Below are 142,308 nucleotides of genomic sequence, written 5' to 3' on the forward strand. Positions count from 1 at the left end.
GCTCGCTGCAACTAGTGAAAGGCCGCGCGCAGTAACAAAGACCCAACGCAGCCAAAAATAATAAAATAAATAAAATTTTAAAAACCCAAAAATATATATGCACCTCTATATCACTGCAGCATTATTTACTGAAGTCAAGACATGGAAGCAACCTAAGTGCCTATCAATAGATGAATGAATAAAGAAGATGTGGTATACATATACAATGGAATATTACTTAGTCATAGAAAGGAATGAAATCTTGCCATTTGAGACAACGTGGATGGACCTAGAGCATATTAAAGTAAAATAGATAAGTCAGACAGAGAAAGACGAAAGCTGTATGATTTCACTTGTATGTGCAATCTAAAAAACAAAACAAACGAATGCACAGAACAAAACAGAAACACACTCATAGATACAGAGAACAAACTGGTGGTTGCCAGAGGGGAGAGGAGTTGGGGGGTGAGTGAAATAGGTGAGGAAGATTAAGAGGTACAAACTTCCAGTTATAAAATAACGAAGCCACAGGGATATAATGTGCAGCATATGGAGTATAGTCAATAATATTGTAATAACTTTGTATGGTAACAGATGATAACAAGACATATCATGGTGGTCATTTTGTAATGTATAAAAATATCGAATTGGCTTCCCTGGTGGCACAGTGGTTGATAGTCCGCCTGCCGATGCAGGGGATGCAGGTTCGTGCCCCGGTCCGGGAAGATCCCACATGCCGCGGAGCAGCTGGGCCCGTGAGCCATGGCCACTGAGCCTGTGCGTCCGGAGCCTGTGCTCCACAACGGGAGAGGCCACAACAGTGAGAGGCCCGTGTACCGCAAAAAAAAAAAAAAAAAATATATATATATATATATATATATATATATATCGAATCACTATGTTGTATGCCTGAAACTAATATAATATTGTAAATCAATTTTACTTAAATAAGTAATTTTTAAGTTAAAAAATAAAAACTATACAAGATGAAACACAATGAGAAAAAAGATTGAAGAAAAAAAAAGAACAGAGCATCCTTGAGTTATTGGAACAAGGTCTAATATACATGTAATAGAAGTCCCCCAAGGAGAGAAGATAGAGGGAGGACAGAAACAGTTCTGAAGTAAATAATGACCAAAAATTTTCCAAATATAACAAAGACTATTAACCTACAGATCCAAGAAGCTCAACAAAATGCAAGTACAAGAAACGTAAAGAAAACTACACCAAGGCATGTCATAATCAAACTGCTTAAAACCAGTGATAAAGAGAAAAATGTAAAAGCAGCCAGAGGAAAGTGACATTATATACAAAGGGACAAAGATAAGGATGATGGCACGTTTCTCCTTGGAAACAACACAAACTGGAAGACAGAGAGCAACATCTTTAAAGAACCGAGATAAAGGCTAGAAGCTGGGAGAGGCACTGGGAGACTGTGCCCACCACCCAGGGGCGAGAGGTGGTGGGAGCGTGAGGTCCAGAGGTGGCAGTGGGCATGGAGGAGAGGACAGAGAAGATGGTGGAGACTTGGCCACACATGAGAGGTGGGAAGGGGAGGTCTAGGGGAAGGTTCAGGTTTCTGGTTTTCATGGCTGTTGATCACCAAAATGGAAAGCAAGGAAGCGGACCACATTTAGGGGAAGACTGAGTTCCACCGTGGACCATTCACAGAGAGAGAACCCTGGAGAACTGTAGCTAGTGGGGTGCTCAGAAGGAGGTTTGGAAGCTGGAAGAGAGATAAATTTGGCATTTATTTGATGATCTATTAGGCAGGATAAGAAAAGCTATAACTTAGAAACCAATCCTGAAATCTCAGCATCCTAGCAAAAAAGAGATTTATTTCCTGGGCATACAAAGTTCATCATGGGTTGGCAGAAGCTCCCCTCCAATCCATGATTCAGGGAGCCAGGTGACCTCCATCTTATGTGCCACCATCTCAACACGTGACTTCCAAGGTTGCCAGAGCAAGAGAAGAAAAGCCTGGAGGAAGTACACCTGCGTGCTTCCAGAAGTGATGGACATTGTTGCTGCCCACAGCTCATTGGCCAGAACTGGTCACATGGCCTCAACCCAACTGCAAGGGAGGCTGGGACATGTAGGGGGAAGACATGGAATATTGGGAAAGTACTGAGGTGGAAGAAGAAAAGAGCAAATGGACACTGGCCTAGAGCCCCAGAGGGAACCCTAGCATTTGAGGAGTGGTTGGAATAAAAGAAGCCCCAAACCACAGAGGAGGGTGGGTGGGTGGGCAGCGAAGGAGAGGAGGGCACATTGTCCTGGAGGGTAAGGCAGCCAGGGCTCCAGGGTGGGCTCGTGTCCCCTCCTGACCTCCTGTGTTTTCACGATGCTTTTATAATCATCTTCAGTACATATTTATCTCCATTTCGCAGATGCAGACTAAAGTTGGGAGAGCTGAGTGAATTTGGCGCCCAAGTAACAGAGACCAAAGCCAGAGTTCTAGCCCCAGACCCGTCAGTGGCTCTGTGTCCCCTCCCCGCCTATGCACAGCCAGGACCAGGCACAACTGTCCACCTCCCCAGACAGCGTGAACAGGTGGCTCCTGCCCTCCAAGCTCGGCCCCCTGCTTTCCCAAGTACAAGCTCAGAAAGGACAGTGTTTACCAGGAAGATGGCTTGCAAGGCTCCTTGAAAAGCACTCCTCCCCTAACTTCCTAGGTTGACCAGGATGGTGGTGGGGAGGGTCATTCTGGGGTCTCTCAGATCTTGACAAACTTCTTGACTCTCTGGGCTCAATTTCCTCCTCGGCTACTGTACATGTGAGGGGGTAGAGTGCATGGTCATTGGGGTCCTGCCCAGCTTAGACATCTAGTTCTATACCTACTTCACGAGCCAGTCCATCTCCCACACTGTGGTGGAGGGCAGGGCTGGCAGGCCCACCCTAGACTGGTCCCCAGCTCCCCAACAACCCCCATCATTTTTCCATCCTCTTCCACTGCCCACAACGTTAATAAAGCCTCTTCCTCCAATCACAGACAGACCACCAGGGCTGGGGAAGCCAAACGAAGGGCCTGATTTGCAGGCCTTAGTGTGTGCACAGTTGCCGTAGCAACTGACCCCAAAAGACTCTTCTTTGCAGTTGCCTCACCTTTCTGTACCGCTGGAATACTGGCTGCTTACCCAGCCTCTGAAGGCTCAGAGCTCAATACCTCATTTAATGGATGAAGAAACTGGGGCCCAGAAAGGGAAAGCAACTTGCCCAATGGCACACATTGAGTTAGCCGCCGAGCCTTACTTAGAATCCAGGTCTCCTGATTCCAACTCCAGGCTGCCTGTCATCCTGGGGTGGGGGTGAGGGGGCAGGTGGGGGCCAGTTCCCTATCCAGTGACCAGAGTGGTACAACCATGCTCCCCTCAGGCCTCTGGGGAAGACCTTGGGAAGCTACAAGGAAGAAATGAACCATTGGACTTTGGGCAGGGACTCAGTGATAGAGCTGAGTGCTGGGGGATGGGGGTGGGGGCGGTGGAGGTGGGGATACAGCTAAATAGGTTCCTCTGGGTCTCCAGTCCCACCCCCTCCCCCCAATCCATTCATTCAACTAATATTCATTATATGCCTGCTGTGTGCCAGGGACTGTTCTAGATTCAGCTGTGATCAAATTGACATGTGTGATTTATGATCAAACTGACAAAAAATCCCTGCCCTGGTGGGGCTGACCTTCTGGTGGGAGGATGAAGATAATAAACAAACCACATGAACGTAAGATGATGTCTGGGGTGAAGTGGTCTCCAGAAAGTGGTGGACGGAATGCTTGCTACTTGAGTTAAGGTGATCTGGGAAGTTCGTTCAAAATCAAGTCTTTCAAAACTTACCTGTCATCCCCCACCACCACCACCCCATTCCACGCCTTCAGGGCAGCTGGTGTCTTGAAACCTGACGCCTATATGGTTGCGAACCATTGCCGTGTTTTAGGAGAACATGCCTCGACCCAGAAGCCTGAGGCTTTAGCGGTAGAATCTGAGGTAGCATAGATGGCAGGTGGGAAGACGTTTGGGGGCAGTGGCCTCCCTGAAATGACGTGGGCAGCTGCCCTGTTTGTTCCCAGCATGGCCTACGGGCTCCAAGAGGATCGCCCACCACCAGTCACCGGCACCAAAATAATGACTGAAATGCAGTTCCTGGTGCATAAAGAGCTCAGAGTTAGAGAGAACATCAAGTCACAAGTGCCTCTGAGAGCAGATACCAGGTGCCAGCCTTGGTTTGCAGACCCCTTCCTGGTGAAGGAATTTTATTTATTTATTAAAGAAAATTTCAAACATCTGTAGCAGGAGAGTAGTATCAAGAATTCTCAGATGGGCTTCCCTGGTGGCGCAGTGGTTGAGAGTCCGCCTGCGGATGCAGGGGACACGGGTTCGTGCCCCGGTCTGGGAAGATCCCACATGCCGCGGAGCGGCTGGGCCCGTGAGCCATGGCCGCTGAGCCTGCGCGTCCGGAGCCTGTGCCCCGCAACGGGAGAGGCCACAACAGCGAGAGGCCCGCATACCGAAAAAAAAAAAAAAAAAAGAATTCTCAGATGCCCAAGTGCAGCTCAAGAATCATCAACTCAGGGCTACTCTGGTTTCAGCTCCACACCCTTTCTGCCCACTGGAATCCTCTGGTTTTCTGGAATACTGGAATACTGGGGCTGGTTTTATAAGGAAAGAACTGGAAGAACAGGAAGCTCGTCTCCCCCAAACCTAACCTGGAAGAGGAAGACTCCAGAAGTGCAAGCAAGGGCAGCCAACAAGGGGGGAGTCTTGGGCAGGAAGTACCTGGCGAAGCCCCTGAGGTTAGGGAGGCCCCAGGGGTACATGCTCCTGGAATGGGGCTCCTGGTCCTGCCGATGGAGCAGAGGCTCCTGGCTGGAGCAGCCAAGCCCCGTTTCCTGCCCCAACTCCACCTCTCTTTGTTTTCTTTCCCTCCTCTTTTTGGCTTTTTTCCCTCTAATTATGGGCTTTATAAAAAAAAAAGGCAAATTACGGAGACATGCTTTAATTATCTGCCGAGCAATGGCGGGCTGAATTACACAGGCAGAGCCTTGGAGGTTACCTAAAAATAAAGAAAGAAGCCTCATTAGATGCTAATTGCTGCTTTTGCCAACTGAAGTGAGATTTTGGCACCGTGTACCACTTGGTGCCAGGGTGTCTGCAGGGAAGCCAAAGCCCTGGGAAGCTCAGAGTGCCAGGGCCAAGGCCTGTGGGGCAGTGGGGCAGGGCAGGGCAGGCACAGGGGTAGAGAGGGGCTCTCGTGCCAGGGAGAGCCCCTCAGTCTCCCCTCAGTGTTCAGGGGCTGGATGGAAACCCCAGGCTGGGGGGAGGGCGCAGCAACAAAAAAAGTGAGAGCATCAAAAAAAAGGGTCCATGGTCTGACCTCTGGCCGGGAAGGGGTCCCACAGCCTCCTAAAAGCTCAGCCTCCTCCTGCGGGCTCCCGAGGACCCCTCCCTGGGCCTGGAGGCTGAAGTGGTGCAGGGGACCTGGCATGGTGCTAACAGGCCACTCCCTGGCCCCCTTGCCTCTGCCTCTAGGGCCCAAGAAGACAGGGTGGGAGAAACTGACCATAGGACACTGGAACTCAGAACCAGCTCATCTGAGCTGGAAGGTATCCAAGCTTGGATACTGCTTCCGAAGCTGAGTTCCCAGGATCCTGGGAGTTCCACAGAGGTGTCCCGTGTGCCCAGCCAGCCTGGGAGCTCAGTGGGCTCCTGCTCAGGGCAGGTAGCAGCCTGGTCTTGGTTTTGAGCCTCAAAAAGCTCTTGAGTGGCATTCTTCTCTACTGGCTGCAGAAACCCCAAGTTCTGGTACCACACCTGGCGCATTCACCACCGCATACCCGGGGCCTGGCTCATAGTAGGTACTTAATATCTGTTGAATGAATAAGGAAAGGGGTCTTATCAGATTTGTCTAGATTTTTCCAGGACTCTCTTGGTTTTAGCACTGAAAGTCCTGCATCCCAGGAACTCCCCAGGCCCCAGGAACCCTAGGCCTGAACTCCACCCTCCCCCTGCCCTCCCACAAACATATTTCAATCTCACACATTGGCCTTTTAACACACAGTCTTAGGCAGTGGTTCTCAAGCTTGGTTTTGCACAGAACTGACCTGCAGGGCCTATAAAATGGACGTAAGGACCCACCCCCAGAGCTTCCAGTTCAGCCCACCTGGGGTGGGGGTGGGGAGGAAGCCCATAATTTGATTTTCTAACAAGTTCCTTAGGGATGCTGATGCTGATTTAAGGTTCTGTTGTTGGAATGTTGATTCACCTGGCCCACTGGGCTGACCCCGATCTCCTGGGGAGCTTGTAAAGCACACTTGTGCCAACCCACCCACAGGGCCTCAGATCCAGTCCTTCTGGGGAGGGCCCAGCATCTGCATAGTCTAAAAGTTCTGGTGGGGGTAAAATCTCCACTAGCCTAATCCTTTCATCCTGCCCTGAGGAGAGCAGCCATGGGGTCTGCCCGACCTCACCCCTGGGCCTCTCACTCAGAGGCTGAGGCCCCAGGGGAGGGGTAAGCGCAGAGCCTGTGGAGACCCCATCACTCCTCTTGCAGAGCAAAGGTTTCTGGGGGCCGCCAGCTTGGTCCAGGGAGCCAGGGACACTGCAAGCCCCATCTCATTGAAATAGAAAATCCTGAAGATACAAATATCTGTCCACCTTTCTTGGGTGTCCCATGAGCCTGGTGAATTAAGAATATGAGATGGAGAGCAAAGATGAGCAGCCAACTAGCCCGGGAAGGTCTTCCCCACCATGTGCATCAGGGCAGGCCTCACCTAGGCCCACCTGCGGAATCCCAGCCCTGGCCTCACGGGCCTGGATGTCTTCCGTCCCACACAGCTGCTGCAGGCCTGACTTCCACAAGTCCTGCTGGGGACTGGTCCCTCCTCTCCAGCTCTGGACCACGGAGCCTGCACACCTCTCCTCTGTACCAGACCCAGTGGCTCAGCATTCACACCCCACCCAAGCCTTCCCCACTTAACCCACTCATTCCCATAATTATGTTTCTTTGGGACCATCAGCATTTCTAGGCTGTTTGGCTCCCTGAGGGCTGTCTCCCGCATCCAACTGGTGGCCTCCTGAAGGTAGGGCCTGGATGCCTCCCCTCCCACCTGCCCCTTCTCAGAGCCCCAGGCAGCCTGGACTAGGCCAAGCCTCAGGGATGCCCGATGGGCCTAAGTCCCACCGAGAGCCCACCCTGGCCTGACCCTTGCCTCCTCCTCCCCCTAGGAGGCCTTGAAGGGAGGGGAGCAGAGGGGGCAGCACCGCCTTGGAAGGAAGGTGATTCTCCCTGGAACCTAGAAGGGGGCTCCACAGATGTGGAGGACATGGGAAAGTCCTGGGCTGAGCGTCAAACCCTCGAGTTCCAGGCCAGACCCTCAGTCTAGACTTGGGCCCCAGTACGGCGATCACTGTAGAGGGACATGGACCAGAGAGGGAACAAGGTGCCCAGGCCAGGGGTGCTATCAGAGGCCCCACTCCCCTTCTACATCCAGCTCCTCCCCACCCCACCCCCACATATACTGCCCTGGAAGCTTCTGGAGGACGCTCTTGGACTGACACCCTAGTTTTGCCTGATTACCCTGGGGCACTGGGTAGAATCTATGCCGGGTGGCAGTTTCAGGGACCATTCTTCGAAAGCAAGATGATCAGTGTGAGACCTCCTTCCCTGCCCCTTCCCTTACACACATATTTACTGAGCATACAGTAGGCGCTGCACACACACGCAGTGTGTGTCACACAGACCCTTGGGGAGAACGGACTCCCAAGTGCAGCCCGCCCCCCCAGTAGATGGGCTGACAGAGGGGCACTGACACGTGGCATGACTGAATGCCGCAGCCTCACCTCTCACACGCGCCCACACCTAGTCCCCTCCTGCCCCACCGGGTCCCTCCAAGCCCCGCCCCCGTCAGGTAGCGGAGGAGGTGGAAGGGGGTATGGGCCTGGGGGTGCGGCAGGAAGGGGCGGCACAGGCAGCCCGGGCTCTAGCTGCTGCCTGTGGTCTCATTGTGTTGCTGGCTCTATAATTTACCCCTGGCAGGGCCCAGCCCCTGAGCCGCTCATGCTCCCTAGCTCCCAATCTGCCACGGACGCCAGCTGCTGTGAACACACTCTCACACTTGCCCAGGACAGGCATCCTCACGCCATGGGTGTGATGTGGACTCACACCCACGTGCACCTAAACAGACAGACACTCCCACAAGACAAACAAGCTTGAATATGGAGGTGCAGGAGCACACACACACACAGATAAAACAGACACGCACAGGGCTGGGGGAAGTCTCACACGCACACACACACGCGCACACACACAACCTGTGCCGTGCACCTGGCCCACCTGGCCACGCACCACATACTCATCACCAAGACAGTCACACATCATCCCAGCACCTGTGACCTGAAGACAGGACAGGCAGGAGGGGAGGGCTGTGGATGCTGGGAGCCCCAGAAGGCGATTTCTCAAGAGGAGAGTTTCTTGGCTGGAAGGGGAGGAGCGGCTCAGGTTATGGGATCGGGGGGTGGGGCTCAGGCATGAGGGATGTGAGCCAGAGGAGAGGCAGGGCAGAAATGGTACCCTCCTTAGGGGCTGCAGGACAGACAGGGACGGAACATCCCCCTTACTTAGGGGAGTACCAGGGGCTGATGTCTGGAACCTCCCACAGTGTCCCGGCCCCTCCCAGCCCAAGAACTCTCCGAGACCCCACCCGATGCCAGCCCAGGGAGCAGCCTCCGCTGCCCCCAAGCCCTATGTCCCTATCAGCCATTTCCTCCTTCCCTCTAACTCCAGGCTCTCCAGCTTCAGGCTGAGCCGGGGGTCCCACCGCAGGACCCTCAGTGGATGTGGAGCCAGGGTGCAAAACCATGTGTTTACTTTTATTAGAAATGTTCTTGGTATAAAAACAATCATGCGCTACACATTGTCATCAATAACCATCACCAAACACCCAGGCACTGAACTCCGTGTCATCGGCAGGAGGGGCAAGCGGGCAGGACACATGGCAGACAGGCGGGGGTAGGCAGGCAAGCTGCGGGCCATGGGGACACACACAGAGGCCACCAGGAGGACGCAGCACTTTGCAAGACACTCGAGATTTGTTTTAGTTTTGGCTTTTTTGTGTTTTGATCTTTTTTTCTTTTTTCTCTTTTGTGACATGTAAGATTTGGTGAATTAGGAAAAGATGGCAGGGAGAGAGAGCAAAGGTTGGATGTAAATGAAGGTGAGGAGGGGGCTGAGGACAGGAAACAAAAATGCACAAGAGGAGAGACCGGGTGGAGCACAAGAGAAAAGACAAGAGAAAGCTGGAGACGGCAGAGAAAAGGCAGAGTCAGAAAGAAAGAAGATACAGAAAAAGCAGACAGACACAGAGAGAACAGGCGATACAAAGAGAGAAGAGAAAATAAAGACAGGGATGGAGACAGACTGAGAAGGTCACCAATAGGATGGAGAGAGACGAGGGAGAGAGAAAACCAGCGCCGGGGGCCTCCTGTGGTTTGGGGCTGGGAGGGGCTTTGGTCCAGGACACAGGGTCTTGGGGTGGCCTGAAGCTTCCCGGGCCCCTCATCCTCCTCCTGTCACCAGCCCGGCTTGCCCAGGCAACCCAGCAGTGACCACTGGGGGCTGTGCTATCTTCAGCACCAAGCCACGTCCGTGGGTGCCCACGGGCAGGTAGGACATCAGCTGGGCCCCCCTGCAGCGGCTGTGGGGGGGGGCCTGGCCCGATGCACCATCCACAAGGGTCTGTTCTCCTCCTCCTGTGCAGCTCCGGTGGCCTAGCTAGATTGCATGGTTGGTGTAGGCGACGTAGGTCTGTTTGGTGGCCAGCGCTGGAAGGAGAGAGACGGGGGGAGAAGGAGTCAGGGGCTGTCTTCTTCCAATGCCCCTTCCGCAGGGGTGTGGCCCTGCCCACGGCATCAAGTCCGGACCCCTGAACTGAGCATTGCCAGACCGGAGCAGGGTCCCACCCCGCCCCTCGCATCGCTTCCCCCAGACTCATCCCACCCACACCCACACCTCGGCTGCTGGCCGGGAGGGCCCTTCCCTCTTCACTTTGTCCCTCTAGGAGCACTGCCTGCCGACCCCAAACCTCTGTGAGTGTCACACCCCACACGGAGTCCCTGCCACCTCCTGACTCCACCACACTTTTAAGAGAATCGTTTTTATTTGTGATATACAGTCTTCAAGTATAATCAAGGGGGAGTTTTTCAGAAGTTCAACACACTCTGCAAGAGTACGTGTGAAGAATATCCGTAGATGGCAGCCTAGCGGAAGTGAGTGGAAAATGGGGACAGAGGAGATAAATAATGGAGCCAGAGAGGGGTCTTGCGAGGCTAGAAACTGAGGCGTATGACTGATTCGGTCCTCTCCCCATGCCCAAGGGAAACGGAAGTCCTCCAGGGCCCCTCAGGCCTTCGTGCAGCCATGTTTCCCATTTCTGGGTGTCTGACTCGCCTCAGTCTTGAGCCTCTCTTATCTGCACCCAACACCCTGGCCCCTGCTCAACCCCACTGGGACCAGGGTTGCCTCTCTGGGTGTCTCTCCTCCCCGCCACAGCCAGGTGACAACGTCAGCTCCCCTGGGCAGCACGAGTGCCCCCACCTCCACCCCGTCGGGGTTCACGCCTAACGGCAGCCTTGCAAGGAGGCCAGAGAAGCAGCACCCCCATTTGACAATTGAGGGGCTGAGGCCAGAGGGGTAAAGAGTCCAGCCAGGTCCTGGTTTTTGTCCTGTCCTGCCAGGGCTCAGGGTCTCCCTCTGTGGCCTGGGGATAGCTCAGTGAGAGTAATTGAGGCTGGTCTGCTGGTGCTGAGAGAGAAGACTAGAGGGGGGAAAGCCCTGGTGCCCTTGGCCATAAAACTGACTTGACTCCATCAGGATCCTGACAGCTCAGAAAAGAGGGTACATCTGCCAGGTGCAGCCAGGGGTGTCTGCCTGGAGAAGGTGACATGGAGGGGAGCAGTGTGGTGGGCTGCACGCTGACGACCCCCAACCCTCTTTCCCCATTTTTCACTGCCAAGTTAAGGACCGCATTTCCCAGACTCCCTTGCAGCCCCACGTGGCCCTGTGTGACTACATTCCTGCTAATGACAAGTGTCAAGGACACTTGTCAATGACAAGGCCCTGTGTGCAGCTTCCATGTCATCTGATTTAAATAGACTGTTTCCCCTGTACTTCCTCTCTTTTCCCTTCCAGGGCCAGAACAGACATTTGAGGTCAACCAGCCTCGGCCATGAGGATGAGGACAACCCTCTCGGAGCTGATGAAATGACAAAATGGAAGTAACCCGGGTCCCTGCACCTGCCCATCCCCCATGCACTATGATATCAGAAAGAAACAAACATCTGTCTGACTTGAGCCACTCTGTCCTGGGGCCTCTTTGTCACACCAGCGTAACTAGAAGCCCACTCATACAGGCAGGACTGCTGTGTCACCCTCTCAGGGGGGCCTCCCCCGAGGGTGGGAAGAAGCAAAGTTGCCGGGGTGGGGTGAGCAGAGGGGACACCATGGGACCAGTGCGGAGGCATGAGGGTCAGAGTGCAGCTCAGCTAAAGGAGGAACTCTCTCCTGGCCTGAGCTGAGAGCGGAGTGGGTTGCTTTGTGCTGTATATGAGCTGAAATGTTCCCTGTCAGCAGAAATATTCAAGCGGAAGATGAACAATCACTGGGCAGGGAAGTTTCACGTTTTAGGTGCCACCTGTACAGGTCTACTGGAAGGAAATGGTGCCCACGACACACAAGACAACATTAAGAACACAGCACAGCGCCTTACAGTTTGTGAAGAATGCCCACCTTCATTTCTAAAATGGCCCAGGTCCTTCCGGGATGCTGGAGGACCAAGAGGGGAGAAGGAGCACAGACCGGGCACCATTAAGGAAGGGCCTGGGCTGGGGGGCACCTGGGGAAGAGAGCTGAGCGACAGGAGGCTGGGACCTGGGGGTGGCAGAAGGTGCTGAAAAGGAGGCGGAAGGTGGGAGGCCAGCGCAGATCAGCCTCTGGAGACCAGGGCCTCAGCCTCCCTCTGTGACTTCAAGCAGCTCCTCCCCTGTCCTGCGAGGCTGTGGTCTCCCTGCCAGTAGCAGGAGAGGAGTAGCCCTTTGTGCCTAGACTTCTTTTCCTGTGGGGCTTTGGCCACCCCCACCTCTCCACCCCACTCTCTCCCCCACCACCAGAAAAAGAGCCGGCAGCTGGCTCTGTGAATCACGAGCCCGCAGACCAGGCTGGTGAGAATCAGTTCCCCAGGGCTCCATCACCCCTTGGTGAACTGATAATTATTGAGTTTCTAAACCTGTAAACCTGTCAGCAGCTCCTGGCTCAGAGGTGAAGGAAAACCTCAGCAGCAGCAGCAGCAGCAAAATCTCCACTGACTGCAGGGAAACGGGAGCCTGAGGGTGGCCGTAGCGGCACCGAGAGCGGTAGGGACGAGAGAAAGTGGCGGGGAGGTGAGGGACAGCTGGGCCCCTCTTCTCCCTGAAACACCAGAGCTGCCTCCTCTAGAAAACCCAATCTGTAGGTTTCAGAACCTAGAAGCACATTGGGCCCTCAGCTATGAGCTAGGAGCCCCAGAGTCCTTCAGCAGAGCCTCAGTCTGACCGTCTGGAAAATGGGAGCAATGATTCTGCCCGGGGCCCCCAGGAGCTGTGAGGCTCAAAAGGAAGAGTTCTGGCCAAGAGTCAGGACACTTGAGGTCCAGCCCTGCCCTCACTGGTGTAGGGGATCTCAGCACCTGCCACGCAGCCTTTCTAACAAACTGAACCTCTCGGAGCCTCAACTCCCTCATGTAAGATGGGGTGATCATAAATCCTTAGCTGCTCTCAGCCACGGCATGGATAGAAATACTCTCTAAACCCTGCAAAATGGTAGACGAAGGGGCAGGGCTGAATAACCATAGTGATGAGGGCAGGATGGGGACAGCGACACTCCAGGGGCAGCCTCAGCATGGGGGGAGGGGGAGGGTGTGGGCAGAGGGCCCCAACCCATCCCTCCCCGACGACAGGCCCTGGCTGCTGGCTCTCAGTCCCCACCGCCTCTGATAACAATTAGCTGGGCAGCAGCAGGCACGAGCTGTCAGCCCCCATGTGTCGGCCCCATGTTTCCTTGCCTAATCTGCCTGCAATCGCGTCCCTGAATTACTTATTCTGTTGTTTGTTTAAAGATACGTGGCCTGCCAGGGACAGAGTGAAAAATGTCCCTGCTCCACGGGAGTGACACCTCCCCGCACCTCCCGCTCACACCCCCTCCATCTGGCTGTTCCCAGAATTAATCACCCAGCTCCTGCCCAGCGCCTCCACGGCCCCTGTTGTCACCAAGCTCAGACGGTGGGGGCAAGGGGCACTGGCCTCTGGTCCTCAGTGCAGGGGGCCATGGGGAGGGGCAGCTCTCACCCTTCCCTCACAGGAAGCAGGGGCTGGGAAGGCTGGGTCTCCCCTCGCCATGCCTGCACACCCCTCCTTGTCCCCTGTCCCCAGGTGACCAGCCTGAGCAGAGGCAGAGGCAACGGTGTCAATGAGGTGACATCAGCGCTCTCTGTGACAGCCCTGTCCCTGTGGTCCCCTCTGGCCTGTCACAGCACCATGAGGGCCACCCTCTGGGGTCAGGGTGCTACCTCCTGTTAGATACCCATGGTCTCCAGAGGGCTGATGCCCCACTCAGTCTCATGAGCCCTGGAACAGAGTAGGGCCTGGAGGGATGGGACCCAGCAAGGGCGAGCCTCCGTGGGGAGGAGGAAAAATAAGTCAGGAGCTTGGGGCAGGGAGTGGCGAGGGGTCCGTGCTTAGGGGTGGCAGTGGGGGTTTCTGCACATCTGCGTGGATGAGAAAGGCCAGAGATGGGGAGGCCCACAAAGACACTGCCCCTTCCCATCGCAAGTAGAGGGCCCACCTGGCATCTGAAGGGAGCCCCAGGCTGTAGGTATAGGGAAGCTGGTGCTCTGGGAGGAAGAGCAGGACTGGAGAGAACCAGATGTCATCTGGTGGAGGGTGTGGCCAACAGAGTCATCAGGGGTGTCCATCAAAGTGGGGGGGTGCTGGGAGCCAGGTACACTGCTCAGCACAGAGAGAGAGGGAGGCCATATGAAGTCAGGGTCAAGGGAAAGACACTGGGTGGGGCCAGCCAGTCACCACCTTGCTATGTGACTTCAGGAGAGGCACTCACCCTCTCTGGGCCTCAGCTGGGGATCCAGCCCAATCCAGGCCTCACAGGACTGCTGTGAAGATCACTCACAGGGGAGAGAGCTCTGGGAAGTGAAAAATCCTGTTTGGATGTGGGAAGCTACTTTCCTCCTTTCCACGGCTGATATTCCTTCTACACGTGGGAATGATGTTGAGAATGGAAGATGCTTCACCCAGAGCCCCAGCGCAGGGAGCCTGTAAGAGGGGCTGTCCCAGTCCAAACACACCTGCGAGGGGAGGTCTCCTGTTTCTCCTGATCTCTTGGTGGGTGACAAAGGGGCTCCCCTCTGGAGCCTATGCTCACCAATGTCCCTCCTGCTGCCACCAACAACGTCCACATCTGGCCTTTCCCCCAGTACTAGAGGGAAAAAGCAGAGTGCTAACCCCAGGTGCCACCAGGATCTGAAACTCTCCTGGGGAGAGGGGCTCTTCTCCTCCTCCCCCACCAATGGAAGCCCCCCAAGACTCTCAGAGAGCGGTGGGGGGGGCAGGAGGAGCTGCCATGTTAACCATTTGGACACTTTCAGGGTGTCCAGGGAGGGAGTCAGGTGTGCAGTGGGGCAGGGTGACCATAGCAACCCCTCAACCCTGTCCACCCGGGAGCAACCAGAAGCGAGGCCCATGGAGGCCCAGCCCACAGGCCAGACGCCTCGGTCTCTGCTCAGAGGCAGCGGGGATACCACCTGCTGCTGTGTGGCCTGGGTGAGTCCCTCACCTTTCTGAGCCTCCCTTTCTGAGCCTGTAGCAGCAAATAATTAAAAATCACTGCTTTCAAGGTTGCTGTGAAAATGAAAACTGGTTCCTGGAAGGTGTGGCCCACAGTGGGGGTTCAAGAAATGGTCACCACTGTTACTGGTCCCCCAAGGCCTAACCTGCCCCTCACATGCCCTGCCCCTCTCTCCTCTCTGTCCCTTCTTGTCACACCGTGGGCGGGCTCCAGGGGGCACAGGGAGGAAGGCAAAGATGGTGGCCCTGCCCCCTCCTGCACACACCCCTCAACCACTGAGGGACCAAGTCCTGCCCAGGCTTTGGGTCTGCCCCTCAGAGGCTAAGGGTCCCACATCCTTCCCCAACCCTCTCAAAGCACAGCCCTTTACAGCTGAGGTTCCCTTGGACACCCCCCTGAGAACCACGGCTCTGCGGGCCCTCCTCCCGGCCCCAGCCCTCACTTACCCATCCCAGGGCCCGTATCCTGAGTCCCCATCTCTCAGGGCCCTGCCAGGGGGCGGCTGGGCATAGCCAAGCCGAGGGGTTTCAACTGCTCTGGCACCAGGGCCACAGCTCCCAGGTTACCAAAGGGCCCCAGAGCAGTGGCCCTCCAGACAATCCCTTCCCCAGGGAGACTGAAAGGGCACAGGCCCAGATGTGGACTCTAGGGCAGAGAAATCCCGAAGTCTCAGGTCACTCTGCCTGAACCGAGGCCCCCCCACAACATCCCCCCACCCCCACCCCACCCCCACCTCTCCCTAGGTAGGCAGGGATCCCTGGAAAGGAGAGGCTAGAGTGGAGCAGGGGGTGTGTGGAGCGGGAGGAGAGACCCCATTACCTGGACAGAGTGGGGCAGAGGGGGCTAAGCTAGAGCCTCAAGCCTCTCCTCTGGGTGAGGACGGCTCACCTGCGGCCTCAGGGCTCTCCCAGTGCCCTCATTGGACCAGACCTGGGTTGGGGCTGACCTTCTCCAGGAAGGGGGCAGGGCCTGGGCGGGCCCAGAGGGAGAGGCGAGGGGCCAGACACTCACCTGGAGCTTCCAGGTTCTCGCAGAGCTCGGACTTGGCCTCGCCATTGGGCCGGAAGCTGCCCTTCTGCGTGAACTTGTTGGACATGGTGGCGGCGGTGACGACGGCTTTGAGGCTGCGCTTGCGCTTGGGCACGTTCTGCTCCGGGTGGAAGAGGATGATGTAGACCTTGGGCATGTAGAGCATCCCCAGGGACACCGAGGCGCTCAGACTCACCGAGACCGTCAGCGTCGTCGTCTGGATGTACAGCTGAGGGCGGGCCGGGGGCGGTGTCAGGGCGGGCTCCGCCCCGGCCTCTCGTGGGGGGGCCCTGTCTGACGCCCACGCCCTAGACAGACACAGTTGGGGACAAACCCGGGGACCGCCCTGTGTCCCGCTGGCTTCGGGCAGAAGGGAGTTGTGGTATAGAGCTTGGACTTTAGACCAGAATCCCTGGATTCAGCTGGGCTCACCACTGTCACTGTGTGATCTGGGACAAGTCACATCCTTGGGCCTCAGTTTCCTCGGGTATAATATGGTCATGATAATTCTAGCCCTTTCCTCATAGGGCTGTTGTGAGTTTGAAATGACTTAATAAATGGCAAAAACATGTAAAATAATATTTGGCACATGGTCAGTGCACAGAAGTGTTCACCACTGTTATCTGCTATTTGGTAGAGGCCCCTGGGGAGGGGCCCTCAGGGGACAGCTGACCCTCCTTGGGGGCAGCGCCCCCTGCACAGGGCTGGGAGTGAGATGAACATCTGTCGGTGCCTTGTAGTAACTCCCAGTGGCCATGGCACAGCCCCTCGACCAGGCCCCCCATTCAGTGACTGCCCCCTCAGATGCCACCCTGTGCAGAGTAGGCTGCTGGCACAGGAGTCGTGGCCTGATCGTGATCCACTGATGCCAGCCCAGTCAAAGCTCATTTCACGCTCACTCACCAGCACTAACGTTGACATATGTTTAGCAAAATGAAAGTCCATTAATCTGGGTGTCGGGTAATCCATTTTTCAATAGTGGGGCCTTCCAGGCAGGGCCCGACAATTCCCACCACCCTCACCTGGGATGCCCTCCCCACCTCCTCCCTCCCTCCAGGTCCTCCAGGCCTCAGCTGCCCCTCTGGCCCCCTCAGCCAGGATGGGGCCAGGGGAAGCCCAGGCTGTGGCCCCCAGGTCTGGGTATGGGAAAGCAGGAAATGCTCTGCCCCCAGATCTGCCGTTTCTGGGCCTGGGCCCCTCCCCTGGGGCCTGGCTAATGTACCACCTCCTCCAGGAAGCTCTCCCTGACTCTCAGCTCTAGCCAATCCCCCATGATAGCCTTCACTCCTTGCACCCAGCCCAGCAGTGGGGGACCGAGGTCTGGACTTGCCTCCTGAGGTCACAGGAACCCTGAGCTCATCTGGAAGTGTCCCAAAAGGAGGGGCCAAGTCCTCCCATTCTCACATTCCTCCCCATCTCTCGCCCCTCTCATAAATACCTCATGACCTGGATCTGAAGGCCTTCATCCCAGCCACCCTTCCCCGGGTCTCCTTTGGGAGAGGGGCTGGAGAAGCTCTAGGGTCTGAGAGGAGAGAGGTGTGTGACCCTGAGGAAGTCTCATCTCCTCTCCGGCCCTCAGTTTTCTCAACAGCACAATAGGATAATAGCACCTACCTCACCCAAACCGTGAGGCTACCCAAGTGCAGACTGTGAGGTCACATGAAACTTACAGGGCACCAGAGCAGGGTCGGGGGGAAGGAGGCTGGGAGTGTAGAGAGGCTGTTTCACTTGCCACCATTCGGAAAATGTCACGGGCCTGGGGAAATGAGAGCTTGTTCCCTAGTGAGCACACACCCCTCTGTCCTCACACGCAACCCACACTCTCACCGACAGGCACAGTGCTGCCGCCCAGCATGTGGACAGGGAGAGGTCATGACAAGCCAGTAGGAGGGTGCTGGCCACCTCTCCCACCCCCTGGATGGCACTGGGGGCCAGGGCGGAAGGAGTGAAGGGAGACAGTCTCCAGAATATCATAACAGACCCTTGGAGAAGACAGTGGAAATCGGCTAAGCAAGAACAGGCTTGTTATCTGGGTCTTCACTATTGACTGGGGGTCCTGTGGGGACAAGGTGTGTCTCCCTCATTAGACTGGGGGTTTCCTGAGGGCAGGGGTGTCTCTCCTTTTGCACTGGGGGTTCTTGAGTATAAGGGTGTATTTCCAGGGCAGATATCCGTCTTAGGTCTTTTGCCCCCAACTTGTTGATGGGAAGGAGGTATGGTTGGGCTAATATAGGGATGGTGGGACAGGGGTCAAGTACCCTCTCTGGGCAGAGGGAGGCCTGCAGTGGGCACAGCCCTGTATGGGGGTCAGGGGGCTGGGTTCCAGATTCCACTCTGCCCTGACTCACTGAGGGATGCTGAGCCCCCTCCACTAATATAGGCAGAGTTCGCTCCATGGGCATGCACACTCGGTTTAACACCTTGCGGCCGCCACCTTGAATCCTGAATAATTTTTGAACAAGGGGCCTTCGTTTTCATTGTGCTCCTGTCCCTGAAAACTATGGAGCCAGCCCCGAGCATAGGCCTCGGTGTTCTGTTCTAACCTGTTTTTCAGCCTAGGAGCCTTTCTGCACACAAAATACAAGGAGGGGTGTAAAGAGATCAAACTTGGACAAAGCTGCCCCCCCCATTTGCTGGGGCCCCTCCCCGCCAGCATGGGCCCTGGGGGCTCCTCTAGCCATGCCCAGGCTGGGGGCGGCTGGCCCTGTGCACAGAAGTGGGGCTGTGCACCCCCAGCCCCTCTCCTTGCCCCAGGGTCTGGAGTTCTCACCCCACCACTGGCTCCAGCATTGTTCTGGGGCCCCCCGGGGTGAAGGTGCATGTCCTCACCAGGAGGTGGTAGTGTGTTAACCCTGTGAGAGAAGCAGCGGTCCTCTGGAACCTCTAGCCTACAGGGATGGGGCCCAGGCATGGATGCAGGTCTCAAACAGATGCAGAGTAAGAGGCGGCTTCCAGGATGTGATTTTACCTTCTCTCTTGTTCCAGGATATGATTTCACCTTCTCTCCCATCCACCCATCCTCCAGCCTGAACTGTCACCCTTCCTGCTCCCCTCTTTGACTTTGGTCAGGCCCTTGCTACACTCCGTCCTCTGCAAGGAATCCTGCCTTAGCCTCACGAGTCACTGCTCCCCAGAGTGAAGGAGGTTGTCAGAGCTGGCTTTGACGGAAGAGGACAGAGGTCACCTGGGGTGGGGCAAAAGGCAAAGAAAGGAGTTGCTGTGGAGGTGGACAATGAAGTGCCTGTTTTGTGCTCGGTCTGGTGGGGGGCACGGAGGAGTCCGCCTGCTTCGTGTTTCTGCCCAGGCTGACCCTGGTGGGTCCTGAGATCCTCAGTCTAACAAACCAGACAAATGACCTTCCCCACAACCTGGCCGGCCTCTGAGGCCACGGCCCACCCCAGCCTGGCTGAGCAGTTACCCCAACCGGTGGAGAGACGATGCCCCGGTCAGCTCAGGGTAATGGCACGCGGCTACACAGGTGAGCCCTGGAAATCCAGGCCAACATGGGAGATCCGGTCACCTGCTCACCAGGGCAACATGGACAGCTTCACTCGGCACCACCTGCAGCCTGAGGGACAGGTGGGGTTGCAAGTACGCGTGCGCACACACCAGGGCAGCATAGATGCTCACAAATCCACACTTATGTACCCATGCAACTCTGCATTCACACACACACACCTGAACTCACAGCCGCACACTCCTACCTGACTCAGATACACCTGGGCTCTCACACACACACACCCCTTCATGTACCTGGGTACACACGTGTGCGCACACACAGATGCACTCAACACACCTGCACACATACTTGAACACACACATACACCTGTGCACACACACACCTACAAACATCTGCACATACACTGCTGAGCACGCACACTTAATCTGCACTCCCAAATACACCCTAGCAGCCATGAATCGTCAGTGCACACCTGTCCATCCCCACTCAATCTGCACACACACACACACACACACACTGCCCATCCACTGCTCAATGTGCACAAAAAGGCACACACACATTCTGTACACACACACTTCTGTACCCATAACACAACTCCCCATAGTAGCCCCACTCCACTCCATCTACACACACACACACACACACACACACAAGCACTCAGGACCCGGCAGTCATTGGGGCTGTTTGTAGCTCAGACATGACACAGCACAGATAGAGCCCCAGGGTTGCCTGAGCCTCTAAGAAGCCTGGTGGTCTGAACTGCAGGGACTTCAGAGCTCCCCTCCCCACCCTTGCCTCATTCAGAAGCCCAGAGAAGGAGGGGGCGTATCCCATGTTGACGCCATCAGGGGCAGAGCTGGGTCTCAGGACCATACGCTGGTGCGGGCCAGCCTGCTTTGCGACCCTGGGCAGGTCCCTCGCCCTCTCTGGGCCTCAGAGGAGATCATCTCAGAGGCTCCTTTTCATAATCTGTATTGAGAGGAGCCTCCTAAAAAGGGAGAAATCAGAGGCAGGTGGGGTGACCTGGAGAGATGGGGGGAGGGTGCCGAGAGGGGGGCTGGGCCCCAGTGCCTGGAGGTGGGAGGGTCTGGTACCAGGATGACAGGGACCGCACTGGGAGCAGCGTGCTGGTAGGCACCCAGGGGAAGTTATGGGAAGGCAGAGCAAGGGCCTGAACCACCATGCTGTCGGCCACCTGGCTGTGTATGTTTACACCCTGAGGAGGCGAGGGAAGGGGCCTCCTGGGATTGTTGAGGGTAATGTCTCAAGCTGCCAGCTTCCTGGGGCGTGGGCGGCCTCCCCTGATGGCTCCATGGGCCCCCTGGGCGCTGCGGGGCGTGCAGGCGTCTGCCTGCACCTGCCCTCAGCGGGGAAGGCCTCTCGCTGGCCTGCTGGGGGTGGAGACCCAGCCCACCGTGCGAGCTGTTCCTCAGTGGCAGTGGCTTTGGCTCAAGTTTCAGGGTGGCCTGGAGCCAGGTCTGGTCTCAGACCTCAGGGCGCTCACCGCCAGCCTCAAGGTCTGCTTCTCAGAACCCCCAGCCTGCTGGGTCACCACTGGAAGACAGGCCACAGGCCTCTCTGCACCAGACCCAAGGGATTTGGGGTGGAGGGCGCAGCTCCTGCACTTGAGGAGCTGCTGGAGAAGGGGTGGGCACCTACCAAGGAAGGCCCAGGGGGAGTGGTGCCCCAGAGCTGCAGGGAGTGGTGTGGGCTTGGGAGGGGCTCCTGAGTTAGACAGAGTAGGTTCAAGTAGTCCAGCCATGCCTCCTACTGGCTGTGTGACCTTACACAAGTCACTTCACCTCTCTGTGCCTCCACGTCCTCATCTGTAAACAGGGATGGTGAATCTACCCTAGCCCACTGTTGGAGTGTCTGCTGACCAGCGGGTGAAGTGCCTAACACAAGACAAGCAGCCATCCGTGGTTGCTTTGACCGCCGCCTCACTGAGGCCAAGCATCCCTAGGAGCTCACACCCAGGCTCACTCTTTAAATGCTGTCCACAGGATGGCGACTCCCCCAGGTACAGATCTAACCCAGCCCTCGTCCCTGAACCCCAGACTCACATAGTCAACCGCTGACTCAACAGCTGCACTTGGACCTCTCATGGGCATCCCAAACCCAGCACCTCCAGAGGACTTCCAGATCTCCGCCCCCATAGGCTCCACTGCCATCTCTACCCCGCCCACACCCCCCACACCCCAGTGCAGACACTCCTTCCTTCCCATCGCTCACACCAACGACTGTGGAGTCATCCTGACTCCCCTCTGAGCCTCTCATCCCACATGCACTCCATTGGAAACCCAGCCAGCCCCCCACCCCGACACAGCAGGAATCCCCCGCACCTCACCACTCCTGCTGCCAGCAGCTCCTGTCGGGATCATTACAGCCACCTCCAGCAGGGCTCCACCCAGCAGCCAGAGGGATCCTTTTAAACCTATGTCCCAACGCATCCCTCCCTGCTCAGAACCCCACAGTGGCTCCCTTCTCACTCCCGGTAAAAGCCAACATCCTTCCCACAGCCTCTGGGTGTCCTACATCATCTGCTCTGTCTGCCCCTTGACCTCGTCCCCTTCACCCTCCTTCCCAGCCCCAGCCTCCTTATGGTGGGTAAACGGCTTTTACACTCCTCATGTTGTGTGATTGTTACAACACCTGTAAGGACTGCAGAGGAAGGGTCATGGCCCCAATCTATTGATGAAGAAACTGAAGCAGAGAGGCCAGCTGGCTTGCCCAGGATACCACAGTTAGACACAGAGCTGGGGTCCTCGGTCCCTCTGATTCTCCCTATCTCTGGCCTCTGACTTCAGGGACTCCCAATCCTTCAAGATAAAACCCCCCAGCACCCAGGCAGCACTGGGGCAGTGATGTGGGCAGAGTCCATGGGGCCCTTGGGGTGTATCTAGACCCTCAGGCCAGGCTGGCAGGATGGCCTGACAAAGCCAGCAAGAGGCAGCTCATCGGCAGCTCCAGCCAGTGGAGGGTGGACCCTCAGCTGACGCTGCCAGGTATCCCCACCTGGCCTTCGGGGTGGCTTGGGGCCAGGGAGAGAGGGAGCGAGTGCCCAATACATCACCCACCTCGGTGACCCATGGGGATCCTGCAAGGGCAGAGAAGAGGGTGGAGAGAGGAGGAAGAAAAGAGGAGTGGACAGAAAGGAAGATGGGCTGAGTAGGGAGAGAGGTAAGGGAGAGTATAGAAAAGAATGGGGAATTCCCTGGCGGTCCAGTGGTTAGGACTCCACGCTCTCACTGCCGAGGGCCCAGGGTTTGATCCCTGGTCAGGGAACTAAGATCCCACAAGCCACGTGGCACAGCCAAAAAAAAGAACGAAAGCAGGGGCAGCATCCCAGGCTGGCAGAGAGGAGAGAGGAAGGTGGGAAGGAGATGGGGAGGGGAAAAAGGTGGGGCGGGAGAGGCAGGGATGGAGAGATAGGGAAAGAGAGAGGAGAGGCGGAGGGTAGAGAGAGGGTGGGAAGCAGCAGGAAGGAGAGAGATGAGGCAGCGGAAGGTGGTGGGGGACGGAGAGAAACGGGAGAGGAGGCAGGAAAAGAGAAAGGGAGAGAGAAAGGAGAGAAACCCAGAACCTGGAGAGAAAACTGAGACAGAAGACAGAATGAGGCAGGAATGAAGGCGCTTCCAGAGCAAGGTGAGAGGCCAACCAGCCCCAGGAGGCTGCCCCCTGCTTACCGCCCTCACCCACCCCCAGCCCCTTCCACTCACCTTGTCAGCCGACTGCGAGGTACCAAAGAAGATGGGGATAAAGGCGAGCCAGACGATGCAGGTGGTGTACATGGTGAAGCCGATGGGCTTGGCCTCATTGAAGGTCTCAGGCACTCCGCGCGTCTTGATGGCGTACACGGTGCACGTGACCATGAGCAGCATGCTGTAGCCCAGCAGGCAGATGAGCGACAGGTCCGAGATGTCACACTTGAGCACGCCCCTGGCGAAGCGGGGGTCGAGCGTCCGCTGGTCCTGGAAGTCCACCACCGAATGGGAGGGGTCCACTACAAACCACACACAGATGCCCAGCAGCTGCAGGGAGATGAGGCTGAAGGTTATGGCCAGCTGCGAGGCAGGGCTGATGAAGCGCGGGGCGCTGACCGACCGCTTGCCCTGCTCGAAGATGCGATAGATGCGGTTGGTCTTGGTGAGGAGGGCCGCATAGCTGATGCTCATGCCGAGCCCCAGGAAGATCCGGCGTAGAGAGCAGGTACCCAGGTCGGGCTCGGCGATCATGAGGAAGGTGGTGGCATAGCACAGGAAGATGCCCGCCAGCAGCACGTAACTCAGCTCGCGGCCCGAGGCCTTGACGATGGGCGTGTCATTGTAGCGCACGAAGGTGACCACCACGAAGAGCGTGGCAGCGATGCCCACCACAGCCAGGAAGAGGGGCAGCACGGCCCAGGGTGAGTCCCACTCAAGCTTGATGATGGGGATGGGCTGGCAGCCCGTGCGGTTCTCTGTGGGTCGCATGTCGTAGGGACATGTCTTGCAGGTGTAGCGGTCCACCTGGTACTGGTACCCCGTGCAGGGCTCACAGTGCCAGCAGCAGGGCATGCCCTTCACCGACTTCTTCCGCTCACCTGGCTGACAGGGCAGGCTGCAGATGGAGCGGGGCAGCTGCTGCCCGCTCCCTGGCCAGTGCATCCGCTCTATCTGGCAACAACAGCGCAGAGGAGAAGGCCTCAGGACATGCCGCCAAGTGCCCTGGACCGCCCCACTAGTGGCACCAATTTGAATCACTTAGTTAGTGAGTTTAGTTAGATGGCTAAAATCCAGCTGCCCGGGCCCTGCCAGGATCAGCTGAATCCAACAGCTGCATTTAAATAAGCTCCCCGGGGCAGGATCCAGACCCAGCTGACCATGGGGGATCCTGCTCGAAAACAAAACTCCCAAGGGTCGTATGGAGAAACGCCCAGAGACCGGCAGTGACAACCTAGGGTCACATGGCAGAGTGGAGAGAACCCAGCAGTCCGACTCCCAGCCCCATGAGGCCTTGCTATTCAAAGTGGTCCCCAGACCGGCCACATCAGCATCACCCAGGAGCTTGTTGGAAATGGAAAATTTTGGTCCACCCCAGACCCACTGACACAGAATCTGAGTTTTAACAAGACCCCGCAGGTGACTCCTGTGCACCCTCAAGAAGAAATGTGCTATGGCTCAGCCCACTGGGCCTCCTCCAGGCGGCACAGGGACTTGGGTTCAGAAGAGAACAACGAATAAAGATTCAATCAAAGGACCACTAATGTGTGCCCACAGGTTAGCGTTTCTTTGCATCTTGCTCTAAATGAGTGCTAGTCACTGTTACATGTCTCTGAAGACACAACTGCTGCAAGCTAAGAGGCGATAGAAGCTGGCACACCCTACTGAATGTGTCACAAAGTTCTGGAAAGTAAGCCAGAGCCCCATAGAGCTCCAGGCACTGGGCAAAGGGAGCCTGACTACACTTGGGAGCCGTATTCAAAGCATCAGCTCTAAACAAGTGGCTCTTAGGAGAGTTCATGCTTAGAGAACAGCAGCCTGTGCTCTTTGCCTTAAGACGTCATCCTCCTCTGTCCAGATGCAGCCCTCCCCTTCCTCACCTCTCTCCCCACCGAACCCCCCCAAAACTTTGAGCCCCTGAACTCCAGCGTGACTTCATCTATCCAGAGTTCTTGCCCTGCGAAGGGGCAGCAGGCAAGAAGACCCCAGGCCAAGGGAAAGGGCAGGGGCAGGAAGAGCAGCAGAAGCCCAGCCACCCTGTTCTTCTGCTTCAGGGTTGGGGGGCTCAGGGCCCTCTGAGGTCTAGGGTGGGCATGGAAGGAAGCCCCAACTTGGCAGCAGCAAACTCGGGGGGGCAGGGCTAGTCGGCGGCTGCCTCCCCCTTGGCCTCCCCTCCCGGGGTTGGGGTGGCCTCTCTCCGCCGCCTAGCCCCCCGGGACCCCTCCCTGCCCTCCCGCCAGGTGCTTACTCTGAGGTGCAAGTGGTCAGTCCAGGAGCCAATGACCTTGTACTCGGCAGAGCCGTTGTGCAGCTGGTACTGGTAGATGTCATAGCGCCCAGGTGCGTCTCCATTCTCATTGAAGGTCACAGGGTTCCCCGCGATGCCTGCGGGGGCCCGTGGGGGGTCACACACTCAGCTTCTTTGCTGAGCCTTCACCCAGAGTCAGGAAGGATCGTGAGCCCAGGGCAGAGACACCTCTGTATGGAACCCCTTGGAAGCATCTGAAGAGACCCCCGTGCACTCCCACCCCATGGAGCCCCAGGACCCCCTCCCCAGGGTTGGGTGGTGCCCCCACCTGAGAAATTGACGCTGCGGATGTACTTGAGCAGCTGGGTGCCGTCCACAGGGTCCATGCGTGGGCAGAGCCCCACGCGGCCCGGACACAGGTCACGGTGCATGGCGTGCAGCGCGTGGCCCATGGCGTACACGGCGTCAATCACAAACTGCACCTTCCCCTCCTGCTCGTACGCCGAGTCCTGCCCAATGCGCTCGCGGCCTGCAACGACATATTCAGAGTGGGGGCGCCCATGAGGCCCACCATCCTCACAGGTGTATGGTGGGAACCACAGCAGCCCCCTGGGGCCCCGAGAGCCCACCTGGGCACACCTAGGTCTCCGGGCCCCTGGCCCAGTGCTCGTTCCATCACCCCAGGAGATGGTCTTGTGGAGGGCCCGGGGGATGGTCCTGAAGGTCTGCTGCTCTCACTACTGTACCGCTGGACCCTGTGCCCCGAGGCCCCAGAACAGCCAGGGCAGGCTCCCTTGTCCCCATCACCCTTGGAGGGCAGTGAGCCTGCGGGTCTCCCTGTGGCCGTGGTGCTTGCCTGCCCTCCCCCAGCCTGGCTTGGACCAAACACGGGAGCAGCTGGCCCTCACACAGGCAGGAGCTGTGACTGTCGATGAGGGCAGTGGTGCCCTACAGCAGCTCTCCCATGGGTAGCCCCAGCACAGGGTACGGGTGGGGAAACTGAGGCCCAGAGAGGGGGAGAGACGTGCCACAGGTCCCTCAAGATTCAGGACACCAGATGCCCTCAATGACTTCCAGGTGCCCCAGACACCAGAAGGCACCATCACCCCCATCCACTCCTCCCCCATGCCAGTGACACCCCGCCATTAGCCACGGTGAGTGAGCTTTGCAAAATGGGGAACCCACCTCACTCACCCACTTCTCACTGCAAACAGCAGTGGCTCCCCAGGGCACTGTGACCTCCCATCCTCACCCCCTGGGCTCTGGGCACACCCAACCCCTCTGCTCTGGGCCCTGTGCAAACTCTTTGGCTGCCTGAGGTCTCGATGTCCTTTTGGTAAAAAGATCATCATCCTGCCTCACAGAAGTGCTGTGAGGCTTAAATGAGATGAGATAACAGAAAACACGTGGCACAGAGTAGCTGACTAAGCCACATTGTTATTATATTTAAGTGGTCAGAATAGAGGGTTTCTAAGGTGGGCTACAGAGGTCCCGGGGCCAGAGCAGGCCAGGAGGGCTTTCTGGAGGAGAAGGAGCTCCTGGCCTGGGCCCTGGGTAATAATGATGATGAAGAATAAGGACTGCTAACTTCTTTTTTTTTTTTAACTTGCTCCTGTTTATTTTTTTTTATTATTTTTAATTTATTTTTGGCTGCACTGGGTCTTCGTGGCTACACATGGGCTTTCTCTAGTTGTGGCGAGCAGGGGCTACTCTTCCTGGCGGTGCACAGGCTTCTCACTGTGGTGGCTTCTCTTGCTGCAGAGCACGGGCTCTACGCACGTGGGCTTTGGTAGTTGCAGCATGTGGGCTCAGTAGTTGCAGCAGGCGGGCCCTAGAGCGCGCGGGCTTCAATAGTTGTGGTGTGTGGGCTCAGCAGTTGTGGCACGTGGGCTCTAGGGCACATGGGCTTCAGTAGTTGTGGCACGCAGTCTCAGTAGTTGTGGCTCACAGGCTTAGTAGTTGTGGCACACGGGCTTAGTTGCTCCACAGCATGTGGGATCTTCCCAGACCAGGGATCGAACACACGTCCCCTGCATTGGATTCTTTTTTTTTGCGGTACGCGGGCCTCTCACTCTTGTGGCCTCTCCCGTTGCAGAGCACAGGCTCCGGACGCGCAGGCTCAGCGGCCATGGCTCACGGGCCTAGCCGCTCTGTGGCATGTGGGATCTTCCCAGACCGGGGCACAAACCCGTGTCTCCTGCATCGGCAGGCAGACTCTCAACCACTGCGCCACCAGGGAAGCCCCAAGGCAGGTGGATTCTTAACCACTGCACCACCAGGGAAGTCCCAAGGACTGCTAACTTTTATGGAGCATCCACTCTGTGTCGGGCACTCTTCTAAGCTCTTTATGTATATTAAGTCATTGAATACTCAGAACAGTGCTATGAGGTGAGTAACTATCCCCATTATAGAGATGGAAAAACTGAGGCACAGAAAAGCTCAATGGCATTCCAGGACCACAAAGAGCTGGATTTGCCAGGTGCTCCAGTTCCAGCCTGTGCACCACACTACACCTGAGAGATTGTAAGAGCCTGACTGCAGGGGGAGGGCAGGAAAGGGTGGGGGGATGGGGCAGGGGCTCTGAGGTGAGGACACAGGGGCCGGAGGATGGGAAGGGAGAGCGCTAGGGAACCCCAGCTTCCCCTCCCACAGCCCCTGCATACAGCATGGCCTGCAGCCTCCTCCCTCAAGGCCAGGACAATGAAATTTATACACACACACACACACACACATACACACACACATACACACACACACACACCCATGCCTCCCTGCTAGAGGGCCAGTGCTGCACCTTACAGAAGTAATTCCCCAGCGGCCAGCAGGGTGAGTGGCTTCACCTGTGTCCCACCCTATGGGCCACAGGCCTGGGTCTCCCATGTCTGTCATGTGGGGGGTCAGGTTGAGGCCCCAGGGACCCACAGATCACCCCCTAGATTCCTCTATTTTTATTTATTTATTTATTTATTTATTTTTGCGGTACACGGGCCTCTCACTGTTGTGGCCTCTCCCGTTGCGGAGCACAGGCTCCGGACACTCAGGCTCAGCGGCCACGGCTCACGGGCCCAGCAGCTCCGCGGCACGTGGGATCTTCCCGGACCAGGGCACGAACCCATGTCCCCTGCATTGGCAGGTGGGCTCTCAACCACTGCACCACCAGGGAAGCCCGATTCCTCTATTTTTAGCCAATGCATGGTCACTGTGCCCTGCTGCCCCGGGCTCCCACGGAGCTGATGGCACATCTCATATACCTGTCTTGGCCACCAAGACTCTGTGACCAAGGTCAGAAACTGACTCCAGTACCCCAACCTCAGGGTCAGAGATCAGAGGTCCCCAGTACACAGACTGGACAGTTTAGGGGCAGATGCCCAGTTGGCTCTGGGGGCACTGCTGGGTCCAGAGAGAGCCCACAGCTTTTACGGCGTGGCCTTGGGGCTGGAGACAGGGTAGTCTTCAAGGGAGCTCACCTGGCTCTCCCAGGGCTCAGCTAAGCCCCTGGCTACCCACTACACTTCACTCACTCAAGACTGTCTGGGCTGAAACCCCAGCTCTACCATGTACTCTAGCTGTGACCTTGGACCTGCCACCTCATCTATCGGGCTTCAGTTTCCTCATCTGCAAAATGAGGATAATGATGGTACTTACCTCGTAGGTCGGGATAGGGTCCCTATGAGGATAAATCGGTTTATATTCACAACGGGTCATAAAGAGGGGCCTGATGCTTGCCAGGTGCTGCAGAAGTTTGTTAAACACAAGGGTACAAAGAGTTCTAAGCCCTGCCTGCCTCGGAGCTCCTGGGACAGCAGAGCTTTGCTAACAGGCAAAGCTTTCTCTAGGCCACGGCACAAACAGAAATGGATGGACAGGAGAGGCAAGTTCTCCAGCCTCAGCAGCCTGCCCTCTTTTTTTTTTTTTTTTTTTTTTGCGGTACGCGGGCCTCTCACCGCCGTGGCCTCTCCCGTTGCAGAGCACAGGCTCCGGACGTGCAGGCTCAGTGGCCATGGCTCACGGCCCCAGCCACTCCGCGGCATGTGGGATCTTCCCGGACCGGGGCATGAACCCGTGTCCCCTACATCAGCAGGCAGACTCTCAACCACTGCGCCACCAGGGAAGCCCTAGCCTGCCCTCTTGTTCAGGGCTTCTGATCACAGCTTCTGAGAGCCAGGAGAGAAGCGCAAGGGACAATCCTGTCCCCAAAGGGTGACAGAGGGGCCTGGGGCAGGGTTGCATGGAAGGCCTCAGACCCAGACCCCACCATCACCCCCAGCCCCCAGGTCTTGCCCTCTGTATCCCACTGCTCCATGCTCCCAAAGTTCCCATCATGCCCTCATTTCATATGGATGAGAGACTGAATTATTAACCAGGACGGAGGGGGAGGCTGCAGCCACTGCAGAGAAGCAGCAGCTCTATCCCAAGGCCAAGGACACACCAGGCCAAGGGACCCTGGCTGAGACGCCCTCAGCCCCCTCCTCTCCCTATCTTCCCAGGGGTCCCTCCTCAGTGGTCCAGCTGAAGCATCCATCCCTGGACCACTCAGGTCCAGGACCACGTGCTCTCACTGGGGTCACGAAGCCACCTGCACCGGCACTGGAATAGAGATGACCCCACAGGAGGTCCTCACCAGGGGAGCCCACCTCTGCCTGGGGAGGCTCCCGTGGGAAGGGCTTTGAGGTCCTGTGGGCTGTCAGTGGCCCTTGAGCACTGACCCTTTGGGATCTCCACCCCAGAGTTGTCATGGTGCCAGCCATGGACTTCTAGAGATTTCCCGACACACTTTCACGTCCTTGACTTTCGTCTCAAGTCTGCCCCCAATTACAAATGAGATAACAGGGCAGTGAGGTGCCCTGCAAAGGGCCTTAATTTGAAAGGAAGCGGCGGGCCTTGAGTGTGACCCCCTACACACACACACACACACACCCCTCACACTCCAAGGGCACTTCCCCTGAGCCCCACAGGAAGCAACAATGACAGAGCCTAAGTGTGCTCCCTTTGGGGGAGGGGGAAGGGATCACAAACACAAGTCAAACAAGGTCAAGACATGCTGTCCTGAACGTTGGAAGCTGTGCCCATAACCAGTGCAGCTCTCTGCACACCTTCGACTCTTCAGCAAATAACTCTGCAGCATGGCTGGTGCTTCCTCTTCCCCGAGCCTCTGGGACGTAGGCCAGACTGGCCCCGGTCACAGAGGAGGTAACTGAGATTTGCAGGTGGTCGAGTATGGTACCCAGAGTCTTGAGGGAATCCTGGCCCCCAGCAGGTGTTCCTACCCACCTGGGGATTGGCCTGGCTGGTGAGTGGCTGGGATTTGAACCTGGATCTCTCTGGCTCCCAAAGAATTTCCACCACCCTGAACTGTCTGCCTCCTTCTTCTCCCTCCATCCAGCCCCGACCTGCCTTCCCCCTTCTCTGGGGCTCAGGCCTTGCCCCAGTTGTCTGGCCAGGCCTAACCAGGAGCTAAGGATCCCTGTCTCCAGGGCTGGAGGAGGCAGATGGCCATGGAGGGAAGCGGGGGGTCAGAGAATCCCCTTTCATGGGTGGTTGGGACCCCCAGGCCCAGACAGGGGAACCACAGTTCTGGCAGGAAACAAGACACACATTTCCAAGAGCTCCTAGGGGAGATAAGTTCCAGACACATGGCAACAATGACAACAGCAACAGTTTGAAGATGTCCTAATTGTGTCCTGAGGCACAGTGAGCCAGAGAAGTGTTTGGCTCGGCCACAGATGACAGCCAGCCCCGGACATCCGGGAGAGGATCTTCTCCTCAAAACCCCCCCTGCAGCTGTGGTTACTACGGCGACTGCAGCCTTTGTCTGCAGGTTGTAAATTGTAATTGAAATGAGTTTTCAAGGTTGAAATAATCAGAGCTCCTCCCTGTCTCCCTGCTCACCTCTCCACAACTACTCACCCCACCCAGCAGCAATCCTCCTGAGTTCTAGGCTCATGTGTACACACACACACACTCCCTCACATAAAGGTATACAAAATCAGCCACATATACCCTCCCATATTTTCACATCTACACATATAAAGTAGCAACACACAAACCTGCATGCATTTATATACATCCCTATACACACATCTATGTTCAAACATGTAGAAACATAAGTGTCCATATAGACACGTACTCTATATATTGGGTTGACCAAAAGTTCGTTTGGGCTTTTTTTAAGATTTTTTTTTTTGATGTGGACCATTTTTAAAGTCTTTATTGAATTTGTTACAACATTGCTTCTGTTTTTATGTTTTGGTTTTTTGGCGCGAGGCAGGTGGGATCTTAGCTCCCCGACCAGGGATCGAACCTACACTCCCTGCACTGGAAGGCGAAGTCTTAACCACTGGCCCATCAGGGAAGTCCCTCGTTTGGGTTTTTGTAACATCTTACGAAAACCCAAACAAACTTTTTGGCCAACCCAATACACAGCTACACAATTAGCATGACGCTCCTACAAGCATGTGGTCATTCAGATTCACCGTCAGCTGAGAAGCCCCACAAGCAGGTGCTGACAAGGATGTGAGTGCAAGCGTTTCATCTGGGAGGTGATGGCTGGAAGCACAAATTGGGGCTGAGGAAGTGAGGCGGAGATGGGAAGGGATGGGAAGACACTAACGCCCGGTGTGAGGCTCAACCCTGTGGGGGGCTCTAGAAAACTGTGTAGCCTATGCCTCAGGGCTGTCCCATCTGAGGGGATAAATAGCCCCGCTCCCACCAGTCTCAGGCTGCAGACTGCTCCCGGGGGCATTAACTCCATTGGCAAAGCAGGGCTGGGGAGTGCCGAGGGGACCTGGGGCACCACACCCACAGGTTCAAGTCCACACGTGTAATCGGCGTAGGTGTGTGGACATACCACACACATCTACACACATATAAACTTGCACCTACATACAAATGCGCAAACATACACACCGGTTTTCATCCCTTGTGCAAACTTCCAGGGAGCAGGATAAGAGGGTCCTAAGATGCCCCCCCAAGGGAGAGCTGTCTAGTGTGTGGTTCTGCCCTGGACCAGCCATATGACCCTGGTGAAGTAAAATTTACATCCCCCAGATGTAAATCCAGGGTAATAATACTTACCTTGAGGGGCCACTGAGAGGATTCAAGGAGGCGCAGCCGTAAAACACACAGCATCATGCCTTACACATAGTGCTCTCTAAGCCTCCGTTTTCCTCTCCTCCCTAACACTTCCCGGCGGATAACTCCCCACCCCCGGAGGCCTCCACCCCAGCCCTGGGCTGCACCCCCATCCTGTCTGCAGCCCGGCACGTGCTGGGTCTTCCCAGACCCCCAAAAGATGAACGTGGGGTGCCCACCTCATGGGCAGGGGCCCAGGTCAGCTCACCCACTGACACTCAGATGGGGGAGGAAGCTGCCACCTGTGCTTCCTAGCCAGTCCCCCTCTTTCCTGACTCTGCCTGTGGTTGAGCCATTCTCCTCATCACCTCCCTGGAACACACAGGTCTTTCTGAGGGTCCCTGAGTCCTGCTCCGGAGGCCAGGCTCCAACACCCCAGCATCCCCAGAAGTCACAGAGCAGGTTCCCCATCCTTGTCTGGAGTCGCACCCTTGTTCTTCAGCCCCATTCACACCACGGTGTCTGCCAGCCCCTCCCCTTGAACTTTCAACCTCCATCAAGCCACCTGCTTTCCGGGTAGGGCACCTCTAAACAACTCAGCCAGGTCCCCCAACCCCTAAATCTGTTCCGCCAACTCCCGTCCTGGGGAACCCTGAGCCAGCCCCAGTGTCTTGGGGGGTTAGGGGTGGGGGCCCGTAATGGTCACCCCCTCAGGGGCGGGGAGGTGAAGGGTCTTGCCCAGCAGCGGGGGCAGGGGGGGTGGCTCCTGACTCTTCCAGGTGCTCTCTTTCTGGCTCTCAGTGGGGGTACAGCCCAGGGCTCCCCAAACTTGAGCCAGCCTCAGGCCCCTTTTGAAGGAAAACAATTCTGTCCCAGGATGATCCTAGGATGAATATGGCCCCAGGATGAGAATACTGACATCAGAGGCTGAAGCCCTGGCAGTGACAGCTACTTCCAACTGCAAATGATCACAGGAGCAGAGAAGTTGTCTTTGCAATCTGTAAAGACCGCTTTCGGAAGGCCGTCGAATGAAAATGCCAAGTTCAAGAATCGTCATGGAACTCCTAGGTCCCTGAGAGTCTGACCTCAAGAACGTATCCCCAGATGTCTACAGACCCTAATTCAAGAAACAGGACGTGGACGTCCGGCCAGATGGGAGCAGCTTGACACGCCACCCTCCCCCCCATTCAGCCTCTCACTGGCCTGCCAAGTTGCTTAGCATCTCTTAACCTCGATCCCCTTGTCTGTAATGAGGTCGGCTCCCGGGACCATTAGAGAAGAGTGATACCTGCAGCAGAAGCCACACTCGGCACCTGCACAGGCCAGCTCCCAGGGAAGGCCGTTCTCTACCCCTCACTGGTTCTGCCCAGCCCAGGGGCCTGGGCTTAGCTCTCCCAGACTGGGTCAGACTGGGGCCAGGGGTGAAGGGGAGGCAGCTCGCGGGGCCGAAGTCACAGCCAACCCCCCATGTGGATGCCCCTTCTCCCTCATCACCCAGCCATGCTCCTTTTCCTTCCAGGAGCATCTAGATTTTCCTCTACTGGATCTTTGCTGTCAACATAGAAATATGTTTTCATTTCTTCCATTTAAACAGAAACCCTTTCTTGACCCCACTTTTCCCCCAGCTAGCATCCCTCTCTCCCTGTTTACAACAAAACTTCTCAGAAGGGTTGTCCTTACTCACTGTCATCAGTTGCTCTCCTCCATTTTTCTCCTGACCAACCCCAGTCTGGGTTTTGCACCCACCTCTCCCAGGAATCTCCACGTGGCTAAGCCTGACCCTCCACCCCCCCCATCTCAGTGCACCACCAAGAACCTCAGAGTCATCCTTGATTTTCTGTCATCTCTCTCACCTCAAATCCTTTAGCAACCTCTGAGGCCACACTGCAAAACTGATAAAGAATCAGACTCCTTCTCACCATCTCCATGGCCACCACCTGCTCCAAGTTCCCATCACCTCCCACTTGGACTACAGCCCCGGCCCCTAACTGACCTCCAGCTCTGCCCTCACCCCCATCTCTGCTCCAGGAGGCAGGCAGAGTGAGCCCATTATAACATAAATCTGATCACGTTAACCCTTTTTCAAACCCTGCCATGGCCTTGTCTCATTTGGCATTAAAAGACTAAATCCTTACAAATTGCCGACAAGGCCCACAGACCTGTGCCACCCCGCCCCACCTCTAGGACCTCATCTCCTACCTGTTGATCTCTCTGCTCCAACCACATGGGTCTCCTCACTGCTCCCCAGACCTGCCAGGCCTGAGCCTACCTCAGGGCCTTTGCACACGCTGTGCCCTCTGCCTGGCATGCTCTTTCCCATTCACCTTCCCAGTGAGGACTTCTGACCTCCTGATTTAAAGGTGCAACATCCCTAGTCTCCCAGAACTCTCAAGTAGGCCTCCTGGATCTGTCCTCTCTGGTCTCATGATTAAGCTCTCTGGAGGCCCTCAGCTCTGACTACCGGGACCACACCATCACGTACCACCTTGTCTCCAAGGCCATATCATCTCCCACCTGCAGGGGGAGCCCCCCAGGGCAGGTCTGTCCCCTTCACAGAGCCCAGCACAGGGCTGGGGACACAGTCAGCCTCTGAGTAAACGCCAGCTGAACAAGTAAGAAACAGCACTGAGGGGAAGGGCTCAGGACCCCTGTGGCCACCAGGTGGCTGACGGCTTGGGCAAACGTGAGTTCCTCTAATGAGTGGCACAACCTGGCGCATAGTAGGTAATCCCAAATGTGGGTCTTCCTTCCTTTCCCCAGGTTCCTTTAGGAATGTGGAAGTGAAAAGAGCCACAAAGCCAGGCTGGAATAGCCAGAGGGCCCTGGGGCTGGGACATCAGCTGGCCCGAGGCAGGACATCCCTGGAGCCAGATGGCCAAAGTTCAAATCCCAGCTCTGCCATTTACTACCTGTATGACCTTGGGAAAGTCTTTAACTTCTCTGTGCCTCAGTTTTTTCATCTGTAAAATGGGTTGCTGTGAAAAGCAAATGCAAAACACTAAAACAGAGCTTGACATGTAATAAATGCTATATAAATATCAGCTGTTATTATTGTTATTGCTGTTGGCACAGGCTGGGTGATCAGCATCTCCCCACACATCCCCAGCTGCCATGCAGCCACCCTCCCTCTCAGAACTCCCATCCCCTAGGAGCAGCGGGCAGTAAATTTCTCCTATCTCCTCGTAAACCAGGGCTTCCTCCACTCAGCCATCAACTGGCTGGCAGTCCTGTCAAAAAGACGGATGCCCCATCTGCCTTGTTTACAGCTTTAATTCCCAAGCCCTGCTCTGCGGGCTCCTGGGGAGGGGGCCAGGAGAGGAGGTGGGAGGTGGGCACTGCCCTCCCGCAGGCCTTGACAGCTGCAGAGACGCCCTGCTCCGTGACCCCTATCTCGCTCAGGTGTGGAGCAGCCCGCAGGCCATCTTCTAGTGCTTCCAGCAGATCACCTCCACTCCTTCTCTGGGAAACCATGAGAGGCAGCTCTGCTAGGGACAGGGCTCTGGGAAATGGAAGTGGGTGGTATGATCCCCATTTTACAGATGAGGAAACTGAGGCCTCAAGAAGTGACCTGCCCCAGGTCGCACGGCTAGGAAGTGGCAGCACTAGGATTCACACTCAGTTCAGGGGGACTCTCACAGTTGTGTATTTGAGAAAGAATGGGTGCCCACGACCACTTGCCGCTTTGAGACACACCAGTCCAGTCTCCAACTGCCAGGGTCTGCCACTCTTCTGAGACTCTCTGGCCACAGAAGCCCTCTTTGCCAGCCATTTGGCATGTGGAGGCACTGAAGAATTAACACCCTCTGGGAACAGCCAGCAATGATTGACGGGAGTTGGTGTACACACACCCCAGCTCCCTCACACCTCCAGTGGGATAACTGCCAGGCGTGCTCCTTTCCGTCTCCAGAGCCCCCGGGGGAGTAAAGCTCCAGCTGTTCACAGTGGTAACCTGCTTGGTATCACACCCTTTATGTCTGCCTTCCCTCCCCTACCAATGTTTCCTGGGATTCTCTCCCAAAAAAACGACTGGCTCTCAATTCCTTGTCTTGAGGAGAATTCAACTTTTTTTTTCTTGGCCGCGCTGCAAGGCTTGTGGGATCCTAGCTCCCCAATCAGGGATCGAACCCCAGCTCTTGGCGGTGAAAGTGCGGAGTCCTAACCACCAGACCACCAGGGAATTCCTGAGGGGAATTCAACTTAACACAGCCTTGAAGGATGGATCGGATCTTTCCAAGTGTAAGACCCCAGCATGAGATGGTCCTTCCCACCCTCTGAGAAGGTCATCAGGCCCGTCTGTTGCCCTGGGGAGGGAAGGCATGGACTTGGCAGAGCAAAGGGCAGGGGAACACAGTAATGGCATCGCTCATGCTGAGATCCTGGGCAGGGCCTGAGGGACTGAGACAGGCAGAGGCTGGCTATTGAAACTGTTAGCACTGAGGGGACCAGAGTGGGCCCACCCATTGTGGATGGGCAGGCAGCCTGGAAGAAGTGAGCGTGAAGCTAGGCTCGGGAGACAGAGTGAGGCAGGTGGAGAATACAGGGCTAGCTGAGGGCAAGCGAGACGGTGGCTGGGGACGTGGGAGGAAAGGAAGTGGGAGAGGCAGGTGGGGCACCAGCTGGAGAGCCGGGCTGCCTGGGTATGAATCCAGCTCTGCCAATTCTCTAGCACTGCGATGTTCACCAGTCACCTCAGCGTCCTCTTCTGCAAAATGGATGCAATACTTGTGACAGCCTATACCACCCACCCTCAGGATGGTGTCCTCCCCATCAGGGATCCTACAACCGACAGAATCCTTACGGCAGACCTGAACTGTTAAATTACCCAGTTGCAGGTAAATCCCACCTCTCCCCCTCCCTCTCTATCAACAACAACCACCATTTTATCAGCGCTGATTATACACATCCTTTTTTTTTTTTTTTTTTTTTTTGGTGGTACGTGGGCCTCTCACTGCCGCGGCCTCTCCCGTCGCGGAGCACAGGCTCCGGACGCGCAGGCCCAGCGGCCATGGCTCACTGGCCTAGCTGCTCCGCGGCATGTGGGATCTTCCCGGTCCAGGGCACGAACCCATGTCCCCTGCATCCGGCAGGCGGACTCTCAACCACTGCGCCACCAGGGAAGCCCCATACACATCCTTTTTCAGCCAGCTTCTTCATACTCTTCAAACACATCACCAATCCTCCCAACAACCTATTGAGATGGGTGGTGACTTCCCTGCCTTCTCTGAGACTCAGAGAGGTTAAATAACATGTCCAAGGTCACACAGTAGGGAGGAGGCAGAGTCGGACCCAGACCCTGACACGTTGACAGGTGCCTGGTCCACAGCCCGTACTCCATGGGTGTCACCCCAGCCCTCCTGGCCTAAGGGACAAGCTCAGCTCAAACCTGGGTGGGGCCATGAGAAGCCAGAGCTGCCTCCCCCTCACCCAGGGTGGGTCTGAGGTCCCACAAACATTCCCAACAGCTCCCCCACCCCTCACCTCACCCAGAGATGGACAGGCTCACTGTGCCTGATGTGGGGCCACCCAAGGACACTTACCAGCCTCTGCTGGGGCTTCAGATGCAGCGAGAAGGATCCAGATCAGGTGGAATATGCTGTCCTTCCACCCCTCCCTGGGACACACACCCCAAGCTCATTCCAGGCTCTGATGCTTTGCTCACGCCTTCCCCATTGCCTGGGGTGCACACCGTCACCCCTTCTATCACCCACCTCTCCTTCTGAGGCAGTGGTTCCCATATTTGGCCGCACAGTAAACCACAGGGGCACCTTTTAAAAATCCTGATGCCCAGGTGGTACCCAGGGCCAATTACATCAGAATGTCTGGGGCTGGGAGCCAGGCATCGGTCGGCATTTGAAAAGATCCCCAGGTGATTCGATGCAAACAAAGCTGCTCTTGCCCGAGGTTCCCAGCCCTAAATACACATAAAATCCACTGGGAGAGCTTGAAAAACCACCCACCCCTGAGGGTCTGCTTAGTGGGTCTGGGGGTGGGGCCCTAGTAGAGCTCTAAAAGTTCTAGGTGATTCTGATGCACAGCCAGGCTTGAGCACCACCCTCTTACAGTTCACCAAGTGCCTCCAATCAGCTTTCTCACCTGCATCCCCAGACACCCTCCGGGCTGGCTCACCACCAATCTCATTTCTCAGATGAGAAAGCTAAGGTCCTGACAGGGTACAGATGGCCTCAGGTTCCCAGTGAGACTCTACACTCCCCTGAATCCTGATCAAGCCCTCCTTCCCCACCTGCTCTGACAGCCCACACACCTCCCTGAGGGCACCTAGAGAGGTGCCCGCCACGCCAGTTCACCAGCAGCTGGGGAGTCCTGATGAGGACTGGGAGTCTGCAAAGAGCTTACAGGGACTGACCAAGGCCTTCTCCCTGCCTGCCCCTCCCAGACCAAGAGGAGACTCCAGAAAGCCCCTCTCCCTTGGTGAGCCAGACACAGGGGCCAAGACGCCCCCTTATCCATGTTGCCCCCACTTTCAGTCTCACCCATCCCCATCTCCAAGCTAGGTCTCGTGACCTATAATCAGGGTGAAGATACAGTCTTCTATCCCCACTTGGGCACTTTTGAGAATAAAAGGGGATGCTCTTAATAATTATGCCAGGAAGAGAGAAGTAAACAGGATGCTCCTACCCATGAGGGCCCAGCCTCCCATGCCCAGGCATGTTTGTACTTCTTACACCTTTGTTGTGATTACTGCCTCATAAAGACCTTTGCTGTGCAGCCTTGGGCAAGTTGCTTGACCTCTCTGACCCTCCATAGCCTCCATAATATGGGGGTCATAAGAGTCCCTAGACTTGTTGTGAGGGTGAAATGAGATGATGTTGTCAAAATGTCTGGAACATAGTAAATGCATAGTAAAGAGTGGTGTTTATGGTTATTAGCTCACCCAAGAACGTCGCCCCTTCGTAAGACAGACATGCACATATATACCTTCTCTTTTAGACACTCATGTGCATACACAGTCACATACAGTCACGCAGACAAGGGTGTACACACACTGCTGCCTACACCCACAGGAGTTTGCCTCCGTCCCCAAGGGACACCCACAGTCCTAAGTAGCCACGATTGCCCTGGCCACCAGAGGTCAGCATGCTCCCCACCGGCCCACCCACCTCACCATGCTCCCTCCTCCCCTGGCCCTAGTGGACCAACCCCCCAGCCCCCAACTGCCAGTGATTCCATGCAGCATGTCCCTGCGGCTGATCCAGTGGCCCTTGCTCATCTGGCCCTCTGCCCAAGCTGCACGCATCAGCCCAGGAGACTATAAGAGGGAGTTCATCATCCTTGCATGGCCACCACTCACGGTTGAGGGGTACACAGAGCCCTCCCAATGTCCCTGACGCCAGGTCCTGCTGCAGAGCTACCCAGGCAAAGAGTGCACAAGGACCCACATCCAACTGTATCAAAGGTGAACGTGCCAAGGTGGCTACCGTAGGGGTCTGAGGGCCTAGAACTCAGACCTGGGTCCGTATCCTGCTCCACCACCTTTCATCTGCGGGAACTCAGGTCCCTTTACTTACCTTCTCTGAGCCTCTGTTTTCCAATCTATAAAATAGACCCATCGTCCCATCCTCCCATGGCTCATTCCCTGTCCTTTTCAGGACTCTGCTGAAATGTTACCTTGAAGGGAAGCCATCCTCTTTCTTATCTATTTTGTTGCTACTGCACTTTTTCCTTCTGACATAGTCTATAGTTTACTTACATATCTCGTTTATTGTCTGTCTCCCCATTAAAATAAAAATTCCAAGAGCTTTTTGGCTCTTTCATTCACTGCTATATCCATGGTGCTTAAAAAAGGGCCAGGGAGTGGGAGTCAAACTGGTGTCTGTTGAGTGACTGTGGGAACCTGGAGGGGTTAGAGATGGTTTCTGTAAAGTGCTCAGACCGGTGAGCGTTAGGATTCACAGGGCAGCTGGGGTCAGTCAGTTCTCTGGGCTTGCCATAGGGGCGTCCAGATGAAGCCCAAGGTGAGCAGCCAGACGGCACCTCTGCCCAGACCCAGGAGCCCCTTCCCCTACTCAGCAGCGTCCTACGGCTGATGGTCTGAGAGATCACCGAGGTTTCAGCTACCCTAAGCCCACCCACCGTTAAGGCCCTGGTGTCAGACCTTGAGTCAGTCCTGACCCCGCCCCTTCTGGCCCCCCCACCTTAGGGCTCCGCCCCTTCTGGCCCCCAACTCCACCCCCAGGCAGCACCGCCTGGGCCCCTGGACACTGCTACCCCTGCGGCAGTGTCCCGCAGCCACCACCCACCCAACCTGACACTCTCAGCCTTCTCCCCCATAGCCCCACCCCCTCAGGGCCCACCCTGGCCCCGCCCCACGCGCGTGCTCACTGGTGCACTTCTTGACATGGCTGCCTTTCTTGAGCGCGTGGCGGCTCAACTTGCAATGGAAGTTGTCCTCCCAGAACTCAGCAAACCAGATGTTGCGCCGGTTGTTGTCCAGCGTGCGGCTGGAGAAGTAGCGGTCGAAGCCTGACAGGGAGCCAGGATGTCAGGACCTCGCGCCTCCCTTCCCCACCCGCCCCCTCCCCTTCCCGCTTCCCGCAGCTTTCACGTGGCCCAGGCAGAGGGAGGCGGAAGGGAAGAGCACATCCTCTGATCCAGGGCCCAGCCGGAAAAAACAAAATGTGGACCATTTCATTTCCTTCACAATGAAAAGAGCTGTATTAAATTCCAGGGAGAGCCTGTGTAATCTTACAACTGCTTCCTTTATGGAAGAAGTACAGGCTGAGGGTGTTTCCGCTGCTTCTTAACCACCAAAATGGTAATATGGGGCCTCTTTGAGAAGGAGTCACCTGGGGGCCCTGAGATTAGAGCAGAGAGGCTGGTGGGGGGCAGGCACCCAATACTGGGAGCACCTGAGCATTCTAGTTCTGAAGAGGAGACCGGACCAGAGATTGTAGGGAATGACCCAGGTCACACAGATAAGATGGGGAGCTGGATCTTCCTCCTTCAAGTCCAGAACATCCCCATCACTGACAGAGGCAGCCTCCTTCTCCAAATGCTCCTAAGGGCTTACCCACTGTGCTGTAAACCTAGAAAACCCCATCCCAGGGTAGGCAGGCTGGTGAGTGAATATCCCCTTCTCTCTCCTACCAGTGCCCCCTCTATAAATATCATGATCATTCCGTGTCATGGGCACAGTTGTCTGACTGTTGGAGCTGTCAGGGAGGTGCTGGCACTGGTGGGGGACTGGCCTTAGAGCAGAGTTTCTCAACCTTGACCCATTGACACTAGGCCCGATCATTCTTTGCTGGGGTGGGGGGCTGGAGCGGCAGGGGGCTGTCCTGTACATTTCAGGATATTGAGCAACATCTCCGGCCTCTACCCACTAGATGCCAGAAGCATCATTCCCTAATCGTGACAACCGAAAATGTCTCCAAACGTTACCAAACGGCCCTTGGGGATCAAAATCACCCCCAGGTGAGAACCACTGCTCTAAAGGCTCCTCTAATGTCCCAGAGGTAAAAGGGATTTGTCTGGCAAGTCCAGGGTTCAGATCCCAGTTCTGCCACTTAATAGCAAGTATGTGTCACTTACTGCCACTACATGTCACTAAATCTCTCTGATCCTTAAATGTATTCACCCACTAAATGTGGATAAAAGTTTCTTTTGGGGTTGCAGGGAAGACTGAATGAGATGTCTGTAAGGGGCCTGGCGTTTGCGGGTACCAAGAGCCATAGTTATTGTTATTTTGTGTTTATTATGGCTTGAGGCTGAGAGGGGAGGTGTGGAAACTTCTGCGGCCTATGCTCCCTCTGCCTCAGGGTGAGTAGAGGACACGGCGGTGTGACCCACATCCCTTCCCTGCTCAGGCCTCGGTCTCTTGGAAAGTTTGGTGGAAGCAGATGTCTGCAGGCCTCTCCACCTCCATCCATGCTGGATTCTATTGACCAGAGCAAGAGCAGGGGAGAAGGCCCTGGGAGCCTGCCTCCCCCATGGGGAGGACAGTGAGGTCCCTGCCAAACTGAGCCATTAATAGGAACTTCACGCCTCACACACAGCAAGGTTCTGGCCAGAGCAATCTGTTCCTGCCCAGGGTGACTGGGTTCTGCCCCAAGAGGAAGGGATGCCAGGCAGGGCAGGCGCAACCCCTGCCCCCACACCCAGGGCCCGCCAGACCCAGGCGGGCTCTGCAGGGAGGGCCCTGCCCCCTGGCATGGCACCCTCTTCTTGTAGCTTGCTGGCAGTGCCCGGCCCCATTCTGGCAGAAGATGCACTCCAGGCGGGGCAGGGATCTCACCTCTTCTATCCCAGATGGGAGGAGGGATGAGAGGATATAGGGATGAAGGAGAGCCCTTGATAAATGAGCCTCCTCTACTTGCCACCATCTCCCACACCCACAAATATCTGAGACGGAAGGAAGAAAGGTCCTGAATCTGGATTTGAATCCTGCTGGGTTAAGTGTGGCCAGAAAGGCTTCCTATCCCAGAACCCGAGCACAAAGACGCTGTGAGCCAAGGAAGAGGAAAGACAGGATGCAGGGAGATGAGGAGCAGGAGAGGAAGGGCACGGGGCGACGCTAAGAAGGAACCATCGGGGTGACACTGACAGCGGTGGTGGATGGTGCCAAGTGAGGGCAGCGGGCGTGCCGTCCGGGCTGCCGGGCCTACCTCGCACGGACATCCTCTTGGGGAGGATAGTGACGGCACCCTCGGCCACCTCCTCCAGGTGCAGCACAGGGGCGATCTTGGAGCCCCAGCTGTCCGAGCCCATCCAGAAGAAGTGGCCGGTCTGGTTGGCCTTCCGGGCCGCCTCCAGCACACGCCTGTGGGAACACGCACCAGCCCAGCCCAACCCAGCCGTGTCTGCCCACGCGGCTGCCGCCACCCTGGCCACACCTGCCCTTGGCTGACCCCCTTCCCCGAGGCCCACACCTGTCCCCCTCCCAGCCTGTGCCTGGATCCCCCATCCTGACCCGCATGAGTCCAGGGCCCATAGCCGCCCCAGCACCCGTGTCGTACCCACAGGCCCACAGTTCCCTGCTGCCCTGGCCCACGCCTGCCCGTAGGCCCACAGCTTCCCCTCTCACCCATACGGCACCCCTAGCCCCTGTCTGTCTCCCAGACCCACTCCTGTCCCCTGGGGCTACCTCAGTCCCTGCAAAGACCACAGCTGTTTCCCTCAGTTTGGACCTGCCCCGCGTCTGACTCAGGTCCCCAGAACCACATCTGCCCAGGCTCTGTCCTCTCAGGTACATGCCGCCCTGGTCCTAAGCCCAGACCTACATCCCTTGGCCCTTTCTCACATTTATATCCACTGTCTCTCTCTCTCTCACACCCCCCCCCACTACACCCTTCCCCCTCTGCATGCCACCTCCTTCTGTGCCAAAAGTCCAGGTGCTTCAAAGAGCTGCTCCCCACACCCTCCTGGATGGATGAAAGGGTGTAGGCAGCCAGGGCCTCACCCCTCCCCAGGCCCACAGTGACAGTGGTCCTAGTCAAGTCAGGGGCCCTGGAGCCCAGCACAGGGCCCAGCCCACAGGAGGCTTTCAGCCAGTGCTTAACGGATGCTTGAACTAAGTGGCCCCTCAGAGACATCTAGGAGGAGAAAAATAGGAAGGACTGGGCAGAATTCTCCCAATGCACCTCCTTCCACGGGGAGAGACTGGAGCAAGCAACTTGCTCAAGATCACACAGCGAGAGGCCAGGATACTAGAAACTGTCCAGGCCCTTCCCATGGACAAGGCCAGGACAGACTCCGAGGCTTGGGGTGGCTGCTGCGCCTGTGCAGGAGGTGGCCAGCTGGGGCAGGACCGCCTGGGGCTGCCAGGGAGAGACATGTTTCCCAGCCCCGGGGCCCACACCTGCCCTCCTCCATCGTCTCCTGATGGACATTCCCAGACCCCCAAAGCTGCCGCAGCCCAGGCAAGGCCCAGTAATTGTAGGTGAGGCTGCCCTCAGAACCCACACCACAGCCTATTAATACCCGCCTGCATCCGGCCAGCCAGAGATGACCAGAGCTGCCAAGACTCCATCTCTGTAAAGTCACCTGGGTTTATTTTTACTTCTGTTTGCTTCTGAAACGCCTGTGGATTTCCAGAAATGCGCCCCCACTCCCTCACACCACCCCACCCCCCGCAGCTTCTCAGGGAGTCAGTCTCAGGCCCTTTCCCCTCTCTCCCAGGGGCCTCTTCTCTGGGACACGTGGCCCCTTCATCTTCCCCTCCCCCCGTGTGGGTCCATCAGAGTCACACGGGAGGCCTGGAGTGGGGTGCGTCCCAGGGCGCAGTGGGACCCAAGCAGTGCTGGGCTCTGGGGTGGGAGTGGGGGCAGGGGGGCAGCGACTGGTGACCGCAGGGAGGGAAAGAGCTCAGAAGGAGCCCCTCCTGCCCCTGTTGCCAGCGGACCTGTGGCAATAGGAATTTAGGGGACCTGAAAGCTTTGAGGGGGTCAGGAGCAGCCTCTGTTTTCAGCTTGGAGCTGCCAGATGGATCCTGAGGACTCCCACGCCCTGGTCCTTCGAGGCCTGAGAAACACCTACTAGAGCTGGTCCTTGTGGCTTTTGAGGCCTTAATGACCTTTCCGAACTCCCCCCTTCCACCCCTCCAGGGATCCGACAATGTCTCCTGGGGGGATATCTGTTTTGCTGAAACTCAGGAGTCCAGGATGGGGTCTTCACAAGTGGGAAAGAGTGCTGGAAAGAATGCGACCCAGAGAAGATGCTGGTTAGCAATGGGGAGGGGGATGCACAGGGGGCGGACCGGGCAGGCTGGGCTAGGCAGGCGGGCAGGTCGACCGGAGGGCACAGCGGGCTCTGACAGCTCAGGCCAACTATCTGAGGGAGGAGGCCTGGGGAGAACCGCATCTCCTCTTCCAGTCAGACTCTGAGCAGGGGCTGTGTCTCCCACTGAGACTAAGGAATCAAGGAGGCCGGCCCCTCTTGGCCCTAACATACAGTCTCAGAGGGGTAGTAGTGAGAGAAAAGGCAGGAAGAAGGGAAGTGGGTTAGGAGGGGTGCTCAGGGGTCATCTTTTAAGGGCACCTGCGTTTCTGACCTGCGAGTCAGGACCCAGGGGCAGATGTGCAGAGAGGTGGGGTGGTCCAGGGTTTCTGTGCTGCATGGTTCTGGCACCCGGAGTCCACCTGCCCCCAATCTACAGATGTGGAGACTGAGGACCAGGGAGGGGACAATACTGCCCACAGTGAGTGTGTGCCCAAATCAGGACTAAAACCTCAGCCCAGGCCTCCTCCCACTACTCTGAGCTCACCAAAGAAAGGAGGGAGGGGCTGAGAGGTGGCCAACCTTGCCAGCCTCTGCTCTAAGCCCCTTATGCACATTCCTGCATTCAATACTCAAGCAACATCATCAAGCAAGCATAATTAGCTTCTCTTTTTTTTTTTAAAGCAGAATAAAAGCCCTGAGAGGTTGAGAAACTTGCCTGAGGTCACACAGCTAGTAGGAAGGAGAGCAGGCGAGGAGCCTAGGTTCTCTGACCCCAAGCCCATGGCCTTAGCCCCTCTGTAAAAGTACCTGCTTACCATCCCCAATTGGTAGAATGGATGCAGGAACCAGCGAGGGGAAGGGGAGCACATTAGCAGTAGCCTGTGCCCCAGCCAGAAGGGTCTCCCCACCACCCACTCACTGGCCCACCTCATCTCTCTGGACCCCAGGGTGGGTCAGGCTTGCCTAGGAAGGTCTCCAGCAGGGATCCCCAGCTCCCAAGCCCTGCCCCAAGCCCCACCTGCCCTCACCTGATATCATCCTCATTGGCAAAGATGATGACTGCCCTGGCGTTCGAGGTCTCCAGGAGGCGCCGGATGATCTTGTCGAACTCCCCAGGCTTGGGTTCCCGTGGTATCTTGACTGACTGGGCAATGCACACACCCCCTGCAAGAACGGCACCAGTCAGCCTGGGGCAGACAGAGTCTCTCCCCCAACCCACACTCCTGGGGGCTGCTCACGGCCCTGTAGCCTGACTCTTAGCTCCCAGGTCCCCATCTCTGGGCACGGGCTGTGCAGTCAGAATAGCCACAGTGGGAATTTCGGCTCCACAACTCACAAGCTTGGTGACCTGGACATGTCACTTAGGTTCTCTGTGCCTCAGTTTTCATAAATAAAATAGGTTGTTAGCAAGAGGCAATGCAGCATTGTGCTTAAAGCTAGACTGCCTGGGTTCAAATCTCAGCTCTGCTACTTACCACTGCGTGATCTCGGGCTGGTTACTGAACCTCTCTGTGCCTCAAATACATCATCTACAAAATGATACTACCTATTTCATAGAGTTGTTATAAAGCTAAGTGTGTTCATGCATATAAATACAATAATATCTGGCACATAGTAAGTGCTCAGTAAACATTGGTTCTTTTCAATGTAACCCCCTCATAACGCTTTTTGGAGGAGTAAATCTGAGAACAAGAGCAAATTGCCCACCCTGGGCCATTAGTGCCTCTGGCACCCACATCCGCACACACCAACCAGGGCTCTTGTCCCCGGGCCCCATGCTCATCAACAGGCCCCTTGGTAAGAGCAGTGCGCACGGCTGCTGACTCGTGCCCACACATCCTGGGCAGCAATGCTGCAAACCCAGCTACAGTCCTCATCCAGGTCTTCCCAGATTCCCTTCCAGGAACCCACAGGCCACTCAGTGTTTAAGTCTCTCCAGCTCCCACCCTGGCCTGGCAGGGTGCCTTGATACTCAAGGCCCCGCCCATCTTTTTGTGATCAGATTCCCAGCAGGGAGCTCAGGAGAGCCTCCGAAGGTCATTCTAACCTGAGTGCTTTGGGTGGAGGGACTGGAAGAGCTCTGATTGGGGTCAGAAGGTCTTTAGGGGCCCTCCTGTCACTCCTTCTTCTCTGGGCCACCACCTACCTGGCTGGGTCCTGGGGGAGGGGACCCAGGGCCTACCTGCCTCTCAAGCTCATGCCTCTGCAAGAAGCCCAGCCCCCAAGTCTGCAGGAGCCAGGATGTAGTCAACACACCCCGGAATTCACAGCCAGGCCATGTGGCTTACAGAAACCCTGGGAGCACTTTCCACTTGACCCAGCCAGTCCCCAGCCTCAGACGTGTCTCTCTAGTGCTGGCGGGGGACAGGTATCATGCGTGTATTTCAATTTCCCCATATCTCCTGCTACAAAAGCACTGTGGACCACTGTTTCTATCAACTGCATTTAACAGATGAGGAAACCGAGGCTCAGAAAAGAGAAGTGGTTTACCCAAAGCCACACAATTCCCTGCCCTACTGAGGTACAGAATGGGGGGCCTCCAGGGAGTAAGACCCCCCCAGGACCCCAGGTGGCAGAGTCAGGGCTCAGCTGATGGAAAAACATGAGGGATTACTCTTGATGAAAGCAGATCCTTTATCTGAGACCAGTACCTTCCTCTGGGTCCCACTCAAGGGTCTCAGCCCAACTCCACCTCACACAGGAGCCCTTTAGGGCCCAGCCAAACTATCCACCTTGGCTGGGCACCTGGCTGTCACCCCTGGGCACCCCCGAGCCTTTGAATGGCTTCTCAGTCCAGGCCGGGGTCACCTGAGCCTTCTGCGCAGACTCCACGCACCTCTGCATGGAGGACTGGCTGCAAGGGGGTCCCAGCACAGGGAGATGTAACACACCCACCTGCCCCCCGGGGAAAGGTGCCAGCACCCAGCTCCACCCAAGAAGGGCCCTCTACTCCTGGGCGTAGGTGGCAACCAGGGAAGGCTGCCCAAGGGCGGTGACCCTGAGCTGAGTCTTAGCAGGAGGAGGCGCAAGCAGCCGGGGGGTGGGGCATTCTGGGAGAACAACGTACTCACACTAGAATGGGGGCTGCTCTGTGCCAGGCACCTGCAAGGCCTGGAGCCACACGACACAGACACATTCTCACATTGCCAGGAAAGTAGACCCCCTGGGTCTCTGCAACAGGCAAGGCAGCCACGGCCCCCTGCCCTCTGCCCTGACCAGCACCCACCTCCCTTACCTTCTGCCACTTCCGTGCTCCTCAAGACCTCCTAAGACACCCAAAGAAGCCCCAAGCACAGGAGAAAAGCAGGTCTACCAGGGGCTCATGGGGGAGGGAGAGAAGGAGAGAAGGAGGGAGGGTCTGGGGGCAGGACGGGGACCCTCTGGTCCCGGCTCACAGAGGGAGAGCCCTGGGAGCCAGTCTGCTGCCCACAGCGCTGGCTCTGCCCTAACAGCGGCCGGGCAGACACTCAGCTCCCAGGTAAACCCTCCATATGGTTCCTTTCCAGTTAGAAATTGGGCCAATTGCTACATTTCCCGCCCCCCATCTGGGGAGACAGATGGACAAAAGGAGGAGGCTGGCTGAGGGGTTAGGAAGTGCCACCTGGCTCCAGGAGGGAGGAGGGGCCAAGGGGCAGAGGGGAGGCAGGCATAGAATAGGAGTTAATTGTTCTCAAGGAGGGAGAAACTTTTAGATTAAGTCATATTTCTGGGCAATGCTCCCCTAAGAAGTTCCATAGGATGGCCCCACCTGACACGCCAGGGTATATCTTGCAGGCTTCGTTTTGCTGGTGAAAGAAGAATTAGGTGACCACAGCTCGGTCAGCTCAAATGTGAGCGAGTCACAAGGTACTCGAGATGAGAGCTGGTCTGAGCGGGATGCGATATTCTTACAACCACAAGGGTGGGGACTGGAGGGGAGTTTGGGGGTTTATGCAGAGCTCAATACCAGTGAACGTTTATAAAGTACCTAATGCCTTTGAATATTATTCTGCACATTTTGCATGGATTCACTCATCTGAGGTCAGTATCATCAGCATAGCTCCAATTTAGAGATGAGGAGGCAGAAATGCAGAGAGGTTAAGTGGCTTCCCCAAGGTCACACAGTCAGGCACAGAGTGGGGTTTGAATGCAGGCTGTCTGGCTCCCGAGACCACCCCTTCGCCCAGTCCAATGTGTCACGACTGGTCACGTGGAGTCAGGGACCACCCGGGACCCATAAATATGGTTGGGCACAGGGCTTACCCTGGGCTAAGTACCACTGGTGTCATTGGCCCCACAGTGAGAAACCAAGTGTCTCCACGGCCCTCCTGACCCCATGCCACAGCCAGAGAGGACTGGAGTGGCCCAAGAGGGACAGCATTTACTAAGCACCCACGGCATGGCTGGCACTCAGTGAATCCTCACACAACCTGGGGCAGGGGCTAATGGCCCCATCTTACAGATGTGGAAACTGAGGCTCGGAGGTGCTAAGTAGCCTGACGGAGGTCACATGGCCGGTCAGTGGGCCTGTAATCCAGGTCTGTGTCCAGAGCCTCCCTCCGGCAGAGAAAGGGAAGGCCCCAGTCGCTGGGTCTCTGTTAACCCCCATCTCCTGCAGCCCCTCCCCACCCCTGGGAAGATCCCAAGTCTCATGCCAAGCCCGCCAGCCCTCCCATGTCCAGCCCCTGCCTCTGCAGCCCCATCACTGTGGGGACCATGACTAGCACTCCCCTGGGACGCCCTCTTCAAACCTCTCCACCAGGGCGGGGGCACTTCTCTGCACCCCTCCTCCTTTACCACACGGACTCTCTCTTTGGATAAAAAAAAAAAAAATCCATGAGTCCATACTGAGAGCAAATGTAATCAAATTAAACCCAAGCAGCAAGGAACGAGCCCATGTCCTATCTCTGCACAGAAGCTGGAACACTCCACCTGTCCCAGGCTCCAGGAACAGGATTATAAGAAGGGGGGCAGGGCTTCCCTGGTGGTGCAGTGGTTGAGAGTCCGCCTGCTGATGCAGGGAACACGGGTTCGTGCCCCGGACCGGGAAGATCCCACATGCTGCGGAGCAGCTAGGCCAGTGAGCCATGGCCGCTGGGCCTGCGCGTCCGGAGCCTGTGCTCCGCAACGGGAGAGGCCACAACAGTGAGAGGCCTGCATACCGCAAAAAATAAAAAAATAAAATAAAATAAAAAAATAGAAGGGGGGCATGAAGGAGTCTGGGGTTCCCCGTGGCTCCCCTAGGCCTTCCTGGGTCACTCTTGGCAAACCCCTCACCCCACCCACAGCCCCAGCCCCCTGTCCAGCACCAGTTGCCACATGTCAGCTGCAAGCTCCACCATCCGCCCAGCCAGTGCCTCTGTGCAGGGCCAGGGGCAGGAAGCCACAAGCACTTGCCAGGAGCCTCTGAGTGCCTGGGGGCAGTAGGGACCTTGGAGAGCTCCTGGCCCAAGTGCTCTGGGAACAAGGAGACTGAGGGCAGACTGCCCCAGGGGGTCTAGAATCCTACAAGCCAGCGTGTCCCCCTCCACATCCTTCCCAGAGGAAGTCACACACGGGTGCAAGGGAACGTGCCCAAAGACGGTCACTGTGGCGCTGTTCGAAACAGCAAAAAAATGGAAACTACTTAAATATTTTACAACAGAAGAATGGTTAATCTGTGGTGTGTTTGCACAATGGAATATTATGTAGCTAAGATTCATAAAACAGCTCTCATGTATCAGCACGACAAAACCCTGAAAACATAAAGTTGGGTGATAAAGCAAAGTGCAGCACAATCTGTCCCATTAATGTAGAAATTAAAAGCCATATTAATAAGATTTATTCTATATGGACACACACATATATATGAGCAAAAGCTGCATGAAGGCAGATTTGTTCTACTGTATGCACTGCGATATCCCAGTGCCTGGCACACATTAGGTGCTCCATAAATGCTTGTTGAATGACTAAACGGGGACAAGAAGGGAACCCATCCCCTTCAGAGTCGTGGGTACCTCAAGGGAGGCAGGGATGGAACAAGACTGAGGGCTCCGTGAAAGGGCTTCCAGACAATCCCCATTTTATTTCTTGAAAAAAAAAATCAGAAGCAAATACAAGATGTAAAGATGTAAATGCTTGGTAAATGTGGACCCCAGAACCCAGGCCAGACCAAACTTTCAGACACGAGTGACAGTGAAGGCATTCAGTCCCTGTGTGCGCTGCCCTGAGCCTCTTTGTGCATCCGTGACACGGGGTCACTCGGCCACTCCCGGCCCGGTGGAATCCACAGGACACTGGAGGGGAAGCACATGGGGAGCCCACCTGGGGCTGCCCTCCTCCTACCGGCCATCTGGCTCCCGAAATCCTACCTCCCCCCGAGGACAGGCTCTTTCCTGGCCAGCCCTCCCTGGCACTGGAACCCTGCGCCTCCCCCAGGCTCCAGGCACCTGCCCTGACTTGAACGTGACATGGAGACTCCACTAGTGAAACTTGATATGGGTTTCCTCTTGCATTTTGTGGTCTCTGTGCCCTTTCCATTTGCAGTCTGGTGACCTTTCCCGGTGTTCTCTGGGTCTAGCCAAAATCTGTGTCAGTGTCTGCCTCCAGCTGCACTCCCCAAGGGCAGGGCCAGCTCTGCGTGTTTGTTTGTTCATTTGTTCATTCATTCATTCATTCATTCAAGAAGTGTCCTGCTCAGTTCCTGGCACATTTGGTCCTTAAGAAACAATAGCAAGTAGGGACTGCCCTAGTGGCACAGTGGTTAAGAATCCGCCTGCCAATGCAGGGGACACGGGTTCGAGCCCTGGTCCAGGAAGATCCCACGTGCCATGGAGCAACTAAGCCTGTGCGCCACAACTACTGGGCCTGCGCTCTAGAGCCCATGAGCCACAACTACTGAGCCTGCGTGCCACAACTACTGCAGCCTGCATGCCAGAGCTACTGAAGCCTGCGCACCTAGAGCTCGTGCTCTGCAACAAGAGAAGCCACTGCAATGAGAAGCCCGCGCACTGCAATGAAGAGGAGCCTCCGCTCACCACAACTAAAGAAAGCCTGCGTGCAGCAACAAAGACCCAACGCAGCCAAAAAAATAAATTAATTTAAAAAAAAAAAAAGAGGGCTTCCCTGGTGGCGCAGTGGTTAAGAATCTGCCTGCCAATGCAGGGGACACGGGTTCGAGCCCTGCTCTGGGAAGATCCCACATGCCACAGAGCAACTAAGCCCGTGGGCCACATCTACTGAGCCTGAGCTCTAGAGCCCGTAAGCCGCAACTACTGAGCCCGCGAGCCACAACTACTGAAGCCCACACGCCTAGAGCCCGTGCTGCGCAACAAGAGAAGCCACCGCAATGAGAAGCCCGTGCACCGCAAGGAAGAGTGGCCCCCACTCGCTGCAACTAGAGAAAGCCCACGCGCAGCAACAAAGACCCAACACAGACAAAAATAAATGAATAAATAGATAGATAAATAAAATTCAAAAGAAAAGAAAGAAACAACAGCAAGTAAAACCCCTTCCTTGGGAGCTCAGTCTAGCTGGGAAGCAAGACAGCAAGAGAGAGCGACCAGCCCCAGGAGGGGCTCAGGAGACAGCACTGCTGGCCACTGGTGGTGGGGAAGGCCCCCTGGGTGCCAGGCCCACCGCACGCTTCCCCAGACACCAGCCATCCAACAACGCACCCTGTCCTGCGTGCTACCGCTGCTTGTCCTTCACTGAGTCCACAAGCGTTTACTGAGCACCGTTTGGATGCTGGGATGCAGCCATGAGGAGGACAGAGCCCCTCCTCCCATAGAGCTCTCATCGCAGGGCAGAGGAGGAAACAAGTGGAGTGAAGTGATGGAGGGAGGCTGGGGGCTGCATCCTAGGGGGCAGGGAGGCCGGGCCACGCAGTGGCAGCAGCAGATGTGGACTCGACTCAGGAGCTGCTGCCTGTCCTGAGAGCCAGGAATCGAAGACACTTTGGACTTGTAAATTCCACCTGCAGGTGAGAGATCGCTGCTGAAATGCCCTCATTTTTCTACCCTTCGCTGCGTGGGATTGTCCACACTTGGCTCCCTCCATCAGCACAGATGACCCAGGGAGCTTATTTGAGGGCAGGGCCACGGAGACCTGCAGGCACTAAGGACTCAGCGGGGGGGCGGGGGGTTGGTCATCAGCCCAGTTTCCCGCCTGAGGTGTCTCCCTAATGTCCTGGTGGACTCGGGTTACACCAGGTAGGATCACTGCACCTGTGCTCAGCTTCCTTCTTCTCTTGGCACCTCCCTGTCCCCCACGGGACGGCTCTCTCCACTCCACCCGTCTAAATAAGTCCTCCCCACTCGCTCCAAGCAGCCCCTAGACCCCCTGCCTTCATGACACGCCAACTTGTGGGCTGAGCCTAGCCTGGTGGCCCAGAGCAGGCAAAAAGAAAAAGCCTCCTCCTGGAGCAGCCCGCTTCTGCCCAAGCTCACCCCAGGTGGGGGGCAATCGGGGACCTGGGCTCCCCTGTGCCTTCCCAGAGCCCTCAGCCACATCCTCCAGGCTTGGGAATCTTGTTCCCCCATCCTTCATTCTCTCACTCACCAAGAGACCTACCCTCGCCAGGAAGCAGCTAAGCAGCCAGCCCGCAGGCAGTGGGCAGCGAGGTGACCCAGACGGGGCTCCATGTCCACAGCTCCAAAGCCCTCTTGCTCTAACACCCAGGGCCCTGGGATCACATTCTGCAACCCAGGCTGTTCCCTCATCCCAAGCAGCAGCCCGGGCTCTGGGCTCCAGACCAGGGGTGAGAAAATCCTCCTCCAGAGCGTCGAGCAATTTCCCTGAAGACAAACAGTGCAGGAGACCAGTAAGACTGGGCTCTTCTCCTCTCTCTCTCTTTCCCTTTTCTTTTTCTTTCTTTCCTTTTTTTTTTTTGTCTTTTTAAATTTAAAAAGGGAGAAAAACAATGAAAGACAAATCCTAGGAAATTAAGTGGAAAAAATCTACATTATGGCAAAATGTGAAGGCAGCAAATTGCAACATGGAGAGAAAGTGGGGATTGTTAACAACCCAAGGGGGTCCCCCAGGCTCCACTAGGTTCCTGCCAGAGAGGGAGTTGGGGGGAAGGCAAGAAGGAGGCTGGGAGTTACCCTGGACTGTATGGCCTCTCACTCACACACACACACACACACACACACACACATGCATACACACACTCACACACAGAGGTCTTTCTCCCTGGTCTTCCCTTCTTTCTCTCCCACTCCAAAGCCAGGCCCTCTCCCCAAACCTGCTCTCAGGAAAGGGAGTTACTCAGAGGGCTCAGTGACTAACATGATGTTACTTTTGTTTTCAACCGGAAAGGAAGTCCTTGTCTAAGTAAATGGAGCCATATGGCAGATTCCAGGCAGCAGAGCTGTGGCTAAAAGGGCGTCTGAGGTCAGGAAGGCACCCAGGTCCTGAGTGAATGTCCCCTAACCTGTGGTTGTCCGGGGTGAGCAGAGCTGGGGGGCACAGAGAGGGGTGGACCCACACTCTGGCTGGCTCTGGCTCCACAGAGGGCTTGAGGGCTCTCCGGGAGGCAGCTCAAGCCTGGTTCACGGCCACCATCCCCGTCTGCTCCACTCCTGGTCCAACTCCCCACCCTCCAGTGTCCACTCCATCCTCTTTCTAAAGCACAAATCTCTCTGACACATGGCTCCCTGCCTGCAACCCTTGGTGGTTCCCCACCCGTTCGTATGTGTGTGTTTGTGCATGTGTGTGTGTGTATGTGACATTCAAGGCCACATCTCCTCCTCAGGTCTGGTCCCTACAAAAATCCACCATCTGACCACATCTGCTGCCCCAACGGGCCTTAGCAGAGGCTGTTCCCTCGGCCAGCCCTTCCCTTGCTGGGCCCCAGTTTCTCCTCGGTGTCTGTCTCTCCACCCCATCCCTCATGGGGCCCAGCACACATGCTGTGCCTGCTCGGGTCAGGCAGTGACCCACGCTTGCCAGTTGAATGAGTCACTGAGTGCCCGACTGACAGGGATGGGAGGGCTGGCGGGGCAGGAGCCGCTGGCACGGGCAGAGGGGCAGAGGGGCAGAGGCTCAGTAGGAACCTGAGGCAGCCGCCTGCTCAAACCTTCCCACTTCCTTTGGGAACCTCCCTGACCCCCAAAGCCCACGATGACCTCCCCTCTGAGCCACCACCTGGTCACACGGAGTGCCCAAATGTCTGCATGCACAGGCTCTGGGCACCCATTTTGTGCCGGGCTCTGGGCTGCAAAGGTTATCCATGCACAGCGCCTGCAGGACACATTGGTGAGCTCCAAGTACACGTGGTGCTGGGCGTCATGCACACCAGGACCTCTCTCTCAGTCCTGCCTTCTGTTGGGAATTTACTTCTCCACCTAGATGCAAATTCCCTGCTACGAGCGCTCAAGAAATGCACATGCAAAAAGAACAAGTGGAGAAGTATAAGATAGCCATGCAAACTGGCCGGGCCCCAAGGGCCCAGAGCCGAAGATAGCTGGGCCAGTAGAGAAGGGCATGAGGGCAGGGCGACTCCAGCCCTGTGGACACGGTGGGCCCACTGTGAGAGATTTGGCTGGAGCCAGGAAGACCCAGGTACCAAGGGACAATGAGGGGGAAACAGTCACTCCGGTTTCCCACCTACAGGTGTCTCCCTGATATACCCCATCAAAGGTTTGTGCAAAGCGTGGATACTGCACCTGCTCTCAGCTTTCCCCTCCCCTCCAGTCTGAGACAGAGGGGAAGATGCCTGCTCCACTGCTTCCTGGCTGTGTGACTTTGGACAAGTTACTTAGCCTCTCTGAGCATCAGGCTTCCCATCAGTAAAATGGGAAAAAAAAGCCCGGTGGGGCTGGAGTGAGGGTCAAATGCGATGGTGTTTGTGAAGGCCTGGGTTGGCCTCCTGGAGCCAAAGCCACTGGGGAGCAAGTCTTAGTGGGGGTGGGGGCTGCTGAGGCAGGGGGCAGGGACCTCATCACCCAGTTTGGGTCAGGACCCAGGGCTGGTGAGAGATGCTCTGGGGACCAGAGACACCAGCTGAAACTGAGAGCTGTCCCCAGGGACAGAGTGCTGGGCAGAACCTGGGGCCCAGGGACTATCCAAGGCAGGACACACATCCTTTCTTTCCTGAACACGCTCAGCTCATCGCCCCACCCCTGCATCACTCCCAGCCCCATCCCGCCACACACACGTGGTGACACACACCCTCACACAATCACATACCACACATCACTACAACCTCACACAATCTCACAGCCACACAGGCTCACACACTAATCACACCGCCCCACACACCTACACTCACCACGCCCAACCTCCCAAAGTCACACCCTCCACACAGCCCCACAGCCGCAGACCCAGGCACACAAGTCAGCTGTCCGCATCTCCACCAGCCAGCCCGGCCACACCTTACCTTACACATCAACACCTCACCTTTGCTACTGGTGCAGCGGAGCCTGGCTGGGGGGTGCTAACGGAGATGGGGTAGCGACTGGGTGGAGGGGTACAACTATTTACCGAGGAGCCTCAGTGCCCCCATCAGGGCAAAGTCCTCAACTTTCCTCTGAAACCAGGCTGTCCACTCACACCCACCTGCTCCCATAGAGAATCAGGCTGGACCTGCAGATACAGGGGGCACAGGCATCAGAGAGCTGGCCTGCTGTGACACAGGAGGCCAAGGCTGGGCACAGATGGGCCCCTCATCCCACCTCAATCCCTTACGTGATAAGAGCCAAGTCACCCAACCTCTCTGAACCTCCACATCTGCGCCTGTAAAATGGGAGGGCATTCTCGCCACTCCCCAGACGTGGCAGGGGTGTTGCAAGGATTAAAGGGATCACCTGTGGACAGGCCTGCCCCCTGGGGGGATATTTTGGGGAGGGGGAGGAGTCAGGCTGTGGGGGACCAGCCAGGGCAGCTGTGGGGCTCAGAGCCCCTGAGCTGAGTGCTGCTGTCCCCTCGCTGGGAGGCCGCTAAGCAGCGCAAGCTGTTCAGAGCTGCATTATTCATGGTGCTCAGCTCTGAGCAGAGGGAAATTTGCTGAGTGATCGACCTAATATCTTAACACAAACCCATTTAGGTAAAACACGTTTGAAGCGAGAAAAGCAGAAAAAAGGAGAGAGAGAGAGAGAGAGAGAAGGAAGCAAAGGTGTTTGAGGCAGGTGGTGGCAGGAGGGGACTGAGGGGGGAGGGGCCCTGAGACTGATTTCTGGCCCGCCCCCACCCCAAGGCCCCCCAGGAGACCCCTGCCCCGCAGGCCCACCTCCCCCCACTCTCAGTGGCCATACTGGGCATTCTTCAACTGAGGGAAGCCCGCCCATTCCTCAGGTTTTGTTCAGAGAGGGAAAGGAGTCTGCCCAAGGCTTATGCAGCAAGTCAGGCCAGCCAGCAGCCAGAAACGGGACTGCTGAGTGTTAGCTCAGAGTCCTTTGCTGAAAAACCCCTTTCAGAACAAGACAGCCCGCTCCAGTGACACACCTAGGGGCTGAGATCACATAGCAGCTTTTCAGCCCCTTCCTCAGCCTCACTCCACACTCTACAGCAAGACCACTTTCTCCAACGCAACTCAAATTTTCCCACCCTGGAGCTTTTGCTGGTTCCTCTGCCAGAAATACCCCTCCTGCTTCCCCACCTGCCCAACCCCACCTCGGGGCTCAGTTTCTCCACCTCCTCCCCCAGAAAACATCCCAGAGTGGGGACTCATCACTGCCCACCCCGGCTCTCACCTCACCCCTCTCCGCTGGCACCTGCCATCCTCTGCCTAGGCTGTCGGTTTGTGACTCTAGTGCTTCAGGGCATGAAGGCTGGAACCAGGTTGCCTGAGTTCAGATCCTGGCTCTGCCACTTGTTAGCTGTGTGACTCTGGACAAGTTACTCACCTCTCTGGGCCTTGTCTCCTCATAACAAAGCATGAAGAATAAGTGAGTTAAGACGTGTAACAGTGCCTGGCACATAAGTACTCAGTAAGTGTTTGCTGTTATAACACTGTTGTCCGTTTCCTCCATCAGCCCATAAGCCCCTTCAAGGGGCTTTCTTTCTTGACTGTATCTTTCTCTTTCCTAACTCCCTGGTTTCCAGCAGAGTGTCAGGCATACAGGAGGTGTTCAATCAATGTTGGCTGAACTGAGCCTAATTTCTGGCAATGTTGTCTGTCTGGCCTCTTCACCCCAGATCCCTTGGGAAGAGAAGACAGCACGGGGCTGGTGGTAGAGACCTCTGTGTGGGGTAGGGGCATGGAGAAGATGACCTCTGGCCAGCTCCAGCCCAGAACAGGAAGCGAGGCTCAGTTGGGCAGGGAGGGACCAGGGTTCAGGGTCGGCAGCCGGGCCTGCGGTTTGGCCAGAAAGGAACAGGCAGCTGCAGGCTGGGATGAAATATTTAGGAGCCCACATCCCCAGGAAGTGGAAACTGACAAGCAAAATGAAATGTTGAGATGTAATTACCCAGGTAGGCCAAGCATGTCTCCCCACCGGCGGCGGGCTCAGGCCCCCGCAACGTGCCACAAGCAGGCACTGGGTAATGAAGTCCTCCTGGACCCTCTCCCACACCAGCCGTCCTCTTCAGGCCAGGGCAGGGGGAGGAATGGTGAGGAGCCCGGCTCTGGCTCCTCCAGGCGGACTCTTTTGATGGCAGAACAACAGGAAATGCAAGGAATGGGGGGGTCTGGGCCCAGCCTTGGCTCTGGATGTACCTGGGGAGAGGCCTCCGCTTCCTCAGCCAGAAAATGGGGCTGCTGATGCCCCCGACTGGGAAGGAGGATGAGATGGTGGGCCTGAGTGTGCTCCATAAACTGGCTGTGGTGGAGGAGGGCAGTGAGGACAGCGCAGACACCAGCCCGACCCTGTGGACTGTCGGAGGCTTTCTTGAGGTGCTGGGCTGCCTGGGACTTGGGTTAGTTAAGAGTTGGTAGACAAAGGTCAGGGACAGAGGCCCAGATGTGGCCCTGAGCTGGAGAAGCACTCACCCCACCCCCCAAAACCTGCCCCAGGCTTTCCCAACACTGTTGGGGAAAAGCTTGGGGCCCCACAGCCTGGGGGTCTGCTTGGCCAGATCTGGGAGCGGAGAGACAGGGACCAGGGAGGGCTGGAAAGGGGACTCCAGGCCTGGATCCTGGGAGCAACCCTGAGTGGGCCTCAGGAGGGCATCCGGGGAGGGGAGGTGGGAGAAGGGTGCTCAGCTGACCTTGCCCTTCCTGTGGAAGGCCAGAGCTGGGGCAGGGGATGCTACCATCTGCTAGTTTCTCTCCATAGGCATTTGGGGTCAGACATTTTTCACAGTGAGAGACTGTCCCATGTTGTAATACAAGGGACGTCTGGGAATCTGGACACTAAGTATCAGGAAGGACTTGGGTCATTGTCATATTTATGTTGACATTTAAATGCTCTCCAGGCACTCCGGCCCCGGTGGGACTGCCCAGAGCTAAGAGGTCTTTTAATTAATCTAAACCAGAGCCCTGGCCTCTCTCCAGGCTGGCTCCATGCCCCGGGGGCAGGTCCAGCCTCACCTGGCAGCAGCCAGCTGACCCCTCAGGCCCGAAACCCCTGTGCCCCCCGACTCCTGTCGACATTGCCTGACCAGACCAGAGCCCCACACCTGCATGCAAACCTCAGCCTGCCCAGCCTGGCCACCCCACCTCTCCACCAAAACTGATCCCACCCCAGCCCACCCCTCCCTCCCACCTTCGCTGGCTCTCACCTCCCTCAGGGCTCAGGGCAAAATCCAAACCCCTCAGCCCAGTCCTGAGGCCCTGTGGCCTCAGCTCCCATCACTCCCCACCTCCAAGAGCACCTGCAGTTCCCAACACTAGACTGTTCCCTCTGCCTTTATGCCCAGTTCCCCTTCCCAGACTCCTTCAAGTCGGCTTCTGTCAGTTCTCGAGGATTCATCTCAGGCCCCCTCCTCCAGGAAGCCTTCGGAGTTGTCCCCAGGCTCCTTCTCCCTTGGGTGCCGGTAACAATCGCAATGTCTCAAGCACTGCACTTAGCACAGGGAAGGGAAATTACTGGACTAGATGCCTCTGAGCTCCAGGGAGATGGCCACTGCTGGGCCCACTGCCGGGCACAGAACATCCATTGATTCAGCAACAATTTAAGCTCTTTCTGGTGCCAGATGCTGCCCTCAGCACTACGGGGACAGCCACGGATAGGACAGACAAGAATCCTGCCCTCCGGGAGCTGACTTCCCTCTATGAAGTAGACTATAGATGCTGAGGAATGAATGAATGAATGAATGAACAAATGACTGAATGGACTAATTAATTAAGAGCTGGCCTATTGTCCAGAAGGCCTCTTACCCCCATCTCCAGCTCGTGTCCCTCCACCCTCGTCTTCCTGTCGCCCCCACTCGGTCCCCTGCCCCATCCTCTCCCTCTCCCCCACACACATTACTCCACGGCCCCTCACATTCAGGCAGCCCTCTTCAGTCGAATAATGTTTGCACATGTTCTCTCATTAGTTCCTCCTAATCAGCCCACGTCTTAGGTGCTACGACCATCATACAGATAAGGAAACCGAGTCCCAGAGCCTAGTCCCAGCTGCCTCCACCTTCCCTTTCTCCAGCCCATCTGCTCCCTCTCCTCTGCCTTTCTCTCTCTCTCTCCCAGCTTCTGGGGTATCTGGCACGTTTCCACCTCTCTCCGGGCCTGTTTCCCCATCTTAAAATGGGGCAGAGAGGTTCTAAGAGATGGTAAACAGAGCCCGTGCTTCCCCTCCACCACTCTGCAGCCCCTACTGTGTCCACCCCAACCCTGCTCCATTTCCTTTCCCCTTCCTCCCTCCTCTCTCCTCTTGCTTGTCACTTTGTCCCCTGCTTCCTCCCCCATCCCAAGGCCTCCCTTGGGCCCCAATACGCCTGCAAGATGGTCGTTAGTTTTTCTTCTGGCTCATTAAAAATGAGAATTTGCATAGAATATCCATATGATCATTCTGTCTACAGCAAAATGGGGCACAGATATAACCCGCCACATGAGTCAGGGAGAACAAGGAGGACGGTCACAAAGGGACCGGGAGCACCCAACCAGGAAGAGGCCAAGTGCTCACCCTTGGGGTCTGAGGCCTCAGAGGCAGCCCCTCACCCCTCCAGCCCTTTCTTAGCTTTTCTGATGGTTAATTCACCCATTTTTGTCATTCTTACAATAACCAGCACAGTAGGGACTACAGTTACCCCATTTTACAGTTGGAGAAACTGAGAGCCAAAGAACAGACACACAGCAAGTCCATGGAAGCCCTGAGGGTCAGCACGGTCTGCCATGGGCTGACCTACCCTGCTCAGTGTCAGGAATGCCGCCCCCTCCTCACTCTCAGAAGGAGGGCATCATGAATAAGCACATTCAGTCACTCAGCTCCCCTACCCAGAGCACCCTGCTGCTCCTCTGAGACAGGCCCACCGTTCTTCAAGGCTCTCTTCCTATCACCCCTCCTCAAGGAAGCTCCCCTTCCCCCAGTTCCCATCCTAGCACCCCCCTCCATACAATAATTTAGCCAGATGCAGAGATTTTTGGAGACAACTGCTTCCAAACCTCTCATCCCAGCTATATAATTGCATTCAAACCTGCCTCATCCCAAAATGGATTCGCAGCAGTGCCCAGAAATAAACATATTTGGCTAAAAGAGAAACGGATAACAAAATCGAGGGGAAGGGACCAGCACTTTACAGATGAGGCTCCGATCAGCATCCAGGGACCGGCCATTTGTTTGTTGGGGACCTGAGCCAACCAGGGCTTCCCCGGTGTCTGGTGCTGGCGCTGTCCATGGTGCTGAAGCCAGGACGCCTGGGCGATGCCCCTGCCCTCTGCCCACACGCAACCCGGGAGCAAGTCCTGTGGGCTCGAGCTTCAAAACATACCCCAGGGCTTCCCTGGTGGTGCAGTGGTTGAGAGTCCGCCTGCCGATGCAGGGGACACAGGTTCGTGCCCCGGTCTGGGAAGATCCCACATGCCGCGGAGCGGCTGGGCCCATGAGCCATGGCCGCTGAGCCTGCACGTCCGGAGCCTGTGCTCCGCAACGAGAGAGGCCACAACAGTGAGAGGCCCGCGTACCACAAAAAACAAACAAACAAACAAACAAAAAACATACCCCAGATCTGTCTCTTCTCACCACTCCCAGCCCCTTGGTCCCAGTCATCATCCCTTCTACCCTGGAGGACAGCAGTAGCCTCCTCATTGGCCTTCCTGCCTCAGGCCCACAGTCTCTCCCCCACACAGTGGCCAGAGGGATCCTAGTAAACCCAAGTCCATTCACGTCCCTCTTCTGCTCACAACGCTCCCATGGTTCCCATCTCACTAGAAGCAAAAGCCAAAGTCCTCACAGTGGCCCAGAAGGCCCCCTGTGATATGCTCCTCCCCTTCTACTTCTCTCCCCCTCATTCACTCTGCTCCTTCTTCTTGGCTATAGTCCCCAAATGCCAGGCAGGCTGCTACCTCAGGGCCTTTGCACTTGCTGATTCTCCTGCCTGAGGCACTCTTCCCACAGATCTCTGCATGGCTCACTCCCTCACTTTATTTAGGGCTCTGCCCGAATGTCACCTCTGCAGAAAAGCCTTCCTTGACCACCTGTGTTATAGTCTCCCCTACCTGCGCCTTCTGTCTACTTATGCTGCTTTGTTTTTCTTCACAGAAATGCCCATCAGTTCCTATCTGAAATTCTATTATATGGTGATGTATTTACTTGTTTACTATAAGCTGCCTCTATCTCTCTCCCCAAACATGAGCTCACAAGGTCAGGGATCTTCATCTGTTTAGTTCACTGCTGTATCCCCCATGTCCTGGTTCAACGCCTGGCACATAATAGATGCTCAGTAAATATCTATAGCGCAAATGAATTAATTACTGTATAGAAGTGAGGGGTGAAAGGGCTGAAGAAATGCCCCCCACTGCCCTCTTTACCAGCCACATCCCCCCAGAGTAGGCTCTGTGATCTGGAGGGCTGGACTCTCTCCTTCTGAGTCCCTAAAAACCCCAGGAGCACGAGGGAAGCCATCACTGAAAAGGTGACCATCAGGGGATGCATTCCTCCTGATCTCCAGGCCCCGTTACACCCACTTTTAGACAGAGCCCCTCACACGCTCATCCAAGGCCACACGTGACTTGGTGACTCCGGTCACACACACATTGTCCGTCACAGGAGCCGCTCCCCCTCCTCCTTCCCTGGCCCTGAGAGAACCTCTGGCCTCTGTGTGCGGCGGTGTGGGGGGGGAGGGGGAAGGGGGGTCCTCCGAGGTCCATCCATCTGACTGACCCACCAACGTTTCCCTGGAGAAGCCAGGTGAAAGGCATCAGACACCTCATTGAAAGGCGGGCTCCACCCACCTTCCTTCCCTCCAGCTGAGCTCCGGGAGTCACACAGACCAGAATGCAAATCCCAGCTCTGCATCCGACAAGATGTGAGGGACTGCACCAGCCCTTGGGCAGCCTGAGCCACGGTCACCTCCTCTGTAAAACAGGGACAATACTCAGTGCGGCTGTGTAGGAGCTGGGGCCAGGGTCTGGTAGCTTCAATGAGGATGGGTAATGAAATGTGCCCTAGAGATTGTATATTAAAACAAAAAGAGATCCAGGGGTCTTCACACAGACCAGGCCGGGCTGCCTGAGGAGCTGGCGCAGGAGGCAGAGCCTGGGGCTCAAAGGCTCTGGGAAGAGGGCTGGGTGGGTGACACAGGATAATAAGGCACAAATGGCTGCGGGCAACCCTCTGTGTGTCCATGACATGCATGCACCCATTGAAAAAGGCGCACAGCCCCTTCCTGATCTTACGATGAAGAACTGGAGGCTCGGGGAGGGGCAGTGACTTGCCTAAGGTCACAGAGGAGTAGGGGATGAGGCTGAAACCAGAACCCACCCAGGACACTCAGCAGCCCCATACTGGCCTGAAGTACGAGCCTCAGGGTAGGGTGGGAAGGAAGCCACAGTGCAGGGAAAGGGGAGATGGGGCTTGCTTTGGTGACACCTCCAAGAAGCTCAGATTGGGGGGCTGGGGGTGCTAGAACCCTGCCTCAGATAGGAAAACAGGCTCAAACCCAGTAGTCAGCAAACAGTTGAAGAGGGCTTCCTGGAGGTCAAGGCCCAGACTGGAGCTGGGGGTGGTGGGGGGCAGGGAAAGGTCAACGGCCTTTGCCACCTGCTCTTTAACAAAGGGGAAGAAATCGGAAGGGATCCCTAAATGTGGGAGCCTCGGAGGATAGATCCCAAGGTGCTCCAGTGCAGAGGCTCAAGGAAGGGGAGGAAAAAGAAACAAGGGCAGGAAAATGAACTTGAAGACAATGGGGTTCAGACCAGGTTTAGAGATGTGTTTGTCAAAAGGCTCAGACGTAAAAAAAAAAAAAAAAAAAAAAAACAAAGAGGCCAAAGGAGCTGAGGAAACAGATACTGTGGATGTGGCTACTCTGTGGGCTCAGGTCTGGGCTCAAGAACATAGACACAGCAGAAGCCAGAGGCCAACCCCATGGTACCCGGACCTCCATGTGGTGAGGACAGAAAAGCCAAGAGAGATGGGTGAGAGATGCAAAGACCCACATCACGGGGGACCTCAGAGGTCCCCTGACCCATCGCCTTCACATTGGTGATGAAGCTGAGGCTCAGAGAGGGAAAGTGACCAGGCCAGTGTTACCAGCCACCCAGAGACAGAGCCAGGACTAGAACTGGGTCCTGATCCCCACTTCCCACTCTGATGAATAATGATGAAAATTACACCTCCAGAAGCTTAGTGCTTAGTGCAGGGCCCAGACTGTGCTAGTTAGTGCTTTATATGTATTAACTCATTTAATGCTCATGGCAAGCTAGAAGGGAAGTGCTTTTTTTTTTTTTTTTCCTGCAGCACTGCACGGCTTGCGGGATCTTAGTTCCCTGACCAGGGATCGAACCTGGGCCGCCTGTAATGGAAGCACGGAGTCCTAACCCCTGGGCTACCAGGGAAGTCCAGGGAAGTGCTATAAATATTCCCATTTCATGAGGTGGAAACTGAGGCCCAGCGCCCCTAAGTGACTGCTCAAGATTGCACAGTTCATGGTAGCCAAGCCAGCATCTGGGCTCTTAAGCCCTCCACTCTACTGCATCATGCAGGGAGGACAGGGATTCACAAAGGGGCTGCAACCAGCAAAGGAAAACATTTTTAGACCTGGAAGAAATCTTCAAACATGTTCCACAAAGAAGCCTGGTGAAAGAAAATGTTGCTCCCTGTCCAAGAGGGAAGGGATGCAAACTCAGAGCAAAAAGGGCTCAGTGTCCATTCTGTCTCCTTCCTCCTGTCAATCCCGTCAAGCTCAGAGGCAAACAGATGGGAGCATGTCCCCATCGTGACAGGCCAGGGCGAACACATCAGAGATGAGTCAGAGAGAGAGGAAAAGTGGCCTGATGACACCCAACCCACGGGACTCACAAAATCAAGAGGTGCCAGCGCCGCACTGAAGGCCAGGAGGGCAGAGAAATTAGAGCGGACAGGCGAAGGCCCCACAGCAGGCCAGATAGCTCAGGGTTCACCTTCAAAGCGGGACAGAGACTGGCTGGGTAATCACTGAGCAGTCACACTGATGCCAGCACCTTGCCAATCTCCCAGAGCATCCCGGAGACCCAGCTGGCACGTGGTGGGCCTCACAGCTTGGCAGGGGATGCCCATACCAAGGCCACTGAATTTCCACCCACAGAGCAGTGACGGGCAGCAGACAAGGGAGAGGAAGATGCAATTTGTCTCAAGTTGGGGGCAGCCTGGTTGATAAGCTAGAATGGTGGGGACTGGCTCCGGGGTGGGGTCCACTCCCCTCCCACATTCTTGGAAAATGCATGGTCAGTGGGCAGGGCTGAGGGTCCCTGGGCTGTGAGGCCCAGAGGTCTCCCCTCAAGAAGATGCTACAAGCCACCCTGTTCTCTTATACACCAACCCAAAGCCAGTGGCAGGACGCCTCCCTGCTTCCAGCGCCCTGCCCCGTCAGCTAATCTCAACCACATTTCACCTGACTGAGGGTGAGAAGGTCGCATGCTCCAGGCTCTGTCCCCATACAGTTGGACCCACTCATCCCTGAACCAAAAGACCAAGCCTGAAGTGCCCCCATGATGAGCCTTTGCTTACGAGAAGGATGCCTGGAATCAGTGGCCTTGGGCTAGGAGGACCCAGCCTGCCAGATGTCAGAGCTGGATCCTGCAGATGAGCTGACGTGCCCACTCCTGTCACAGATGAGAGACGGAGGCCCCAGAAGGGCAATGACGTGCCCAAGGGCACAGGGCTGGTCATCTGTTCATCCTACAAACATCTATTGAGGCCCCACTGTGTGCGAGGGACGGCAAAGGACACAGAGCCAAGGGGGTCCTGCCTTCCGCGGCCTCAAGGGGCCCAGTCAAGTGGAAGAGGAAGAGGGGAAATTCAACAGGCACTGGGGCAGGTATGACTGGGGTTCCCAGGAGGCCAGCCTAGGGGAAGATCACATGCCTCCCTGGGTAAGCAAGTCTGCAGGGAGGAGGGGCCTTGGCACTGAGCCGTGATAGGCAGAGAAGACTCCCCAGGGCCCTAAGTAACTTGGACGTGGCAGGTGAACACAACAACCCCAAGTGCCAAGAAACTGTTAAATGCAGGGTTGACCTGAAAGAAACCGCTCCGCTCCATCTCACATGGGTCTCCATCCCACGGCTACTAGGACCAGGCCAGGCCCCTCACTGGGGTCCCATCTGCCTGCTCCCTCCTTCCTCCAGGCTGTGCTCACGCTGTTCCCCCACCTGGCACACCCCTTCCTTCCTCTCCACTTGTCCAAGTACCCCTCCTCCAAGCCCTGCTGGACTGCCCATCTTGATGGGCTGGGCCCCTTGCAACCCTGGAGTTTATCTCTTCACCTCAACACATGCGTCATCACATCCCTTCATTCAATTATCAAGCCAAATTCTCCTGGGCACCTCCTGCAGGAGGGCAGGGTGCCAGGTCTGGCTGGGCACTGCTCTTCCCACGCCCGCTGAGAGCTGGCAGAGCCCACTGCCTCTCTCCTCCCCTCGCGCAGGGGCTGGGTACCCAGTGGATGTGAAATAAATCCATGAAGTCCAGGACAGTGGGAGACTCAAGCGGGGTCTGGAAGGCTGAGTCTCTTCCCGTTCCTGCCCTCTGGGGCAGGCAGCACCTCAGAACAAAGCATCCCAAGGCAGGCGCTGCGGTGGAAAGGATATCTGTCCTCCATGAGTCAGGATAGGGTTGGGGGCAGCCAGGAGCTCAGAGGGGAGAGCAGGGTCCCAGGGCAGCCTGACCCCAGAAGCCCGTGCTCTGTCAGCCTCAGTCTGCGCTTCTATAGACTGGGAGAGCAACCTTTCAGGCCTAGGATGGGAAGAAGGGCTAAAGAAGTGAGTAGGTGGCTGGATTTCATGATCACCCATCCCACAAACATTTACTGAGCAACCACTGTGTGCCAGGGACTGTGCTAGAGGCTGGGGAGGTACCAGAGAACAAAACAGGCAAAAAATCTCTGCTGTCATGGACCATAAACAAATAAAAATGTACTTGTCAATTGCTATAAAGAAAAACAGAGCAGGGAGCATGGAATGGAGAATAGTGGACTGGGGACGCAGTGGTCAGAGAGGCCCCTCTGAAGAGGGGACCCCTGGGAAGGCAGCTGAGTGCACTGAGAATGCAGCCACATGGACAGCCAGGGACAGAGCTTTCTGGGCAGAGGGAGCAGCCAGTGCAAAGGCCCTGAGGTGGGCTTGTGCCTGGAGTGTTAGAGGAGCCGTGAGGAGGCTGGTGTGACTGGAGAAGAGCCTGAGAGGGGCGTGGAAGGAGACAAGGTCCGGGAGGAGAGGCAGCAGAAAGGGGAGCTTCTGGATCCCGGGGGTGCCCTGGGGCAAACCTCTCTCCTCTCTGGTCTCCCAGAAAGATGAGCAGTGCCAGCCCCTCCGGGTGGCACAGCTCTTTCCAGCTGGCCAGCTCCTCCCCCCTCCCCTTGGAGCCTCTGTTTACAGCTGGAGAAGTTGAGTCTAGAGATGTCACAGAGCCAGAGGGATGAGGTGCCCCAGCCTTGGGCCTCCAGCTGCCAGCCCTGCCACTCTGCTGCGCGGACAGGCCCATCTAAATGCAAGTCTGACACTCAGCCCTGGGAGTTGGAGCTGGAGGTCAGACCGGCAACAGCTTGACTCACCAACATCTCCGGAATACCAATGGGGGATGCGGGGACACAGCAGGGAGATGAGGCTTTAAATTTTCCACCATGCGAGGGACAGGACATCCTTCAAGGAGCAGGCCTAAGGCTCCCACATCCCTTCCCGCCACACCCAGAAAGGCCCTCCCATTCTCACCCTAGGAGTACAGGCCTAGATGTGCCCAGGGTGCTGGAATCACCAAACTCCCAAGGGGGCCCCATGGAGATGCCCCTGCCCAGAGCTGACCTGTGTGTCCTTCCTATGACGTGCACCAGAGATCAGGAGGCCATGCTGGATTCAAATCCCACTCCTGCTACTTTCCAGCTGTGTGGCCTCAGGGACTCCCCTGAGCCTCAGTATTGCCATCTGTATAATGGAGTTGTCTTGAAAGACAAATGAGTTAACATGTATGAAGCACATAAAATGGGGTCTGGTCCACAGGAGGGCTCCATAAATGTTACCTACTAATATTATCCATTGTCCTGTCACCCACACAGGAGCCCTGGGCTCTGACACTCGACACTCCCTTGTGATCTTAGAGAGGCCCCTTGACTTCCCTGAGCCTTGGTTGTCCTCATCTGAAATGGAGCACTAGTGCAAGTAAACTGAGGCTCACACAAGGCCCCACTGATACGGAAAGGCTGACCCCAACCCCCGAGAGCGCCCAGGACAGTGGTGGGAGGCACCGAGGGCGGGGCTCCATCTGTGCCACCCCCTCTAGCCTTCATCTCCCTCCAAGGGTGACTCACTCACACTATCTCTAGAGCCCAGGCAGGGCCTGCTCTACGTACCTGATCCCAGGCCTGGTTGTGCCCCTAGCCTTTCCCTTGGGCAGCCTCTGCCTGGCAGGGAGAGGGGGAGCCCTGCAGCCAGAAGGCAGCACACACACACAGATGGGGGATGCGCCCGACACCTCACAAAAGCACACACATGCCCACGACCTGCTGCAGACACCAGGGCAAGCAGGCTGGCCTGGGCTCCTGTGATTTTGTCCCTCATCCTGTCCTTGGACACTGCCTGTGGCCCCACGCAGGGCCCAGCACCACCCCCTCGGGCCTTCCATCACTCCCCGGGCCTCCCCAAGAGCGGCTGGCACCAGGGAGGGCTGGGGCCCAGGCAGCCAGACCCCTAATAATAACCCTCCAATGTGTGTTCCTGAGCGCCTACCTCCATGGGCCGGGAGCATGTTTCATTCTGATAACAACCAGTTTCGTCCCCATTTCGCAGATGAGGAAACCAAAACCGAGAGAGGCTGAGTGACTTTCCCAGAATCAAGTGGCCAGTAAGTGGCTGAGTCGGAGCCCAGGTCTGTCTATCGAGGCCTGTTCCTTAACCATGCACTGCCATCTCTGTGATATAAGCTGGGGGAGACGGATAGCGTGGGGTAAAGGGCCTAGGTCTGACAGCCTGGCTCCACGTCCTGCTCCAACACCTCAATGTGTGAGCCTGGGCCAGCCACTTCACCCTTCTGAGCCTCAGTTTCCTCATCTGTAAAAGGGGGACAAAACACTGGGCCCACAAGATTGTCATCAGGATTCATGAAAGTGCAGTGAGGCTGCCTGGCACAGTGCAGGGTTCAGTCAAGGGCCATAGGCTGGCTCAGGGCATGATCCACATGACCAAGTGGTTGGGGTGGGAGGGCACTGCTGATGGGGACTGGAAAGTGCAGCGCCAGAGCTTTCTCTAAGCCCTGGGCCAACGGCCCAATAGGGCTGGGTACTACCCAGGAGCTCCCCACCCAGAGGGTGGAGCTGGGTTCCAATCCCAGCTCCTCCATGTTCTGGCTGTGTAGCCTTGGGAAAGTGACCTACCCTCTCTGGCCTCGGTTTCCTCATCTATAAAATTTATGCTCCCTGAAGGACCCACCAGAGCCCAGCACACAGGAGGCACCCAGGACTTGCTGGCTGAGCTCTCACCAGGGCTCTGATGTACACCCTCAGCCTGGCGAGCGCACCCTCCCGTCCTCCCCGCTCCCTGGCACTCCTCTGAGCAACGCAAAGATGATTTATACTTCAGAGGACGAATCAATACGATATACAGCCAAAGACATCTTTAATCTTTCACAGGAATTAGGCAAAAGGTACAGCAGCCCCTTTCTACTGGCCACTCAATTCTGATTTCAATTTGGGCAGTTGGAGCATGGCTTTCTCTCTCCTTTTCTTTTCATTTGCCTAAAGATGGTTCTCCAAATCAAATTTCATTTAGCAGGTGGGGCGGGAAGACCTAGCTGCCCAGCCAGGGCCCCGGGGCTGCACACCCTGCCAGTGGGTCTGCGGACAAGGGAGGTCCGGCCAGGTGGGAGGCCAGACCCTCAGCAATGGGAAGGAGTGCAGGCGGCAGGGCACAGCTGTGCCCCTGTGCTGGGCCCAGGCAGAGAAGCTAGTTCTCTTATTTTTCTAGGGGTCCTTTTAAACATCTTGAGTAGACTTTCTATTTTCTAACTACTCAATGCCTGATTAGATGCTTGCAGAAAATTCAAACAGTAGCCTTAGCTTCAGCCAAAACGCAATGCCCTGACCTCACCCCAATCCCATGCCTCTCCCACGCTTAACACATCAGCATGTGTCCCTCCAAGCCAAGTGTGTGTGTGTGTGTGTGCGTGCACATGTGACTGTCATACCCCCATCCCTTGCACAGGACTGGTCCACATGGGTCTCAGTTACTGTAGTGGGAAATGGGCAGAAGACAGAGTGACAAAAATACAAAGCAGTTGGGCTTCCCTGGTGGCGCAGTGGTTGAGAGTCCGCCTGCCGATGCAGGGGACACGGGTTCGTGTCCTGGTCCAGGAGGATCCCACATGCTGCAGAGCGGCTGGGCCCGTGAGCCACGGCCTCTGAGCCTGCGCGTCCGGAGCCTGTGCTCCGCAACGGGAGAGGCCACAGCAGTGAGAGGCCCGCGTACCGCAAAAAAAAAAAAAGAAAAAAATACAAAGCAGTTAAGACCTCTAGTCCTGGAGCCAGCTAGCCTGGATTCAAGTCCCTTCTCCACCTCTAACTTGCTCTGTGGCCTGGTGCCAATTATTTGGTGTCTCTGAGCCTCAGCTTCCTTCCCTGGAAAATGGGGGTACCTGCTTCATCTGGTAGGGCAGATTACCCAGAACACCCGGTATAAACAGGGGTTCAGCATGTGCCAGAGGCATAGGGAAGGCTATGTTGAGTACAGGGGGTGGCTTCCAGGTCCCTATGGCAGGGACCAAACACAGCTGAACACTAAGATTCTGGACCTCTGTCCCTGCCCCCATCCAGCACTTTTGTCCCCAAATCCAACAGAGGTTGCACCTGAATCAGAAAGGCAGTGGGCTTGTTTGGGGAAGGACTCAAGCCATCAGGGAGGAGAGGAGCCTGCAGAGCAGGATGGGTGGAGCCAGTGCAGAGGTACCCAAGTCTGAGCAAAGAAAGAAAGGATTTGTGGGCAGTCGGGGGGCGGGGGCTGGGGTCTGACACTGCCCAGCCTGCCTGCAGGTGGGAATGGGGTCTGTCCACCCCCTGCTTCCTTACGCGGGGGCCCAGCTGCTGGAGCCGCAGCCATTAGTCAGCACTGCCCCACTTCCACCACCCCGCTGCCCTCACTGCCAGGTTACAAGCACCCGAGCTGCTTCGGCTGTACAATTAAAGGGGCTCGTCTGAGATTTATAGCAGGATTATGCCCACAGGGTGTTACCAACGCCAGCCTCTGGACACTCTGTGGTTCTTAGGAAAAGCAATTAGAGTTCCGGGGCTCTCCAGGTATAAATATAGAGACGCCATCCCCCAAGGTCGAGGGCGCCACAGTGAGCTATTTAGAGACGGGGCCTTGGGAGAGGCCAGGAGAGGAGGCACAGGGGCCCCGTCTGCGGGGAGGAGGGTCCGCCCGGAGCGGAAGGGCCTCCCTGCTCCCCTCCATGCCCCGCGCAGCACAGGAGCCGTCCCTTGGCCCCCACAGCTCTGAATCAGCTTGGCAGGGCTCACCAGCCCAGGTGGAGCCCCCAACCCAGGGGCCTGTCTGCTGCCCTGGACGCCCCCCCACACACAGTCCCACGCAGGCTGTCCTGCCTCAGTGTGACCATCGGAAAGGACCGGCCAGAGGCCCAGGTCTGGGCCTGCCATGGAGGTAACCCTTGCTTGCTTAGCCTCTCCTTGCTTGCTGATATCTAGAAGCTTTATCACTTTGAGGATGGCAACTCAGGAACACAGTGAGCTCGGCGGGGCAAGGGGGCCTGTGGTAAGTGGGGAGGATCCGAGGAGAGCAAGTCACTTTCCCACCCTTTCCCGAATCCCACCCACAGGGCACCTACTTCCCTGAGGCCGGCACAGCCCCACCGCAGCCCCTGCCCCTCACCACATGGCCCAAGTTTAAGGATTCTGAATTCCCAGTCCCTCAAACAAATTCTTGCTCCAAGAAGCTGCTAGTTGGCCTCTGGCTCCTGGGCCCCTGAGACCCCACTGAACAAGCCCACCTCCATCCCCACCTCCTTCTCCTCCTCTCTGCCTGAGAACAGGGGCTGTTCCATCAGCTCCCATGCTGGGAATATTGACAGTCCCTCCGTCTGCCCAGCCATGTCCACAAAAGTCATTCACATCCACCCTCAGCCCCCAGCAGTCACCCAGCCACCCACCCACAAGGCCACAGGCTCAGAGGAGAGACCCAGGCCCATGAGGGGGTGGCCCGGGGCAGGAGAGCCCAAGGCAGAACCCAGGGAGCGGCTCCTGAGCAGTGCTCGGCCACCACGCTGTGACATCCCCCCGTCCCCAAGCACAACCCTGAAGGCAGGCGCCGGACTCACCGTCCTCACGGGACTTCTGGATGAAGGCCTCCACGCCACTCTCACCGTAGCTGCCCTCCGAGGCTAGCGTGGACACGTAGTTCCACTTGAGGGCGCGGACGATGTCCACCATGGCCTGGGCCTGGTACGTGTCCGAGGGCACCACACGGGAGAAGAAGTCGTAGCGGCTGTTGTCACTCAGGTCGGGGGCTGTGGAGGCGTAGCTGATCTGGGGGATCTGGGGGCGAGAGGGGCCACTGATGGGGGCGGCTGGCACCTCACCCTGCCCGGCCAGCACCAGCCCCTACACCCCAACTTGCCTCCCATCCCATGGCCTTGGGACCACCACCCCCAGCCCTTCCCATGGGCACCGCCTCCTCTCGTCCTGGGGGAGACCCCTTGACATGGGCTGAATAGGTCCCAGCCTCACTTGACAGAGGAGGAAGCTGAAGCCCAGAGAGGGTGGGCAAATGGTTGGTCAGCCCCGCCCCTGGCTCTACCCAGGGTCCCAATGCCTCCTACCCCCACTCAGCTCCCCTGCTCCCGTCTCTCCCCAGGCCTCTCCGCACTCCCAGCAGGAGAAGTGAGAGGCATGTCAGCATCAAGCCCTCCTCTAGAAAGTCTCCCAGCCCACCTCACCTGGGTCTTGTGACCGGTGGTCCCTCAATAACACACACGCACACACCCCAGAGTCCTAGGGGATAACGCACATGCCTGTACACACATACACGCACGTGCTAACACACACACACACACACACACACACCACGGGATCCTCTGGGTGCCTCAATTTACATAAAGAGCTGGAACATCCCAGCTGGAGAGAATCGACAGATGGTTGGCCCAGGGATGGAGTGGGAATGGGGATGGGGTGGGGATGAGGGTGGTAAGAGGGGCCTGAGGGTTTATCTGGTCCACTCCCTGCCCCCAGGCAGCCTTTCTTGTCACCACCCAGCAGACCCCATCCCCACAGCTCCCTCTGGGCCCAGGCTCCTTCCTCCTGCCCAGCTCAGAGGGGACAGAGCCCAGGTTCCAATTCCCGCAGCCCTCGCCCCACCCCACAGATTGAATCCCAGAAGGCCAGAGAGACTGGGGCCTCCGGGAAACCCTCTCTCCGCAGCCTGGGACACAGGGCCCACCCGGTGCCACAGCCTCTCAATGGCAGACTCCGGGCCTCCTGGCCCCAGCCCGGCTCCCCCAGTCACAGGGCACCTTCCTGCCCTCACACCTCCCACCTGGCCCCCCAGGCAAAGGTGGGACACGGAGCTCTCAAGCTGCCCTTCCTCCTGTGGTTGACATCCAACATCCAGAAGGGACGTGAAAGGGGTCGTGTGGACCCTCCTGAGCCTCCCTCACCTTCCCCCCACCCACATCCCAGGTGCCCTCCTCACAGGGCTCTCGTCTGCCCCGGCTCCCCAGGACCGGCCCGTGGCCCGTGCTCTCCACCCCCTGCCTTGGTCCACACTGACATGTACCCTTCCTGTGTGCCCTTTACCCTGCTCTCAGTCGTCCACGGTGACAGGGTGAAGGGCTGGGCATACTGATCTGGGCTGATGTCAAATCGAAGATTGATTCCCCCTAAGGAATAATTAAGATTCAATCCTGGCAGAAAAAAATTAATGGCCAGAATTTTAGTCCACATGGCAACTGAGGGTGAGAAAATATTCCGGGAGCCAGAGGACTCCGGGAGCCCCCTGCACATGGGTTTGCCCACCTGGCCTCTGCCTAGGGTGTGCCTATCCCCAGGGACAGTGGGGGGGGTCCACCTTCCACTGGGGTATGTACTCAACCTGCTCTGAAACTAAACAGGGGCAAAGCTGCCTCCCGGGAGACAGCCAGGGGCTAGAGGTGGGGTTGGGCAGGATCTTCCACCTTAGACTCTCTGTATGTTTTCCACGTAGAACCACGCAAATACAGCACGTGTTTAGAAAGCAAACCTCACTGGAATGTCCCAGAGCACATGTGTCCCGCTGCCTGCCTGAGTCAGCAGTGTCTGAAAACTAGCCCAGTCCTCTCGGCCCTGGAGGGCACTTAGCATGAAAGCAGCACCCGCTACAATGCGGACTCTGGTTGGACATTTGATGATTCATTCAAAGAGTATCGTTATTTTTAAGGTCTGATGATGGTATTATAGCTGCGGTTGGCTGGCTGGTTTTTGAGTCCCTAGCTCTTAGAGTGTGGTTTCCCCACCTCAGCACTGTTAACGCTTGCGGAGGGGAGTGGGGTGTGATTCTTTGTTGGCGGGCTGTCCTGCATCTTGTAGGATGTTTAGCCGCGCCCTTGTCCCCTACCCACTAGATGCCAGTAGCACACCCCTCCCCAAGTTGTGACAACCAAAAATGTCTCTAGACATTGCCAAATGTCCCCCGGGAGACAAAACTGTCCCCAGTTGAGACCCACCATTTCAGAGATAGGTACTAAAATATTTAGGCATGAAGTGATATGATGAGGTCTGGGATTTGCTTCAAAAGAATCGCTGTGGGAACACGAAGAAGAAATAACACTGGCCAAGAGCTGACAACTGTTGACTGGTGTGGACATGAAGGTACACTGCTCTGTTTGTTGTACTTTTGTGCGTGTCTGAAATGTCTACATTTAACATTGTTGACAGTAAAACAGAACAAAATAAATGTCACCCTTGGGGTCATCCCTCTGAAGAGAAGCACCCTGAATCTGGAGCTGGCAATGGAGATGCAGGGCCACCACAGCAGGTCCCTGAGAGAAGATGGCCGTGTTTGTTTGTTTGCCAGCTCACCTCTGCCAGCCCTAATCACACACCCAGAAATCCACTCGCCTCCTGATTAGAAGCAGCTTCTCTCCTACTTCTGATGTGTTCTCCCAACACAGGGCCATAGGGCCGGAGTCAAAAGTGCCCGCTCAGAGGAGGGGCAGCAGAACGGGGCTGGTGGCAGAACGGGCCAGAGCAGCTCACACGAGGCAACTTCTCATCCCTCGGTCCTCCTTCCAAGCCACCTCCCCCCTCCCCTCTCATCCGGGCACTCGGCCTGGGCAGGGATAGCAGATGGACAGGTGGCTGTCCAGGTCCCGGGACTCAGAGCCTCCCCCAGTGAGCTCAGCCTGCGTCAGCCGGCTTCAGACCAGGCGCCGACCCTGCCCCCTGCACACCCTCATTCCCATAAAGGGTGGGAGGGGCAAGCATGGGGCTCCTGCAGGTGTGTGTGTGTGCCAGCCTGCAGGAGTGCTCAGGGCCTCTGATTTCTGAAGCCCAGTGGGGGCCCCCGCGCTGCCCCCAACCATTCCTGAGATCCTGGAACAGGGACCCTGCCCCGAGATGATGAGGGTTGCGGAGGAGTAGAACCAGCTTCCTGAACAGGGTCCAGGGAATAAGCCAGCATCCTCTTAAACATCGCCTCTGCCAGCTCCTCCTACCCCGCCCCTGCAGGCTCCCTCCTCAGCTCCAGGCCCTCCTGAGGTGCCCAAGAGGATGGCCTGAAGCAGTGATTTGGGAGTTAAACTGCTCAGGTTCAAATCCCAGGTCTGCCATGCACCGGCTGGGAAACCTGGGGCAGGTTACTTCACCTCTCTGGGCCTCAGTTTCCTCCTCTGCAAAATGGGAATAATTCCAATCCCTTTCTCATAAGGTTGTGAGGGTCATGTGTGGGAACTCACAGGAGGTGCTAGGGGCAGCGCCTGGCGGGCAGTCAGCACTCAAGGGTTAGCTCTGATATGGGTTATTATCCCTCCCCCTGCACTTCCTCCTGGCAGCTCTCTCTCTGTTTTTACCCTCTAGGACTGTCCCTGGTGCCTCCCCCTCCCACCCCCAGCTCTCTCCCTGTAGTCACAGAGTTATTGCTTAGTGGGGACACCTCCTGGGGCTGGCAGGTCCCCCCAAGCTCCCCTCCCTCCCGTCCCCACCCCAGCCTGGAGTGGAGGGGCAGAGGCAAGGACCGCCCTGGGGACCCCATGGGCAGGGGGGTTGTGAGAACCTGGCCCGAGTGGGGCTCTGGCATCTCCGCAGCTCTCACTGTCCCCGCAGCCCAGCCGAGAGGGAGGGAGGTGCTGGATTAACATTCTCCTCAGAAAACATTCCTCTCCTTCACAACAGCCATGCCCATCCTGTCCCCCGGCCAGCTCCTCCCTCTCTGCCTCCCTCTTGCTGTCACCCAACAGTTAGAGCGCCAACTGTGTGCTGGGCACTGTTCCAGGTGCTGGGGCTGCTACACCTTCCTATTGCACCCTCATGGGACAAGAGTCAGCAAGAAGTCAGACTCCAGCAGCCCTGACCAATGACGGCTGTCCTCCTCTGGGGCCATCTGTTCGCCTGTTTCTCTTTCCTCTCTACCTGCCGTCCTCTGCCCACAAAGCCCAAGACCTCATCTCCCCACATCCAAATCTTCCTGGTGCATCAAGGCCCAGCTCAAGTGCCACCTCCTCCAAGCAGCCCCCCAGGAGCCTTCATCCTCCAGAGAGCCTGCTCAGACCTCCCACAGCACCAAGTCGGGCTGCTCCAGGGGCACCGAGCACATCCTCCCCGTCCTCCCAGGCGTTAGGTATTTGGCCAACTTATCAATTCAACAAGCGCTCTGAGGCGCCCCGCGTTGTGCTGGGCAAGGCTGCTGGGGAGACACCGAGGGGAACTGGGCTCATCCCACCCCTAAACCCAACACTCACTGCATCTCGGGGACAGCCTGGGGAGGAGGCAAGTGGGATGCCCATGAGTGGCACACAGTGTGTCTGCAGCTGGCACCCAGCAGAGCCTCATGCTTACAAAAGTACGAAAGGGGTGAGTGACTGAAGGGGGAAATACATGAATAAACACTCTCTCTCCCTCCCTCTCTCTCTCTCTCTCTCTGGCTTCTGGAGTGACAAGGAGGTCCCTGCCACATGGGAAAGACAAAAGCTGCTTCCGGGCTTGAGCAACAATGAAGATGAATGTCAAGCACATGTGTGTTTGTGTGACATGAGCACGTGCGAGCACATGCTGGAGCACGTGCCCTGAGCACACGGCACACTCGTTGATTTATTCCTCTTACCAATAGTCACTGAGCGCCAACGACCTGCCAGGCACAGCTCTGAGAGCAGGGGTAGGCGGTGGACACTGCCCCGTGGGGCACCCCATGTAGACAGGGGCAGGCGATGGAAAGGCGATGCAGGGCTGCTAGATGGGGATGGGGCCCAGGAGAAAAAAGGAATCAGGGGAGTTCAGGGGACTGTTAGGGAGAAGGCGTAGGGAAGCCCCTCTGGCAGGGTGACATGTGAGTCAAGACCCCAAGGGGGTGAAGGAGGCAGCCCGTAGGTATTGGAAGGAGGGCTTTTTAGGCAGAGAGAACACGTGGATGTACATGTATGCACGTGTGCGTAAGCATGTACATGCATGTGTATCTGTGTGTTCCAACCTGAATCTGTTCTGAACCTGCTCCAGGCCTGGCCAGCAGCCCCAAACACCCCCCGGGGCACAGAGACACTGGCTGGGATGCAGGTGGTGCCCCAGGTGCCAATAGCTCAGGCTCTGGGTCACTGGCTCCCCAACCAGCAGAATCTGAGGACCCCCTGAGAGTGGCCGGTCCCCATCCCACCCCATCCAGAGAAGTGTCGGGGGATAAGCAAGCTGCCCAACATCTCAGAGTGCCCCAAGGGCCCAGTCCCCACAGCCTCTGAAGGCCAGTGCTTTGCCAAGGCCAGGGTTTTGTTCACAGCAGTCAGGGGTGAACCCCCCACCCTGACCTGTGCAAGGCCTGGGGAACCCCAAGCCAAGCAGCTGGATGTCCAGGGCCATCACCGGACACCTAGGGCCACCTGACAGGAATCCCAACCCTCTTCCTGTGAGCGTGAGTGTTTAAAAGCCCCTCCTCCTCCCTCCTCTTCCCTAACCCTTGCCTCAGCACTCTCTGGAGCCAACCTGCCCAGGGCTGTGCCACCCAGCTTTGCCATCCAGCTGTGCCACCTTAGGCAAGCAGGCAGCCTCTCTGGGCCTCAGTTTCCACCCCTATAAAGCAGTCACAGAAACAACAGAAAGGACTGCATTAGTGAGAACGCACACAGGGCTGAAAACTGTGCCCAGCACATGGGGGCCCTCAGCAAATACTAGATATTATTAGAGAGGGAGGCAAGACTGGGACTGTTGTGCCTATTTTTCAGATGAGGAAACTGAGGCTCGGACAGATGAAAGTGCCCTCTGAGTATCAGAGCCAGGAGAAATCAGAAACAAAGCACAGACCCAGCTCCCCTGCCTCCCTGTTCACCGTCCCCCACTCCTGGCCTCAGACCCTGCACACCCTCCCAGCCGACTCTGCTCTTTCTGTTCCACCCACAAGCCAGGCCGGGCAGCCACAGGTTGAGGCTGGGATCCTGAAGCCCCCTCTGGCCACCAGCCCGACCCAGGCCGGGACCCAGGCAGACCCCAGGACCCCCACCTGCCTGGCGCAGCCCCTCTCACTCGGGGAGCAGAGGACCCTGCATGGGGCAGGTGAGACCCCGGGGTGGCTGCCTGCTCCTTGCCCTTCTGATCCTGGCTGCATGAGGCCTCGACTGCCCAGCTCTCAGCATCGGCTGTTTTCTTTGCAGATAAAAGGCAGCCAGCCAGGTTTTAGGTACATGAAAGCTGCTCAGGCAGGAATGTATGGTTCAGAGAGCCGGCGAGAGGGCAGAAGGCCAGCTTCCAAAGGCCTGGGGCGCCGTCGTCTCCCACCCAACCGCTCTCACGGCCTGAGCCACGCACCCTCTGCTGCAGAGACGGTGCCCGGGAGGAGCAGAGGTGCTGCCAGCCCACCTCTCTCCCTCCCCGGGGCCTCGGGGCCAGGAGGGCATCTCACTGAGAGCCAGGCACACAGTAGGCGCCCCCCATACCCTTGTGGATCAGCGACCACCTCCTCTCAGCCAGGTGCTGAAGACACGGATTTAAATAACCCATCTTCCAGGCTTCCCTGGTGGCGCAGTGGTTAAGAATCCGCCTGCCAACACAGAGGACACAAGTTCGAGCCCTGGTCCGGGAAGATCCCACATGCTGTGGAGCAACTAAGCCCGTGCGCCACAACTACTGAAGCCTGAGTGCCTAGAGCACGTGCTCTGCAACAAGAGAAGCCATCGCAATGAGAAGCCTGTGCGCCGCAGAGAAGAGTAGCACCCCGCTCACCGTAACTAGAGAAAACCCGCGAACGAGGACCCAACACAGCCAAAAATAAGTAAGTAAATTTATTTTTAAAAAATAAATAAATAACCCACCTTCAGAGAACCAGCCTGCTGGGGGGGTGGGGGGAGGAGGTCCTCGGAGTGAAATGCCTCCAGGCTGAAGGTGCCGGGTTGGGGGCAACAGGGATTCACTGCAGGGAGAGTCAGACTGTGGGTCCTGAGGAGAGAGCAGAGGCTGGCAGGGTGGGTTGAGGGTGTAGACAGATTGAAGAGGAGAAATGGGGCGGTGCAGAGAGGGGGGTCAGGGGGAGTTCAAGGCAGCTGGGAAGGGCAATCAGGTGAAGGAATTGTGGTATGGCAGAGGGGGGTGCAGTGGGGGGACCCAGCACGCAGAGGGGCACCTGCCCTCAGTCCTCACCCAGCCCGACCCTTGAGAGGGACCCCAGGGTTCAAGAGCAGAGAAGCAGGCTTCCAAAGCCTGGAAAGTGGGGGATGCCCTGGGCAGGGGGGCTGGGCTGGCGTCTGGGTGGTCTGTGGTCAGCGTGGTCTGTGGAAGGGCTGGGATGGGCCCTAGGTGGAAGGATGGTCTGCCAGCTGCCCTGGGCCTCATCCCAGCCACATGATGGGGTCTTTCCCCTCAACAACCACCTTCCCCCCAACCCACTGGGCCATTTGGGGGCCACCGGCCACTTTCCCACAGACCCTGTGGGAATCCAGGCCAGGACGGCCCGGGGCGACTCACTTCAGGACGCCGTCATCAATCAGATCCCACTACCCTGCAGACACAGCCCAGCCGCCAGCTCCGGACCCCAAGCACCGGGTCACTGGGGGCCGGGCCATGTGCCCCGGCCTGGCCTGGGCCCGCCGACCTCTGCCCCAGCACAGTCCATCAGCCTGCCCAGCCCACCCTGGGCGCCCTGACTAGGCCTTCTGCCCCTCTTGCTGCCCAGGGCACTCGGCCTCCCCGGCTCTGACCCCTCCCCAGGCCCGGAGATGGGGTGTCCTCCTCTGCCCGAGTCACACAGGCCCCTCAGGCCAGCAGTCTTTCCCCTCCTTGACTGAGAAATGGACATCAGTCTCCAAGGCTGCAAGTGCTATCTTAAAAGACAGTGAAATCTACCCACAAGCCACGTGGTCCCTTCGCCTGGGCCACCCTGTAGCCACCAGCCTCCCCTCCCCCCACAGGCTCCCAGCCCACCCATACACCTCAGGAACTCTGTTGATTCCATCATGAATTCACTCACTCAGTGCTTCCCTGAGCACCTACTAAGCACCTTGCACAATCTTTGGCACTGGGGCAAACACACAGAGACCAATCCCCGCTTTCATGGAGCTGACATTCCAGCAGGAGAGATGACATTAAATGAGCCCGCACGTGACTAACATGGGTGCTGGTCCTTAGAGACACTTCCAGCTCCCTGACCTCCTGGCACCTGGCAAAATCCAACCACCTGCCCCTCATGCTTGGCCGGGGCCACCTGCCATGTTCTGGCCACTGAGATGGGAGCAGAAAATGCTACCATTTCGAGGCCAGAGCATCTCATTGCCATTGTGAGACCCTACAGGGTACATGTTCCCCCTGCTACCATGACCAGCAATGTTCCAGGCCAGCCTGGTCCCTGAGGAGGTGGGCAGAGTACTCAGCCAAATCATGTGGACATGTAACATAACAAGTGTTCAGTTTACGTATTTTAAGCCACAGAGATGCGGGGGCTGTTTGTTCTTGCAGCACCTCCTCCTGATGCTGACAGACACAGGGGGCGTAAGCTCTCGCTCCAGGAGAGCAAGGAATGGGTCTTATTTACCTCCACTTCAAGAGCCTGGATGTGTCTGGTTCACACCCATCACAGGCTGGCTTGGGCTGAACTGAATTCACACACACACACACACACACACACACACACACACACACACGTACAGATGTAATCATCGTCATCCTGAGAATGAGCATTTATTGAGTGCTTACTGTGTGCCAAGAACTGTGCAAAGTGGTTTTATAGGACTAACACCTTTAAACTTACAATAACTGTATATGAAGTGGGCCCGCTTATTCTCCCCATTTTCCCAAAACTTAGGTACAGAGACATTAAGTAACTTGTGCAAGGGCACACAGCTAGTGATTGAGCTATGATCTGAACCCAGAGGGATGAGCTCCAGAGCCCATTTTACTGTCAGGTAAAACTTCAGCCTCCCCACTTCACAAGTGGGCCTACACATACACGTAACGTACACACACACACAGAGAATCTGAGGGTGACGGCAGTAGCCTCCAGTGACAAGGAGGGCCGCCCACATCAACTGTGGCCGCAGCAGCCACAGAGAGCCAGCCCTACCACCCCTCTGTGCTCAGCCACCACCTCCGCTCCTGGCTATCACACTATGGGCTGAAGTGGTCCATCTGTCCCCGTCACAAAGGATTGGGCAGGGGAGGGGGCCAGGGGCCCCAGAGGGTTGTGTAAATGGCTCTGCTTTGAGCAACAGCTAATTTCTGAACATAATTATTAATTTCATGCTTATCATATGCAAACCTCGGTCTCCCAGACGAGATGCAATTGATTTAATTAGAAATTCCATCATCAAGCCTTTTGGATCCAAGCTTTTAATTAGGGTCACCAACCCCACCCATGGCTGCCAGAGAGTGGGTTCATGGCCCCTGATTCCCCCCGAGGCCCAGGCACAGCCAGCATGTGTAGGTCCCTCCACTGCCACCAGGGCCCCACCGCCCAGGTCAGGGCCCCTCACCAGGACCCTCACCTACCTCCCACCCACAGCACGGCCCCACAGTCACAAGGGGCATCTTTTTCCTGCTGGCATCGTAATGGGGAAATAGTATGGGAAGAGTTCGTATCATCTTGCAGGTGGAAGGACTGAAATCTTTAAGGTGGCAGAAGACAGGAGAGATAACAGGTCTCCCCTCCTCCTGAGAAACTCACACACCAGCCTTCTTCTGGGAGCCCCTGCTGGGTGCTAATAAAACGCCCTTTACTGCTCAGCTTAGGGCCATCTGTCAAAATGATCAACAACACTTGGCATTTTAACAAAGCACTTTCAACACATTACCTCTGACTTCATCTCCAGCTACCATCCTGGCCTTGCTCACGTGGCTCCAGCCACACTGGCCTTCTTTGCTGTTCCCTTGAACATGCCAGGCACACTCTGCCTCAGGGCCTTTGCACTGGCTGTTCCCGCTGCCTGACTGCTCTTCCCCCAGGTCTCCCCAGAGACCCATGTGGCTCGCTCTCTCACATCCTTCCCTTCAAGACTACTCAAACATCACCTTCTCAGACCACCCTATTTAATACCAATCCAGCGTCCCTCTCCTGCACCCCATCTCCACCTCCCTTGCTTTGATTCTCCCCATAATAATGATCACTTTCTAACATGCTCTAGATTTACTTGCTTATTTCATTTATTATCCGCCTCCCCCTAAAACATCAGCTCCATGAATCCAGGGGCCTTTTTTTATTCCCCACTGTGTCCTCGGATGACTGGCACAGAACTTGGCTCAATAAACGCAGGAGCCACTTCATTGCCTCCACACAGCCAGCCTGAGGACAAGCTCAGCAGGGTCCCAAGCACCTTAGACAGGCGAGGAAACCGAGGCTCAGAGCCTTGGGGCCTTGCCAAGGTGACAGAGACGACCGAGTTCTGATTCTTACATGGTCTGACACTTCACCTGGGTAAGTGGAGGGCATTGCTCTGTGGAAGGGGGCCGCTCCACAGCAGCACCCTGCTCACGGAAGATGCTCTGAGGTATCCCTCCTCCCACCCCAGGGCTCAGCTCATGCACCTCCTGGCGCCCTATCCCCCTGATTTCACAGTGATATCCTAGAAGGCACTCGTTGGGGGACCATCCCCCACCCACCTATGCCTCCCCTTCCCGGGTAGCCACCCACCCTCTTATCAGGAAAGCAAGGGGATTAATTTCCAGGCCTGCTCTGAATTATGTTTTCCAGGAGAGAACCAGACAGATGCAGGCAACACGCCTTTGAACAAATATTTCCCCAGAAAGTGCTTTATTCAGTACCTTGTCTCACCCTTTTAAACATTATATGTTTTCTTAGGAGCCCAGGAAAAAAGGGGGGGCGCCGATAAGGCACGGAGCCTGGAAAAGAATAGAGGGCGTAGAGTGGAGAGCCTCGTGGGGCTGACAAAGGAGCGGGTTCTGACGCAGGCTCGGGGGAATTACCGCAGGTAAGAGCGGGCGGGGGAGCAGGCAGCGTAAGGGCGAGAGGAAACAAGATCCTCAAATCAGCACTTGTCCTATTTCATAAGCAAAATTTAGATCAATAAATTACACTCACTTTTGCAGGTTTTACATGCTGACTCCGTAAGCTTGTCAAGAGTGACATGTGGGGGGAAGCCGAGGGATGGAGGAACCCAGAGTCTGGGGGGGAACGGTGGGGGCCAGGGGAGCCCCATGGGGCTGCAGTGCCTGCACCCCCTTCTCCTAGAAGGGCCCAAAGCCCAGGTTTCCAGAGGTGAGAAGCAGGCCACCACACCCTCTGCCCACTGCCTCGCTGCAACACTGCAGGCAAGTCACCGCCCCTGTGAGCCTCAGTCTCCGCATCTGTCCAGTGGGCACAGTGGTGAGAACCGGCCTCTGTCAACAGACATGAAAGCTTGGAAAGAGGTACAAACATCCAAGCTGCCAGGAGCCATTACTTTGTGTCTGATACATACCAGGTGCGGCAGCTACTGATACAGACTCTCCTGTTGATTCTCACCACACCCTGAGGGAGCATGAAGGTTTCCTTCGCCCTGATTGACACGAGAGGCTGCAGCTCAGAGCTGAGGCCCGTGCCTGGGGTCACCTAGCGTTGGGGCCGGGAGCCACACCCAGGCCCACCTGATGGCCAAGCTGGGCTTTCTCCATGCCATGAGGCTGCCTGTGGGCCAGGGAGCCGGGCAGCACTGGGCACCAGGCCACATCCAAGTGTCCAAGGGGCAGGGGCTCGGGACCAGCCCAGGGGGCTGCCGTACCCCAGGGCACCGAGGTGAGGGTGCGGCTGAGCAGGGACCGGGCACTCAGAACCGGCCGGGCTGGGGCTGGGCATCCTGAGAGCCGGGTGGGACAGCAGCAGGCAGGAGGCTGCGCAGGTATTAGCGGAATCCAAGCAGGCCCAGGAGCTACCGTTTCAGAAGCTCCTACACCGCGCCCAGCACTCCACAGGGATTCTCTCATTTAATCTGCACACAACAACCCCACGAAGTGAATGTTATTATTACCTTCATTTTGCAGATAAGACAACTGAGGCCCAAGAAAATATGGAAACAAAATCACACAGCAAGTGGCAAGGCAGGATTTGAACCCAGGTCTGTCTGACTCCGGCACCTGGGCATTCTCACCCCTACGCCCCGCCTGGCACATACTCCATTTACCTTGCCAGCCTCCTGCCCTGTGTCCACACCATCCCTGCCCCTGGGAAGCAGCCAGGATGGGGAGCCAAGAGTCCTTGCTCCTGGCCTTCCCTCACCACATCTCTTGCATACACACTTCCCGTGTCCAAGCCTCAGTTTCCACATCTGTTCAATGGAGGTTTAATGAGCCCTGGACTCACAAGGTAAGGACAGAGGACGGGGCCTCCACGATGTGGGGGTGACATCCGGAAGCCTCTTCCACAGAACCCGCTGAGCCCACCCCCAAGCTGCGGGCGTCGGGGGCGGGACGACCTCAGTAAACGGGGTGCCCCTGGAGCATCTGTAATGGCACTGTCCTGCCGGCCAGCGATGGGGGCATGGCCAGGCAGCGAGAGATGAACCACGGCATCTGCCCAGTGTTCTCCCAAGTCAGGTAAATATGCCGCGCTGCGTGGAATATATGGCTCTGTGTTAATATAATATGATATAATGGGATGTACAAACATTATCGAACACACAAGCCGATAAAAGTCACATCACCATTACTCCAGGTAATTTATATCGCAGCTCAGCCACAGCCAGGCTGGCAGGGAGGAGGCCCCACTGGAATGAGGGAGCCTGAGCCCTGGGCTGGACAGGGGAATGGGTAGGCCAAGTGCAGCAATTTAGCCAAGACCACAGGGCAGGCTGACAACTAGCCACCTGCAGAGCTCATCTCTCCCCTGCCCGCCCCCCTTTGACCCAGCACTGCCTCCCGGGGCCCTGGGATGGAGCCAGCTGCTGAGAACCCAGCCTGCAGGGGGCACCGCCAACCTCCAGGGGCTTCTCTGATTCCTAGCTGCGCCCACCGCTGTCCTCAGGCACTGGCAGGCCCTGGCTCTGACCTATCTCTCACCAGCACCCTCAAGAAGGGGGTCCCATGCAGGTGTACCTGGGGTGCTGTTCTAACTCAGGGTTCCCTCTTGGGGGACATTTGCTGTGGAAGCCCCATCTCCATCTGCAAAACAAGGGTTTCTGGGCCCTGGCAAGGGTGGAGGTGATATGGGCCTCCCATCCCATCATGCATTCATTTAAAATATATTTACAGGATTTCTCTGGTGGTGCAGTGGTTAAGAATCTGCTTGCCAGTGCAGAGGACATAGGTTCAATCCCTGTCTGGGAAGATCCCACATGGAGCAACTAAGCCCGTGCGCCTAGAGCCCATGCTCCTCAACAAGAGAAGCCACCGCAATGAGAAGCCCGCACACCACAACGAAGAGAAGCCCCCACTCGCCGCAACTAGAGAAAGCCCGTGCGCAGCAACGAAGACCCAGTGCAGCCAAAAATAAACAAATAAATTTATTAAACAAAAATAAAATATATTTACTGAGCACTCATTCTGTGCCCAGCGCCATGGTAGGCACCGGGGAGACGACAGTGAGCAAAAGCAGACAAACCGCTGTTCCCATGGAGCTGAGTCCTGTGGGAGAGACGGTCTCTAACCAGATACACACACCAAAACATACATAATCACAACCTCTGAGATGGGCTGGGAAGAGGTCGGGGGTGGGGGGTGCGGGGGGCACCTGTGAGAGCCTGGAATAAGGGCCTGAATCTGGTCAGGGCACCCAAGGAGGGGCAGTGAGCTGACACCTGAAGGATGGGCAGGCAATACCCAGGTAAAGAGGGAAGAACAACCCAGATGGAGGTGAGACAGGTGCAAAGGCCCTGTGGCTGGTTCAAGGAAAGGCAAAAACACAGAGAGGATGGGAGAATATAGCATGAGACATGGTTGTACTGGAAACAGATCCAGGGCAAGATGGGAACCACCAAGTGCACTGGGAAGGCTACTGCACTAGTCCAGGTAAGAGGTGAGGGTGGCCTGGCCCAGGGGCGTGTGTGGAGATAGAGAGAAGCATGACCCCCCCCCCAGATCCCTCCAGTTCCAAGTGTCTCCCTCTGTGACAAAACTCTCAGTGAGCCCTCCCCTGAACTCTGCACGCACCCAAGACCAAAAGAAGAGTCTGAAGCCAGGAGCCAGGCAAACAAGTTCTCCGGGTCAGCTGCCCGCTTCTCTTCTGGGTCAAGCCCATTCCTTCAAGATAACTGGGCTCCTGGGGATTCTCCAGCTGCCCCAGTGACATAGCAGGTTGAGGAGGGGCCAGGGACTCAGCCCAGAGCGGAGGGGAAGCTACCCCGCCTCTCACCCCCGTTGCCGGCACCTTCTGCCGCTCTGAGATCTGGCCAGGGTGGAAAGAGCCTGAATTCTAGTCTGTCACTAACTCATCGTGTGACCTCAAACTAGACCCTCTTCCATCCTGTGCCCCAGGTTTCTCATCTAATAATCATAAAATAACAATCACAGTAATAACTGACATTTACTGAATGCTCACTATGTGCCAGGCTCTGTTCTCAGCACTCATTTATTTCATCCTCACCAGACACCTGTCATCAAGGTACTAGCATTCCGCCTACTTTACAGGTGAGGAAACCGAGGCCCAGAGAAGCTGAATTACTTGCCCAAAGACATGCATCTGAACTCTCGCCGCTGGGCTCCACCTGCCATCAGCCTCTGCCACCTCCCCGTGGAAGTAAGGATTGACCTGAATCACCTCTGAGACACCCCAGCTCTGTTGTGGTGTCTCTGTGCCTCTCAGCCCAGAAATTCGGCCTCCAGCCTGGAAGGGCCCAGCTCCTCTCAAAGGATGGCAGGTATGATTTGGGGGGGGAACCTCTCCCCAGACCCTTCTGCTTCCTTCCATCTACTGCAGAAACCTGCAGATGTCTGATTCCGTTCAGCGACCACAGTCCACCTGCCCACAGTGTGCCTGGTACTGTGATGGGATGGGGACAGCACGGTCCTGCCCAGTACTGAGGACCTGCTCTATGCTGTTCCCCCAGCGGCCCAGGTGGGATGAGTCCCGGGCACCCACCAAGGTACCAGCTCATGAAGGCAGTGGCCCTGGAACTTCCCTTCTTACTTCTCCTCCATCCTGAGGGCACCACCCAGGAAAGCTGCCCGCCATGCTCATCTCAGGTCTGCTCTGGGGTCTGACCTGTGACTGGGCCTTCTAACCTCACTAATTTAATTCTGACAACACCCCTTCCAGGTGGACATTGCTCTCTGCACTTTATGGGCAAGGACCTGGAGACAGGAAAGAAGTCGTTGGCCCTCAATCCCTCAGCTACTGATGGAAACCCAGGCCCACCAATGCCAGAGCAGGAACCCTTCCATCCTGCTGCCCGGCCTCCCTCCAAGCCCACAGCGAGGGCCACCAGCACATCTGGGGCCTGTCCAGACAATGAGGGGACAGGCAGGACATGCCCAGTTTCCAGCAACTGGTGATCTGAGCTGACACTCCTCTCTGAGAGGGAAGCCCGGAGCGGATCTTGGCCCCTCCCACCTGGTCCCCCTGACTCAGGCCCCTGCCCCAGAATCTCCATAAAGCCAGAGAGTTGACAAAGGTCTGCCCATGAGCCCGGGCTTCAGCAGGTCCCACTGGGAGCAGCCGCTGGGAGCAGAGCCCGGAGAGGGGTCCCGTCTCCCGGCACAGCCAGGCCCAGCAGACAGCGGGCACCTGCAGGGACAATTCAGAAGGGCCCAAAGCCTCCCAAGCATCTCCCCAACACCTACTGCCTGGCTGACTTCAGCTCTTAACAACCCTCCCCCCACTCACTTCCCTCTTGTCACACTGGCCTCCTTAAACAGCCCCTGAGCCCCAAGCGTGGTCCAGCCTCACAGCCTTTGCACGTGCTGTGCCCTCTGCCCGGCTGGCTTTCCCCCCGCAGAGCCACAGAGCACACCCTTTCACTCATTCACATCTCTGATCAAACATAACCTTCTCAGAGAGGCTGTCACTGAACAGCTCATCTCAAGCAGCCCCACAGCCCTCCCTGTCCCCTGACCCATGGCCCTTCTCACTCGACTTGATATAACACACCTCTCCTGGAGGAAGTATCTGGAGTGAACTGTGCCTCATAGGATTGGCAGCCTCAACAGCCTGTGGGTCACAGAGGCCGAGGCGTCCCACACCCACTGCCCAGCCTCAGGAGTTAGAGGTCAAGCTGGTGCCCGCCCCCCCAGCCCAGGCTTCAGGGCCATCTATCCTGCCTGGCAGCTCTCTTTCACCCACCCCTTCCTACAGCTCAGGCCTGGAGATGAAGACAGCAAGAAGGTCCTTTAGGGCGGGCTGGGGGAGTGGAGGGTCAGGAGGCCACAGGGAACAGCCTCTCTCCAGGGGACCCCTGTGTCCCCCAGGCAACGCGGAGCCAAGCAGAGACAGGTCTCCCCATGGTCACCCTCAGGGCAGCCTGCCCAGGTGGACAGTCCAGGTAATCCAATCTCATGCTCCAGAGTATCAGCCGATGGGGGCAGGGACCAGGGAGGAGGAAACATGCACACACGGACACAGACATGGACACACCTGGCAGCCCTGCCAGGAGCCGGCAGATTCAGTCCACCAAAACCGAAGGACCCGCTCACGTGCATGTGCCGAGGGCGTCGCGCGCGCACACACACACACACAAAGTGCTCGCCCCTGCCCACTCCACATACACCCAGGTACACAGACACGAGAGCACACACTATGCACACAGAATTACATGAGTCACACACAGATACATCTAGAGACACATGGCATGCCCTGAGCCAGGCATGCACACTAGGTCTACCTGAGTGTACCTGAGACACCCACCCCCATATTCAGGAGCACAAGCTCACACAAGCACGCCCTGAGTCCCACACACACATCCTGGACACACAAGCACACATGCTGACAGTGGTTCATGGTGCTAAATATACCTGAATGTGTGTGTGTGTGCCCGTGCACACACACACACTCCTGTATAATCAGGATGGGCAGGGGCAGCATTTACTGTGCATTTTGGGGAGCACAAAAGAATGTTCATAACACCCCCTGAACTGTCACCACCCTGCCCAGCTGCCCATCAAGCAGCTGGAACTCTCAACTGCCCACAGTGAGCAGGAAAGTGCTGACCAGCCCATTACCACACGTCAAGGGGCGGTTTTTCTGCAGGGTTGATCCAACCAATAGGAGATCCAGCCTGGCAGGGGCAGAGCTCAAGGTGGGTGAGGGCTGATGAGCCTAGACAGGGTCAGCGGGGGTTGAGGAGGACCGAAGGACTGGGCACCAGGGGGAGGGGCAGCCCAGAGACTGTGAGCCCGCCTGCCATGCTCATCCGCCTGTCCCGCTCCCTGGGATCCCATGGGTTGGGGAGAGGGCTGGAGTTGGCAGGCCTGTCCCTCACTCCAGGCCCCAGCCCACCCAGGTAACTGGCACTGCTGGAGGGAGAGCGCCCTGGCTGGCCAGCACCTCCCACCGTTCCCTGGGTGCCCAGCACCTCCATGAGGCTGCAGGGACGTGAAGATCCCCAAGAAGAAATGGGGGCCTCGCCCAGAGACCCCGAGACAGGGGAGGCCTCATCCCTCACCCCAAGTCGTACCTAAATAACTGTAGTGGAAAAGAGGGGCAGGATCACTCCTGTGAACCAAGCCCCGCTCCCGCCCAGGGAGGAGAGAGCAGTGTCGGTAATTTGTTTTAATAATCCTGCTGAACTGGGAGAAAATTAACAAATGAGAAACCAGCTCGAAATTAATCAAACTTCCCTGTCCACCCCCCCCCCACCTTCCATCTCAATGAAGGTTATTTATCCAACGAGCAATAAAACACAGAATTAAATTAAACAGGCCCTTTCTTTGAGTCCTCTCCCCTAGCCCCAGGGAGGCAGTGTCTCCTGCTCACAGTTCTATAAGCAGCTCCTGGAGGGCCTCAGCAGATCCACGGCTGCCGACAGCAATCAGAGGGGTTCCCCCAGAAGGAGCCCCACGGTGAACACGCTCCCAGTCTGGGTCTCACCGCCAGCTCTCTGCCAAACATATGAGCGGCAGATAACTCAACCACCCTCCCGAGGAGGGACGGAGGGAGGTTCCTGAGGTTGGGCCTGAGCTGATTGGAGGCTGGGGAGTCCCCAGGTTCTCTGTGGGGGAGAGAAAGGCTTGGTAATGGAAGGTGGGGAGCGTGAGCAACTCCCCAGATGAGGACACTCTGGTGCCCACAGCAGGTTCCAGCTGGAAACACCCTCCTGGCCCCAACTTCTCGGTGGGAAGGGGCCAGAGGGGGCACAGGGCACAGGGGAAGCTGAAGAAGGACCTCCTGTGAGGACAGGACTCAACCCAGGGCTCAGACATCAGGGGGTCACTGCAGCACCCTCAGGGCAAGGGTGCACCCCACACCCACCACTTCCTTGTGCTGTCTGTCAGCATGTGCTTCCCTAAATATCTCTTCCCTGCAGCTTTTGAATCTATGCATATTTCAGCCAGGACCGCCACCTGGAGTCACAGTTTCCTAAATAACTACTCTCAGGCCCCCCTTCAACCAATCCCTTCTGTCTGCCCTCTAGCTTTGAAATTTGTAATAATAATGGCCTTCCCTCTACAGCTTTCACAGACATTCTCCCATTTAAACCTCACATCAACTCAGCGAGGGAGACATTTGCCACAATGCTTACCTTATGGTGCCTGAGGCCAAGAGAGGGCCCTGAACAAGGCACATCCAGCGGTGGCTGAGGGTCCCAGCCGCAGCGCGTCAGGGATTGGGGACCAGGGGCGTGGGGCAGGGGGACGGGAAGAACAGGGCTCTGCAGAATTGCCAGGCCTCCTGGAAGCCTCTTCAGGTGCTTTCTGCGGAGGAGGGCTGGGGGCTGACTGCCCCCTGGGAGGAGGGGAGAGGGAGGGAGGGTTATTACACATAAACTCCTCCATGCCTGCCTCTGACACGGCTACACCTTCAGCCCACACAGGGCAGCCAGAGGGCCTTTGACACCATAAATCTGATCCCATCACTTTCCGCTTAAAACTCTCCACAGGCCACTCATGCATCTGGAGTGAACAGCCACACTCTGTCCTGGGACCCAGAGCTCCTGCTGACCCAGCCCTGCCACCTCTTCCCCTCCTCTCTGAACAGCCTCCTTGTTCTTCAGATGCACCAAGAATGCTCCTGCTTCGGGGCCTTGGACTGGCTGTGCCCTTCACCCACAATACCATCCAGGCACCTGGTTCCCTTCCTCACTTGCCTGGGCCTATATTCAAATGCCCCTTCCCTGACCACCTGGTTTAAAAGAGCGCTTCACCTCCTCCATCACTCTCGAAACCCCTGGCCCTCTGCAATTTTCCTCCACAGCACCTGTCACCTCTTGAATTATTGCTTGTTTACTGTCTTTCTCTCCCTTTAGAAGGTCAGCTCCATGTGAGCAAGGATTGCGTGTGTTTTTGTTCCCTGCTCTATTCCTAACCTAGCCTAACATATGACTCACTAATTATTTGATTGGTGAATGAATGAATGAATGAATGACACCATGCTTAAGGCCATCATTCGGGCCACCATAACCTCCGGTCTGAACTGTTCCATCAGTCTCCTAACCATTCTCTCAGCCTCAGGCCTCGGCCTGCAACCAAACCTCCACTCCACACCCAAAGGAATATTTTAACCCCCAAATCGGACCAAGGCACCATCCTGCAGCATCAAGCCCACACTCTTGGCCTCAGCCCCTAATCCATCCCAACTCCCTCTCCACTGACCCTCTCCCATGCCAGGAGCCCTGCTGCATCCATGCCAGACATAGCTGTCCTTTCCACTGGAGCACTGTCATGGTTCCCTCTCTGCCTGCAGGACACCTCCTCCAGGCAGCCACCCCATGTATGCCCTGTCAGAACCGACCTCTCCCTACTCTGAGCCCCCACACACTCTCGCCTGTACCTCCACCACAGCCCTCCCACACCCCCAACTTGAGCTGTGACAAATCATATGCATGTCATACCTCCGCATCCAGGAAGGACCCAGATTTATTCACTGGCAATCTCTCCCATCCCCACCACCTGCTCCGGTATCTTGCACAAACTTGGAGCTCCATACGTATTTGCTGAATCCAATGGAACCAGTTCAAACACAGCCCAGGGAGAGTGTCCATTAAGAGGGGCCTTTCCTTGGGCTTCCCTGGTGGCACAGCGGTTGAGAGTCCGCCTGCCGATGCAGGGGGCACAGGTTCGTGCCCCAGTCCGGGAGGATCCCGCATGCCGCGGAGCAGCTGGGCCCGTGAGTCATGGCTGCTGAGCCTGAGCATCCGGAGCCTATGCTCCGCAACGGGAGAGGGCACAACAGTGAGAGGCCCGTGTACCACAAAAAAAAAAAAAAAAAAAAAAAAAAAGAGGGGCTTTTCCTCCAGGTTGCTGCCATTTCAGGCTGCTCTGAGGACAAATAGACCTTTAAGTGCCACTTAACTGCAGCACACAGGAGCAGCTGGCCCCGCATTCCACTCACCTCTCTTTGGGGCTTGCCTGGGAGGAAACGGATTCACGGCGGTTGAGAGGCGACCAGGGCCCTGTTAAAATGGCAACGCGCCGCCTCTGGTCCAGCCACCAGCCCATAATAGCAGCTCCTGGCCCACCCAGCAGCTTGCATGTTGAGCACACGTGTGGCCACCCCCATGGGTGAGAACAGCAGGCACAACACAGCCACCAATGAATTATTTATTCCGTACATTGTTAGCACAGCAGAGAGTAACCGTGTCTCCAGGCTTCAATTAAAATATCAAGGCGCCTGCACCGTCTGCCCGGCCACATGCCCAGCTCCCACCAAAACTGGCAGGATAGCACCTCCTGGAAAGCTATAGCGCCCCCAAAGCCAGCTCTACTGCCCCCTCCTCTGCTTCCCAACGGCCAAGTCCTGTTTCAGCACCATGGACAGTAGCCTCCAGGCTCCTCTGGGGATCTGCCCCTGAGACACCCCAGCACACCTTTCAGGGCTCTAAAAGACCATTTAGTAAATCGATGACCTGAAAGAGCTTTTCCAGCTTCCCAAAGCGGCCCTGGGACAAGCCTTGGTGGGTTCTTAGCCTAACTCCCGTTCTCCATCCACTCCCAGCACACCCCACAATCCTACAGCACATGGCTGGAAGGCAGGAGTTCAAGGCCCTCACCTCAGCTCCTGCCCAGGCTCCTTGACAACTCTAGGCAGGTCACACCACCTCCCCAGGCTCCAATTTTTTCACTGGGAAAATGCAAATGACGGTGGCCAGGCTGTGACCTCAGGGGTTGTCACAACCAATAGAAAGGGATTTTGACAAGGTAGAAATGTTGGCCATGCCAAAAGAGGGCTTTAATTTCATACGGGTGGGTTTCTTCAGCCTTCCCACCCCTATCCCAACCTGGAAAACCCTGATTCTAGGGCACAGGCTCAGGATGAAGAAAAAGCTGACAGATCCTTCAGGAGCTGGCTGGGTCACAAGCTAACTAGGTCACCCACGAGATTTAATTCAACAACCCCCGGACTAGAATATGAGGCCGAGTGAAATCAAAGTGGGCGAGCTGAAAAAGAGCAAGAAATTCCAAACACATGCCGCTGAGAACTGTGGAATGAGCAGAGACTTCAGGGATAGGCAGTGCTGCAGGCCTCCACTGCTTTCTGGACAAGCCTCAGTTTCCTCACCTGTAGAATAGGGCCAGTGTGACAGACTTCCTAGCCAGTGACTTACATTAGATAACCTATGTGAAACTCCTGACACAGGGCCAGGGACATACATTCAACTATTCATTTTATGAAGCACCTATCAGGTTCCAGGCCCTAGAGATAGAGCAGACAAGAAAAGGGACACAACCGTGCCCTGTAGAGCTGACATCCAAGTGACCAATGCTGTTATCCATCAGGATGTCAGGAGAGGTGGCATTCAAGATGCGCCTTTGAAGCACAGGTAGAATTTCCAAAGCAAAAACAAATGTGGCGGGAAGGTATAATCCCTTTAGGGAAATGTTTGGCAGTTTCTCCTAAATCTAATCATTCATGCAGCCAAAGAGCCAGCAATCATATCTACTCATATTTATATATATAATATAAATGAGCACTAATGTCCACTAAAAGACATGTATGCAAATGTTCAGAAGAGCTTTATTCCTAATAGTCAAACACTGAATTCAGCCCAGATGTCCAGCAGCAGCAGAATGGGTAAATGAATGCTGAACTACACAAACAATGACACAGTGGAATAGTGCAGAGCAATGAAAAAGAGCAAATCATCAAAATACCCAACCATGTGGGGGAATCTCACAGATAATGTGAGTGAAAGAAGCCACACACAAAAGACTGACCGTATGACTCTGGTTGTATGAAGCTCAAAACCAGACAAAACTAATCGATGGGGGCTTCCCTGGTGGCGCAGTGGTGGAGAGTCCGCCTGCCGATGCAGGGGACATGGGTTCGTGCCCCGGTCCGGGAAGATCCCACATGCCGCGGAGCAGCTGGGCCCGTGAGCCATGGCCGCTGAGCCTGCGCGTCCGGAGCCTGTACTCCGCAACGGGAGAGGCCACAACCGTGAGAGGCCCGCGTACCTCAAAAAAAAAAAAAAAAAAACTAATCTATGCTTTTAGAAATCAGGCTACTGATTAGCCTTGGGGAGGGAGGGATGCGGACTGGGAGGGGCTCAAGGGAATGTTCTAGGGAACTGAAAATGTTCTGTATCTTAATTTATAAAAGCTCATCAAGTAATGCCCCCGAAATTTGTGTACTTTACCGTGTATAAGTTATACTTCAATTATTTTTTATGTATAGAAAAGGTAGACAGAGCATTCTTCAGGGGCTGAGGGGACATCAGAAGCAGAGGTTAGCAGATTGGACATTGCAAGGGGTGTGGTCGGGAAATGACCCCGGGGAACTGGACTGGAGCTGGCAGGGGCTGGAGGGAGGGCTGGAGTTGAGGTGCACGAGATGGGTACCAAGGCAAGGCCACCCTGGGAGCCCTGGGGCTCCTGCCTCCTTCTCCCAGACCCCTCCTGCCATGCATCCCTCCTGCCTACAGCAAATGGTGTGAGTGAGGTCATCTCTCCTCCCTGCTGGACTGGCCCCCTGCCCACACCCTCCCTCAGCCACCATGCTGGATTGCAATCCTGGGGCTGAATTTCCTGGGCTTTGGGAGCTTTCCTCCTGAGGAGGAATCAAGTGAAGCCACAGTCCCCCAGCCTCAGGCCGGCAGAGTCCAGCTGGGCACCTCTCCCCACCCCTGTGCTCTATGCCCACGGCATCACGGAGGACACCTGATTCTGTCTCCTACGCTGCACCTGCCACATCCACCTTTCCACCCACCCCCAAAGGGAGCACCTGAACACCTGTCACTCCCAGGATAACCGCTCCAATTAGGTAGTGCCCTGCCACCTCCTGCTTCCCAGGACCCAGCACCCAGCACCCCAGCCTTCACTGCCACGACTCCTTGTGGAGGGAGAGCCCCCTGGACATGCACAGACACGGCCGAGGAAGCGGCTCAGAAACCTCACACCCCACCAGCCACCAGTGAGACATGACATGAGCCCACTCGCTCCTCTGGGCAGCTCCTGAGCTGAGGCCCAGGGGCCAGCTCGGCCCTACCTCCCAAGATCCACTACACGAGGCTGCACGGAGGCCAAGTCAGAATCAGCCACAGGACCTCCTCTGGAGCCACGGCCCCGGCCACGGGGCGCCACCGAGTCCAGCCGTCACCCCTTTGCTGGCAAGAGTACAAGAAATTATAAACACACTTGCCCTTTGCCCCACGCGTGTCTGTAGGAATCCACCCTACAGACACCTGCGGAGTGGCCAATCACAAAATTACCCATCATGGCTCTTTGTAAAAGCACAAGATCAGAAACTACTAAGTGTCCGTCCTGAGGAGACAGGAAGCAGGCAGTCCTGGGGGCCACACAAAGCCCTTTCGCGCCGACAGAGGCGAACCCCAAGAGCACTGGGAGCTCACCCAGCAGCGGCTGCGGATGTGTGAAAATGGAGGGGGAGAACACACGTGTGCACACACCCCCCACGTGCTGGTGAATGCTGCCTGGAGTGTGTGACACGGCAGCCACGCCCAGGCTGAGAGCTCTCTGGAAGACACGCAGGGAGCAGTGGCTGCCTCCAGGCAAGGCTGGGGCTGGGGTACGTCCTCTGGCTCCTTTGAACACCCAGGGGAAGGTCTGATGCACTCACACAATAATGCTGTCACTGAAAAGGAGGCCGTGCCTAGGGTGCTCCAGGTCCCCCAGCGGCCAGACAAAAGGCTCATTCCGGAGAGAGAAGCAACTTTAAAGGAGACCCTGTCAAGTCCCCAAACACACACACCCTCCCTCCCCCACCACCAACTGAAATGCCTGAGGGAGGGGTCAGGACTCAAGGCCGGGAGAGCCCAGCACAGGCGGTGGGGGAGCCCCAGTCTGGTGTTGGGAGGCGAGAGGAGGGGGTCCTGGTCCAGGCTGAGCGCCCAGGCCCAGGTGGGAAAGGGGGCAAGGGGAGGCAGGTGAGAGGGCTACTCTCCTCTTATTGAGTTTGTTGTACTTTTCTAATTGATTTTGTCACGGGGATACTTAGGACCATCTTAGAAACCACTTAAGCAATTTAAAATAATCAAAGTACTTAGAAGGCACTTAACGTTTCCTCACACTTCAGGCTTCCCATAAACCCCTTCCAGCTGCGACCCAAGGCCATCCTGCTGTCAAGAGCGACCCCTGTGGGGAAGGCGGCAGCCTGGTCAGGCCCAGCTCCTGCAGCCCCAGGCAGGTGAGAGAGCCAGGCCCCCACAAGCACACTAGGCCCTCTCTCTCTTCTCTTCTTTTCTCTCTCTCTCTCTCTCTCTCTCTCTCTCTCTCTCTCTCTCTCTCTCTCTCTCTCTCTCTCTCTCTCTCTCTCTCTCTCTCTCTCTCTCTCTCTCCCCCTCTCTCCCCACTCTCTCTCCCTCTCTCTCTCTCCCTCTCTCCCTCTCTCTCTCTCTCTCTCTCTCTCTTTCTCACCACCAGGCCATTGGATGCAGATCCCTCTGCCTGGAATGCCCTCCTTGCCCACCAGCACGCCCCTCGACTTAGCTAATTGTGTCCTGGCTGGTGAGCCTCAGCTAGTTGTCCTCTTACAGGAAACCTTCCCTGATACCTCCCCCCCAGGCGGGTTAGAGGTCCCCCCTCACCCACCCCCAGGGCACCTTGTCCACCCCCATTAGAGCACTCATGTCATTGTCATTGAATTACTGCCCCATTCAACTCCCAAGCTGAGGGTCCTTGGCCCAGACTCCGTGTTTCTAAAGCATGGCACAGTCTGCACAAAGCAGGGGGCCCTGATGTTTGTTAAGCAAAATAATGAATCCAAGCATGATTTCACAGATGGTGTCAAAGAGGACATCCCTCCTCTGAATGAAGCCAGAGCCCAGCCAGGCTGCGGCCACCCTGGAGACACCACAGGCTATACCCTAGGGAGTAAAGGCCAGCCCTGGCTGAGTCTTCACCATCACTGTCATCCCCATTTTATAGATCAGGGTATCCTAGCTCAGAGAGATCTAGCAACTGGTCCAAAGCCACACAGCAAGTCTGTGGCAGAGCCAGGAGGGGCACCTCCAAATGCAGGTCCAAGAAGCTCCCGGGGACTTGATGAAATAAGACTCCACACCATGACTGTCTCCTTAGCAAGGCTGGCTTAGGCTCAGACACCCCAGGAACACCTGTGTTAACAAGCCCCTGGGGATCCCAGTGGTGAGGCAGGTTTGGAAACCAGTGCCCTGACACAGAATGTGGGGAGCAACATGGCAGCCTCTGGGAGAGTTCAGGAAGTTTATTCCCCATGAGTCTGCAATTCTGCTCCTGGGTGTGACCCAGGAGAAACTCTCCAAGAGCACAAGGAGATGCTGGCAAGGATGGTTACACAGAACGATCTTCAGGGAACCTGCCTAGGTGACCACACAGAATGGACAGTAATCGCACTGGGCACTGTTGCAGTGGAGAGCTACCCAGAAAAGGAAAGGAAAAAAGAAAACCGCAGAGCAATGTGACATTGAGCACCTGCAGAACACACACAGTGTGATCCTGTGTCTATCACGCGTACAACAGGCAAAACAGAACTAAATATTATTTATGGAGAGATATATGTGTATATATATATATATATATATATATATATATATATATATATTATATATATACACATACACTTTTTTTTTTCCAAGTGCACAGGAATTAAAGGAATTAAAAACAACCCATACAGGACAGTGCTAGGGCCGTCTCTGTGGGGGTAAGAAAAGGAGTGGGATGAGGATACGCAAGCAGGGGCCTCTGATTATATTTGCAATGTTTTCTTTTTTAAAAAGAAAAGAAGTTTTGACACAATTAGAGTAAAAATATCAATATTTGACCAAGCCAGGGGGTGGTTACAAGGGCAGTTCATTATATTATTCTCTATAATTTTCCATGTGCTTGAAAGAGTGCATTATTAAAATATATGATGCCCGGTGAACGAAGGAAACCCCTTCCCGTCAGACCCACATAGGAGATGCCATTCATCTTTAGTAAAATAAAAGGCTCTTTGTGAGAGCTGGGTGCACCCCACTTCCCTGCACCCCACCTTCCGTAGGTCTCTCTGAACTGAGCTGACGTGGAAGCCACGCCCCTCACAGCCCCACCTCCCCAGGCCTAAACTTCAAATGTCTCCCACCTGGAATTCACTCCTAAGGGTTAAGCTTTGCCCTCTTCCTGCCCCTCTGGGGTGGGGGCCACATTGGATTCCCTGGCAGCTTCCAGAACCTGAGGCTGGAAGTGGGGAGGCTGCTCAGCCTGGGAGGAAGCTGCACTGAACACAGACGCCCCCTGCCGCCTGCAGCCCTGGCAGAGGTTAATGCAGCCCTGTCCTCTCCCCTAAACCACAGCCCCAGGGGGATGGAGAATGAGGTAAGAGCTGCCTCTCTTTGCTCTGCAGCCCTAAAAGGAGACATGGAGGACCATCAGGACACCTCTCCATTCTGCCCAGGGCGGGGGTGGGACCCAGGGGGCTCCCACCCTCCAGACAGTTCAGCTGTGATGAGTTTAAAATTTCCCCGGGCCCCGGGCCTGGTGGCACCCTCACTGTCCCTGCGCTGGGCCAGGGCTGAGCAGAGCACAGGCCTCCTGGTCACCCTGGGGCACCTCTCAGCAGACCCCAGGGAGAAAGGGAGGCCCGGGGAGGACCGAGGTCCAGGAATGAGGGATGAAAGGAGGGGGCGGGGAGAGCAGCGCATGAACACAGGGCGCCGCAACTACTGTCCTTGAGCACCTCTGGACATGAGGCCCTGTGCTGGCCATCTACATCGTCCCATTTAACCCTCACAACCACCCTCTCCATTTCACAGACCAGAAACTGGGCTCAGAGAGGTTACGTGACCTGCCCAAGGTCACAGAGCAGTACGTGTCAGAGCCGGGATTTTCCCTTTTTGAAGCAGGTCCACACCCCTGGCCTGGTCTCCCCACAGCCCTGGGAAGGACACAGAGCCAGCCCTTGTCACTCCATGGGCGAGCAAAGTGGAGCCCAGAGCAGCAGCAAGGTGTGCCCACTGCCAGGCCATACCTCCAAGGAAATTTCTGGAGCTCTGTGGGAGGCAACCTGAGTCAGGAGTGGGGGCCTGGGTGGGTTGGGCGCCCACTAGGAAGTGCTCAGCGCTGAGATGCCGACGACCGAAATGCAGGTGTGAGGCAGGTGGGTGTCCAGAGTGGGCACGAGGCTGGGGGGTGCCCGGCCAGGAGCAGGTGGGCTTGGCAGCCGCTTTACATCCTACCTGAACCACGGGGCCCCGGGATGAGGCTGCCCCAGGTCACCCGGGGAGAGACCCAGACAGAGCCAGAGAGAGTCCAAAAGGGACCAGGAGGAAGAGAGAGATGGGGGAGGCCATGAGAGGGAAACAGAGAAAGCTGCAGAGCGAGACAGAATGAGTCAGAGGACTGGGGACACATGTACAGAGAAAGAGGGCCTCAGACTAAGGGTGTCCCTGCTCCCCTCCCCCAACAGAGCTTCCGGCCAGGACTCTCCATGGCAGCCCCAGCCCCAGCACCAGGAGGCGAGGCCTGGGCCTGCATCTCATCACCTCGCCCCGGCCCAGGCCCCCTGAGCAGGTGGCAAGTGAAAAGGTCAATTGGAATATAAAGCAGAATTTTCCTTCTTTTCATTTCCAACATGTCTTGGTCATAAAAATGCTAGTTTAATAATTCGCGGGAAACCGAAAAGTACACAGTTCAAACCAGGCTGGGCAGGGGGAAGTAAAGTGGGCTTAGCCCTGCGGCCTGTGAGCCCCACCCATGCGGCAGGCACAGCTCCCTCGTCCAACTCTTTGTCCCAAGGATGGCAGGCTCCCCAATTTGTCTTTCTGTCTGTATCCAGGCCGGGCACCAAGAGAGGTCCAACCCAGTCCTGCCCTCAACGTGCTCGTGAACTTTGGGGAGACCCAAGAATGCCACACGAGAAACCCCATGTACCCCAGGATTTCAGACCTTGGAGGGTCAGGAAAGTCTTGGATGTTGAGTCAGGGCTTGGAGGAGGAGCCTGACGCTCCCCGTCAGGCATCAGGGAGGACATTCCAGGAGGAGGGCATGGCCCAGGCAAAGGCGGGGAGGCAGGCTTTGGAAAGCACGGCCCACGATCAAGGAAGGCTATGGGTGGTCAGCCTTAACCCTGAGGAGTAAGCTCGTCGCTCCTTCTGCAGGAAAGGCTCCAGGTAAAGGACCGGGGTCAGAGCCCACCTGATCCAACGCCCTCGGCTCATAGAGAGGGCAGCCATCCCACCCAAGGTCACACAGTGAATCAGCAGCAGAGCCAGGCCCAGAGCGCAGGTCCCTAAGCTATGGGAGACATCTGGTAAGGGGACCCTCAGCCCTCCCCAAGGGGGGAGCCGGAGATCACCCTACCATCCCCCACACCCAACTGGCAGGGTCGGCAGGACCCCAGGACCGTCACACAGGGGGACTCGGGTACACTCACCAGAGTCATTCCTCTGCCCAAAGCCAGCGACCTGCCCCTCCGCCCCACAGAGCCCCCCACCCTTCATGGCCCAGACCACACGCCTCCTCAAAGGCCCCTTGGATACTCTGTCAGCAAGAGATGAGGACAAATATTATTGACCCTACTGTGCGCCCAGCCTGCCACCCGCTCCCCGTTCTTATCATTCTGCATCCACACCCTGAAAGGTACATGTGATTCTGCCCATTTTATAGATGAGATGGTGAGGTCCAGAGAGGCCCAGTGATCTGGGGCCAGGATCTGAGTGACCTACTGTGTGGCTGCCTCCAAGGCCATTGCTCTGGGCTGCCCCCCCATGGCCAGGCACTCAGCCAATATCCAGAGTCCCATGCCAGGCACTGCCCTGAGCTCTTTCTCTGTATTCCTCATGTAATCCTCACAAGGCCCTATGAGGTGGGGGCTACAAGGGTCCCCAATTTTACAGACAAGGAAACTGAGGCACAGAGAGGGGCCTCCCAGGTAATAAATGGCAGAGCAGGGGTATGAACCAGGCCATCTGGCCCAGGGCCCATGCTTTGACCACTGAAAGCTACTGCCCCTCAGGGTCCCCGTCTGCCTCCCTCCTGTCTCCAGCTCTGTTCATCCTCAGGTCAGGGAGCAGGGAGCAGGGAAGTGAAGGGGGAGGAGTTAGAAGAAGTACAGGGGGCTTGGGAGGGGGAGGCCAGAGGCCAGCAGGGGGAGAGCCAGGAGAAAGAACTAGCCTCTCACATGGGCTCTACCCTTACGTCTCCTCCCCGTCACCTCTGTGGCTTCACAAGGACTGGTCAAGAACCACCTACATATTTTACAGGTGAGGAAACTGAAGGCCTGAGAGGCCCAGTGACTTGCCCAAGGTCACCAGAATCCTGGTAGCCTTCCTCTCCCAATACCCTTTGCAGCTAGAAGGAGCAGATGTGGGTTTTGGAGCCCCCTTGGTCCTCCTCCCCCTGGCCCCAGGGCTGTCTGGGTCCTCCCTCTTGAGCTCCTGGGTCAAGTCATCAACCAAGCACAGTCCTGCCCCAGGGCCTTTGCACTTGCTGTTCCCTCTACCTGGAAAACTCTTCCTCCAGATATTCATAGGGCGACCTCCTTCACTCGACTCAAGTTTATGCACAAATGTCCCCCTTCAAAAAGTCCACCTCCAACCATCCTGAGTTGGCACCCCCACCCCCCATGGCTTTCTAGCCACCTCCTTGCTTTGTCCTACAAGGAACTGCTCTCCTGTGACAATTATACATTTATGTGTTTTACCTGTTCACTGCCTGCCTTCCCTTCAAACATGGAAGCCCATGAGGGCCAGGCCTCCATCTGCTTTGTTGCCTGCTTTATAAAGTTGCTTAGCATGGCGGTTCTCCACCTGGGGTTGCACATGAGTATCACCTGGGGAGCCCAGGCCCCATCTCACATCAATTAAATCCAAAATCCTTGGGTGGGGCTCGGATACCCAGGAATTTTAAACTCCCCAGCCGATTCCAGTGTGTAGCCAGTTGGAGGCCACAGCTCTAGCAGAGCGAGGCCCGGAGGAGATGTTCAATACACACTTGGTGAGTGAGTGAATGAATGGATTCTTACAGATGGGCCAACCAAGGTCCAGGTGGGGGACAGCGAGCCAGAAACCAGAAGCTCAGCCCCACCTCGGCCCCTCCACAATGTCACACACCTCGCCCAGGGGCCCTGTCAGCCCTACCCAGGCTCCAGGAGCCCACCAGGCCTCCCTCCAGGGCATCTCCAGGAAGTCTACCCAGAGGCCCCCCAAAGGCCTCCACTCTCCTTTTCGTTCCCGGTAATGAGTCTGTTTGCCAGTCCAGTGATCAGAGCTGAAACCCTCTTGCTTCCACTCCCAAACTTCCCATGTCCAGAGAGGTCCTGCAACCCAAAGGTACACATCAGAGGAAGTGGGCTTGAGAGGGCTGCGGGGTGAGCGGGGGCACTCGCTGGAGAAGCCCAGATGGGACGGGAATACCGGGACACCGAGGAGGACTCAGAGCATCCATCCAGCAGCCAGCTGAGCCTCCCAGCAGGTGTGCAGATACAGACCCAGCCCCAGGGCTCCTCACCACTGGAGGCCCAGGAATCCAACGCTCCCCAGGTGACTATGATGAGCTGCCAGGCTTGAGAACCACCAGGCGATGCAACCTGTACCCCAGTGCCCCACCCACAGGGAAGCACTTGCTGGGAGCACAGAGAGAATTGGCAACTCAGTGGTCAGGGCTGTTCCCCTCCCCTCCCCTCCCTCCCCACTCTGTTTAGATGCTGGCCTGACCCTGGGTCTTGAGGCCCCCTCCCCAGACTCCCACCACAAAGGGACACCTAGGGTTTGGGGGAAAGAGAAATGCTATAAAAGCAGAGGGAGGGCTGTGTGGTCCTCACCTCAGGAGAACAGGCCCTGACAGTCACCCTCAGCAAGACCACTTCCTACACCTCCTTCGCTCCTCCCCGACCCCCTCGGCTGCCCAGCACTTCACACCTTAATGTCTATCCAACCTGTTCTCATAACACCAGCCTCCCCTAAGCACCCACTAAAGGCTTTGCATACTTTTTTTTTTTGCGGTACTTGGGCCTCTCACTGTTGTGGCCTCTCCCGTTGCGGAGCACAGGCTCCGGACGCACAGGCTCAGCGGCCATGGCTCACGGGCCCAGCCGCTCCGCGGCATGTGGGATCTTCCCAGACCGGGGCACGAACCCATGTCCCCTGCATCGGCAGGCAGACTCTCAACCACTGCGCCACCAGGGAAGCCCAAGGCTTTGGATACTTTATCACTGCTGCCAAATGAGTATCATCACACTCCTTTTTACAGATACAGAAACTGAGGCTCAGAAAGGCCACACAGTGAGTATTGGGCCAGATCTCACCCAAGACTATCTGATGACCAAGAGAAAGGAGAGCAGAGCGGTGAAAAGGGTAGATTCAGGGTCAAACAGCCTGGGTTCATATCCCAGCTCCACCACTTACTAGCTGTGTGACCTTGGGGAATTTGCTTAGCTTCTCTGAGCCTCAGTTCTCCGTCTGTAAAATGGGGACAACCACTGTACACCTACCCCTGGGGGTTGCTGTGAGGACTGGGGCAGACCCTGACACAGGATACATGCCATGTAAATTCTGTGATTATTTTACCCCAATGATCTCTTCAGGAGGGTCCCTCATTCACCCCCGAACATTTACTGAGTGAGCCTTCTTGGGACAAATCTCTAATAACAGCCAACAGTGGGACATGGGGATACCCTTTAACGGGGAACAAAGCATTAAGTGAAAAGAATTCCGTAAGTCAGCAAGGGGCTGGAGGTATTTGGGAGGAGGAAACAGGTGGCCCAGGGGTCACCAAAGTGGTGGGCACTGGTAGCCAGTGGCTGGACCCCATGGTAAAGTGAGCTTACCTACACTTATCCCCACAGCCAGGAGCTCATGCAGGCTCTGCAGACGGGGGCCACCCTGCTGTCATCGCAGAGTTTGGGGAGACATGGGGGCTGCAAATGTCTCACTCTCCACGAGTCCCTTCAGCCATGATTTCCTGAGGGCCCCCCATGGACCTGGCATCTGTTGGGGTCCTATAGGCGCAACTTAGAGGCCAGCAGGGGTCAGCTGATGGTCTCTGTCTCATCTACTTAATTCCAAGGGCATAGCTCAAGAGCAGTGCTAGACAATATGTAAATGAACAGGCATGGCTGCGCTCCCATAAAACTTTACAGACACTGAAATTTGAATTTCATATAATTTTCCTGTGTCATGACATATTGCTTTTAATTTTTTTTCAACCATTTAAAACACGGAGACCATTCTTAGCTCATGGGCCATACAAAAACAGGCAGCAGGCCAGAGGGGAAGCCAAGAGAAACAAGAAAACAAACAAAGAAATACGGACATGACTACAAACTGTGGTGAGGGTCATGAAGGGGAAGATGGGAAAATAATATAGAATAACTGGGGGATGGAGGGTGTTTCTCTGAAGAGAGTCCACTTAAACTTGAGGTTGAATGAGAAGGATGCAGCCTCAAAGAGTAGGAGGAGAACATTCCAATAGAGACGGGACAGCAGGTACAAAGGTCCTGTGGTGGGCAAACGGCACGGTGTCTTCAAGGAACATAAAGAAAACAGTAGGACTGGTATGGAGTGCACCCAGGAGAGGCAAAACCATGTGGTCAGGGCACCAGGGAGCACAGGGCCTGTCAGACTGGCAAGCATCTTGGAAGTTTGCGTTTTAATCTAAGAGCAACGCAAAGTCAAGAGCAAGTTTAAGCAGGGTGGGGAGCAGGTTGGATTTGGCTTTTAGCAAGATCGCTCTGTTAGCTGAGCAAAGGTTGGGCTGTGGAAAGGCCTGTCTGGAAGCAGGGAGAGGAGAGAGGTTTCTGCCGGATCCGGGTGAGAGCGCACAAGGTGGGGGGTGAGGAGACTCCAGCACAAGGACATGTCCTAAAGGAGAGCCTGCAGGATTTGCAGATGGTAGAAAGGCAGAGGTCAAAAATGCCACCAAGTTTCTTGGCCTGGGCGCTGCAAGGAAGGAGCTGTCTTCAAGGAAGACAGGCAGGCTGTGGGAGAGTGGGTGGACCCTCTTGAAAGCTCCTCCTGGTTGTGCAGTGAAAATACTTTCAAGACAGGCAAGCCACATCCTCAACAGAACATGGGGTATCGGCTGAGCCACAAAGGTTCCCCAGGAGCCCTGGGCCTGGCACTGAGGGGCAGACAAGCCAAGCACCTGGCAGACAGCTTTCTCTAAAAAGCACCACAAACCCTTACGGCATTCACAGACTCGCGAGGGACAAGCCTTCACAGGCCAGGCTGACGTGGCACAGAGAGCCAGTGTCGCCCACCAGTGTCCCTGGCCCAGCCTCTCCTAGGAAGCTGGGCACCTGCCCTCCACCTGCTGGCTGGCATCCCCTCTCCCACCTGCCCCTTCCTGCCCTCCCACCACTCCACCCCAGTCTTAGTGCTCAAACCCCACTGTGGTGACAGCCAGAAAATCCTCATTACCTGCAAGTTAAGTTGGCCACTCAGTCTCCACACCACAGGGAGACACCTGAGGCCCAGCAGATGGTCGGTCCTCTCCAGGATCAGCCTCAAAGGTCACCATCTGTCCCTGCCCACCCGGTCCAGCCTCTTCCACATCAACAGAGTCTCTCATGCTGACTTAAGGCCCAGCTACAAGCTGTGCAATGACATTTCCTGCAGGCTGACTGTGTGCCAGGCACCAGGCTAGGCCTTTTCTGGACATTAACCCTTAATTCCCACACCAGGCTTAGGAGACCACTATCATCCCCATTTTACAAAGGAGGAAACCGACGCACAAACAGGCTAAACGATTTGCCAAGGTGGCGAAAGCTGTCTGGCTCCAGCCTCCAGATTCTTAACCACCATGCTAGGCCATATTCCCATCTTCAAGCCTCAGTTTTTGTGGTTGTTGTTGTTTTTTTTCTCCACTGCAAAATTAATGAGGGACTCAATGCAATGATTTCTGGATCCTCCTGAGCTCTTACAGGTCAAGGATTTGAAAACTCTTTCCTTCCAGGGCACTTACTATGTTATTTTTCCCCCCAACAATAACTGCTCTCAGGAAAAGATCTTACTGGCTCGTTCATACTATGGTGTAAGTGACTGGTATGGTGAGTAGATATGGTGGATATGGTGAGGTAACTCTGGTGGCACAGCGATTCAAACCCAGATCTGACTGGCTTCAGAACCTGGGCTGTCCCCACAACATAGTATTGTAGAGGCCACATCCTCTGCGTTAGGCTCCCCTCTGAAAAGTATTCTTTACCTCCATCAATATTCCCTTAACTAGGAGAATGGAGCCAAAATGAAGATGAAAGAGTGCGTGGGAACAGGGGAGTAAAGGAGATAAGCTGTCAGACCCACAACTTCCCAAAGTCAGGGCTTCTGATCCCTAATGAAGGCCTGGGTTTGAGGCCCACTTCCAACCCAGTTGCTTTGGGCAGGCAGTCTGGAAGGAGTCAGTTCTGGGAGCTGGGACCTGACTCCCAGCCCTGGCCCGTCCCTTAATCAGGGCTCAGTTTCCACAACTGTACGACAGGAAGTTGGCCCCTCCCAGCTCTGGCAGGTGTGAGTTTTGCTCATACCCTGGCCTTGACGGAACCCCATCAGCATTCTCCAGGCAGGAAATTACCCCTCGTGCCCCCAAACTCAGAGCTCCTCTCTAAGCTTTGCACAGGAAATCCACCTCTCGGAGGAAAGAGAGCTGTAATCACAGCCTCTGGGGGAAGTTCCCAGCAGATCCCACTAATAGCCTTGGCAGGGAGCGGGGCTGGGGCGCAGCGATGCCCTTTGAAACAGACACCTGACACCGCAGCTCCCCTGACCCCCAAGACGCCCCTCCCTCATCCTTCCCTGCCTGAAGCTCTGCACCTGACCTCCCTCCTCAAAGTTCAACCTTTTTTTCTCTGTAAATGGCTTTTCAGTTTCTGGCCCAGCCTCTTATTTCTACCAGTTTAATTATTGAGGAGCCCTCTTGTCGCCAGCCTGGAACATTAATGCTGTTAAAAGGGACCCAGGGACTTTGGACCATAGCCAGCTGTCTCCTTCTGGCTCTCTCCCCATCTCCCCCACCGCCCGTCCCCTTTCCTTTCCCAACAGGCCCCTTCCGTCCCCCTTCCTTCTCCCCACCAAGGCCTCTACCTCCCAGTCCCATCTTGCTCTCTGTGTAGGACAAAACCCAGGCCACGCCACATTCATATGTGACCAGATGGGCAGCGGAAGAGCCCTCGGCTGGTGAGGCCCTTTGGCCCCAGACCCCTTCACCCCACCAGCGACCTTCCCCATCCTGGGAGAGGTCAGCACAGCAGTCACAGCCCACTGCTGTGTGGGGCTTCCAAGAACCCGCTTCAAGGCCTAATGCTGACAGCGACCTTTCTTAGAGCCTTGGCCATGTGTCTGGTGACACCTCTCAGCTCCTTTGATCTTTTCCACCTCCCTATAAAGTGCATACTGGTTCCCCTCTGGGACATGGTGGGGAAGGACCCTTACCAATGTCATAGCCCCAAGGGCCCAATCACGTTGTTTTATCATCTTTATAAAACACTTTTTAAAACACCCAGACTCACCAAGGTGTTTAATACAAAGCTCAGAAAAGGACACTGCAGCAGCCCCGCCTGTAGTCTGGTCTTCTCAAAGGCTGGGGGACTGTGCCCCACTCAGATAGGATGACAGCTGCTGACCCAGGTCACCTCACCTCCCAAGCCCAGGGAAGGCAGGCTGAATTGATGACACAGCTCCCCGAAGCCACCACTAGGCCCTGGGACCACAGAGCCTTGCTCCCCCTCCCCTCTGGGTCTCTACTCCTCACTGCAGAATTGGGCAGGTGGAGGGACTGGACCAGTTTCCCATTCCCCAACCATCCCACCAAGACCAAGCGCAACACTGCTCCCCAGGGGTTGTTCAAATTGCCCACTACAAAGGCAAAGTCTCCTTCAAGTCTCCGGCTTCAGCGTGATTTTGCATCCTTCAGAATGCATCTGTTTGTTTTTAAATTAAAATAGTGTTTTCATCTGGATCATCAAGCAAAACCAACACTACAGGAAGAAGGCCCCAAGGCAAGGACTGCACAGCACACGTGGCCCAGACCAGCCTATGGCAAAGTTCCAACCCCGCCCCTGCTGACAGGACAACTCCAACCACCTTTCTTTCCCACCTACCCCCGCAGCCAACACAGGGACATTCGCGCCATTCATCCCCACTTCTACCCCGGCCCCCAGAAATGCCCCCCAAGTACTGATGCATCATGGGATTGGGCAAACGTGTTCCAGAAAGGGTCCAGGAGACACGGCTCCAGCCTCAGCGCTTCCCATCCTGCATGAGGCCAAACAGCCTCTCTCTGTCCACTCCCTAACTCTGGAGCCTTTGAGGAGACAAGGGGCCGATTCCAGAGGCCAAGAATCTAACACCAGAGTGAAGAAGGGACCCAGAGGCTCCCTTTGTGCCTCCCTTCCTCCTCCCTCACCCTCTTCTCTCTCCCTCTCTCTCTGTCTCTCTGTCTCTCCGTCTGTCTCTCTCTCTCTCTCACACACACACACACATGCACACACAGCAAACGAGGAGGCTCCCAGAGAGAAGCAGGCACATAATTATTGGTAAAATGCTTGTAATGTTTTTCTCTCTACCCAGTAGCTTTCAGTAGTTTTAGCAGCTTAGCGAAGCACTTGGCTCCAATTGAATTGCAAATCAGCAGCTCCTGCCCCAGGAAGAGAGGAAGGGAGGCGGCAAAGAGGGGGCAGGGAGGGATTCCAGAAGGAAAGGGAGAAAGGTGTGCAAGGAAGAGGGGCAGAAGGAACGTAATGAGCCAGGGAAGCTAAGTTCCGGGCCAAGGGCACCAGAAACAGGGACTGCCCGCTCCTCCAGGCCTCCTCTCGTCCTCATCTCCGTTCACTGCAGGCTCAGTAGCCAACACCTCATCCAAAAAATCAGGACACGTCTTCTAACTATAATCTTGAGGTGGAGCGGGAGGGCCACGCGGGGCTTTCTCAACTATCCAGGAGAAAAACGGATCTTTCTTGGCAACCGCAATTATTGAAAAACAATGTCAAAACAAAAGTCTTGCTTTTTCTCCCGGGCAATCTCCAACATTCACATCCCCATTCTATGCTTATCTTTTAAACTGTCTACCTTTCTATCTACCTAAATTTCAATTCGTCCATCTGTCTGGGTTTTTTATATTTCTGTCTGCCCATCTCCTCCTCCCTTCTGTTGTTCGCCAGTACTTCCTTTCCCCTCCCGGTTCAGAATTCCCCGCAGAGGAGCGGAGTTGATCAAGGAGCTGCCTGCAGCAGGTGCTGTTTCAGCACCACGGTCAGCACCACGGAGCTGGGTCCCTCCTCACCACAGTTCAGCCCCAAATTCTCAGATATTGCTCAGGGTGCTGGGAAACACACTCTCTCCCTCGGATTCAGGAGCAGAAGAAGAGAAAGGAGCTGGGCAGGCACTAACCTTGAAGAGGCGAAGGATGTTGGCCACCATGATGGAGACCGAACTCCCTGAAGCACCGATGACACCCACCACGCGCTCAGGTTTAGTGATGATGGGCGGGCCGCCGCTGCCACAGCGGACCTCCGTGCCATCCTTCTCAATGAGCGCCTGCACAAAGGTCAGCGACTGCTCCAGGGCATGGGTGTCCCTGGAGCAGGTGTCCAGTATGCGGGCGCCCAACGTGATGTTGGGCAGCAGGTCCGGGTCATTGTTAATGCGATCTAGAGCAAAGAGCATGGCCTCCAGCCGGTGGATGCCCTTTTCCTTCTTGAGTTCTCCGCAGGCCTTGCCCTCTGAGCCCCGGCCGTGCACCGGGAACAGGCCTCCCAGAGTGATGTCACCATCTATGCGGATGGAATTCATTTGAGGGTGGCTTTTGGGCTTCCCCAGGGAGGAAGGCACCCAGGGCCCAGACAGGCTGAGGAGCAGGCAAAGGAGCAGCCGGGCCCACCACCAGCCCCAGCCCCTCTTCCCAGGCATCTCGGAAATCCCTAGAGACCCATGAATGGCAGGCCTCCCTCCTAGCCGTGTGGGCCCCTGGCCCACAGCCTGGGGGAGCAGGGGCAGGGCAGCCCCCACAAGTCTCTCCAGCGCAGCTTCAGCAGCAGGGCGGCTGATGGCAGCCAACAGGCTGAACCATGCTGGTGGTCCTCGCCCCGCAGGCAACACTCAGTTACGGGCACAGGCCATGCTCCCAAACGGCAGGGAGTGCCTGGGGTGCAGCAAAGCTCTGGGCTTGGTCCCCACGTCCTGCAGGCCTGTCTTTGGTGGATGACTGTGAAAGGAGGAGAGTGCTCCTAGCTTGGCAGATCTTGGCATCAAGGAGAAAACAGCTCCAATGCTCTCCTCTTACCAACCTTAAAGAGAGAGAGAGAGAGAGAGAGAGAATCAAAGAGAAGCCCAAAGAAGACATTAGCAATTCGAATCTCTCATCAGGAGCCTGAGAGCAGGAGATGCTGGAGGTTATAGCCAAAGACTCCACAAATCTCCTGAACTTGGTTTCCTCCCAGCTGCTGCTCAACTTTGGTCCAAATGGGAGAACTTGAGGCAGAAATGGGGTGGTGTTTGAAGATTTCTTAAGGCCTGTGCCCACTACCATCAGACCTGAGGCCTCAGAGAGCACTCTCCCCAGGCAACAGCCTGGGAGACTTGGGCAGAAGAGAGGCCCCTCTCAACACTCACCCACAGGAAGGAGCAGGCAGAAACCGGTCCCACAGGGCACAGCCCATTTCAGAGATGAGGAAACCAAGGCCCAGAGCAGGAGAGCACCTGACCCGAGTCACACAGGGGGCGAGCAGCAGAACGCTGCCTGGAACCCAGCTTTCCAGCTCCCAGCTCTGGAACCAGACACACTCGGGCTCCTTGAGGACTCAGAGACAAGGAAAGCCAACAAGGCCCCAGGAGAAGTCTGGCTGAGAGCTGCTCAGCCTTAAGGCCAGGGAGAAGCTGGGGCTGCCGGGGTTTGGGGTTCTCCTGCTGAATTGGGGAGGGCTAGGTGGACCCTCCCATTTCCACCCCAGCTGCCCCTGCCCCGGCCGGCGGCGGCCAGGGGTGGGGTGGGGGTGTGGTCAACCCAACTGAGGCTCATTTTCTCTTGCTGGGCCTCCCCCCTCCCCTCCCCCTCCCCTCCCCCTCTCTAAGGGTCTTTCTCTCTTCGTTTCTCTTTGCTCCTTCTCTCTTCCCCACTTCCTCCCTCTGAGAGTGGGGCTTGGGTTCTGGCCTGAGCGAGTGCACATTACGATGATGATCGCCGTTATTATTGTTGTTGTGATTAACTATTTATCTGCAAGGGTGGAGGAGGGAGTACCAGCTCTTCCTCATTCTCATGGCTAATTTGGGCTAATTTCCCCAGGACTTCCTTGTGTGGGCCCAGCCTTCCCTTACCACCAGCAACCTCCCTCCCCTCGACTCAGGAGGCCCCAGGGAGAAAGGCGGAAAGCTGAGCCAGGGCTTGGCTAGGGGGCGACCCCAAGGCCCCCTTCCCCATGGGTTTGTCAAATGAAGACCAGCAGCCACTCACCCGTTCTGTGCCTTAGTTTCCCTAGCCATTTGGAAGAAGAGTTTGTGTTTGGGTTGGGAGGTGTCCCTGGAAATATGGTCCCTCTATCAAGACCAAGTGGTGGTCTCAGAACCACCCATCCCCCACCCCACAGAGGCCCTGACTGCTCCAGGTCTGCACAAGGGGTAGAGGAGGAGAGGGGGCACACCCCAGGATCCAGCCTCAGCTCCCAGGTTTCTTCTAAACCCTCACCTCACATCTTACCCCGCATCAGAATGCTCCCTCCTCCATTTAGCTCCTCAGAGGCCAAGAGTATGGCTCTTAATTCTCCTCAGCCCCCTTCTGCAGATGAACCAGTAGCCCAGAGGGACCACATAACTCTGCCAAAGTCAAACAGCAAGTCAAGGCGGGTGAGGACCCGAAGCCAGCACCAGTCACACTGAGAGCGCCTGGGGAAGCCGGCAGGAAGCCAGGACTCAGTGACCTAGGGCTGGTGGTCAGTGCTTTGGGGAAGGCTTAAGAGCTGTTAAAATACAGGAGAGGGGCAGCTACACCTGTGTGGACCCCTCATCAGCACTCACCCCTTTGTGTGAGTGAGTTATCAGATCTCTCTCCCAGGGGGCTGTGGGGAATAAGGGGATGGGGTATACTAGCTGCTGAGGCCAGTTCTAGGGATTCAGAAGAGAAACAGCAGAAGCCTCAGACCACCCCGCAGTCCTGCTGCTGCCCTGCTGGAAGCCACACTTGTCCCCTAGGGAGTCCTCAGTTTCCACATCTGTAAAATGGATGGGCTGGAATAAGACCCAGTCTGGAGGCCATCCTGTCCTGTGGGAGCATATCAGTTATCACAGTGATGGGAGAGAGTCACCTACTAGCCTGCAGCCAGGCAGGGTCAGAGATGGCATGGGCGAGACAGCCCGCACAATGAAACGCTGTCTTGTCCAAACGCCAGTTGTGCCCCATGGAGAAATAACAGCAAAGGACAGCATAGTGCTGTGTGCCAGCCACCATGCAGGTGCTTCTCAGGTGACACTCACATCCCTATGAGCCAGGTGGAATTTTTATCCCCATCACACAGATGACGAAGCTGAGGCACCAAACGTCAAACAGTGACACAGCCCAGGGACACAGAGCTTGTGCAGGCCGCCCAGGCCCTGACCACCCCACCATGCTGGCCCCGAGGGTCTCTCAGGCCCTGCCCAGTTCCCACATCCTAGGAAGTCAGGCTTGGTTTTCTTGAATTTCAGATGGAGGGATTTTTGGCATCAGGACAAGGTGGTGAGCCAAGGCTGCAACAGGGCAGACTCAGGCTGGGAAACCAGTGCACAGCAGCTCTGACAGTCAGGCCCTGCTCAGGCTTCCAGATCCTTCGTGAGGGCTCAACACTGCCTTCTCTTGAAGCCTGAGCACCTCTGGGCTGATCAGTGCCTGCACACAGACACACACACACCATAGGCAGGGGAAGGACAGAGGCCACACAGGGGAAGGAGGCCTCAGTGAGGAGAAAGGCAAATCCTTGCAAGATGAGAATCACGACGGCAAGGCCCCAGGCCCTGCCCCAAGCTGCTCAGACACCCGCAAGGCCTCCCTCCGTTGGACTGGGTCCCAGCCTGCCTGCAGCGGGTCCCCTCCAGCCCTCAGACCTACCAGGCCTGCCTTTTCCGAGCTTCTCCAAGAGCTGGGCAAACCACCGCCTCTTTCAGCCTCCCCTCCTTTCTTTGATCCTGCATAATAGGCACCAGGGAAAAGTAAAAATACCTGGGAGTGAAAGGAGCCAGGAGAGCAGAGGCTGGGGATGGGGCGGACACCGGGAACCCAGCTGATCCTCCCTCCCCTACAGGGCACCTCTACTTGCAGGGGAGGAGGGAGCTGGGGGGGTGCTGGGAGCCCTCAGACCACCCCCCCAGGTCCAAAACAGCCAGGAAAGCTCAAACTGGGACAGTTAGGGGGGGTCCCACCCGAGGTGAAATCACCAGGATGGCCACCGACCCCCAGATGGGTCTCCTCTCCGGTCCTCAGTCTCCCTTTCCCACCTCCCTCCTTAGCCCCTTACTCACTTCCCTCTGTTGTCCCTGCTAGATCCTTTCTCCAGGGAGGACAGAACTAGGCAGGGAGGGATGAGGAGCACAGGGTAGAGCAATAGTTCACTGGCCAATGGCATTTTCCAGAACATTCTCCTCAGTGAAAGGGGATGGGGGAGGGGAGGCTGGGGGGAGAGCTGCAGTTCACCCCTCCCTTAGCCCAGCCAGCCCCACCTCCTGAGGGTCTCTCAGACGCCGGAGGAACTGGCCAAACCTACTTCAGTGACCCCTTCCGAGTCTTAACAAGCAGGATTCCAGGCTTTTCTCCTGCCTGACCTCAACCCTTCCCTCTCCAGCCAGGGCCTGGGCCAGAAAGAACCACAAACCACAAAACAACAACCAGAAAAGAGCTACTGTGACTTAGTAAGCTCCAATTTAGTTTTCACTGAGCTGCTTTTTCTTCTCCCAAAGCTAAAGAAATAGAATTCTCCCAAACACGAAATGAACGGCAGAGTCAGAGGGAGGGACCCTGCGCTTTGCTTCCAGGGGTGGGGGCCACAACCAGAGTGGCTCAGTCCCCTCTCCAGCCCTCCGAGGGGACGCTCAGCCTCCTGGCTCCTCTGCAGGCCAGCAGGCCAGCCCCTAGGGCTGAGCAGGTGGAACGAGGAAAGCCAGGTCCAGAAAGGACTCCCCGCCTGCCCGGGGTCCCCAGCACACCCTCCTCACATTCCTGAGCCAGGCCTCCGGGCCTATGGTGGCCCTCCCCCTCTGCTTGCCCCGGTTCCCTCCAGCACCTACTTCAGCTCTCCTCACCTTGACCTCTGCTGGGCCCAGCCCAGCCCAGGTGCTGGGAGAACTCAGGGATTGTGAATGGAGGAGTGGAGTGGGGTTTGAACCCCCTGAGCTGTTTAGACGCCTCATCACCCACATCTCACATTTCCAAGGAAGGAGGGGCTGGCAGCTCCACTCCCCAAAGCGGACAGTGAGGGAGAACGTGAGGCCTCTCCCCTCCTTCCTACACCACCCCCACCCCCTTGGGACTGCAGGTCACCTCTAAGGTCCCCCTCTCTCCTGTCCCCCTGGGGACTTGCGCTGGCTGGGCAGAGGTGAGGTTTGCTAGACAGTCTCCTTTCAAATGGACAAAGCCTAACCCAGGAAGCAGGTCATCAGAAGCCCGCTCCACCCCAGCTGCACCAGCAACAAATCTCCACCTGTATGATTCGGGTCCCTAAGGAAAGGGGGTGATCAATTATCTCCCTCAAACCCCAGCAGCACAACCCTCTCCCCACCTGGACCACAACCTGAGAGGAATCACGTCATCCTCATCTTGGTATCTCTGCCTCCCAGCCTGCACGGTGCCTGGCATCCCCCACCAGGGTCTGTGGAAGTGACTGAATGATCCCTGGGGTCTTTCCACCCTTCTCTCCCAGGTAATCTATTTGTAGAATAATAGGAAGAGTAGCCCTGCTCCAGGCACTGACCCAGCCTGAGCCATGTTCTAAGAGCAAGAAGCAGAGAAAAGTGGGGGTCTGGACCCTATGCCCCCTTCCCTTCAATTCCCTGAGCTGTTCCAGCTCCCTGGCCTGATCAGGAACCTCCCAAGTTCAGAAACCCCAGAGCTCACTTCAAAAGCCATCCTCTCCCTGTTCCAAAACAACGGCCTGGTTCAGAAGTGACTGGCTCTGTGCTGGGCATGTGGTGGGTACTGAGAAATGCGTGTGGAAGGAGCGAAGGAAGGGATGGAGGACATAATTCCTGAGCTTCACGCCAACGGAAACTAAGAAGGGGAAACAAACCAATTGCCCATGCTTCCCCGACGCTTGGATTCCCTCCAGCCTCCTCCCTGTGAGGCTTACCCTTCAAGTGAGCAACTGAGATACTTCTTCCAGGAAGCCTGCCCTGATGATTCTAGTTCCTGTTATCTCCTTCCTCCACAGTCAATGCCATAAAGCCTCTCTCTGTGTGTTGTTATTTGGCACTGATAAGCCTGGGAGCATGTGAAGGGCCTGGGTGCACAGCACCGCACTCATCTCGGTGTCCCAGTGCCCAGCCCAAGGCTCAGAATGCAGGAAATTCTTAATCAACAACCAGACAAAGCCAGGTCCCTGGCCAGAGCCAGCACAGCACTACCCTCACCAGTGTGGAGGCCAGGGCAGGGAGTGGGGGGTCTGCAGCAGCATTCCAGGTTCCTGAGTGGGACTCAGACCTTGCCCTGAATTCTTACAACCCTCTTGTGTGGGCAGGCATGGAATATAATCCATGACCATTCAGTTATTCAATGTGCCATCCGAATATGTGCTGAGCTCCTGCTGTGTGCCAGACTCTGTTCTGAGCACTGGGGAAACGCTGGAAGTGAAAACAGATACAAACAACTGCCCTGTGAAGCCAACATCCCAGTGGGGAGTGGCACAGGAGAGACAATAAATACATCTACACACAGATGGGTGGCACTTCAGAGGATCAAGGGGCTATGAAGACACACAAGGCAGGTAAGGAGAAAGGGAATGACCCAGAGGAGCTTTTTCAGAAAAAGATAGTCAGGGAAGGCTTCTCAGAGGAGGTGGCATTAGAGCAGAGATTAAAAACCTTAAAGGCATGAGCCATGTATCTGGGAGAACAACATCCCAGGTAGAGAGAACAGCAAGTGCAAAGGCCCTGGGGTGGGCATATGATTAGCATTCAAGGAACAGCAAGGAGGTCAGCATGACTGGAGGGCAGTGGGAAGGGAGAGAGGCAGGAGAGGAGGTCAGAGAGGGCTCCAAGCACAAGATCAAGCAGGACCTTGTGGGCCATGGTGTGGATGGAGAAAGGAGGGCCCACTGTGAGCACAGCAGGCAGGGACTCGGAACTAGAGAAACCAGAGGCTCAAAGGCAGCCACCTGCTAAGGCCACAGCAGCTCCCATCAGTTGGAAGGCAAAGCAAGCACATCTCATTGGCACTGGGTCCCACCAGTTCAGCTCAGAAAATGCCCAGCCTTGACCTTCCCCTTCTCCCAGAGCCAGGGGGCCAGCCACCAAGCTCACGCTTGCTCAAGGTCTCCTCCAACCAGCAGCCGCCATGCAGACCCCCAGGCCTCTCCTTCTGGCCCCAACTCACCCCACCCCCACTTGCCAGGACCATCCAGTTTTCCAGCACAACATCCAAGTGGGCAAGTGCCTTTGTTTGCAGCTGTTGCTATTGTGGGCTTCCTGCTAATGCTGTTTCTTCCTCTCCTCCTTCTTCCTGTCCCCTCTCCTGAACCCCGGCACTGCCCTGGAAAGCTGGGGCCCACTGGCTTAGGGAGTCTCTGTCCAAACCCTACTGCCTTGAACAGCCACGAACAGAACCACAGCTGTGGGGGAGACTTCCCACCCTAAGGCACCCTGAGGCCAGGCATAAAGAAGGGGCTGTGACATTTCAGAAGCGATCCCCTGCCAAAAACTTAAGAATCCAGGTCAAGTCCCCAATCTTTATTTCTATATTCAAATCTAAAAATAACCCTGTAGCGATGAAGTGTTTTTACTAGAAGTCATGGCCCAACCAGAACACGGGTCCAGAGACTAGTCTGTCCCCGAGGGACAGAGGGGTGGCTGGGAGGGTTGAGTGTGGGGGACCCGGGGAGGACTCAAACCTCCTGGTCCCGATGCAGGTGGCCCAGCCTGGGACCGCCAGCCAGCTGAGCTCCCCAGGGCGTCCTCACAGCCCCTGGGCGGCCAGGGCTTTCTCCAGGAGAAGAGGGAGGCTGAGGGAGACACCACAGCTTGCTCGTCAGCATGGCTCGAGCCGAAATGGCACAGGCTGTCATTATGGGCTGGCATTTCCCAATTACTGCAGATGATATCTACCTTAATTGAATGGGGTCCAGATAATGTCATTATGCACCGCATTCCCCAATTTATTTAATATACGTGTGTACACATATATTTATGCCTCACTGCTGCCACGAGATTGCTAAACGGTGAGGTTAATTATAAAACATTTTGATGGGAGTCATCAGCTTTCATTTAAGGGTGATTTTTACTATCCTTGTGGTGCTCGTCTTTCCAAGGAGCCAACAGAAACTTGGACAGGCGGCTAGAGACTCTCTCTGCCCTGTGGGCTGGGGGGCTGGGGGGCAGGGGGGCAGGGCTGCAGGGCAGGCTTCATCTTTCCTAAGCAAGTTCCCATTATAAGCCTCCCTTTTGGGAGCAAAGCTCAGGCAGGGAAAGAGAGGTTGGGGGAGCAGAAGTGGGGGCGGTACTGAGGCAGAAGCCCCCAGAGCTTGACTCCAGGACTGGCGGGGAGCAGACGCTAGCTGGGAAGGCAAAGCTACATGCCTGGGGTTGGGCTGAGAGGCAGCAGGGAGACAGTGGACGAGAAGCAGAGGACAGAGGGAGGCCAGAAGCTGCACAGCCAGGGAAGAAACAGAGCTCCCAGGAGCCAGAGAAAAGGCAGCCTGCACTCTGGCAAGGGCCAAAGGCAGTGAGATCTTGAAATTAATTTTTGATACTCCCCTGCTAACTAGGGCAGAGTGGACACGGAAACAAGCCCTCCCTGCTCTTTCCAGGAGCCGGCACCAGGCTTGGGGTGGGGGGACCAGAAAGCTGGTGCCCTCCACTCGGGCCCGCTGCCCACCAGGGGAAGCCCCTCGGCCTCCGCCCTCAGGTCGGCCTGGGCAGCCAGCAGCTCTGCCAGCCCCAGTGAGCAGGGCCAGAGCCCAGATGCCAGCTCCCCCGCGCCTTCTCCAGGTGGCAAAGGCAGCCTCACTCTGCAGAAGTGAGATAACCTCCCATCCAGCAGCTGGCGGGCCCAGCTACTCAGGCTGCCAGTGGGGCCTGCCCACTGGAACATGGGGTGCTAGACTGAGCAGAGGAGGACAGCAGGGGTGGGCAGATGTCTTGGGGTCAGTGGTAATTAGGGGCTGCCGGCCCCACACTTGTCTAGGGGAGAGGATGTATCTAGTGGCTGTAATTATAAAGCTCAGAAAATGGTCCTGGTGCCATCGCTTCCTGCCAGCTGTCCCCCTGCAGCGGGACAGGTTCGGGTGTGGCCAAGCATCCTGGAAGCTGGGCAGGGGACCCCTCAGGAAGCAGGTGGGGGCTGCAGAGCCCTTCTGGTCTGGGCCCGTCCCCGACCCGTCTGGCCAGCACACTGCTCATTCACAGGCTTGCTCGCTGACTCTCACCTACCTCAGCTGCCTGCCTGCCGCTGTGCAAGACGCTCCCTCCTGGAGATGTCAAGCCTCCAACAGAATGAAGCCACACAGAGGAAAGTTGGGGGAGGAGAGAGGAGGGAGGTGGGAGGAGCGGCCTGTGCTGGACCACTGAGGCCAAGAAGGCAGCTCAACTCCTGGCATGCTCCCTCCTCCCCTTCTGCCAGCTCAGGACCTATTTTATGGGATGTGCTGCACGCCCCGCCCCCACCATCCCATACATCTCTCTCCTGAAAATCCACCACCGGTAGAGCATTCCTTTGGGTTAAGCATTGCCTTCTTCCTCTCTGAATCTCTCTTCACAGCAAATGCCCCTGGGATGGGTAGCCCTAGAAGTGAGCAAGACCTCAGGAGGGAAGAACTTCTTGATGTTTTTGTCCCTGACAGGTGTGAAGATGTTGACATTTAAGGGAAAGTTGAGGGCTAGAATGACAAAAGTTGGGGGGAGATGAAGACAGTGGTCACCAAATTCACAAGTGGACAGGCATGCCCATCCAGGGCTAAGCAGAGGCTCAGAGGCACCATCCCCAAAGGTTCTCCACCCCATCCCAAGGACAGAACCCTAGGGGCTGGGAAGGCCCTCCAGGAAGTGGTCCTCTAGGGGATCAGGGAGAGGGGCAAGGGCTCTGACCCCTACCCCCCACTGTAGCCTCTTCGGAGGCCCTTGCCACTAGTCCCAGGGCCTGCCCAGGAGAGGAGATAAGCCCCCTGCCCTGTCCGGTGGATGACCACACCCAGGGGCCTCCAGACTGCTCTGTGGGAATTCTCTCTGCCACGTCAGGAGAGGCCATCAGAAAAGCCCCTGCAAGTCCTCATCTTTTCATGGAAGTTCTCCCACCACCTCATGCCCTGAGGCCTCCGAGGCACAGAGGTGCCCACCCAGAGCCTGGGGCCCAGCATCCAATGTGGAGCCAGGGAGAAAGCAAGGCAGACCCAGGACACATCCTGGGGAAGAGGCAATGGCAACTAGAACATTCTTCACTTCCAACATGAGCTGGCCCAGGGATGGGAGGCTGTGGGAATGGGATGCCCAGGATGGAGACTCTTACAGAGCTGGCCGCCCTGCCAGCCCTCAGCCCCCAACCTCACCCCAGAATGGAGGAGAGGAGGGACTATGAAGCAGACACACACACACACACACACACACACTCCTCCCTCCACCGTCATCTGGCTTTCTGCCAGACTGACAGAGGGGCAGACAGACTAACCACGGCTCCAACAGGCACGTGGCTTGGGGCACCCCATTAAGCAAGACCAGCTCAGTCCCGCAAAGCAGCTTTCTCCCGCACCAGGGGCAGGGAGGGTGAGCGGAGTGGGGAAAGAGACAAGGAGCCTCCTCCAAAAAGGACCGAAAGTCTGAAGGCGGGGGTGTCACTCGCGGCCTAGGGGAGGGGGCGCTCTTAGGTTCGGCCCTCAGGACTCCCTGCCGCCGCCACTGCCACCCCATTTCAACACAAACAGCCTCAGACCGCCCCGGTGCGGGGGCGCCTCTCGAAGTCGGGGCCTCCCCCTCCCAGCCCCGCCCCCGCGCGGGGAGGGGGCGCTTTCAGCTCCTGAGCGCCGGGGAAAGCCGACCCCGGAGGGGACCCCCCCCAAAGCAAACACACACAGACACACACACACGGACACTCGGCCCGGTTGCCCGCCCCGCGGCCGCGTAGAAGCAAAGGTTCATCAGGGTCCCGGAGAGGGTCGGTCCCGAATATCCGAGAAGCACCTGACCGTGAAGTCCCGGGGCCGCGGGGAGACCCCAGACCCTGGGGTGCCGTCCCATCCCGCCTCCGCCGAGAGCAAGCCTCCGGCGCCGGGGTCGGTCGGAGACGAAGGCGACGCTGGGGCGGCCACGGGAGCGGAACGCGGGGCTGGTGTGGGTCAACGAGCAGAGGCGCGCGAGGCTGGCGCTGCTCTCCCGCCGGGAGACCGCGGGGAACCGGGGCAAAGAACGGCCCGGCCCCCGCCCGCCCTGCCTCTCAGCAGAGGGGGCGCTCTGATGCCGCCGCCCCCACCTGAGCGCGGGCTCGACCCCCCAGTCGGGGGAACCCGAAACAACCCCAGGCACAGAGACACTTTCCCCCAGGCCCGCGAAAGAGCCGCTGCCCTACTGCCTGGCTCGGGGCGGTGGGACGGCCGTCCCCAGCCCCGAGGGGAGACCCTCTAGCTCGGGTCCCGCGCCCTCCAGCCCCGAAAGCTCTGGTCCGCCGGCCCTCTGGGCAGCCCCGAGCCCGGGAGCTCGTCAGAGGCCACCTCCCCGAGCCCTGGAGTCCCCGCCGCAGCTCGCGCCCCAGAGGCCGGAGGGCACGGTCCCCTCTGCCCGTTCCCCGCGGGCCACAACTCACCGCGCGCCGGCGAGGACTCGGGGGCGCACCCGCCCGCGCCGGGGGCGCAGGGAGGCAGCGGCCGGAGGCTGGCTTTTCGCGGTGGCCGGAGCCCGGGCCGCGGCGGGCGGCTCGAACGCTGCGGTCCGAGCCCTGCGCGGAGCCGCCCGGAGTCCGGGACGCAGCGGGGAGGAGCTGGCGGCCGCCCGGCCCGAGCCGCCTCCAATCGCGAGGCGGTCGGCTGCTGCTCCGGCGAGAGCGAGCCAGCGAGCTAGGGAGCGGCGGGCAGCCCTGCTCCGTCCGCCGCGGAGCCCGGCGTCCGAGCCGGAGGGAGAGAGGAAGCGGCTCCGGGGTGCGGGGTCTGGCCGAGGGCTCCGGGCTAGGAAGGGAGTGGAGCGTGAGCCGAGCAGCGAGCTCAGCCGGCTGAGATGCGGGCGCCCGGCGGCGCCGCGGCAGCCGCACGGCAGCAGGAAAAAAGGAGAGCGAGCTTGAGAGCGCGCTGGAGAGCGAGCAAGCGAGGAAGACGCCGAAAGGGGAGGCTGCGGGAGGGGGCGGGCGCCGGGAGCACGAGGGGGCGAGGGGACCGCAGCCGCTGAGCCCGACGCCCACTCTGCTGCCGCCGCACTCGGGAAGGCGCGAGCCCGCCCGCCAAGTTTGCTCTGCAGGTGCGGCCAAGCGCGCGGCTTCCGCCGGCCTTTTAAAAAGAGAGCACCTGGGAGCCCACCCCCGGCCCGCACCTCCACCGCCGGAAGGCTGGGGCTTGCCCAGCTCCCCGCCACCCCTCCGCACCAGCCCCGCCTAATGCTCCCCCTCTCACCACGCCCCACCGGCGCCCTCTCCTGGAAGCCCCCTTCTCCCCCTCCCCCGGGGCGAATGTCTGCTCCTCGACCCAGAGGACTTTGCAGGGACCCCTCCTGACCCCAGAGGTCGAGGGTCAAGGAACATATCATCCCGACACACTCCCTGAGAAGTACAGCAAATACAGTGATGCCAAGGGGTCACACTCCTCCCCACCCCCACCCTCCCTGAGCATCACTAAGACCCCCACCTTAGGCCAGCTTATCACACATCTGCACCACGCACGTGGCGTGTGCCCCCATGTGGCATGTTCATTTGCACACCCCACTGCTGGTTTGAGCATATGACACAGGACGGGAGGGGGAGGGGATTCCATTTGCCCCTGGTCACACAGCCTTCAGAAGCCCCTTCCCACTGAGGTCCCTTCCACCCCAGAGCTCCACCAGGCTTGGGGAACTCCCACTCCATGGCCCACAGCCCACTGGTCTCCCTCCAGCACTGGTCTGCAAAGTGTAACAGGTGGCCTGGCTGGCAGACAGGAGCGAGCCTGGGGAAAAATCCCTCAGCCAGGGAGAAGCTGGAGCCCCAGCTCTCCTCCTCCCCAGGGGGCCTGTGAAAAATCCCAGGAGAGGGCTGGCCTTAGAGAGGAAGAGAGGGAGGGAGACTTGCAGCCCTCTTAGGATTGCAAGAGCATCCCATCCCAGACTGCAGAAGTGTCTTCAGTTAGAGCTGTGACAAGTGACTGTCCTTGTCCCAGGGAGGGTGCCCAACACAGTGCCAGAGAGCTGGGGGGGGCGGAGTGGCTGACCAGTGGCCTCCCTCCCCCACGTCAGTACCTCAGTCATACTGGCTGACCTGCAGAGTGCCATCTGGGCTCCACTGTGCCCAGGCCTGGGGGGATTCATGCCCCCCCACAGCCCAACCCCTCATTTCCACAGATAATTTCTTCTTCTAGATCAGGGGAATGTCTGGGAGGGCCTGGGAATAGCAGGGTCTGACCCTTCCCTACTCTGCCCTTTCTCCCTCCCTGCTCCTCTTCCAATGCCCCAGCACCTTCCCAAAGACCCACTCAGGCACTCCCTTCTCCAGAATTCCAGACACTGTCAGGCCAGAACTATATCTTGTTCACCATGGTTCATCCAGGGCCTGGCACCATGCCTGGCCCTAGTGAAAGCTCAATCACTGTTTGGTGAATGAACACATGTTGGCAAAACATGAACTCTCTTTGTAAGTCTCTCATGTGATAGCCCCAAATACATGTCTCATTTACCCAGTCAGACTGAAGTCTCTGGTGTGAGGGCGGTGATCATGCATTCATTCATGCATTCATTCATGTCTTTTTTTTTTTTTTTTGATGCAACCAGCACTGACCAAGATCCTGCTGCATTCCTAGTCCCAGGAATACACAGAGGGCAGCACAGCACCCTGCCCTTGAAGAGAGCACCCTGCCCTTGAAGAGTGCACCCATGGCCACGCACACCTCGGCCAGACGCATTTTAGAGAGGCATGAATGAGCTAAGGCCACCAAAGCTCCTGCTGTCTGCCGGCTCTGCCCAGCCACGTGTGCACTTCTCTGGGCTTGCAGGAAACTCAAGTTACTCCTGGAGAGGCCATGGCCTTGGGAACAGCCTGCCTGGGTTCCAACCAAACCCCGAGCATACCTGGGTCCTCCTGCCCAGGGTCCCTTAGTTTCCTACCTGTACAACAAGGACCATGATGCTCACCTCAGAGCAGGGCTGCTGGGTTGCTGTGCAAGAAGCTACCCAGTTAGGGGTGCTGGGAGGTTCAAGTTCAGCCTGCCTTGGGCTTGACACGGGACACATCCTGTCTTGAGGATGGGTCTGCCTAAAAGTTGGGGGTCCTTTGTCTGATTCCTGCCAAGGATCCATAAGGGCCAGAGCCTGGGCCCTACTGGCAAGGCCATCATGAAGAGGGAATGAAATAATGGATGCAGGGCACCCAGTCCTGTGTTTAGGTGCCCAGAAGTGGGAGCCACTGCAGTTTTTAACACAGAATATAGTCCTCAATATCCTTTTGTTGAATAGCCTTTTGTTGAATGAATGAATGAATGGAACTGAACATAAAGGGGCCATGGTTTATTGAGAGCCAAAAGGAGCCCAGCCGCTCTCCCCACCCCCTGGCCCTCAGCATTGCCTGCACTCTGGCCATAATTATCCCACCCCCCACCAGCTGTGTCGCAGAAGCCTGGGTAGGCTATATTTTTCAGGGGTTAAAAAAAGAAACACTGTTGGCTGGCAGATGGCTGAGTTTGTGGACTCGTCCAGTTTGAAGGTCTCAGTCTGAGGCCTAGCTCTTCTGGGCAGCCGTCCTGGGCCATCCCAGGCCTCCAGGCCTCCAGCCCTCCAGCCTCAGAGTGGTCAGCCACCCAGCCCTCACCTGTGACCCCCAGCCTGGTCCAGCTGGGACACCTCTTCTCCCTCATGCTGACTCATGGCTGACTTGACTTATCATGGTAACAGACACACAGAGACACACAGACTCACACACACAAACACACGGACACACCCCCACCACAGACATAGAGACACATTCAGATACACATTCACAGAGACATATATACACACATACACAGAGACGCACCCACACAGAGATCCTCAGACACAGACATACACACAGACACACTCACACACACCTCCAGAAACATCAGTTGTTGTCCCCTGCCCTGGAGACAAAGGAACTACAGAGCCCCCTCTGTAGGAGAAGAGTGATCACAGGTGACCTCCAGGAATCACGTAGCAGGGCCCCAGCGTGGGCCAGGTGTGAGGGCCCAAATTCCAAACTGCTCTTCAGCAAGCCGTCCCATTCCCACTCCTCAGAGGTGTTCTCTGACTGGGAGGGGGGCACAGGGCTGTAAGCAGGAGGTCAGGTCCTTGGTGCTAAGGCTGTGTGACCTGGGGGAGTTGCCCAGCCTCTCTGAGCATTGGTTTCCCCATCAGTGACATGAGGGGCTGGGCCGAGTTCTTTCTAAGGATGCTGGGATTTGGTGTTGGGTCTTATTCTGAAATCTTTAAGGTAGTTGACCTGATTGACACTGGTGGGGTCCTCAGGGGAGATATTCTAATCCACCAGTCCTGCACACATGGGCCTCCCAAGAGAAAAGGAAACACCATCTCAGCACCGATGGACAGATGGACAGATGGACAGATGGCTTCGGGGGGAGAGAAAGAGGCAGGTAGTCATAGAGGAAAGAATCATAGAAAGTCCTGCACCCGTACTTTATATCTTTATGACCTGGAAGTTCTTCCTGAGGTCTGACCTAACTCCCTCCTGCTGCAGCAGATTCTTTCTTCCTGCTCTCATTCTGGCCTCCCTGGCAAGGGAAAACAACTTGTCTGCCTTTTCCCACCCACTGGGTTGGCAACTCAAACTCACCAAGCTGCTCTAGGACTTCTCCATTTCAGAAGATTCCTAATAGGAGAGGGCAATTGTCTTTGAAAATCCTGAAGTTTAGAATTTGTTGAACTAGATCAAAGTGAGCTTGAAGGTGCAGGGCCCTGGGGGGAGCCTGGCAGGCCTGGAGCACCTGAGAAATGGTCCCCATGTGGAGTGAAACCAGTCACCGCCTCAGCCTCGGTGTCTGATGGGTTTCAATTTTGGTTTCCCCTGAACCAAGCCATGAAATGGAAATGTCTCTGACAGGGGAGTTTGTTTAAACAATAATTGTCCCTTGGCAGGACATTTCCAGGATGAAGAACTGACTACAAGACAAGGCATGGCCCCAGGCTCTGCAGAGAGTCCTAAGTCACCCTGCAAGCTCAGAGGAGTTGAGGAGAGCTGGGGTGAGAGGTGAGCGCCCGGGGTTAAGCACCCCGGGGTAAGTCACCCCTACTTAGCCTCCCAGGGCCACCCCAGCCCCTCTCCTTTGCCCCACAGTGATATTGAGTCTCAAGGACACAGGTACTCGGAAATTGCCCCAGGCCAGGCTCAGGGACAGGCCAGGGAGTGACCCCCTCCTTTGAGGCTGGTATGGGTCTAACCTCAGGAATCCTCCCACAACCCCTGGAACTTTCTCAGACCTTTGACTTGGACTAATTAGTTGGCTAAAGCCATCATCCCCTTTCCACAATTCCAAAATCCAACAGGCTCTGAAAACCAGTTTGTCCATAAATTTTCAGCAAAGTCATTTGGCTGCAAAACCCGATGTGAAAGCGAGTCATTGTAGCTGTCTTGCTCCCTCGGTGGGAGATACTCTGTTTCACCACAGGAACCTGAGCCAGCGTATTGTTTTGGGGATACTGCCCCAGGCCCCCTGGCGCTGTTGCACAATATATCATATTTGTGCCATATTATCTTTCTAAATTCCAAAACCATATGGCCCCAGGGACCTATGCACCTGTAATCATCCCATTTGGACCAAAGTCTTTCCAGAGTCCACAGCACAGCTGTATCTACACCCTCCCAACCCGCCCTGACATGTGGGAAGAGGAGAGAAGTTGGACGGAGCAGAGAGAGCAGATTCTGAACACAGCTCTGCTAAACCCAAGTGCTGGGGACCAGATGCAGGAGCCGGACCAGGTAGGTAAGGATTTAGGGGACAGTCGGCACCAGATTGCTAGAGGAAGGGGATATGAGGAAGGAAAAGCAGGAGAGGCTGTGGCACAGCCCCAGGCTCTTGGGTGGTCAGGGAGGGAGGGGCAGCTGAGGCTGGGAGGGAGGGGCCCTCAGGGGAGCTATCACTTAGACCCTGAAAGAGGAGTAGGATTTGGAAGAGCTGAGTGCTGTGGAGGGGGGCGGGGGGGAGGGGGAGAGGGAAGGGGGGAGGGGAGAGGGGAGGGGGAGGGGAGAGGGGAGGGGGAGGGGGAGGGGAGGGGAGGGGGAGGGGAGGGGAGGGGAGAGGGGAGGGGAGGGGAGTGGGGAGGGGGAGGGGAGTGGGGAGGGGGAGGGGAGGGGGGAGGGGGGGTTCCATAGCCAGACTGGGAACCTGAGCCTCCACAGGCTGAGCCTGTATCAAGCATGCAGCAGGTGCCCAATAAAGGTTGGCTTGTTAAACAAATGAATGATGACCGACCCAGCCCCTCCCAGAGAAGGATGCTTCCTCCTCCTTGATTTCCACTCTCTCCTCCTCTGTCTTCTCCTCTTTCTCCCTCTTTTTTCTTAAGACTCTGGATTTTCCAGCCTCTTTGCCATGCTGCAATTTAAAACTCCTTATTATCCCTCACCCTCCATATGTCGGGGGGCTGTCAGCCGTGAGCCCAATAGCACTAGGATGGATGTCACAGCCGAGATCAAATACAATTAACTTTCTAAAGCCCCTCCCACCCCACCCTGGGCCTCATGGCAGGCCTGCTCCTTCCGCTGATGGCAGGGCTCTGGGCACTAGGAGAACAGCCAGGTGACGGAGCAGGAGGGGATGCAGTCCAGCTGGCCCACAGAGGACGCCTGCAGGAGGCCAGGCAAGGGGACGGGGTGGGGGGGTAACCTGGAAAGGGGATGTCTTTGCTTCCCCGTGCCCCACCTGCAGTGCCTTCTCCAGATCCTACCAGTCCTTTCCTTCATGCCCACCACACACCTCCCCGATCGTCCCACACGCCACGGAGCACCCCGGCCTCAGGCACTGTCCACAGCACGCCCCCCACCCTCTTCTACAGGGCATGCGTCCCATGAACCTCGCCTACCTTGAGCCTCAGCTCCTTCCACCAGCAAGTGTGGACCGTTATGCTGCTGCCCCTGGGGGCTCTTCAGGGTTGAAGGGAAAGGGTGGGGCTGAGAAGCGCTTTTCAGGTCTAAGGATCCCTATGACTGGAGCCTTAGCTGGTCCTCCAAACGGGCCCCAGGCCCTTGGGTTGGGGCAAAGGCCACACAGCCTGGCTGGCTGACGGACAGCCAGGCTGGGAATCCCTGGCGGGCCCCTCCATCATTCCCCACCACACTCCAGCCTTGGCCCTCCTTAGGAACCTCCTGTACAGCATGGAAGGAAGTCCCAGCATTTGCTCCCTGCTAAGGTGGAGCCAGACAGCTGGCAGGATAGAAAGCTGGGAAGGACCCCGCAGGACCTCTTGCTAGTGGAGCCTCAAGGAGCATCTATCCTGCCCGTGCTGACTCCAAGGCTTTCATCCTCACTGTTAGGTGCCTGCAGCAGCCCCCACGGAGAGCCGGGGCAGCTGGGCTGACCCGGAAAACACCCCATGGTGGGGGTCCTGGTCAGGTCACGGGGCAGGGGTTGCAGGGACCCTGCCCTGCCCCATCCCCACATCCTCATTTATCCGAAACCCGAGCCCCACACACAGGGGGTTCTGCTCCCTCTAAAGCAGTAGCATTTAGGCAAACACCCCTCAAGCTCCTCCACCTCAGCTCTCTCTTGCCTCCCGTACCCACAAAGACCAACCATCACCCGGACACCCCCAAAGAGGACAAAGCAGTGCTGGGAAAGAAAAGCCCACACCCACCAGCTCCTACCCTCGTGGGCTGCATTTTAATGACGTTTGACCGGATCGGATGTGCTTTTAATTCCCACCTGGGACATCAGAAGGAGGAGGGGAGAAAGAATCTTTATTCATCAAACTGAAATATTAATAGAACTCCAACCAGCTGGAGTGGGGTATGAGGCCCCACAGCTGAAGATACGCGGGGGACAGGCAGAAGCAAGATGGGACAGTGGCTGGGTGGGGAGATAGGGCCTCTCAGCCGGGTGTGCTAACAGGCAGCCACACCCAACCCAGAGAACCAGGGCTTCCCATCCCACCCCATCTGCCCCCCACACCCCGCTCCACCCCTACATCCCCACACCTGGGCCTCCCCTCTGCCCTCCCCACCTCAGGGATCTGCCCCACCCCTTCAGGGAGCAACTGAGGCCCAGAGATGGGGAGCCAGCGGGCCAGGGCTGCACAGCAGTTTCACTGCAGAGCTCAGTCTGACTTCTGACCCTGGCCCCAATTCTGCACAGCCCCAGCTCTGAGCCCCTAGCCCCTTGGTCCATGGCTTCTCTGGCCCCAGCCCCTGGTGGTCACAGGAGGAGTGGGGCTCCTAAAGCATGGACTCTGCCCCACCCGGTGTCCCCTACCTGCTGGTAGAGCCTGAATTGAATCCCCTTACCAGGGGCAAGGGCTTTTCCCACACGCTGCAGGGGTCCTGGTTGATGGCAGACAGACCCCTCCCAAAAGCAAGGTGTGAGTGGGGAGGAGAGCAGGGCAAGAGAAATCTCAGGGGCACAGAGTAGAAGCCAGGAGCATGAAAGAGCCCCTGTGCTCCTGGGAGGCCAGTGCCAGAGTGTTCAGGTCTGCGAGCTGACGCAGGCTGACCCTGGCCCTGTATGCCCAGTTAAGGTGCTCTGTGGTTAAAGGCTGGTGCTTTCTCCATCTGAGGCTCATACACCTGCATCAGCCCCAGCTGAACACTCACCACCGGGGGGGCCCACAGCCAGTCCCTTGACCTCTGTCAGTTTCCTCATGGATCAGGAGGGGATCCCCCAGCGTTGTCCCCATGGATGTTTGGGTGAGATCGTGGATGCAGCTCCTGGCTCCCTCCAGCCCGTGACCCTGGGCCCTCCATCCTCCCTCTCACCTCTGTGGCTGAACCCCCTGCCCTTCTCACCCAGAAACCCTCTCCCTGACCTTCAAGGCCCGGCTTAACCATCACCTGGGTCCAGAATTCCAGGGCATCCAGTTCACTGGTTTGCCTTCCCCAGACTGGAAGGGATGATCTTTTACCCACCTCCCATTTCTTCAGTCCAGCTGGTTTAGAGCCTGTGGGGAACAAATGTCACCTGGGTAGACAGGTCGATGGACACACAGACTAAGAGTTAGATGTATAGATCGTCCTGACCTCCTCCCCGCGACCGCCACCAAAGTTCAGAACCCAGGAAGCATGTGGGAAACGTGAGACAAAAAGAAGAATCAAGAGAGTGGGGACGGGGCTTCCCTGGTGGCGCAGTGGTTGAGAATCTGCCTGCCGATGCAGGAGACACGGGTTCGTGCCCCGGTCCAGGAAGATCCCACATGCCGCGGAGCAGCTAGGCCCGTGAGCCATGGCCGCTGAGCCTGCGCGTCCGGAGCCTGTGCTCCGCAACAGGAGAGGCCACAACAGTGAGAGGCCCGCGTACTGCAAAAAAAAAACAAAAAGAGAGAGTGGGGACGGTGGCCCCATTTCTCTCCCTGCCAGCTCCTGCAGAAGGGGGCATCACTGGCCTGGACAAGCCCCCTGCCCCGGCCTCCTCAGGATGAAGAGCCCATTCGGCCCTGCTCCACCCCAAATATCCGGGAAGATCACCTCTCGGGACGCTCCAGACCGAGAAGGGGCGTGAGGAGCCTCCCTAACTGGAGAGCCACAGCGCTGGCCTTCTCCCTTCCCACCCGGCCCGGCTCGGAGCCCCAGCCGCCGCGAGGCTCCCATCGCGGACCAGCAGTGCCGCCCGGTGGTCAGGTGCCCTCACTGCACGCGCTGGCCCGCCCGGAGAGGGTCCGTGCGCGCGTCATAGCTGGACCCAGGCCCGGGTCTACGCGGCCAGCAGGACTCGGTGCCTCCCCACTTCGACGCCTGGAGAGACATTCTGATAGAGAGGGTTGTTTTTCACTCGAGTAGATCCTGGGAGGAGGCAGCGGGGGTGGCGGGGGTGTCTATTTAAACAGGGCTGTTTCCATGCTGAGCCACCGCCCCCTCCGACTCGATTCGTGCGCGGCTGGGCTCACCTGCGCTGACAGCAGGGATGGACGGGGGCACTACCCCCAAATCCAGAAGGAACCGGGCTGACCCCGGACAGGAGGCGGCAGGTGAGGGATATCCTGGATTCCTGGGTGAGAGGAAGGCAGAGTAAGGGAGCTGGGGGTGCAAATAGGAGACGCGAAAGGGGAGCAAGGGGGCGCGCCAGCCGCAGGAAGCTGCACCCTCCAGCCTTCCCAGCCGGCTCCCGCCTCTCTCCGCCCAGGTGAACATTTACTGTGCTCTCACTGTGTGTCTGGCCCTGGTTGCCAACTCTATCGCACATTAGAGTCACCTGGGGGAGCTCCGATGTCCGTCCGCACCTCAAACCAATGAAATCACAAAGTGTTGGAGGGCCCATGTGTAATCATCCCAGTGATGCAAAGTGCACGGCGTCTCACTCCCGCGGTGCGGGCATTACAGGCGCAAGCTTGGCTGGCTCTGTCACGAGGTTGCTCCTGTCACTCTCATCACAGCCCTGAGAGATACAGTCTGCTCTTCACAGAGGCTCAGAGAGAGGAAAGAGCACTGGGATTCAGGCCCCTGCGCTGGCGTGCGCAAGCTAAGGCTTCCTCAACTGCAAGAAGTCATCCCTAACAGGCATCATTATTGGCCTAATATGTTTACTGAGAGCACAGCCACGTCCTCCCATGGGCCAAGGACTGGGGACTGAGGAGACAGAGTGGAGAACAGGGGCAAGAGCACCCCAGGGAAAGAGCTGTTTCCAAATTGGGAAGTGCAGTGGGGGGACGGGTGTGGGTCGAGAGAGGTGCCCCTGTTTCACACACTGGGGACGACCGAGCCCAAGTGCTAGCAGCCACAGCTACACTCTTTTTTTTTTTTTTTTTTTTTTGCGGTACGCGGGCCTCTCACTGTTGTGGCCTCTCCCGTTGCGGAGCACAGGCTCTGGATGCGCAGGCTCAGCGGCCATGGCTCACGGGCCCAGCTGCTCCGCGGCATGTGGGATCTTCCCGGACCGGGGCACGAACCCGTGTCCCCTGCATTGGCAGGCGGACTCTCAACCACTGCGCCACCAGGGAAGCCCTACACTCTTTTTTTTTTTTTTAATTGAAGTATAGTTGATTTACAATGTTGTGCTAATTACTGCTGTACAGCGAAGTGATTTACTTATACATGTACACATATATACATTCTTTTGCGGGGGTGCACTGGGTCTTCATTATGGCTGGCTCTTCCTTGCCCAAGGCTTGTGGGATCTTCGTTCTCCGACCAGGCATCGAACCCATGTCCCCTGCATTGGAAGGCGGATCCTTAACCACTGGACCACCAGGGAAGTCACTACATTCTTTTTTTATATATATTCTTTTCCATTATGGTTTATCATAGGATATTGAATATAGTTCTCTGTGCTACACAGTAGGACCTTGTTGTTTATGCATTCTATATATAAAAGCTTACATCTGCTAACCCCAACCTCCCACTCCATCCCTCCCCCAACCCACTCCCCCTTGGCAACCACCACTCTGTTCTCTATGTCTGTGAGTCTGTTTCTGTTTCATGGATAAGTTCATTTGTGTCATATTTTAGATTCCACATATAAGTGATATCATATGGTATTTGTCTTTCTCTTTCTGACATACTTAGTATGATAATCTCTAGTTGCACCCATTTTGCTGCAAATGGCATTATTTCCATCCTGCTTATGGCTGAACAGTATTCCACTGTATATATGTACCACATCTTCTTTATCCATTCATCTGTCAATGGACATTTAGGTTGTTTCCATGTCTTGTCTATCATGAATAGTGCTTCTATGAACATAGGGATACATGTATTTTTTGAATTATAATTTTGTCCAGATATATGCCCAGGAGTGGGATTGCTGGGTCATATGGTAACTCTATTTTTAGTTTTCTGAGGAACCTCCATACTGTTTTCCACAGCAGCTGCACCAACTTACATTCCCACCAACTGCACAGCTACACTCTTTTAGACAAGAGGAAGGAGAGTGCTCCCGCGGCCTCTGCTCTATTCCAGGCCCTTTGAAGGAGCTCAGTGAGGAAACTGCAGCACTAACAGCTGGGAATTAGCATCATCAATCCCATTTTACAGATGAGAGGACTGAGTTCAGAGGGGTGATGTGCTTTGCCCAAGGGCACTGGGCAAATGATGAATCTCCAAGTCCTACCTGTTCCACCTCCAAAATGGATCCTAAATCTCTACAGCAACATGGGTGAAACTCACAGACATACTATTGAGCAAAAGAAGCCAGACCTGAGTATACATGTTGGGTGATTCTGTGCGATTCTGTTCACACAAAGTATAAAAACAGGTCACAGTAACCTGTAGTGAGAGAAATCAATTTTGGTTACCCTTGAGGGGGGGCAGTGACCCAAAGGAATGTGAGGGGGCCTCTCGGGATCTATATGTTCCATCCTTCATCTGGATGCTAATGACATCGGTGTGTCCATTCTGTGAAAGTGTGTAGTACTTCAGCAAAAATTTCAGTAAATACACAGAATTCTGAATGGGTTGAAACGAGGGCTCCTGCGGGCTCCAAAACTCCTTCACCTCTCTAGCTCATATCTGCTTCTCTCTGCAACCCAGCTCCATCCAGTCAGCAGGAAACACAATATTACAGCTCGGAACCTTTGGTTGCAAGCAACAAGATGATTCTGGCCAACTTAAGCAAAATAAAACAAAGTAACAGAAACTGACTTGACAACTCACATGTAACTTCCCAGTGGTCTCTGCCAGTTCACCAAGAGGACCTGAGCTGGGTTCCAGTTTCCCTTAGATAATGGAAGCTGCTGAAATCCAAATCTCTCCACACATCCTCCCAAAGCCATTGAAAACAACAGGGAGAGTAAATAACACTGCCAGGCCCCCCACCTTCAGCATGACCAGGACAGGTTTCTTCTTTTCCTAGGTTTTACTAACATTTGTCCCAGAGTTGACCATTCCAGGTCATTTTTTCTAAGTACTTGATAGGCCCTTTTATATATATTTTCTTAATTTTTTGGCCACACCGTGCAGCATGTGGGATCCTAGTTCCCGACCAGGGATTGAACCCATGCCCCCTGCATTGGAAGCACAGAGTCTTAGCCACTGGGCCACCAGGGAAAACCCTATAGGGCCTTTTATTATGTTCATGTCATTTATTTCTAGAAAGTTTCTTTTTTCTGTGGGAAGTTATACTTTTGTGTGATCTTAGTTCTCTTCTCTTGTTTTGTTTTTCTGTCTCTGAGCACTCCAGTTATGTATATGTTGGACCATCTTTGCTTATATTTAACCATCTCTTTTTCTCTGACACTTCTTACTTTGTGATTGATTTTATTTTTGTTCTCTTGGATTTTTTCACTCCTTTTATGATGTGAATGCCTCATGATATTTTCAGTTGAGTACCTTGCAATTTTTTAAATATTTATTTATTTATTTTATTATTTGGCTGCCCCGGGTCTTAGTTGTGGCATGTGGGATCTTTAGTTGTGACACTCAGGATCTAGTTGCCTGACCAAAGCTGGGACCCCTGCACTGGAAGCACAGGGTCTTAACTACAGGACCACCAGGGAAGTCCCATATCTTGCAATTTAATCTTCACTTGTGAGATGATTTTGACTTTTTCTTCTATTCCTTTCCTGATTTTTGTTAACTCTCATTTCCTGCTTCTCATTTTGGGGTTCATTTTTGTATGATGTCTTAAAATTTCTGATTTACAGTGTTTTCTTCATATCTGAAAAAACTTGTTTAAGGATATTTAGCACAGGTTGAAGTGTTATGTTAGACTGCCTGGTGGTGGTTTTCTGGAGGAGAATTTTCATCAGCTGAAATGTTTTGATTCTCATTTTCTTTTTTTTTTTTCTTTGAATGGATGTTGTCTGTTTTTTTCTGTTCATGTTGAATTATCTTCTGTTTCCCTTGATTAGCAATAATAGGCATTTGCAGACAGGATGAGAGGTTTGAGTGACTTATTAGGTTTCTTAGTTCTAGAGCACCCTGTCCTATAGGTAGAGCAAAGTGAAGTTTTTAATAAATCAATGAATGACATGTTTTGTGGGGGGAGGGTTCATATGTCTTTTGATTTAATGACATTATGTGCCCCAGATGTGCTGCAGGAAGTATGCAATGCCCTCTTGGTAGTATTCTTGCCAAAAAATGTTGAATCAAATCCTGAGGACACCACCAGACAAACATGGATTGCAGTGTATTCTACAAGACAACTGGATTCTTCAAAGATAGCAATGTCCTGAAAGACAAAATACATGTGGAGGGTTCTAGAATACTAAAGAATCATGACAACTAAATGCAGGGCATAACCTGGATTGAATCCTGGATTTGTTTAAATAGGTATAAAGGACATCATTGGGACAAGCTTAAGTACAGACTGTGTTTTAGGTAATATTATTGGGTTGATATTGAATTCATGGGGTTGTGTGTTAGTTTTAAAATATAGCCCCCAGGGCTTCCCTGGTGGCGCAGTGGTTGAGAGTCCGCCTGCGGATGCAGGGGACATGGGTTCGTGCCCCGGTCCGGGGAGATCCCACATGCCGTGGAGCGGCTGGGCCCGTGAGCCATGGCCGCTGAGCCTGCGCGTCCAGAGCCTGTGCTCCACAACGGGAGAGGCCACAACAGTGAGAGGCCCGCGTACCTCAAAAAAAAATTAAAAATTTAAAAATAAAATAAAATATAGCCCCCAAATTCTTGGACACTCCTCCAATCAAGGGATGGGACTCTGTCCTGTCCCTAAATCTGGGCTCTGTGACTCCTTGACTAATAGAATAAGGTGGAAGTGATGCTCTGCCAGTGTTTGGTAGGGGCCTGAAGAACCTGGTAGCTTCCATTTCCTGCCCCCTGGGACCCTGACACTGGGAACCCAGCTACCACGCTGTGAGGCCATCCAGGCAACACAGAGAAGCCACCCAGAGAGGTGTTCTGGCCAACAGTCCCAGCTGAGTCCCAGCCAGCAGGCAGTCTCAACCACCAGCCATGGGGATGAGGAACTTTAGACGGCTCCAGCCCCAGCCCCCATCTTACTACAACCACAAGAGAGGTCCTGAGAGACAGCCCCCCAGCTGTGCCCAGTCGACCCACAAAACCAAGAAAGAGGGCTTCCCTGGTAGCGCAGTGGTTGAGAAGCCACCTGCCAATGCAGGGGACACGGGTTCAAGCCTTGGTCCGGGAAGAACCCACATGCCACAGAGCAACTAAGCCCATGCACCACAACTACTGAAGCCCGCACCTAGAGCCCGTGCTCCACAGCAAGAGAAGCCACCACAATGAGAAGCCCACGCACCACAATGAAGAGTAGCCCCTGCTTGCCACAACTAGAGAAAAGCCTGCGCGCAGCAACGAAGACCCAACGCAGCCATGAATAAATAAATAAATAAATTTATCTATTTATTTAAAAAAAACAAAACAAAACCCAAGAGAGATAATAAAATAATTGTTGTTGTTTTTAGCCTCTAGGTTTTGAGGTGATTGTGCAACAATAGAAAACTGGAAGATGTGATCATGGTATTGTGGTTATGGAAGAGGATGTCCTCGTTCTCAGGGGACTTTGCAAAAGGATTTAGGGATGAACTGTTACAAATGATTCAGAAAGAAAAAAAAGCTGATTGTGTATGTGTGAACAAATGTGGCAAAATATTACCAGGTGGTGAACCTAAGTGAAGGGAAGGAGACTTTCATTGCACTATTCTTCCAACTTTGCCACTTCTGAAAATTTCCAATGTGCATGTGGTGGGGTGGGGGCATTGAAGAACAGAAAGAGAAGCAGAATTTACTGGAAGCTCCTGGCTTACAGAATTGGAAAAAAAACAGTTGACTAACCAAGTCTCAGGGAGGACAGAACAGGAAGCAGGGGCTTCAGGGATCCTCCTTTTGGGGACTTGCTGAGCCCCACCCACCTCACCTCCTTGTGAATTTCTGCAAAAGCTCGAAGCCCCCAGGAGAGAATCCCATTGGTCCAGCCCAGTTGCTGGGCCTACACCTTTGTCTGCCAGTCCTATCAGACCGCAGGAAAGAAGGCACTTCCCCAAAGAAAATCAGGAGGCTATCACTTGGGGATGAAGGAAGAAAACACAAATGTTCTCTCCACATGGCCTCAAGAGTTTCTGAATTTGAATTTGTGCTGCTTTCCACATGAGAAAAGCATTGACCACTACTCCCTGGATCCCAGTTATAAGCAATCCACAGGGAAGGGCTTTATTCTTTTGTCCTGGATCCAGTTGGCTTTGGCCAGTGTTATAGTAATATGATTGGCCCAGTCTCAATCAGGTGCCTCCCCTGGATCCCATCACCATGGCCAAGGATTTGAGGTCATATAAGAATGTAGCTGCTATACATGTTATGGGGGGAATTTCTAGAGAAGGGGGATTCTGAGCAGGGTAACTCAAGATACCCTGGGGACTTAGAGGAAAGGAACCAGGCTCAGACCCGAGTAAATCAAGGAAGCTGGGGGTGTGGGTTGGGGGAGCTGCCGTCAGGCAGACACCAAGGATGGAATCTTCCAGATCTCAGAGAATCTTATGGTGGTGGGCACTTTGGGGCTGTCTCGCCCCGCTCCTGCCCCACATAGCAGTGGGTGTACATTCAGCCTGATGTGTGTGGTTTTTTTTCCCCCAGGATCTTGGACAAGAGAAAAAAAGAGATCATAATGCGCCTGAATTGAATATTACGAACTGCCCCGTGGCCTGAGCGGGGAGGAAAATCCCCCGTCCATAGAGAAAAAGGAGGAAGAAATGAGCTCCCTTGCTGCAACTTGGCCATGTGCCTCCCTGCTGCTCACCACAGTTCCCCTTTGTGCCGGCTGAAGGGGTCTCTGCTCCCTCCAGCCGAGGTTCTCACCTTTGCAAAGCAAAGAGGGCAAAGCCAAACAGACTAGCTGGGAGGAGTGACTCAGCAGGGTTGAAGTCCAGGGTGGGTGGTGGACGGTGGGCAGAGGGGAGGGTCTCCACCACCGTCCACCGTCCCACAAAGAACGCGGGACTTGGAGCTGGGACCTGGAGTCCCAGACTCAACCACAAAGTTGGCTTCAGCCCAGTCACTTAACCTCTCTGAAAAGCAGCTGTCAGGTAGCAGTGGAAACCTCTCTCTCACGGGGCTGCCAAGGATGGAGTGGGAGGCTGAAGGTAAACCATGGTAATTCCAAAGGACTGAGTGGAATGGGCGGCATCTGGTCCACAGGGCAGCAAACAAGCTGAGAGGGGAAGCCACAGGCCTGAGACCAGACGACCGGGAGCTCCAGGCCGGCGCAGAGCCCCCTTCCTCCAGCCACACCTCAGCGAGTGTTGGCAGTCAGGAGACCCTCACAGTGCAAGTGTCAGGTTTGGGGGCTGGCTGTCCCTGCTGTTGCAGATGTACACACGCATCTACAGGAATGCAAGCTGCTCCCTCCTCCCCATGAGGGATCTCAGGACAGTAGATGGGACAGCTCTGTCCTCCACTGGCCCCCACGCTGGGCCCTGGAGGACTGTCATCAGTTTCTCCCCAGGTGGGTGCAGCCTCTGGCCTTGGAGTAGTTTCCAACTTGGCCTCTGACCACTCTTGGCCAGCAGAGGGCGCTCCGACACCCCTTTAGGTCATTTCTCCTTTCCACCCCTTCCTTCATTAAGGTGCTGGCAACTGGGGCAGGTGTGAAAGGAGGTCAAATAATAACTGACCATTGCCTGAGCACCTGATGTGGCCCAGGCCCTGTGCTAGACCCTTTCACAAGTTCACGGTCCCTCACAACAACCCTTTCAGGTAAATATTATTACCCCATTTACAGGGGAGGAAACTGAGGATCCAAAAGTTTGTCTTTGGAAGCATTTTCCACCAGGTGGACACACCTGGGCCCACCTTCATTCACTCGGCAAGCTGGATGCTTAAACTAAAAGGCCTTCCTTATAAACGCAATGGTAAGGGAAACGCACCAACCAAAGAGGCCGTAAACCGTAGAGACCAGGCTTTGGCGGCGGCCCTCTGGGATCCCCTTCACTCTGGCCAGCTGTCCTCAGCTGGTCCCAGGCAGAGGGGTCATCCTGGTCCTTCCAGCCTTGCCCTCTCTGGGGCCCTGGGGCCCGAGGCAGCCCACACCGTTGCTTCCTGACCAGGGCCTGCAGCCAGGCCCAGGCTCGGGGCCACCAGGGGAGCCCTGTCTTGTCTCTCTGCCCTGGCCAGGGCCTCAGCCTGCGCTCCAGGTCCGGGGCTTCGTTCCTCTGGGTCTCCAGGACCCTTTGCTGTCGGCGGAGCCTGGCCTGAGCCTGAGCCCTAGAGAAGGAGGGAGGGAGGGGGCATCTGGCCCCGTGTCTGGGGGATTCAGTCTAGCAGCCCCTGGGATGGGGCTTCCTGGGTGGGGTTGCCGGCCCAGGAGAGTCCCCTCCGGACGTCAGCAGTGGCCACGCTGTGCCCAGCAAGAGCAGGGCCACTCGCTCCAGGGCCCCTCACCCCTGGCTCCTCGTGCTGCCCCCCAACGAGGGCTCCCGCTGAGCCAGCCGCTGGGGCACAGAATGGGTGCCCTCAGGGAGGCTGCGTTGGTCACTGGGCCCCAAGGCGGCTCAGCTCAGGGGGGCTCTACCACAAAACACTTTGATTTTCACCCCCAAATCCAGCCTTCAGCCTCTCCTTCCCATCCCGTCCCACCATCTTGGCACGTCCAGTGCCTTTCTGGTGATTTTCAGATGCAAACAAACCCAGTCCCATCCAGCGGCAACTGAAACTCACCTTGCAGTGGTCACTCCCTTCTTCCGGTCACAGTCCCTGCCAAGGGGCCTACAGGAGGAGGGGAGAGGTGAGGAGCCGGGGTTTAAAGTCCCCTGCCGTCATCACCTCCTTGGGGATGTCAAGTCTCCCTGATGTGCGCCTGATGTCTCGTGGGGTGGACAGTGCCGGCTCCGCCCCTCCCACCACCCCAGGCTCCACCCCACCTTTGCTGTTGCTGAGGGTCCCTTGCCCAGTGGCCAGCCCTGCCCGGGGAAGATGAGCAGAATGGCCCTAACCCTCCCTTGGGGTCCACTGGGCCATGGGAGACTCAGGCATCCTGGCCCTGCCCCACCCGCCCTCTTTCCACTCTTCTTTCCCCTGCTCCCGTGGCCATGGGAGAAGATCAGCCTGGCCACTGAGGAAGCAGATGTGCAGCCAGGGAATGAGACGCCGGACGCCCCTTCCCACAGTTACCCCCACCCTCATATTTGGTCTTTAGTGCAAGCAACTGAACCCATGCAGGATGGTTTAAGTAGAAAGGAAATTATTGGAGAACGTAAATGGTCTTCTGCTTCAGGAATTACATGGCTGAGGAGAACAGCCCAACTCTGAAAAACATATTTATTTGAGATGTGGCTGATCTGACAAGAGATAGGGGATGTCTCCAAGGATACCCCAACCTGGACAAGGGACCAGGGGCTGGCAGGGCTGGGGCAACAGGCAGCTGAATAAATTTCCTTCCATTGCTGAGAAACTGAAGCTCAAGCCAGCCCAGATGGGGAAAGGGCAGTCTTCGGGTCCCTCATTCAAGGTGAGATGAAGTAACCCCAGATCGGTGGTGCTTCTGATACTAGCAGAAGTAGAAAGGCAAATGCTGTCTGTAGGATTGCTTCCCCAATGCCCACCTGAGGCCCACAAAACTCCTACCAATTTTAAACAAACAATGAACTCATAATTAAAGATCACCAGCACATGGGAGGCAGTTCCTATGTCTGTGAGTCAGCAGAAGAAATGAACTGAAGGTTTAAATCCCAAAGGACTGAAGACGGGAGGGTTTTCAGACACAAAATATAGAACATATATTTATAAAATACTTAAAGAAATAAAAGGTGCAGTTATAAAGAAACCACTCAACAAAAGACAATAAGGAATGAACAGACAGATTTTAAAATAGAATTCAAGAGAATTCCCTGGCGGTCCAGTGGCTAGGACTCCACACTTTCAATGCCAAGGGCGCAGATTCGATCCCTGGTTGGGGAACTAAGATCCCATAAGCTGCGGCCAAAAAAAAAATTAAAAATTAAATAAATAAATAAATAAAATAGAATTCAAGAAATAAAAATATAATGGTTGAAACTAAAAACCTTATTGAAGGCATATTAGACAGAACTGAAGAGAGAATTATTGAGCTCAAGCTATATTAAAATTACCTGGCAAATAGTACCAAGAGGCAAGGAAATAGAGTTTGATAGAGATATAGGTAGAACTAAAAAGAAAAGCAAGGATGTGATTAACATAAAAGGATAGTTCCTGAAACATGATTGAAAAAGGAACACGTTGGGGGTCTAGTGTCCATTTTATAATCATTCCATCCATTTTTGTCTTATGCATTTTCTATACATGTGTTATAGTTTATAATTGTTTAAAAGTTCCAAACAAAACATAGCTGGGAGTGCATACCGCTATCAGTCCTA

General features: G+C 56.2%; 1 protein-coding gene across 4 annotated transcripts; it reads right to left on the reverse strand.

Annotated features, from left to right (window-relative positions):
• Nucleotides 1-4,998: 4,998 nt before the first annotated feature.
• On the reverse strand, nt 4,999-111,507 carry GRM4 (glutamate metabotropic receptor 4; the record flags this gene model as incomplete). 4 transcript variants are annotated; one of them, XM_082638740.1, is made up of 10 exons in its annotated part: nt 9,742-9,791; nt 15,871-16,117; nt 23,068-24,003; nt 25,298-25,434; nt 25,626-25,826; nt 40,709-40,849; nt 42,991-43,145; nt 46,072-46,207; nt 72,829-73,045; nt 110,974-111,507. In XM_082638740.1, 10 exons carry the CDS (start codon nt 111,490-111,492, stop codon nt 9,742-9,744), a joined length of 2,739 nt encoding a protein of 912 aa, XP_082494866.1. The 4 variants fall into 4 exon arrangements, with proteins under 4 accessions (XP_082494869.1, XP_082494866.1, XP_082494867.1 ...); XM_082638741.1 differs by having other exon boundaries at nt 25,578-25,826; nt 110,974-111,492; XM_082638743.1 differs by lacking the exons at nt 9,742-9,791; nt 15,871-16,117 and adding an exon at nt 4,999-5,025 and having other exon boundaries at nt 110,974-111,492.
• Between the last annotated feature and the right edge of the window lie 30,801 nt (nt 111,508-142,308).

Source organism: Mesoplodon mirus, assembly GCF_964341445.2.
Source record: "Mesoplodon mirus genome assembly, chromosome: 12".
NCBI classification, from domain to species: Eukaryota; Metazoa; Chordata; class Mammalia; order Artiodactyla; family Ziphiidae; genus Mesoplodon; species Mesoplodon mirus.